The sequence below is a fragment of the Gymnoscopelus microlampas genome (assembly GCF_963454915.1).
Source record: "Gymnoscopelus microlampas genome assembly, chromosome: 11".
NCBI classification, from domain to species: Eukaryota; Metazoa; Chordata; class Actinopteri; order Myctophiformes; family Myctophidae; genus Gymnoscopelus; species Gymnoscopelus microlampas.
Genome location: NC_139948.1, coordinates 4875825 through 4987506, shown reverse-complemented (window position 1 = coordinate 4987506; position 111682 = coordinate 4875825). Strand labels below are relative to the sequence as shown.

General features: G+C 41.7%; 3 protein-coding genes across 3 annotated transcripts; all 3 read left to right on the top strand.

Moving 5' to 3' along the window:
- Window positions 1–26648: 26648 nt before the first annotated feature.
- LOC311054514 (high-affinity choline transporter 1-like) lies at window positions 26649–101928 on the top strand (the record flags this gene model as incomplete). The annotated part of the gene is made up of 8 exons (XM_084070529.1): window positions 26649–26832; window positions 27750–27863; window positions 30684–30839; window positions 34444–34592; window positions 39340–39474; window positions 41005–41122; window positions 43884–44101; window positions 101368–101928. 8 exons carry the CDS (start codon window positions 26649–26651, stop codon window positions 101926–101928), a joined length of 1635 nt encoding a protein of 544 aa, XP_083926655.1.
- On the top strand, window positions 49515–73269 carry LOC311055702 (sodium- and chloride-dependent GABA transporter 2-like; the record flags this gene model as incomplete). The annotated part of the gene is made up of 14 exons (XM_084071974.1): window positions 49515–49674; window positions 49768–49902; window positions 50478–50618; window positions 51142–51229; window positions 53639–53771; window positions 53870–54004; window positions 54115–54218; window positions 54446–54570; window positions 55467–55579; window positions 57386–57523; window positions 58132–58234; window positions 58333–58433; window positions 68109–68285; window positions 73156–73269. The coding sequence occupies 14 exons, from the start codon at window positions 49515–49517 to the stop codon at window positions 73267–73269; spliced, it is 1767 nt and encodes a 588-aa protein (XP_083928100.1).
- Window positions 75689–96179, top strand: LOC311055700 (high-affinity choline transporter 1-like; the record flags this gene model as incomplete). The annotated part of the gene is made up of 9 exons (XM_084071972.1): window positions 75689–75786; window positions 79845–80035; window positions 82093–82206; window positions 84402–84557; window positions 85383–85531; window positions 87752–87886; window positions 92358–92511; window positions 93900–94117; window positions 96135–96179. Exons 2-9 carry the CDS (start codon window positions 79852–79854, stop codon window positions 96177–96179), a joined length of 1155 nt encoding a protein of 384 aa, XP_083928098.1. The 5' UTR covers window positions 75689–75786; window positions 79845–79851.
- Window positions 101929–111682: the final 9754 nt, after the last annotated feature.

Below are 111682 nucleotides of genomic sequence, written 5' to 3'. Positions count from 1 at the left end.
GGATACCAGAGCAGAACCTCTGCCCCAAATTTTTCACAGGGGCCTGTTATAGCGCCACCAGGAGGCCAATGTGTGCAAAACACATTTCTTGACAATTCTCCTACAGATTTTGTCCAAACAGCACGCAAATCGGTACACAGTATCTCTATAGTCATTAAACGAAACGGGTGTTTCAGATTTTTCATATTCCATCCTGATTGGCTAAAAATGGCTTCCAAAGTTCCGAATTCCGAACATTGCTGCCCCACAATAACCTACCTGACCTGGGGGAGACCTGTGCTCCGAGGAGCACTTTTTCTAGTTGTGACTTGTTTGATGTGTGGAAGCCACTGGATTCCATTGATTTCAGTATTAAAGCCTGCAGTATGAAAATACAGTATACTTGCAGACTTAAAACTGAAGCACAGATTGAGTTGAAAAGTCAACCTTAAGTCCCTTGAAGAAGAATTGATATTATACGAACAAAGGTCATAAGTCCATGCCTTATTAGCCACATAATGTTTCGCCAACTCTGGCTCAATCTTCCAGGTAAGTTTGTTCATGTTTTAATGACTTAGGAATGAATGTAAATTCCCCAATGTGAAATGTCATGGAATAATGGGTAATATAATTATTTCTCTCTACTCAATAGCGCCTACATTTGTTAATTGAGCCAGCCGACCTGCTGACCCAGAAGACACATGCTCTGCTGCACCACATGACCTCAAAAGCAGAGATGGAAGCGAGAGATGGAAAGGGAGAAGCTGATGAAAGTCTTGTGATTCCTGTTAACAAAATAAGAATGGTTCATCCCCCAGGTGTCACAGTTACAGACTTTGCCTCTCTTATCTAGGTCTTGTATTTCTGTTCATGTTCTAGTTTTCATGGTTCTATGTTCATGTCTTCCCCAGCTGTATCTCATGTGTAATCATCTGTATATATAGTAATCAGTAATCCTGGATTAATCGTTTAATGATTGTTGCTGTGACATGTGCCAAAGCAATTTCCATGTATAACTGCATAATGTCAGTAAGGTGATTCTGATGAAAAGGTTAACTTGAACTAGAAGCCATATTACTTCTTTTGGGTGTAAAAATTGTTTTATATGAGGTTATATGTTATTTTCCACAGATTAAAGCAACCTATTTTTGAGCTGAGATTGTAATGTTATTTGACTATCAGCAACTGATTGTCATCTGTTAGGCCTATTGCTAACAATCAAGTAATTCAACTTTATTTAGAGAGTGTTCCTTCAAATCCATACTTATCAGGCCTTATTATGAGACTATTGTATCATATTTAAAGGGAGCATACATTCAGTACAGAAAAACACCAGTGTTGGAAAGTCCCTAAAGTAACTTGACGGAAAAAGTAATATTACAGTACCTTTTTCCAGTATCTAGTAATTTAACTAATTACTTTGAGTAATAAATATTACAGTTACTGTAGGAGCCAAATGAGGTTTTTCTATTTGTATTTGAGCACTGAATTGGGTGATGGGCTATTTGATAGGTTTGATAGATGAAGGCACCGCATCGGCACCTTGATGGTGGGAGTGTGTCTGTGGGTGGCCTCCAGCGGCTAGAAGTAATGGTCCTCACCCGCTCACCTTAAGACTGGTTTGACCGTGGGGTGAGCTGGAAGAGGTATATTTTGTTGACCGCATTTACTATTTTGCTGTTTAAATTATTTCTTTGCATGTATTGCATATTATTTATTAGAAACTTGTATTGTAATATTTGGTGACACTGAAGTAAAATATTTTAAACTTGAGCTTTTGTTTGGACGTGAGTCCTTTTAATGTACAGTTTCTATCTCCCAGGCTTAGCCTGCTGGCTGATTGATTTATTTGGGGTTGCTATCAGCCACCACATAGTCAACAAAGTTGTATCTGAAGCGCCGATCCACGGAAAGTTGACGTTGTATTCCGGGCTTCTCGGAGCGCTTCAAACGAGGAAACTGGAACGCGAGTGGACGCCCACCGTCAAGTTAAGGTTGCTTTCATTCATTAGTTTGACTGATCATACCCAGTCTACGTTACACGCACATGCAGCCAAACACAGCTGCTGTCACACACACACACGCACGCACGCACACACGCGCACACGCTTACAACCACACACACGTAGCCTATATTGTTTCCCGTATAGGCAAAACTGCTTTAGGCTTTAACTCCAGCTGTAGGCTATTGGTTTGTTATTTTCCTGTGCATGAACCGGTTTGGCCCGTATTCTAAGGCCCACGGACTGGGTTGGCCCAGGTTTGCCCTCTCAGAATTGAGATATCTATAGGCATGTAAATACCTATCGTTGCATGCTGAAGACATAGGGTTGAATTGGATAGCTTGATTTCATTAGGCAGTTTAGTGGGGAACAATAGGAGGGCTATTTACATAAGTGTTCTGTCAGTTGATTAACACTGTGAATTTCATTATTGTCTCCGCCAGGCCGAAAGGCATGGCGAGAGTATGTTTTACCCCCTGTCCGTGTGTCCGTGTGTCCCTGTGTCCGTGTGTCCATCTGTCTGTGAGCAGCTAATCTCCGGCACTGTTGGCCCGATCGCTGCAAAACTATGCACACACACTCTCTGGATGCCAATTCAGAACCTCTGCCCCAATTATTTTACATGGGCCTGTTATAGCGCCACCAGGAGGCCGATTTGTGCAAAACCCATGCTTTGATATTACTCCTAGATTGTATCCAAACAGGATTTTTATACATTTTTATACAGGATTTGTATACATTTTGTACATTTGAAAATGTGTAGGAAATCCTGCGTAATGAGTACTTTCTACTTTTGGTACTTTAAGTATATTTTGATACCAATACTTTTGTACTTTTACTTAAGTAAATCTTGAATTCCGGACTTTTACTGTACTTGTAACAGGGTACAGTATGTCTACATTGCGGTAGTGATACTTTTACTTAAGTAATATATCTGAGTATTTTCTCCACCACTGAGTCTTACACACTAGAATCAGGGCATCCACTTCAACAAGGTTAATTGACCCAAATGGTGATGTGCCGTGTAAATGATCGTGAAAATGTCACCATTTAGAATTTCCGGAAGCAAGAAGACAACAGAACACAAACATAGACATATGGACCTCTGAGTAAAATGTATAGTATACTGTATATGCTGTTATGTCTTATGCTTGCATGGCAGGAAGCTCATAAAATGTCATTAACAGATTATATATGAGAAAAATTCCTTGCATGCTACCGTGTGCACAAGAAATGTGAGTTTGATGGGTGTAGTAGTTTGTGAGACATTGGGTGCGTTTACATGCACAATATTTATTCATTCAGAATGAACTCATTCCGAATAGAAATGTATACCCAACTGTTTACATGGCACCTGAATAAAAGTATTCCTGTTCCTCAATCGTTTACATGAGCAAAGCATTCATTCGGAATAGAACTCTGGTCATGCGCAGAGTGCTTCGGGCCAGGTTGGGGACGGGGGGAGGGGGCGGGGGTGTTTGACAGGTAAACATTATGTATTATTTACCTCTGGCAGCCTTGGTAATGAATAATAACAATTTTGGCTACACGTACATGGATCTTTTTCTAAACGCACATTTTTGTGTGCGTTTGGGCCTTTCAGCCACACGCAAACAGTGTTTTTGGCCGCTAAAACGGATATTTTTGTAAACGGATAAATAAGTGAAGGTTTTCCAAAACATGCGTTTCAGTGGATCTGTGTGGACATGTAATCCGGAGATTTTGAGAAACGATGACGTCATCGCGCATTCGCACATGGTCATTATAATAATAAATAATACAATAATACATAAACACCGGACCGCTCATGGTCATAATAATAACAAATGTAGAGAGAGAGAGCAACACTTACAGTCTATGAAACAGGGCACGCTCATTTATGGCTAAATAATGTCATACTTAACTAGAAAGTACTGTTCCTGAAGAAACAGTGTGGGATCGCTAAGAATGTTGCAGGTATTGAGTATTGATAGTGTTAGTAGTGTTATAGGTTTGAAAGGTTTGAAAGGTTTGAAAGGTTTGAAGGGTTTGAAAGGTTTGAAAGGTTTGAAAAGTTTGAAATGTTCTAAAGGTTCTAAAGGTTTGAAAGGTTCTAAAGGTTTGAATGGTTTGAAAGGTTCTAAAGGTTCGAAAGGTTTGAAAGGTTTGAAAGGTTTGAAAAATTTGAAATGTTCTAAAGGTTCTAAAGGTTTGAAAGGTTCTAAAGGTTTGAAAGGTTCCAAAGGTTTGAATGGTTCTAAAGGTTCTAAAGGTTTGAAAGGTTTGAAAGGTTCTAAAGGTTTGAAAGGTTTGAAAGGTTCTAAAGGTTCTAAAGGTTCTAAAAGTTCTAAAAGTTCTAAAGGTTCTAAAGGTTTGAAAGGTTTGAAAGTTGTGAAAGGTTTGAAAGGTGTTAAAGTATTAGTGTTAAAAGTTTTTATAGTGTTGGCAGTGTTGAATAGTGTAAAATGTATTTTTTTAGGGTAAAACAGTGATAGCTAGGTTCTAATAGGCGGTTGCTAGGGTCTAATAGGTGGTTGCTAGGGTAAAACAGGTGGTTGCTAGGGTAAAACAGGTGGTTGCTAGGGCCTAATAAGCGGTTGCTAGGGTCTAATAGGTGGTTGCTAGGGTCTAATTGGTGGTTGCTAGGGTAAAACAGGTGGTTGCTGGGGTAAAACGGGTGGTTGCTAGGGTAAACAGGTGGTTGCTAGGGTGTAATACGTGGTTGCTAGGGTCTAATAGGGGGTCGCTAAGGTTTAATATGCAGTTTATATGGTCTAATATGCGGTTGCTAGGGTACAAAAGGTGGTTGCTAGGGTAAAACAGTGGTTGCTAGGGTGTAATAGGTGGTTGCTAGGGTATAATAGGTGGTTGCTAGGCTCTAATATGGTGTTGTTAGGGTATAATAAGCAGTTGCTAGGCTCCACTGTGGCTAAATAGCATTTCTCCATTGAAATGAATGGGATTGTTTTAGCAGTAAAAAGTGAAATATCTCTAAAAGTACAAATTATTTCAAACATTCAAATGGTAGCCAATATGTCCTAAGTAGGCTGAACGTTACAGAGTTGGAACGGAGTTTCTAGCTAAAAGTATGAATTTCCCCATTGAAATGAATGGGCTTTTTTTAGAAGTAAAAAGTGCAATATCTCTAAAAGTACAAATTATTTCAAAAATTTGAATGTAAGCCGACATGTCCTGAGTAGGCCGAACGTTGAAGAGTTGGAACGGAGTTTGTAGCTAAAAGTATGAAGGACTAGTTAGGTGCCAAAAAACAGGGGTGACATAAATAAATATTGACAATAACAGTAGTGTGATCGCTTTAGCGATCCCACAATAATAAGACAGTGATGGGAAAAGTAGCTCATTCACTGTGTGACGAAAACCCTCTTTCTCTGCGCCAAGTAGGCTAGAACACATGGCGCGCACACAGATTGAATGTGGGGTCTGTCGTCCTAAAACACAATCGCCCCGGTGCCGAGAGTCCCTGCTTTATAGTGGTGTTCGATGTTTTTACATTGCCAACTCTCACATGTACATAAACGTTCAGATTTCAAATATAAAGTGCTTACCCCTGAGCCACGGACGTTACAAGGCGATCCGGACCGCGATAAGTACCCGTATCTCCCGTATTGTTCAATAAAAAGCATTTTAATCCGATCGTCGGCCATTTTCTCCAAATTTTCTCCGATGCTTTCAACCTTGCGACACCAATGGTTGGAAGGTGTATTGCACTCTGATACATTACCAAAATAAAAGAACAGAAAAAGAAAATGGCCGGCGATGGGATTAAAATGCTTTTTATTGAACAATACGGGAGATACGGGTACTTATCACGGTCCGGATTGCCTTGTAACATCCATGGCTCAGGGGTAAGCACTTTATATTTGAAATCTGAACGTTTATGTACATGTGAGAGTTGGCAATGTAAAAAAAAAACGAACACCACTATAAACCAGAGACTCGACAGCGTCATGTGAACCATGGCTACTGTTTGCGCTGCAGCTGAGCCCTAATAATGTTGTTTTCGTTTATGTTCACGTATGCTGTTCACGTATGCTATTAAAATAATGCCACTATTGCAGTATTGGGCCTTAACATGTGATTACAAATGTATTTGTATTTGGCCCCTCATATATATAATTATAAAATAAATGTAAATATAAAATCTGATATAAAATTGAAACATGCAGCTGATCGATGCGTTTCTGCGTCTACGTGTGGACAGGGATTTTTGTTTATCTTTGTCATGTGGCCAGGGATTCTTTTTAAAAACGGAGGACTAAAATATCCGTTTAGTAAAAGATCCATGTACGTACCAAGGCCTAAGTCACGGCTGCCAGAGAGAAATAATAACAAGCCACAGCTCACAATCAATCAAAGCTGCCAGCTATATAGGTAAATGAGGAAGAAGAGAAGAGAGACAATAAAACAAGTTAAGAGAGAGAAGGTAGAGAGAAGGTTTGATAATGGAAGCACACCGCATCCTGGCTACGGCCATTGGTCTGCTATTGATGAGTTTAATGCAGCAAAATTCAGCTCCTGTTATATTTGCTGCTGACCCGGAGGAGGAGCCGGTTGGCGGAGAACTACGCGCGTCTGCGACTTGGGCTTGGAGCACCAGACTCCACATGGCTTGCAAAACTTTAGATGTCAATCTTAGCCAATCAGGATGGAATATGAAAAATCAAACACATCCGTCTTGATCACTTGCCTATATAGATCATGTGTACCGATTTGCGTGAAATTTGGATAAAATTGGAAGGAGTAGTATAAAATACTGTGTTTTACATAAGTCGCCCTCCTGGTGGCGCTATAAAAGGCAGATGTGAAAAATGCAGGGCAAAGGTTTTTCCTTGACCTCTAGGGAGTGTGCATACAAAGTTTTACACAGATCGGTGCAGTTATAAGTAAAAACATGAATCGGCCTGTTATAGCGCCACCATGAGGCTGATTTGAAAAATGTCAAATGGTATTTCTTCCTCTGACTAATGGGAACGTGCGTTCATGATTTGAGGTATTTTGTTCAAAACGGAGCAATCCTGCAAACTTTGGAAGACATTTTTAGCCAATCAGGATGGAATATGAAAAATCTGAAAAACCTGTTTTGTTTAATGACTATAGAGATACTGTGTACCAATTTGCGTGATTTGTGGACAAAATCTGTAGGAGTACTGTCAAAAAATATGTTTTGCACACATTTGCCTCCTGGTGGCGCTATAAAAGGCCCATGAGAACAATTGGGGGCAGAGGTTCTGAATTGGCATCCAGGGAGTGTGTGTGCACAGTTTCACTGCGATCAAGCCAACGGTGCCAGAGATTAGCTGGTCACAGACGGACGGACGGACGGACGGACAGGGGGAAAAACATACTCTCTCGCCATGCCTTTAGGCCTGGCGGAGACAATAATACATAATACGGACGGACAGACAGACAGGGTGCAAATAATGTTCTGAGACAATGATAGAGGGGGGGAGAGAGAGAGAGAGAAAGAGAGAGAGAGAGAGAGAGAGAGAGAGAGAGAGAGAGAGAGAGGACTAAATGACTTGTACTCTAGCCTCGGTCCCAGCCTCACTCATCTGCGAAGAGAAGAGCCTGGTCACGACCTAAAGCAGCGAGTGTCTAGGAAGTCCTGAGTGGACAGGATTTCCGCCGTGCGTGTTTCCCCCGGAAATGATATTTTTTTACCAATCACATCACATCACTTGTTTCATTCACGGAGAATGTTAACAGATTTGTAAAGCATCAACGTAATTTCCTTGGGCGGTACTTCCGCCAAATTCAACCATTTTCGGTTGTCACTTCCTAGACAACCAACAGCCCAGGTCCTGCCCAGGGTGCTTGTACTCTGATTGACTTCTGAGATTTGTTGTAGAAGGGGGAAAAAAGCAGGGGGCCAAGGATAGAGCCCTGGGGGTCAACAAAGTATCCAGGGTTTAAATGGTTAAAACAAGTATAAAGGTTGGTCAAAACATTCCCAGTCCTCAGCCTCACCCACTGCATGTGCTGTTGGCTCCCTCTAGTGTCAGTGAAGGTGCATTTATTTTGTTGACCAAAGAGCTGGAGAGACAGGGAGAAGACCCCTGTTACTGAACAAACACTCTATAGCAATGATTTATACAAGAATATAGAGCTATTTAACACTTATTTGAACAAAACATCTCTTACTGGACTTTGACCAACACATTGTACATGTAAAATATACACTTTGTAATGTAAGTGCTGTTTTACCAGTTTTAACCTCGTAACCCATCGGATAATCATGTATTATTTCTTGTGGACAATTAGCCTCTGAAGCATTGGGTGATTTAAGGTGCTTTAGTGCAGGTGTAAGTCCCTTCACCTGAACCCTACTGTCCCTATTCTGGGAACAGAAAAAAACAAACAGAAATAGCAGATCTACAGGTCCATTTCCTCTGGAAAACAGAAAATAAACATGTGTTTCGATAATGGACCGTACCAACTGTTAGGAACAGAGTTTCATGGATAGACACACACGGGCTGACACGGGCGCCTACAAATTCACACCCACTTTTGACACAGCGCCGCTACTCGAGGTCCTTTAGAACGATGAACTGCAGCTCTCAATGCAATCTCTATGAGAGGCATTGTAAAATACCATAATTTCACTGGTTAACTACTGAGGCTGTAGCGATTTTTTTTGTGTTCTAATTCCAGAAGGTCAGTTAAATTCAAAAGATTGCATGGCCTTCGCCTTCAGGGCCCTACTCTTTGGAATGCCCTACCCCTGGAGATCAGGCTCACTGAGTCTGTCCCTCGGTTTAAATCCCTCCTTAAAACCCATTTTTATAGATTTGTTTTTAATCCCCACTCCTAGTCAATTATACTAGTCTATCTCCGCTGTTTTTTTGAATCAAAATATAGAAATATGAACAAAGTCAGTCGGGATTGGGATGAGAATTCCTCACTTCAGAGTGGACGCTCGGCACTCGTAAAGACAGTGATGTCACTGAAATGCGACTACTGTGTCTGTCTGCCGTCTACCCTCTGCTGTGTTAACATTATGGGTAACCCATGGCAAATTAAATGTGAAACACATCAACTATTAAGAAAACAGGAAGATATGTTGACAAAGACACTCCATACATTTGGAAACATATTTTTATTTAAATCAATATCGTCTCCAGTTAATGTAGGATAATTTTAAAAGTAGGTTAACTCTCATATCCTCTCATAGGGAATGCATTGGCAGCTGCAGTACATCGTTCTAACGGACCTCGACTGGGGGCGCTGTCTCAAAAGTGGGCGGGACATTTGTAGTTCCCGTGTTGGTCTATGCTAGTCTCATCCATAATGGACCATACCAACTGTTACCAAGCCCCAATATGCTTCTGTTGGCAACCAAGCTCAGGATTGATAAAAAAGGGAGACCATACATGATTTTAAAGTACAAACAAAACAAATGTTTTTAAGCTCAAACGACTTCAATATAAAAATCAGTGAGGTGTGGACATTCAAACATTTAATTTGTTCTTTTCATAATTTGGTTGCAAGAAAACTCCACATTTCAAATAATCAGTGATGTTGGTGGGAGTGTAAGTGCTTACTATAAAAATGCTAAAATGGCTAAATAAATAATCGGTTTCATGTAAGGTTAACCCTTCCATTGTGTTAGGTTCATTTTTGAGAAGTTGCAAGGGTTAAAAAAAAATACATTGTATTGTACTAGAGGTCTGGGCGCCCTGCCCTCTAGCCGCGCACGGGGCTCTAGTGAGGGCTGGCTTATTTTGGGGTTACATACAGATGATATCGTGGGTTAAAAATAAAAACATTTTAAAAAATTAAAAAACATTGGGAAAAAAAATACATGGGGACCCCCTGGGGGTCCGCGGACCCCCTGGGAGTCTTGGGACCCCCGCGAAACATTGCGTACCCTTTCGGACTGCTACGAAACATCGCGTACCCCTTCGGACCGCCACGAAACATCGCGGACCCCTTCGGCTGGCCTTCGTTTTTTCATGAACCTGGTTGCTTGTTTCTGGCGCAAAATCTGACAACACTGACCTGGTTGCTTGTCTGCCTCCCAAGCTGGCAAATCCTGATTGAAGCTCATCAAACTGTTTGTCATGTCATCTGTCTGTGAAACATTAAGCAGACTGGAACTGTGCGAGGCAGTAGGCATACTGGCCCAGGTCTATGTTTACACGTTACCTTACCATAACTAAACCATGCAACCCTTTGTCATCAGCGTAATTGGCATAAATGATGTAATACATAAACCGAAACCAGGAAATAGCTACAGTATAGACATAAAGTCTGTTTATTATTTCCATATCCAGAAATGTGTTATCTTGCCATAACTAAATCATGCATCCATTTGTAATTAGTATAATTGTAATAATGTGGCTGAAACCAGGACATACAGTAGATATATTTTTGCTAATAATTAAGATAGGTGATCTGAGAGTCTAAGTCTATTTGGATGTTCATAAATTAATCTCTTCCAAATAACTAAATCATGCAACCTTACCTTGTTAGTATTATTTGTATACATTAGGTAAAACAAATAATTATCATGTAAAATAAAGAATATACAAAATTGTCACAGTCTACCAAGATTATGTTTATTTTAATAGCAATAAACTGCATAGTGCACATAAAATGTATGAAAACAAGAAATGATGACCAAGTATAAATATACAAACAAAATAAACACTAATTAAACTTGATGGCATCTTCCATTACACAGTTTTGTAACCATGTTAATTGAAAGATCTCCATCTCAATCAGTGACACTACACTGATATTAAGGCACACCACACACAAGGCCAACTAAGCTCACGTAATAAGAAAGTCACACTCAAACATTCAATTTGTTCTCTTCATAATTTGTTTGCAAGGAAACCCCAATTTCAAATCATGAGTGATTTTGGTGGGAGTGTAAGTGCTAACCATAAAAATACAAAAATTGCTAGTTTATAATTTCATAATATAAATAAATAATTGATTTAACTCTCTCACTGCCAGGCTTATTTCTGGCTGTGTGCATCCACTGCCAGCGATTTTTCAATTTTCTTACCTTTTTCAAGTAGTCACAGAATATTTATCTCCAGTATGATCAATCCCCGATGGTTGCTAATCACTGAGGGTTTCACAAATGTCAACAAGGTCATCGCGACCTCGTTGACATTAATTGTCTGCCTTGGAAAATAACATGTCTTGGGACCCCCGCGAAACATTGCGTACCCTTTCGGACTGCTACGAAACATCGCGTACCCCTTCGGACCGCCACGAAACATCGCGGACCCCTTCGGCTGGCCTTCGTTTTTTCATGAACCTGGTTGCTTGTTTCTGGCGCAAAATCTGACAACACTGACCTGGTTGCTTGTCTGCCTCCCAAGCTGGCAAATCCTGATTGAAGCTCATCAAACTGTTTGTCATGTCATCTGTCTGTGAAACATTAAGCAGACTGGAACTGTGCGAGGCAGTAGGCATACTGGCCCAGGTCTATGTTTACACGTTACCTTACCATAACTAAACCATGCAACCCTTTGTCATCAGCGTAATTGGCATAAATGATGTAATACATAAACCGAAACCAGGAAATAGCTACAGTATAGACATAAAGTCTGTTTATTATTTCCATATCCAGAAATGTGTTATCTTGCCATAACTAAATCATGCATCCATTTGTAATTAGTATAATTGTAATAATGTGGCTGAAACCAGGACATACAGTAGATATATTTTTGCTAATAATTAAGATAGGTGATCTGAGAGTCTAAGTCTATTTGGATGTTCATAAATTAATCTCTTCCAAATAACTAAATCATGCAACCTTACCTTGTTAGTATTATTTGTATACATTAGGTAAAACAAATAATTATCATGTAAAATAAAGAATATACAAAATTGTCACAGTCTACCAAGATTATGTTTATTTTAATAGCAATAAACTGCATAGTGCACATAAAATGTATGAAAACAAGAAATGATGACCAAGTATAAATATACAAACAAAATAAACACTAATTAAACTTGATGGCATCTTCCATTACACAGTTTTGTAACCATGTTAATTGAAAGATCTCCATCTCAATCAGTGACACTACACTGATATTAAGGCACACCACACACAAGGCCAACTAAGCTCACGTAATAAGAAAGTCACACTCAAACATTCAATTTGTTCTCTTCATAATTTGTTTGCAAGGAAACCCCAATTTCAAATCATGAGTGATTTTGGTGGGAGTGTAAGTGCTAACCATAAAAATACAAAAATTGCTAGTTTATAATTTCATAATATAAATAAATAATTGATTTAACTCTCTCACTGCCAGGCTTATTTCTGGCTGTGTGCATCCACTGCCAGCGATTTTTCAATTTTCTTACCTTTTTCAAGTAGTCACAGAATATTTATCTCCAGTATGATCAATCCCCGATGGTTGCTAATCACTGAGGGTTTCACAAATGTCAACAAGGTCATCGCGACCTCGTTGACATTAATTGTCTGCCTTGGAAAATAACATGTCTGGGCCCAAAATACATAGTAAAAGAAAAAGTACACAGGAGCCGAGATACAGCATTTTTAAGTATAAGTTATAGTAGAGGCCCTAGGAGGGGTCCACGCGCACCCTCTTATTTTTTTTCTAGTTTGGATTTTTGGCATCCATAGGACCTCTAATATAGGGATTTTGATGATCCCAAGAAAAAAAGTGGTCCAAAGTGTGTTTTTTTCAATGTTTTATTACCCCTATGAGACCTGCAGGATTGCTGGCTGGAACGCTGGTGAGACTGTCTTTCAGAGACTGTGGCACGCTCAAATTTAGACGTAGTCCAAAGACAGGGGCGGCCATAGCTGAGTGGTTAGTGAGCCCGCCTAGGGAGCCAGAGGCCCTGGTTGCCCCAGGTTCGATTCCATGCCATCCCAGCATACAGTATGTGTCGATGAAATGACATTTTTCCCTGAGCAAGACTCTTAACCCCTAATTGCTCACAGGTTCTCATTGGAAACAAGACCGCAAGGACTTTCATGAACGACCTGTTAAAAGGAATTATAGAGATACCATTTGATTCTAGACAACCTCAGGTTTCCAATGGGACCAACCTTGTCATGCTACCTTGTCCGGAAGGGGGCTAAATACCTAATGATTCAAAGTTAGACAACATTTTGGCAAGGGAAAAACGGCCATCACCATTTTCCAAATGGTCCCTTGAGCTGTCACCTCGATATAAGTGAATTGAAATGGGTTACATGGATACCTACAAGCCTCCCCTGTACAGAAATGCCACATTTATGGCAATCTCATACAGTTTTGGGCAAGAACCATGCAGTTTATTGCATGCAGTACAAATGAGTCATTCCACGAATTCGGTACGATTTGCACTTTTTTTTTTGAAAAATCGATGGAAACAAATTACTTTTTTGAATAGCCCACACCATTAAGGACATATTTAACATGCAGAAAAACATATTTTCCCATCTCAGGCATTAAATTAATATTTTTATATGGAATAATATATGTAACAGGGTTGAAATTCATAACGGGGTTGAGATTTTTTACTGAAGATGGCCATAACTCTACCTGTGATGATTAAAAGGAGACCACATGGCATGCATGACATTAGTCAATCACATATATTGCTGAAATGACAAAGACAATTTAAAATAATAATAGTTTTCTATCTTTATTTCATGTAACAGGGTTGAGTTTTTATGCTTTACGACCACGCTTTGAAAGTATAAATGACCCTAAATAGCTGTATAAGAAGTTCGAAATGTTCCTCTTTCTGCAGCATCTTGCTCAGAAGACTTGTAGAATGCCATCACATGTTGTTGATGCCACTAAAGGGTCAGTTTATACTTTTTACAGAGAGGAGAATGACTTGTGTAACGGGGTTGAGTGTGACTGTGGGACAGAGCTATATAACGTGATTTTAATGATAAATCAACTATTTATTAAAAAACGAAACATGACTGGCAATAGAGTACATTGCTGGTTTTATGTGAATAATATAAGTTATGGATTATTCTACACTTTTAGTAGTCATATCTGAAGGCCAATCTCTCTATCGGCCATTGGGGACATGAAAAATGGGCAAATTTAGGCGGTGTCTACTGTAGAAAAGGCAGATAATTTCAGATATAAAGACAAAATATATAATATTTTTACACAATAGTAAAGGGAACATGTCAATTGATTCTAAAAAGCTTTTAAAATTTGATTTTGGTGACCTGAAATGGATGGAAATGGATGATGGATACAATACACTTAAAAAGGTCAGAGGGGACTGCAAAGTGTACCGAATTCGTGGAATGACTCAAATATGTAATTTCCGCCTATTGTAAAAAGGAGACCACTTTACTGTATCTATAGCTGCATGAGACCACTGTACTGTATCTATAGCTGTATGAGACCACTGTAGTGTATCTATAGCTGCATGAGACCACTGTACAGTATCTATAGCTGTATGAGACCACTGTACTGAATCTATAGCTGTATGAGACCACTGTATTGCATCTATACCACTGTCTGCATCTATATCCCACTATACTGAATCTATAAACCACTGTACTGCTAATAGACTACTGTACTCCATCTATAGACCACATACATTGACCACTGTACTGTATCTATAGACCACTATACTACATCTAAACTCAACACAACTCAATGTATAAAGCCCATTTAACATGACCAGGTCACCCAGGTCACAGGACATAAAACCAGTGGGGGGTGGTCGCCGCAAAGGCTCGGTAGATGCAGCACAGTGGTCTACAGACTCACTACAGTGGTTTACAGATTCACTACAGTGGTTTACAGATTCACTACAGTGGTTTACAGATGCTCTACAGCGGGCTATGGATGCTCTTAAGTGGTTTACAGATGCTCTAAAGTGGTCTACAGATGCTCTAAAGTGGTCTACAGATGCTCTAAAGTGGTCTACAGATGCTCTTAAGTGGGCTACAGATGCTCTAAAGTGGTCTACAGATGCACTAGAGTGGTCTACAGATGCACTACAATGGTCTACATATCATGACAGTGGTCTACTAGATGCCCTAGAGTGGACTATAGATACAGTGCAGCATTCTATAGACACAGTAGGTAGTCTATAGATGTAGTACAGTGGTCTCATACAGCTATAGATACAGTACAGTGGTCTCATACAGCTATAGATACAGTACAGTGGTCTCATACAGCTATATATACACAGTACAGTGATCTCATGCAGCTATAGATACAGTACAGTGGTCTCATACAGCTATATATACACAGTACAGTGGTCTCATACAGCTATAGATACAGTACAGTGATCTCATGCAGCTATAGATACAGTAAAGTGGTCTCCTTTTTACAATAGGCGGAAATTACATATTTGTACTGCATGCAATAAACTGCATGGTTCTTGCCCAAAACTGCATGAGATTGCCATAAATGTGTTATTTCTGTACAGGGGAGGCTTGTAGGTATCCATGTAACCCATTTCAATTCACTGAGGTGACAGCTCAAGGGACCATTTGGAAAATGGTGATGGCCGTTTTTCCCTCGCCAAAATGTTGTCTAACTTTGAATCATTAGGTATTTAGCCCCCTTCTCGACAAGGTAGCATGACAAGGTTCGTCCCATTGGAAACCTGAGGTTGTCTAGAATCAAATGGTATCTCTATCTTTGGGCTACGTCTAAATTTGAGCGTGCCACAGTCTCCGAAAGACAGTCTCACCCAGGGCCGTGGGAACACCTTTTCAGTCAGGGGCACGTCCGCGCAATTTTTTTCGGGTCTTACCGGGTCTGGGTTTTTTTTTTTTCTAACTTTATTTCGGTTAATTCGGTTAATTTCGGTGGCAATAAAAATCACCAAAAAAGCATGAAAACATCTGTAATCTAGGATAAAACAATAGGATAAAACCGGGTCTGGGGGGGGGGTTTCTAACTTTATTTCGGTTAATTCGGTTAATTTCGGTGGCAATAAAAATCACCAAAAAAGCATGAAAACATCTGTACTCTAGGATAAAACAATAGGATAAAACCACAACAAAGCAACTTCTCTCTTTGGGCACGCAGAGACGTGTCCCATTTATTGCGCACACACTGCACTCTCACTGACAACTCAGTCAACACACACACAATGCCAATGGGGAATCAATCTGCTCGGCGGCAGTTTATAATAAATGTATTACTGTACAGTACCGTGCGTGCTGCGCCTGCGGGGCGGGCCGAGTTCAATAATCCAAACGTCACAATAATCCAAATCAAATGTCACAGTAATCGAAAAGTCACAATAATCCAAATATGTCACAGTGATCCAAACGTGGATTTGCGCTCTGGAGTAATAGAAATAAATGTCCTCATGAGGCCGTGTGTGTCCAATGAGTTGAGAATGTCAGGGTGGACATGCATCAGGGACAGATGAGTGAGTCTTTTCTGTGTCATGGTGCTGCGTAGCCAGGTTTTCAGGCGGCGCAAGGCAGAAAAGGTACGCTCTGATGAGGCCACAGAGATGGGTAGACACAGACATAACTCTATAAGTTTTTCAGCTTCTACAAGGAGCTTTCTCGTTTGTGGAAGGAGCTTGATTATGCATGATGCCACATCTTGAACTGTTTTACAGCGATGAGGCTCTGACTCTCTGATTAAATCACCCAGCATTTTAAGCTGGAGATCAAGGCGGCCTTTATCTATCTCCTTGGGTAGGTGGAGGCTCCCAAAATCAACCGCTTTCCCCTCTGCTGCCTGTATTACTGCTCTCTCTCTATTTGCAGCTATGTTCATAGCGTCTTGATCAAATCTTCTGTTTAGCTCCGCTAACACCAAATCAACAGCCTCGTAAAAGCCATGTCGCCAAATCACTGTTGGTTCGCTGTGCGCCACAGCCTCACGTACCATAGTTTGGCGATAACGAGATGGGGTTCTGCTCACCCTAACGGCGTCTGGCACTGGCATTTTCAGGCCTGTTAGCGAGGCACATTTGCGGACCATCTCCTCCACAATTGCATCATCTCTCAGAGTTTTCACGCGCGCTTGGAGCATATTTGCACACTGGAGCGCACCCAGCGCACTAGCTTTGGGACTCTGCAGGCTCCTGGCCACTGCCTCGCACGGCTCAAACAGTGCTTCACAGCAGAGAAGACCAAAAAAGGTTTTCCCTTTCAGAGCTTGTTTGTATAGTCCCCCCGATCTTTGACCTGACTCTGACAGTCCTGTCGTCTTTCAGTGAATCCAAGGTGGCCAAGAGAGTGCTGTAAGATGAGATAATGCGTTTGATGGCTATCGTGCGGACGCACCACCTTGTTGGACATAGGCCTAGGATATTGACAGTTACCTCGTCGCAGCCAAAAAGTGATTCGTAAAGTTGTTTTCGCTTTGAGGATTCCCTAATTACAACAGCAACACCCCGCACAAAGTTCATAGTGTCAGCCACAATACTCACTTCGCGTGCGACTTCTTGTAGAACCAAGTCCAGCGAGTGGTTACTACAATGCACATACAATGACAAGGGGTTTAATTCTTTCAGGCGAGCCTGAACTCCAGTAAAGCAACCAGACATGTTACTGGCTCCATCAAAGCAAAATCCAATAACCCGTTCAATAGGAATGTTCAGCCTTAAAAAAACATCCTTAATGCACATGAATAGAGTTTGTCCAGTGCTGTCATGGGCATTATAAAATCCCAAAAATAAGCAGTGAGACTCCAGGTCGCTGTCAACAAATTGTAGATTCATTGAGAACTGCTCTGTGGTACTTGTATCTGTTGTGCCATCAGCTGTGAGACCATAAAAGTTACTTTGTGATGGACGGGTGACAATATCTCTCTGGATGGCATGGGCAAACTGTTGGATTATCTCATTTTGAATGGTATTGGACATCCAATTATCTCGTCGCAAAATCCACTCACGTTCGTTTGGTTTATCATAGGTGCGCTCCACCATCATCTCGTACAATATTCCATCACGCATAGTGTCACCCCTGAAGGCGACTCCCTTGCTGCCCAGGAATCGGATTGATCTGAAAAGTAGTTCCAGGACGTTACGTGCGATTTGCTGTTGTTTAGCAGTGGCATCAGACAAGAGGGCACTGATGGGCACTTGCTTCAGTGCAACATGCTTCTCCACGGCGTGATTGTGCAACCATGATTTTTCGTGTTCTTTAAACTTTTCTTTAGCTTTACGCCAGTTTGCAAAACCCTCCTTAACAATTGTATTTGCTTCCCTCAAACTGTCTTCCCTTATCAGTTTTTTTCCCACTGCTTTCACGCAAGCAAAACATAGGACACGATCACTCTCCGCCACATAATGTAACCAGTTCCATGTTTTAAACCAAGCCGGTTTGAAAGAACGTTTGAAAGATTCTGTCCCAAAACATTGTCCTGGAAATGTGAAGTCGCGCGGCTGGAAAGGCTCCTCAAAGGCTGTTAAGCTGGAGGCCTTTTGCCCCACCACAGTGATGGTTGGTGCTGGAGCCACCACCATGTTGACGGCGGCCTCTTCATCGCTTGTCTCGGCGGAAGAAGGGCTGAGGTTGCGGGGGGCAGTGTCCCTTTACACCGGGCCCTGGGGGCACATCATTATCATCATCTTCCACGATGTTTACCACGACCTCTGGCGCGGTACTGCTGGTACTAGTTGAAGGCAACTGGCTGCTGTTTTCCAGAGCTTCTCTTATGTTTCTTTTAGGCTTTGGTTGGCCAAAAAAATCTGAAATGCTTTTTTGCGACATTTTGTGCGCGCACGTTAATGCGTTAAAAAAAAAAAAAAAAAAAAACGTAATACTTTTTTATTTTTCCGCCCAGACCACTGGGGGTGCTGCAGCACCCTCAGCACCCCTACTTCCCACGGCTATGGTCTCACCAGCGTTCCAGCCATTAATCATGCAGGTCTCATGGGGGTAATAAAACATTGAAAAAAATACACTTTGGACCACTTTTTTTCTTGGGATCATCAAAATCCCTATATTAGAGGTCCTATGGATGCCAAAAATCCAAACTAGAAAAAAAAAAGAGGGTGCGCGTGGACCCCTCCTAGGGCCTCTACTATTAACCCTTGCAAAAATATATTTTCATTCATTTGTCTCTTCCACCTCATAGCTAACTTGTCATACATTCATAATAACACTTTTGTAAACACTTTTAAAAATATTATGTTGGGTTAGGGCTAGGGTTTCATCTTTCAATATATATATATATATATATATATATATATATATATATATATATATATATATATATATATATATATATATATATATATATATATATATATATATATTAGAGGTGGGCATAGATTATTTTTTTTAATCTAGATTAATCTATCTGCAATCCTGGAGTTAATCTAGATTAAAATGGCTCATTTGAAGTCTGCCGAAGGCATTCAAAATATGCTGATCCAAGCTCGCACTTGGCTCTACCTTGTACCTCTCCACAGCATTTTGTACTGGTATGTCGTCATCCGACTCCGACTCTGATCCCATCAGTAGAAGGGCTGTTTTCTTTTTAGGTGGCTCAGGGTTCTCCTCCCTCGGCGGCTGCAGAGCAGGTTCTTCTCCCTTCACCAACTCACTCAGTTTTACCCACACTGGCTCCCTCTCTGCTTTGGGCAGGCATTTGGATCGACAGCAGTAGCCACCTTTGATGAACAAAAAAATAATAATAATTGATTGATGAAAAAAAAAAGTAACTTTGCAAATCCAACCACCATATTTCTTCATGACTCATTCATCTATCCATTGATCAATCTACTGGCTTAACAGTCTATAATGGTCAGACAATGGTCAGTCTCACATACCTTCAGCCATTCCAGGTTTGTTTTCTCCCTCCGCTGGTTGAGGTCCTTGGTGAAGGCATTCTTGAATCGCACGATGTAAGCAGGATCATCATCTGAGATCTTCATTGCGTGCTGGAGGTGGCGCAGGGCAGGTAGAACCACAGAGCAGGATACATACTTTTCCCCACCAAGGAGTTCAGTGATGTACCTACACACACACACACACACACACACACACACACACACACACACACACACACACACACACACACACACACACACACACACACACACACACACACACACACACAAAATATGGCTAATTCATTTAACTCAGATTACACTTTTTTAAAGTTCTGAATCTCACACATACTCTCACACACAGGCCCCTTTTCCACCGGGGTTGAACCGGTTCAGGTCTTTAAAAAATAGCAGATATACAAGCTCATAGCATGGCACTCGGTGCTGCGCTATGAGTTCTTTTTTAAAGAACTGAACAGGTTCAACCCCGGTGGAAACACAGCCCCACACACACACAGCCCCCCCCCCCACACACACACACACACACACACACACACACACACACACAGCCCCACACACACAGCCCCCCACACACACACACACACACCTTTTAACTACGATTACACTTTTTTACGTTCTGACTTCTGAATCATTTACACATTTAAGGGCATGCATTTCTTAATTAAATACAAAGTGACTTTTCAAAGAAGTTGTATACCAATTTAAGAACACACTATCTTTGTAGACCATACCTGCATGGCTCCAGCAGTATCTCCAGCTTTGCCAACTTCTCATATTCAGCATCTGTTGGGAGGACCAGCTTGTGTTTCTGCTGGGCCAGCGTTGCGTGCACTGGGACTCTGTTGCGCCTCAAACGCTTGATCATCTCGAGGGTGGAATTCCAACGTGTTGGAACATCTTGCACGAGTGACTCTGCCTCTTGTTCATTGGATGCTTGCTGGACATTCAGCTCATCTGAGTTGGCCGGACTGTGTTTGAAATGTCCGACCACTTTTCGACACTTGGCCAGGACACCATCAAAACCACTATCCCGAAGTGACATTACAATGGCCCTCTGTATCAGGCCAAGGACCCCCTAGCTGAGGGAGAGATAAAGCAGGGACCCCCACTATATCGTATACAATTGTTTCAGATTCAACATTTTTTGTTTACGTGGTCTGCTCTTTTATCCCTCTACTACACCTATGCCTCTTTGCCAAAAATAGCAGATCTACAAGCGAGGCGTTGTGAGCTTGTAGATCTGCTATATTTGGCTAAAGTTCTCCTCAGAAAAGTGATGCTAGGGTTCAAGTGGTTAAGGTAAAATAAAAAATCCTATCACAAAGATTTGGCGGACCCCCTGTAGTAACTCTGAGGACCCCCTAGGGGTCCCGGACCCCCTGTTGAAGACCCCTTGTCTACAGCAAACGTAGCTAATGTTGTTGGCCAGTGGTAAAATTAATCAATCGATCCCTGATAACGTTAGCTAAAGCTGTGTAAATGTTAACCAACTTCACCGTGGTAAATTAAATAAATTAAATTACATAAACGTACCCAAAGGCGAACGAGTGAAGTTCCCAGCTGACATCGATGAAGTGTACAGTAACACCTAGGTAGTTATCGTTGCTGACAGATGTCCAATGGTCCCCAGTCAGTGCTACACACGCCGCCCCGGCCAACTTCTCCTCTTTCACAGCTTTCTCTGTGGCGTGTTGGTCATGGATTCTCCTCATGATAGTTCGCCTCGCAGGTAGTTTGTAACACGGGTCGCCTGTTGCCGCCCGGAGAAGAAGCTCGAGTCCATCATCTTCCACCACGCTTATAGGCCGGCAATTGATTGCAATCCACTGGGCTAGGAGGTTAGTTAGCTTGGCTGATAAAGCTGTGCTGATGGGCTTGCCTCGGTTGCACTCAAACATTGTAGTTTGACTAGCACTTTTCCCCGGAGCAGCAGTGCTTGGCCCGGCGGCGGCAGCACCTTCCTTGTTAAGAACAATTTGATGCTTTTTGCTTAGGTGATATTTCAGACTCGAGGAACTCCTACAGTAAGCCATTTCAGCTTTTTACAAAGTGCAAATCACCTTGGTCTTGTCGAGGTTTCCATTGGGAAGCTTTTTGTAAATAAAATTGCCCTGAAGCAAACCCGGCTTCACACTGCTCACAGCGTCCTCCATTGTCACGCAGCTGATGTTTGTTATGGTAATTTTTCACCCATGACCCGCACCGCTCGGACTTGTTAACGCCCCCCCTCCCCCCACACACACACACACACACACACACACAGACACAGAGTAATTCGACCAGCTAATGTATTTGGCTCCCAGACCCAACTTTGAGAATAGATTAACGGCGGTATTTTTTTTATCGCGCGATAAGAGTCTGGCGTTAACTTAGCCCGGTAACGGCGTTAACGGCCCAGCCTTATTTTTTAAATTTTAAAAATGTTAAAATTCACTCATTAAATTTCCTATAATGAAGGCAATGGATAATGATGTTAGTTAGAACACACTTCCACATTTTTTGGGAAAATCGCACCCTGTCTGCAAAGGCCTTTAACACTTCCGTGACTAAGCAATCAATGGGACCGATTTTGAGAATTGAAAGTGGCTTAACTTCTCTCAGGAAGCTCTGAGAAAGTTCCCCTTTCATGACTTTTCCTAAATATATGTTTCAAACCATCTCCGTTTTTTTGTTTTTTTTTAAACTCATTATAAATATGAAATACATAGCATGTATCCCATCCCAGCCGTTTTATTTCGGCTAAATTGATCGCTCTCCCCCTCTCTCCCCCTCCCTAGAGCACTTTACACCTCGAGACCCCCCACAGAGCGGCCCGTAGACAGCAGACTTGCTGCTGCGCAACTATTCTATGTTGCCATGTCTGCTTATTATAAGCGACTTTGGGCGTCTTTCTATTATTATTATTATTATAATGATATATATAATTACATTATAATGGTAATACTTTTCTACTCCACTACAACTCAGAGGCAAATCTTGCACTTTTACTCCACTACAATTATTTGAAAACTTTAGTTAGGCTACTAGTTACTTTGCAGATATAAATATATTTTCATACTTGTTTAGATTAGAGCTTCATGCATGTCCTTTTGTAGATAATTTTTATTAGGTAAATATTTATATAGAAAGGTCTAACCAGGGACTGGGGTTGCAAATTTGCCTCGGATATAAACCCCATTTACAATGCAATGGTTTCATGCCTCACTGTTTTCTTAGGGCACAATGCATGCAGTAACATTTTCATAGACCTGACTGCTTATTTTTCTCGCAAAATTTGGCAACCCTTTCACTGCAGTGTACAGAGTGTTTGCTACTGGATCGCGCTGTTTTAAAATGCTGTGCCAACAGATGTGATCTACAAGCATATGGCTCGGCAGGCAGCGATTGTTTTATGTTTGTAGATCAGATATTTAGCGCAGGAATGAGCACATTTGTGGAACATATAGCGATGTGTTCACTTGTTACGCTGACAAGGAGATGAGAGGGACAGGAGAGGAGACGCTTTCTCATCAGCGTGAACAGCTGATAGAATGAGAGCTTTACGCTCAGACAATAATGTGAATATTATATAATATAATATTGGTTTGTCAAGAGATATCCATGTGTTTTGCACAATGGAGATCACGTAATCTAACCCTAACCCTAACCCTGGAGTCACGTAATTAGACAGTGGCTTCAGTGGTTCATATAGGCTCCATGTTTCACTGAAGAGTTTAATGTGTGACGCTACAGATCGCGCTGTTTTATACGCTTTTTTTAAAATAAATATTTTACATACAGAATCTGCAGTTACCATTACAAGTTAGCCTAATTTTATAATGTTTGTGTCTGCCTACAACAACAACATTATGTGGGCTCACTGACTGCGCAGAGTGCAATTGAGATGTTAATGGCTATTTAGAAGACAATGGAACCCCCCACTGTGTGGGTGAGAAGGTGTCAGCTAGTCTGGAGCACAGAGGTGAGACAGTAACGAATAGGAGAGCTTGATTTCTTGTTCAAAATGACCGTTTTGCAGGCTGTGTGTTGGATAATGTAACCTCAGTCATGCCAGTGTTAAAACCCTGCAAGGCCCAGTGTGATCGCACGATCACATGTATGTTTTATAAAGAAATGAGTTTAAATCATTTTTCTTTTCTGTTATTTTTTATTTTTTTCACCTCTAAATCCTCATTGGGTCCTATTGTTTAGTCTTACAATACCTTTGGCCAGGATATTTGCATATAAATACCCCCCACAGAGCCAGGAATCATCACAACTTGAAAAGAATCTGGGCCTTGCAGGGTTAAACAAGAAGTGAATGGAGCAGCAAATCTTCAGATTTTTATTTTATTTTAAGTGGTTATAAGTCCTTCTTTGCAGCCAGGGCGTTAGGACAATGACTCGTTATACAGTAAGTCTTTCTTGGCAGTAAGAGAGATTGTAAGGTTAATAAATGCAAATACATGATGTGATTAAAACTTTCTGGGGCGGAACATTCCCTGTCGGTCAGTAGCACACACTGGACCATTATTGAATGATGCATGATTGCATGTCATTGGACACGGGTGGTGCAAACAAACCTGTTTGATGTTCATCAAACAGTTTGTCATGTCATCTGTCTGTGAGACATTAAGTAGACTGTGACTGTAACTACAGAGGCAAGTGTGTCCTTGATCACACCTGGACTTTTTGACAACGAGGCTCCATCTCCCAGCTTGATCTACAAATCTTCTGGATTTCAGACCAAATAAGGTTATCTGATCTATTTTTATGATACTGATATTATACATCACTTGCTTGTTTATAGACTAGAGTATATGTATTATATGTTTGTACATAAGGACAGGAAGCTAAAGAGAAAGAAAACTAGAAAAAGTGCACAGGTCTCCGCCAGGTTAGGTAGGTTATTGTGGGCCAGCAATGTTCGGAATTTGGATCAGGATGAAATGTGAAAAATCGGACCGAACTGTCTTGATCACTTGACTATAGAGATAATGTGTACCAATTTGCATGATGTTTGGACAACATTTGTAGGAGTAACTAGATAAAGTGCTCCTCGGAGCACAGGTCTCCGCCAGGTCAGATACGTTATTGTGGCCTCCTGGTGGCGCTATAATAGGCCAATGTGAAAAGGGTGCCATTTATTCTTAGGTCGTTCACGGCAATCGGACACTGCATTCATGATTTGAGGCATTTTGTTCCAAAAATGTGTTTTGCTAAATTAGACCTGCTGGTGGCGCTATAACAGGCCAATGTGAAAAGGGTGGCATTTCTTCCTCGGCCTAGTGGGAATGTGCGTGTGAAATTTCACGGAATTCGCAAGCTGCGTTCATGGTTTGAGGCAGTTTGTTCAAAACGGACCAATCCTGCAAACTTTGGATGGCAACCTTAACCAATAAGGATGGAATATGGGAAATCGGACAGATCAGGGTTGATCACATGACTATAGAGATACTGTGTACCGATTTGCATGACGTTTGGTTAAAAACTGTAGGAATAATGTGAAAAAATGGGTTTTGCACAAATCGGCCTCCTGGTGGCGCTATAACAGGCCCATGTGAAAAATTTGAGGCAGAGGTTCTGAATTGGCATCCAGGGAGTGTGTGTGCACAGTTTCGCAGCGACCGGGCCAACGGTGCCGGAGATTTGGTGGTAACACACGGACACACGGACACACGGACGGACACACGGACGGACACACGGACGGACACACGGACGGAGGGTAAAACATACTCTCTCGCCATGCCTTACGGCCTGGCGGAGACAAAAATGTTTTGCAGAAATCGGCCTCCTGGTGGCACTATAATAGGGCAATGTTAAAAGGGTGGCATTTGTTCCTCAACGTAGTGCAAATGTGCCTGCAAAGTCTCACTGCAATCTGATATTGCTGATGTTGTTCATGATTTGCGGCTTTTTGTTCAAAATGGGCCACTCCTGCAAACTTTAGATGTCAATCTTAGCCAATCAAGATCCGTCTTGATCACATGACTATATAGAGATCATGTGTACCGATTTGCGTGACATTTGGATAAAATGTGAAGGCTAAATATAAAAAAATGTGTTTTACATAAGTTGGCCTCCTGGTGGCGCTATAAAAGGCAAATGTGAAAAATGCACGCCAAAGGTTTTGCCGTGCAAGTTTTACACAGATTGGTGCAGTTATAGGTAAAAAACACAAATTGGCCTGTTATAGCGCCACCATGAGGCTGATTTGAAAAATGCCAAGTGGCATTTCTTCTTCAGCCTAATGGGAACGTGCGTGCAAAATTTCACCGAAATTGCATGCCTTTTGTAGTGACTTCTGAACCAAGGTGAGGAGCTACCAATGATTGATTTATAGATGAAGGTGTCAGGGATTGGGGATTGACTTTAGGACACCGAGTGCAATGATGGGTGAGTGATCTATAGCCAGTAATACTACTTAACCTGTGATGGAAGAAGTACTCAAATCTTTTTCACTTAGGTAAAAGTATCAATACCCTATTGCAGAAATAGTCTGTTAAAAGTACAAGTTCGGTATTCAACATCTACTTGAAGTATTGGCATCATTAAAGTACCAAAAGTAGAAAGTACTCATTGTGCAGATTGTCCCATTAAAGTTTTCAAATGCATAAAATGTATAACTATTTTGAAAATAGCAGATCTACAGGCTCCCAATGCGTCGCATCAAGATACATTGTGAGCATTGTGGGCTATTTTCAAATGGCCCATTAGTTTAGTCCGATGCATTCTCCAGATACAGTAGGGTCCTTTTGCCCCTGAGGGGAAAAGAAACAGTGAATAGGCCTGGAATTAACTGCATTTTTCAGCATTAGACTCACCCGATGGCAGCGACAGCCATGCAAGGCAGCAACAGGAGCAGTTAGGGATTCAATATATTGCTCAAGGACATTTCAATATGTTAACTATTACACTTCATGTCTGCTTGCATTTGTGTGTTACAGTTTCATGATGGCTCTAAACATAGCTGCGTTGGTAGCACTGTTGGTCTTCTATGCCTTGATCCTGGTGATGGGGGTCTGGGCTTCTAGGAAATCCATGAGGGAGGAGAAGAAATGTGTGGGATCCAGAAGTGAAGTCACCATGATAGGAGGACGCAACATCAACATTTATATTGGCATCTTCACAATGACAGGTGATACGTCGATGCATATGTGGGGATGTGTCTAGTGGGAATGTGCGTGTGTAATTTTATGGAAATGGCAAGCTGGGTTCATGATTTGAGGCAGTTTGTTCAAAATGGACCAATCCTGCAAACTTTGGAAGCCAACCTTAGCCAATGAGGATGGAATATGAAAAATGGGACAAATCCAGGTTGATCGCATGACTATAGAGATACTGTGTACCGATTTGCATGACGTTTGGATAAAAGCTGTAGGATTAATGGAAAAAAATGGGTTTTGCACAAATCAGCCTCCTGATGGCGCTATGACAAGCCCATGTGAAAAACGTGGGGCAGAGGTTCTGAATTGGCCAGGGAGTGGGTGTGCACAGTTTCGCAGCGACCGGGCCAACGGTGCCGGAGATTAGCTGCTAACGGACAGACAGGACACACACACACACACACACACACGGACGGACGGACGGACGGACGGCAAAACATACTCTCTCGCCATGCCTTTCGGCCTGGCGGAGACAATAATCCCTGTGAAAATATAACATGTTATAAAGGCATACATGGAAATGCGTGCCTATTTTATTTCCAAGTGACAATGACAACCAATTAAATTCAAGCGATATGGAAACAATCAAACATAGCCTATTTGCAATGGTATAAGTTAGGTGCTTAATCATTGACCCATTTAGACTGCTTTAACATTCAGATAAGATTGCGGATCTGGCTCAGACCTAGGCTATACGAGCGCTTATGCGAGAGCATTTTCGGGAGTCGGGACAGGCGCCAATCTAAGTGTGTGTGTGTGTGTGTGTGTGTGTGTGTGTGTGTGTGTGTGTGTGTGTGTGTGTGTGTGTGTGTGTGTGTGTGTGTGTGTGTGTTTTCATGTGTTTGTGTGACTATGTTAACTGTGTTAACTGCTTTATCTTCATCATCAGCCACCTGGGTTGGAGGAGGCTACATCATGGGTACAGCTGAGGCTGTCTACACTCCCTCTCGTGGCGTTATCTGGGCCCTAGGGCCCCCTTCATATGTGCTGTTATTCCTCGTTGGTAAGAAGCAGCATACATATTCGATCCATTTTCAACTGTAGTCCATTGTAGTCCGGGAAGAGCTGAGATATGTTTATTATGCCCTCAACTTAACTGAAATTGGATTTGGGAACAAAATTGGTGGGAAGATTTATGAACATTTTGGACCCCCAAAATAATCATACTGGAACTGGGGACCCCCACCCTGACAAGCACTTGGAATTGTAGGAGTTGAGGCATTTCATTTTGTTTCCTCGATATATCCTATAATACATTGCAAAACCCAAACCCCCCCCCAAAAAAACGCCACTGTGTGGGACTAAACACAAAAACAACATATCAATGTCACTAACAACACAAGCCACAACGCGCACAATCACTTCGCGCAGTCTGTAGGCCACTTCACACTGCTCAGCACACATCTGCCCCCTCGAAGCATAATTAATTGCGGCCAACACAAACTCACAACATTACGGTCGGCCATGTTGTTCCTTAGCGTCATCGCTGACCACCGCCCAACGACACCCAAACACCGCGAGGCGGACCAAATTTCCTCTACACCATTGTGTTACCTTTCATTTCCTCCGAGGTGGAAACTGGAAAGACTGCTGACGCGAGGTTAGTTCCCTTTAGCTGTCAGCACAGTTGCCAGGTTGCGTGCACAAAATAAGCAATAGGGTCTGTGAATTTTCCTCCATTTGCCTCCATGGAAGTCGATTACAAGTCGCTTACAATCACAGTACATGGCAACACTGCCCTCTAACAGACAGTGAGCCCCGCCCAACTCTGTCTCTGATTGGCTTAACCTGAAAATGTACCCCGCCTTAACCAATCATCGTCCTCTCTACCACTTTCACTTATTCATCATGTTAGACTGAGAGGAACCACTCTATTCAGCCTGCTGGCTGCTGCACGCTGTCTGCCTGTTGAATGACAGGCAGAGAGAGGACGGCTGCTTCGCAGAAAACACTTCATTTGGATCACATAACGTAACACAAGTAACGTACCAATATCAATCACAGTAACTCTAACTGAATGGGAAAAGGTCACGCGTTACGTTATTAGTTAACGCAAATAGTAGTTGCGTTATGTAGTCCCAACCAGGGTTGAGCTGTTGGGGGTGCTAAGGCGGGCGCCGCACCCTTACTTCTGACACTGTGGGGGCTGGGGGGCTCGCGCGTGCTCCACATGCACTCACCGTCAGCGGTGGTCGTTAACACCTTAAAGTTTAAACAACAGCCTGTCAAGGCTCGCGCCGTCAGTGGCGAGCCATTCTCAATAGCCTCTACAAGGCTGCTTCGCATAACATTAGGCTATACTGGAGAAAAGCCACGGACTTGAATTGAATGCGTACATTCCTCTCACAATGAGAGACAACAGTCTCTGCACTGCAGAGTGTGAAGGGGATCGCTTAGCAGAGGACCCAGTTGTCTGAGACAAGACAAAGACAAGTTGTCTGATTATTTTAACTACTTATGTGTGGGTGAGTCTATGTAAAGGGCTTTTACATAAAACTAAAAGGAAAATAAAATAATTGATTAATTGAAACAAAAACAAAAACAACAAATTAACAATGCAACAAAATACTAAGAAACATAAATACATTAATAATCACATGTTGAATACCTACAGTATTACAACTAGCACTGAGCTGAGTGGATATGTGCACATGCCTGCGCGCGCACGTGACATCATAAAATAGAGAACCCTTAGTTCAAAAATCCACAGCTCACCACTGGTCCCAACACTGGTGGGGGGGATTGAAAGACAGAACAGTACACTACAGATGCGCTCCAAAGATGTCACAATATTACACATTACAATACTATGTATTATTATGTATATTATATCTTATGCTATAATACATATTGTATTAATGATGTTATATATATATATATTATTATATGTTATTAAATATAACATGTTAAAAAGCTGTTCGACGGATTGACAGACAGAGCCAGACACACGGAGCGGACTCCCCACTACCAGGGGTGCTGCAGCAATACCTTATGCCATGATAAATATTGTATTAATGATGTTATATATTATATAACATCAAACATAATAATACATTATTATATCATAATGTATGCTGTATTACAGTACATAACACATATTTAACACATACATTATATCTACAATATACATATACATAGTATTATGACATATGAATACATACATATTTAAATATATTTTTAAAATAAATATAATATACACATCAGCCATAAATGACACAGTCTTTACAACGGCTCTTTCAAAGGGGTTCGTGATGTTTTCTTTTGTATCCAACGATTTTGTTGGCTAGGGAGCTAGCGGGAAGGGCGCGACCTATAGTTATAGTACATAATAACACATACTTACAGTCACATATAAATTATATCTACAATACAAACACACATACTATTATGACATATCAATACATACATATTTATATCTATTTCTACGTATCTATAATATACACCTGAGCCATAAATGAGCCAGTATTCACAACGCCTCTTTGAAAGGAACAGAACCCCACGATCCGCCTTCCTTCAAAGACACATAAATCCCATCTCTACTGCCCACTCTGTGCTGCAGCGACACGGACACAGAGAGAGGGACACGGAGGGACGAACAAACACAAAGCCCCGCGCAGCGGATGGGTTCGAGGGGCGCAAAGCGCCCCGAGAATCTAGTATAATACGTTTATTTAACCAATGTTTGACCAGTTTTTATAGCATAGATTGTTGGTTACTTTTGATGCAGTAATTTTCTTTTAAATTAAATTGTCACTTCACTGTCTTCTGTGGACCCCCCCCACCCCCCATCACCCCCCATAACCTTCATGTTGTGTCCCAACAGGAGGCTTGTTCTTTGCTAAACAAATGAGGTCTCAGCGCTACGTGACGATGATGGATCCATTTCAGCATTGCTATGGCGACGCAATCACCACAGCCCTTCTGCTTCCTAGTCTCCTCAGTGACATTCTGTGGGTGGCCGGCACCCTGTCTGCCTTGGGTCAGTCTCATTTCCGAGGAAAAAAACCTGGTCACAACTTAATGCAGAGTAGAGCTGGGATCGGGCTGATTTTTTCAGCCCGAACACGTCCCGTTACCGACGGATTTTTGTCTGACCCGAATCGAGCCCGACCATTAATTATTAATACTAGACCATACCCGGTGAAGTGCGCAGGCGAAAGTAGTTGCAAACTTGGGGTTATTGCAGGTCCTGTCGCACGTCCCCCCCAGCGCGTTCCATGGGCAACTCCCGCCGCGGAACCCGCGGGTCCCGTCGCAAACACAGACACACACACACACACACACACACAGAGAGAACGGAGCGGAAAGTAGTGAATGGAATGGGGCTTGGTGTTGCCATGTTCGCCTATTATAAGCGGTTTAGGGGCAATTGTTGCTTGTCGGGCTCGCGTCGTTTGCCGTTGTTTTCATAGACCTTGCTGCTTGTTTCTCGCGCTAAACCTGGCAATGTTATCTCCCATTGTTTGACACATAAACGCTAATGATACGCTGAGATTTGATGAAATTGAGAAACGGGCTTCGCAGTTAAGTTCAGATGATAATGGGCATTGGCTGTGTGAAAATTCAGAGCAATTGCTCCAGTCACTGAGGAGAACCGGGCAGCTTTCCATGCACCACCATGCACCACGCACTACAGAGGACAGAGGTTTGTAAAATTATAGGAGGATGCGTCTGACCCAGGGTCCGGCACCAATGCTTTTTTTTCCTCACTTTTTTTTTCTTTCTTTTTCTTTGAGAAAGGCACTTTATTAGTCAGGCAAGGTGCACACATTATAACACGTTTGCGTGTCAGTGTAATAAAGTGCCTTCCTCAAAGAAAAAGAAAGGAGAAAAAAAAGAAAGAAAAAGCGACTGACTGATTATACTAGTAGGGGCCTGTAAATTACCATGAAAGGGGATCATCTATACAGTACGTTGATTATTAAATAGTATAAGACATGCACAGCACTGCACATACACACCTTTTCCACAGTTACCATCAATAGCCTTTATTAATATTCAGTCTTACCATCATTGACGATTGACATCAGTTTTTAAAGTCCACGTAGGGGGCAGCGGCAGGCTATTAATATGATCATCATGGATCGAGTTATTTACTCAACTGTTGACTGTTTAACAGCTTATAAATCAAACTATTAACATTTACCAATCCAACCATCGTGGTTTACATGTTGTCATGGAGGAAGAGGATAGCATCCACAGTGGACGGGTTCAACGTTGTCCTCCTCTGCTCAATGGTTCTTCCAGCTGCGCTAAAGTTATGTTCGCTGCCGCTGCTCGCTGGAATCGCCAGAATGCTCCTGGCAAGTATGCCTAGCTTCGGGTAGGTGGGTTGGTGTTCTCGCCACCAGCCCAAAACATCCCTCTTGTTGTCCATGAGGTGATTCTGTGTGGAATACAGTTCGACTTCATCAATGTCATTATCCACAGGTAGATTGTCCCAGTCCTCAAAGTCCAGTGCAGCTCTCTTGGGTGCAGGAGGGCCCTCACCTGAGCTACAAGCTCACAACACGTCGCAACGCGCCGTGTAGTGAGCTTGTATGTCTGCTATTTTCGATACGCAACAACACCGGCATACGGCGAAGCACAAATTTAAAAAAGTGTATTTTAGACGTGAGGTGGGGGGCTCAGAGTGTACCCACTAAGTAGAGTAGGCTTTCAACTCCATAAAACAGTCTTGTTGTTTTGATGAGTAGCAAAAGCCTATTCATGTTTTACTAAAGACTGCTGTGCAGCCTGTGGTGCGTGTGCAAAGGCTCAAAAGTCCCTTAGCGTTAAGGAGAACTCCTCAGTATTGGCCAAGAGCTACATGAGATGTAAAGCTCAAAACATATATTAATTTGTTTATATTTGTTTATTTGTGGTAGTCCTCTGTCCACATGTCAGTGGTCATTCCAGCTGCTTTCACTTCACTAAGAACGTCATTTAGCTTTTCAATCAACTGCTTGCGTTTCTCTGCAGCCATTTCCTTGCAACGCTTAGACATGGTTGTGCGGTTGGGAAGTATGTCCTTTGCAGAGACATGTCCATTATGTAACACCGATTACAGAATTAGCTCTGAATGACTGAATGAAACGGTCGTATGTCTTTGCTTTGATTTTGACTGCTGTGTAATCTTCTTTGAGGAAGTAGTAGCAAAGCCAGTAATAGTAGTCTGCAAACTGCCTGCTGTAGCCGGTATCCTGCCTTTGCACACTTCCAGGTGTCGATTCATGGCTGTATAACCAGTCCACTTGCTGTCATAAGGTTACATGGCGGCTTTCCGACATGTCGCCTTTCCGACGTTAACGAACCCTATACCTAACCCTCACCCTAACCCTAACCGCACGCGGAAGCCACTAGTCGGAGTGGCGAGATGTCGGCATGGAAGACGGTTACCCTGTCATAATACATCAGGCCCCCGCAACCTTTGCACTTCACAAAACCAACGGCATTGTTCGTGTCTGCATTGACAACTAAGCTGAAATGCTTCCACACCGGCGATTGCCTGTTTAAGTTTTCAGTAATAAACTTGCCAGAATACAAGTACACTTTTACCTCCCCTGGCCCCAACATCGCTAGTCTCTCACTTTCTCTGTTTGTTTGTTGTGACACATATGACATTCCCTCCAAAAAACTCCCATGAACAAGTGTGCGTTGTTGTCAGGACAACGCGTCGTGCGTTGTCCTGACACGTAAACCAGGAAGTAGCACACAGAGACAGGTGAGCCTCTTTATTTGGTGTTTCGCCCAGGCGGACAGTAAGATATATATCTTTCTCTAAGAAAACACAGCAGCATAATGATATAGTTATCATTATGCTGCTTATGCTGCTGTGTTTTCTTAGAGAAAGACACATCCATCTGGCTGTATAAAAAAAAAATAGCCACACAGGGCAATCCACTGCACAGCTGTGGCCGTTTCAATCGAGCTAGTTTTTGCCGTAAAGCAAGAGGAACAGAGATTGGCATTTTGCCACAGCAAATAAACAGGAAGTACAAAATCAAAATCTCGTCTTTCTCGCCAACGTCAGCCTGAGCCATAGCAGAATCCGACAAGAAGTCTTGTCGGTGGAAGGCAAAGAGTTAATTGATCCGTATGAACTTCAAAGGGGTTGTGCACTGAGTTGATTGATTGGGCCATAAAAGTGTAAAACTTTTAGTGCTCTCTCTAAGCAATGAATGCATCAAAGACAGCAAACACTTTGATACCTGTCAGAGAGGGGAGGGGGGAGGTGTGTACTCACACAGATCTCTGATCCTGCCTAGTGTCCCTTTAACATTTCCTTGGGTGGTACTTCCGCCAAATTCCGGTACTTCCGTTTAGACACTCGCTAGGTCTTGTCCACCGTGGGTCAGTCATACTTTATATCACTGTTTATCAATGTCGTGTCCAGTACGTTATGTTTTCTTTCCTACAATATTTAACAACTACTGAAGTGCACTCCGTGGAAGGCATGTGAGGTTGTAAACTTGCTATCTTCGCTGAAAGTTTGCCTATGTTCGTGGTTGGTTCACCTGTCCTACAGTATTATGACATGTGCAGAGTTGGGACACTAGGGTTCAATTGGCTTATAGACACGTGTGTATTGTGTGTTTTTACAGGTGGGACAGTCAGTGTGATTCTTGATCTTCATTCGTCCTACGCCATCATCATGTCTGCAGGTGTTGCTATCACCTACACAATGCTGGGAGGCCTTTACTCAGTGGCCTACACCGATGTCATCCAGCTGTTGATCATCTTCATCAGTCTGGTGAGAGCAAACACAATAATAATAATAATAATAATAATAAGGGTAATAATGGTAATAATAATAATAAGGATAATAATAATAATAATAATAATAATAATAATAAGGGTAATAATAATAATAATAATAATGCATGTAATAATAAGAATAATATCTCAAATGTATATTTGAGATATTATTATTATTATATAAATATATATTTTTAAGTACCCAAAGACACTTTACATGGGGTCATGAGGAAAAAAAACGAAAAAAAAACAACTAAAGGCTAAAACTAAGGCATAAAGTCAATAAAAACACTGGAATGAAGAGAAGGGAGTGGGGGTTAGCTGGGGAAAGCCATATTGAAGAGGTGGCTTTTTAGTTGGGTCATTTATGGCACTTCCGTGACCGTGGAGAGCGAAGGTCCGTTTCTCAATGGATTTGTCATCTAGGAGGGTTATTAAGCCAGGGATAATGCATGGGGAGGTAGTCATTATTGAAATTTAAAGCCCGACAGGGCGATTAACCACCGAGGCGAAGCCGAGGTGGTAAATCGCCCTGAAGGGCTTTAAATTTCAATAATGACTACCTCCCCATGCATTATCCCGCTTATTACACGGCTACTTAATAAATACATAAATACATTTACCCAAAAGTAACAACAAAACGAAGTATTTCCTTGCTTACGGCAATGAAAGTATTCCATAAGTATTGGGCTGGGCGGACAAGTTCGCCTCGCAAAAACAAATGATGAAATGGAAAAAAACTCGCCCCAAAACACACTCGCCCCCCATTCTATTTACTGCCGATCTGCCTGTAAAACCGCCGGATTTGCCCCGGGGCGACTGTGTTTTGGGGCGAGCGTTTTGGTATTCCCCCGTTGTTGTGCCACGATAAACAAGGAAGCGCAGTGGATCAAATAGAATCACTTTTCGGTCATTGCATCGTCTATTTCTCACTTCAAATGTTTTCAGAAACATTCTTGAGAGCAACGTTTAGTTGTAAATGACATGGTGTGTTTGTTTGCATGGCTGTCATGTTGGATAAAGCATAAAACCAAGCAGCGCAGGTTGGCACAAGCAGGTGCTCTAAGTCTCTGATTACACAGTTTCCTCGTCGGTCTCACCGGTCATTATCATCGGTCATTATCCAGAAATAATGACCGATGACTGACCAATCAGAATCGAGCATTCAACCAAGCCGTGGAATAAACATATTTAGCCGGGGTGTCTTTTTTAAAACGGCGGGGAAAATTTGTGAGAGACCAAAATCCAAAATGGCTGCCGTGAAAATGAACCTTTTAATGGTTTGACCTACAATGATGCACAATACATGGTTTCAGAGCTTATTTTGGTCAAGGAATACATATATGGTGTTTATATAATGATTTGACCTATTGTCGACCTTCAAATGCAAGATGGCTGCCAATTATGAGCTCCAAAAGGGAGTTTTTTTCAAAATCGTCACAGGGCCTTCATATTATAGGCTCAAATGAAAGCTCTGCTCATGATGAGTTGAATAATATACAGTATAAGTACACAGAAGTAATCTCTGAGGTCAATAAAGGCAATGTTTGTGTGTAAACAGCAGTTGCTGATTTGCGGTTTCCCATTAAATAGGGTAGGCTACTGAGAATATGGTGTCCAGTTCATCCCATCACATTTTCATAATGAACCAAAAAGTAATTGTGCAGTATAGCCTAACATAAAATAGTATTCTGTATGCAAAGCTAGAAAGGTTAGTTGCTTGAGGTGAATTTAAAGGTCAACTCATTTGTCACCCTTATTTTGTATTATTGATCCCAGTGTTTCCTGTCTAGTTACTTTTACCTGCCTTAACCAGCCTTGTAATTTTGTCAGTGTTTCCACCTGTGTCCTCCTAGTTCCCCAGCTTATCCCAGTGTTGATTGTCTGTTGAGTTTGCCTGTGTCCTGTTAATCCCTGTCTATTTAAGCCCTGTGTTTGCATTTTGTTCTTGTTGGTCTGTAGACCTTTGTCATGTGAGGTTTTTAGTCGTTGTTCTTTGTACTCAAGAATCTTGGACAAGTGATTTTGGATAAGAACCTCTCTCCAGAGCAGTATGCACCGCACGCCCCGTCTGTAGTTCTTTCCTCGTAGTGCTTGGTCTACCAACCCCTCCACTACTACCCCTGCTGTAACCAGAGTGTCTGCAATTCCAGAGCCCTTGAATCGCTTGTAGATGGCATAGATGTAGGACATCAGCTGGTGGAAAGGTACGAGGATTGGGAGGATGTCCTTCATTCCAACATTTCTGGATTCTCCGCCTTGAGCTCAGTGAGCGTCTTGTAGGTGGGAAGGTCACCAACAAGAAAGGAGAATGGAATATTCTTCTGCCGCATGGCCTCCACATGTTTCACCATTACGTCATTCACCGCTGACTTGCTTGAAGGTTAATTGTATGTTGTGTGGTAATAAGACTTGCTCTTGTTGGGTGGTGGATGACAGCAGGACTGGGCACCACTGTATCCTGGAACTCGCTGCTCTTCGGGTGGTGGTCTTGTACCATGATTGTCTACACGAGACAGTGCATCACAGAGCGAGCACGCTGCGGAGCTCTGCTATCAACCTGGGAGTAAATGTCCATGGCATGACAAGGAGTAAAGATCTGGTAGACACTCTGCACAAGAGCGGTGTCTGCATCAGCTATGGAGATACACTGCTCCTCTATGACCATTGGGCTCTGATGGATGTGGAGGCATCAGCAACCTGCCCACATGAGATCGCAGACAGCAAGCCAGCTATCGTGATCATCGACAATGACGACTTCAAGATTGACACTATGACAGGTGACTCTACAGGAGTCCATCGAACAAATGTCATGTACATGCAGCCAGAGAGCAATGAAAAGAAACCAGGCGAAGAGACTGCTGAAACGCTCACCAAGAAGAATGAAATCTCTGCACAGCTAAAGCAGAAGTGTGCAGAACTGACAAAGGTTTGCCAGTACAGATGCCCCCCTGGTAGCAAGAGAGATTCACCTGCTTGTCCCAGGGTAGATCCACCAGTGGATAGGTCAGCTCCGCAGCGTGCTCGCTCTGTAATACATGCACTGTCTCGTGTAGGCAATCATGGCACAAGACCACCACCTGAAGAGCAGCGAGTTCCAGGATACAGTGGTGCCCAGTCCTGCTGTCATCCACCACCCAACAAGAGCTAGCCTAATTACCACACAACCTACAATGAACCTCCAAGCAAGTCAGTGGTGAATGACATAATGGTGAAACATGTGGAGGCCATGCAGCAGAAGAATATTCCATTCTCCTTTCTTGTTGGTGACCTTCCCACCTACAGTATAAGACGCTCAACTCAGCTCAAGGCGGAGAATCCAGAAATGTTCAAGGACATCCTCCCAATCCTCGTAACTTTACACCAGCTGATGTCCTACATCTATGCCATCTACAAGCGATTCAAGGGATCTGGAATGGCAGACGCTCTAATGTCCAAGATGCTTGAGCACAAAGAACAACAACTAAAAACCTCACCTCACAGGACTATAGACCAACAAGACCACAGTGCAAACACAGGGGTTAAATAGACAGGGATTAACAGGACACAGGTGAACTCAACAGACAATCAACACAGGGATAGGCTGGGGGAGTAAGAGAACACAGGTGGAAACACTGACAAAATCACAAGACTGGTTAGACAAGGCAGGTAACAGTAACTAGGCAGACAGGAAACAGGGAGCAATACCACAAAATAAGGGTGACAAATGAGTTGACCTTTAAATCAACTCAAGCAACTAACCTTTCTAGCTTTGCATACAGAATACTATTTTATGTTAGGCTATACTGCACAATTACTTTTTGGTTCATTATGAAAATGTGATGGGATGAACTGGACACCATATTCTCAGTAGCCTACCCTATTTAATGGGAAACCGCAAATCAGCAACTGCTGTTTACACACAAACATTGACTTTATTGACCTCAGAGATTACTTCTGTGTACTTATACTGTATATTATCCAACTCATCATGAGCAGAGCTTATATTTGAGCCTAATATGAAGGCTCTGTGACGATTTTGAAAAAAACTCCCTTTTGGAGCTCATAATTGGCAGCCATCTTGCATTTGAAGGTCGACAATAGGTCAAATCATTATATGAACACCATATATGTATTCCTTGACCAAAATAAGCTCTGAAACCATGTATTGTGCATCATTGTAGGTCAAACCATAAAAAAGTTCATTTTCACGGCAGCCATTTTGGATTTTGGTCTCCCACAAATTTTCCCCGCCGTTTTAAAAAAGACACCCCGGCTAAATTTGTTTAATAACCGTCCTAGATGACAAATCCATTGAGAAACGGACCTTCGCTCTCCACGGTCACGGAAGTGCCATAAATGACCCAACTATTTGATGGCGGTTTTTAAGGTTAGGAGGGTGGGGGCTTCTCTGAGAGTATTGGGAAGTGTATTTCATAGAGTTGGGTCAGCAAAAGCTCTATCGGCCAAGGTACGGTACATGAATGGCAGGGGCGGCATAGCTGAATGGGTAAAGAGCCTGACTGGGAAGCAAAAGGTCTTGGGTTCAATTTCCGGCCCTGGCAATTATGTCGAGGTGGCAATGCATGAGCAAGTTTACTCGTAACTGCACTCGGATGTTTTGGTACATTTTGAAAAGTGGACAAGGCAACCCCCATCGCCCAACCCCGATAGCATTGGAGGTGCAACTCCTCACTGGCGGTGAACATAATTATGTTTTTTGTTGAACTATGTTTTGTTCTGTTTTATCTTGCCTTTCCCAGTGCCTGTGTGTTCCCTTTGTAATTCTCCACCCATCATCATCTAATGTGACACTCACACCTTTACACTCATCGTCCTGGATGGGGGAGCTCAAGACGGAGGACGTTGGAAAATGGATCGATGAATTCCTCTTATTGGTTAGTTGTTGTTTCCCCCAAATCCTATTCATGTACAGTGTGCATCTTTGTTTACATAATCCGCACTGTCAGGCCGAGACCTTCAATGTCCATATTTTGTATTTTTTTCTCATACATTAACGCCATATTTTATACTTATGGTATGACAGTGTTGCACAAAAGTAGGGGCCTACAAGCTGGAAGATCTAGAATTTTCACAGAATGTTTGCCTCACAATAGCTATAGGGTTCATGTGGTGACTAAATAATAACTGCATTGGATCCATTGGAACCCAGGTTCTTTTTTCCATTGTCTTGAAAGTAATAGTTACAAGCTACAGCTACAAACTTTCCCCCTGACAGCGGTGCTGTCCATGTGAGCACTTGTTCAGTTCCTTTGCTTTGCGTCTGATGGTACAGTATTACTACTATATTTCATTCATTTTATTTGGCTTGACCCCAGTCTCTGGTAGCCTGGTAAACCATCCCCCTTCCGGAAATCTCACTTGCATTTGATTTCAGGAATGAGTCTGGCATGAACTCCTATTTGGCTATTTGGCTGTGGGCGGGAGCTAGACTGACAACCCCTTCAGCCAATCAGCAGTTTGTTCCACCACCACCACCACCACCACCACCACCACAGAGCAACGTGATGCAGGGGGACATTTGAAAGGGCCAATGCCGAAAATAGGTTGTTTATTTGGATACATGAGTGTCATGAGTGTCACTACCCACCTCTGCCGGTTCTCTGAATTTGTATTTTTAAATAGGCTCTGTCATGATTAATTGACCACATATATGAAGTTAAACAACTAAATGCTATCTAAAAAATATCTTAAAAGTAATTTCCGTGCAAAAAGTTTGAGAGCATTTTGAAGTTTTACTTTACGGCGGAGAAAGTTTTAATGGCGGCCGTTCGTTGCCGTTCCTTTTCGCTTGGCTGCACTCGGCTCCATTCGGCTTCCACCTAATTGGCTGTCGTGGGCTGTCAATCAGGTAACAATGAGCGAGGACGCTGATAGGAGAGTTCATGTTGTGAATGTTGTGAGATTTCCGGAGGGGTGGGGGGTTTACCAGGCTAAGTATCTGGTGTATTAACTCAGCTGTGTGGAACCTCATGCACACACCCTGGCACATTCCTGGTTAGTGGTAGAAGAGATCACACTCAGTGTGAGTAAGTGGTGCCTGCTCTGTTTGATAAGTTTATGCTGGTATTCAGGCGGTACTACTCTATTTGATGGGTGGGTGTTGGTATTCAGACGGTGCTTCTCTATTTGATGTGTGGATGCTGGTATTCAGGTGGTACAACTCTATTTGATGCGTGGGCGGTGGTATTCATGTTGTACTACTCTATTTGATGTGTGGGTGCTGGTATTCATGCATGCAGTAGTAATACAAGTGTGTGTGTGTGTGTGTGCGTGTGTGTGTGTGTGTGTGTGTGTGTGTGTGTGTGTGTGTGTGTGTGTGTGTGTGTGTGTGTGTGTGTGTGTGTGTGTGTGTGTGTGTGTGTGCGCAGTCCCTGGGAGGACTGTGCTTCCAGTGCTTCTATCAGAGGGTCCTTTCTGCTGCATCACCTGCTCAGGCCAGAATCATGTGTTTTGCATCAATGATCATCTGCTTCATCATGGGGATTCCCTCATTCATCATAGGAGCAGTGGCTGTTTCTGCAGGTACTTTACAAACACACAACTTGCACACACTGTTAAAGCTGCAATCCGTAACTTTTGTCCTATCCAGTATTCGAACCCTGACCTCCTGTTGTCCCTGACACCAACCTCTGCACCATGGGCGACCATGCGGCCTTCTGTTACACAGCCCCATGTCTGTGGAATGCCCTCCCTTTTTAACAAAGCATTGTATTTTATTTTTCATGGACATCCGTTAATTTCTAATTTTGGCCCTTTAGTTTAGCCTAGTTGAGTCTCTTGAAATTGTTTTGTTGCCTATGCTGTTTTATGCCATGCTGTTAATGTGTAGCACTGTAGATTTATGAGAATGTAAAGTGCGTTATAAATAAAATGTATCATTATTATTATTATTATTATTATTATGAAACCGAATTTCTACCGCTGAGATAAGACCTGCTTTGCCAGGGGAGAATATTGCCCTTTTGAGTTTCAGGCAATACCACTTGTCAACCTAGCATGGAATGCAGACTGATTCGCTCTGTTTGGCGGATTTGTTTTTTCTCACTTCACTTCCCAGTCTGGCCATGGTCCTATTTGACTCGTATTTCCAAACGTCACCAATTACATAGGCAAGTCAGGAAGTGATCAGAATTTTACATTGGAACCCGCTGGTCCCCCTACAGACCAATAAGAAGCCGCTGCGCCTGGGTGCCCGCGTACCAGACTCAGAAGCAAAGTGAGAAGAAAGAACCTGCCGAACAGAGTGAATCAGTCTGGATCCCAGGCTATTGTCAACCAGTAGGGGTCCAACCTGACACCTGGGTCTAAATGTGTCAATGGAGGAGTATAGGCAGACCTCCTCCAACCACTGTAGTATTAACATCTACAACACAGATTGGTTCAAATAATGTTTACAAGTTCGAGATTGCAGCTTTAAACAGGAGCTTGTCTATGTTCCCCGGGTTCTATGTTCCCCGCTTACCTTACCCTAAACCTAAACCTAACCCTAACCCTAACCCTAACCATAACCCTAACCTTAGTGGGGGAACATAGAGCCCGGGGAACATAGGGATGACCCCCTTTAAACTCACACTCTGTAGGATTTTGGATATCATTATTCAATGGCATATTTTCACAATAACTATTCCACATAAATGTGTTATGTCCACCAATAATCTAAATACTGTTTTTATTTGCGAGTGTCCGGCCCTATATTCCCACTACACTGAGCTTTTGTCCTTGTGAGATGAGTAAAGTCTGGGCATGATGTTACATTCCCAACAAATAGCCAAAACAAAAAAAAATAGCATCCACGTGCAGGAAGGCACAACAAATGCAGCAACACGCCTAAACAAACCCATATGCTTTGAATGTTATCTTTAGGAGCTATCTATCTATAAATCAAACTAAAATTACATTTTTATCCCACAATTTTGTAACCCATGTTTCACCCAGTGCGAATGCCTAAGCTTGTAATCTTGGGCGCTACTCTCCCTCTGCCAGACTGGGGAGAGCCCCGAACTGAGCCTCCTTCAATGCATGAGGAGTGAGCAGGCCGCTTCTTAACACCTGACAGGGGGGAGTTTCCCCGATAGGACGTAGTGTGTGGAAGGACCAAGTTATTCCAAACAGTTCCTATCCCCTCTATCAGGCGCCCCGGCTGACCATGGGGGGAGGCAGTATGGAGACCAGATTACACAGAAAGGCCCTTTCACCAATCCCACCTAGGGTATGGGCACTGATAACGCGGAGGAGAGAACCCCAGAACCCACAGCGTCCCCGGCGGGGATTATATAAATCAAACTGAGAATTTAATTCCAAACATAATCCCGTATTAGCGAGAAAGAAGATGAGATCAAAAGTATTCGGTTCTTAAGTCTGACGTAATTTTGTAGTCCGATGTCACGTCCGGGTCCAAAAGGCACCAGCGCCGTCCACTCTTCATTGTAAACAACATGTTGGAACCCGTAAATCTTTTTACAATAACCTCCTTTTTCAGAAATGAACCATTGAGGGTTAATAAGGGTCTTAATGCTAATATCATAGAAGTACAAAGTATTTATTTATTATTATGATTTAACATTATTATTATTAACATTAAAACACTTGGACCCGGAAGTTATTCTAGCGGGGCGCAACGTCACGTCTTAACAATCGAATACTGCTACTACAAGCATGCTAGCTGTGGCTAACTGGAATGCAACACTGGGATTTGTATTACATTAAATCACATTTGATGTGGCCACAGTCACCATAAGGTGTCGCCAAAATACCAAAGAGAAAATCCAAAACAAAGACTTAAAAGGTTTCATGACATTTATTTATATGTGTCTGTTTTTTTGTTTTATTTTATGACCTCAACATTCAGTGGATTTTCTGTGGTCTGGTGTTTTCTGAATAATTAGGCAAAAAAAAAAAATGGACTTTGACGTCATAGTCCATTAATCCCGCCCCTCTCCTCCCCGCCCCTCCCCTTCCCTATCCTTTCCTTTGGGGGGGGGGAGCAGAGGCGATGATTGACAGGCAAAATGAAAATCAGAGAGAAAAAAAAAATGCCATAGATCACTGGAGTGGGTTTTTCAGTTAAAACATTTTAATACACGTTTGAAGGACCATAATTAAGACTTTTAATGTATTGTAAAAGTGAATGTCATGAAACCTTCGAAGATGATTAAATGGCAACCTAAATTGTTGCCATCTTGCTGATCAACGATGACATATTTGTCATTGGGCTGCCCTCTGCTGGTCAACTGACTATAAGACAATCTTCTCATCACTTTGGATGTCCGGTTCCCCCTTTCAGACTGGAACCAGACAGAGTATGGTCTTCCAACTCCGTTTGAGCGAGGGGAGGCAGGGAATGTGCTTCCACTGGTCCTGCACAACCTCGCCCCGTCATGGGTGTCTGTGTTGGGCATTGGGGCATTGGCTGCAGCCGTCATGTCCTCCGTAGACTCTGCCATGCTTTCTTTTGCATCCATGTTCACTCAGAATATCTACAAAGGCTACCTCAGGAAACAGGTTGGAAACTTTGCTTTGTATTTACTATAATTATGTAACTATGTGTCTGCATGTGTGTGCCTGCTTGTGTTTATCATGTCTGTCTTCATATAGCAGTGACTATATCACTTTGCAGCCTGCTAAGAAATGCTAAACCGTTGTTGTGATAAGCACAGAGGACCTGTAGGGCTTTCAGCTACGCAAAAGAGGTTCTGGTTTGATAGCAGATGGGTGCTCTATTAAAGCTGCAATCCATAACTTTTTTTGTGATTAAACCGTATTTTGACAATTACGTATGTTAATACAATATAACCAACACAATTGCAGTGGTTGGATCTGCTCTTCTATTGAGACATTGGCCCCGATTCACTAAGCAATTTACGACCATATTTTGATCTTACCGGCATTTAAGACAATTCCTACTCTAGCAGTCAGATTCATTCATGTTTTTTGTCTGTGTTTTGAGCGTGAGGTGCGCACGTTCTCAAGTCAGCTCCGAGGCTGTCTTACCAGGGATGTCATTAGAATGCTTTATTCTTCATGCAAAATCAATTACAAACCTCAAATAAAATAGTATACGCCCAACATTTGTCAACACATATATGTAAAAAAATATATATTTTTTTCTTCCCTAGGCTATCAGTTGCATTTAGAGCAGAATTATTAGGTCCCACAGAGTACAGTATTTGCCAGGTCGGCCAAGCGGGCCGTCTCAGCCAAAGTGACACGTATAGCCTAATAATGAAGATAGGCTATGATGCCTTATGTCACTGCAGAGGCTCTGACGCTCCTCCAGAATCCGCGCGGTATAATCAATACAAACCTCAAATAAAATACAAAGGTAGCAAAAGTGTGTGACTTCTTTTGATCTTGTTTGAATCCCGGGTAGGATATGAAAGTTATGGATTGCAGCTTTATTGAATTAAAGAAATACATGTGGGACCTTATCAGTGAACGAGTACACACAATTGTACTTAGATTTAATATTGCATCTATGTCGTCATTTTGTAATAACAAGTCTTTTCCACTCTCTCTCAAGGCATCAGAGAGGGAGTATGCATGGGTGATCCGCCTAAGTGTGCTGCTGGTGGGCTTGGCTGGCGCCGGTGTGGCCTTAACTGGGAAAGGAGTCATGGCTTTCTGGCTGATGAGTTCAGACCTGATGTACTGCACTATCTTCCCGCAGATCATCTGCGTCATACATTGTCCCTTCGCTAACGGATACGGTGCGGCCACCGGCTACTTCCTGGGGACTTTTCTGAGACTTCTGAGCGGGGAACCTCTACTCCACATCCCCCCTGTCCTGACGTTTCCCGGTTGGAGGGAGGATGAGTTAACAGGGGACATACACCAGTATTTTCCCTTCAGGTCTTTGATAACGTTGCTAACCTTGCTGATCATTCCCTCAGCCTCCTTGCTGGCACGTCTGGTGTTCACCCGCCACATGCTGCCTCCTTCCTGGGACGTCCTTGATGTCTTGAGGGAGGCTGGGAAGGCTGTAAAGGGTGTAAATGGAGCGGGGAGAGCAGAAGTAATCTTACCTGCTGCTACTGAGACTACTGAGAATTTGCTGGCTACCTCCTCCACCTCCAGCTGCAGCCCAACCGGTGATACATAGGTTTTATGCCAATTATCCCGATTTTGGAGAAAACTAGACCACCGATTACCATTGTTTTGTAAGACAGAAAGAAAAAGGGCAAAATCTTGAAATGTTGGATTTAATTAGTTCTACTAATTATACAATGAATAAGCAATAATATATATATATATATATATATATATATATATATATATATATATATATATATATATATATATATATATATATATATATATATATATATATATATACATACATACATACATACATACATACATACATACATACATACATACATACATACATACATACATACATACATATATATATATATATATATATATATATATATATATATATATATATATATATATATATATATAAAACTGTCATACACATAAACTGGACTGCATTTTATTTAACCGCTTAAGCCGGTTAAATAAAATGCCATAATTTTCAATGAATGAGCAACTGAACACTTGCAAATTGGCCTATTATAAATAAATACTGGAGTTATTCCTTTCTTGTACCCATATAAAGTAATCCATCCTTTGGAGGCAGGACATTGACACTACATGCTACAATGTAATCATTGCTATAGCTTGATTTTCAAACTGTGAACTTTATCCTCCAAGACAACAGTTTATGCAGGAATGTAGGTACTCCAGTGTAATTGCGATGGAGATAAAATAATTAATCTGCACCTGAGCACCTGCAAATTGGCCTATTTTAAATCAATACTGGAGTTCTATTATCTCCATCCCAATTAAACTGGAGTACTATTGCATTCCTGCGTAACCAGTAGTCAAGAATACACATTTTAGAAAGTGTTTATACAAGTGAATCTATACAAGCTAGTATATAAATATTATTAGAAAGTTGACACTAAAGTTATTTTTCATATTAAAAAAGGAAATGATAAAAATGCTGCTATTAATTCACATTTAGCCTCTATAAAAGTGAAGCTCATAACTTGTCTTCTATTTTGACTATTTGAAATAGGGCTTAAGTTGTTAATTCATGAATGCACGTTTTCCCTTTTCACTACTGGCTTACACTGTACCGAACATGAAAACATTACCGAAATGGGTCCATTTGGTTCCATTAATGTTGCTACATTAACCTTTTTAAACAGGACAGTAATGTTACACTGTGCAGAAATCCAAAATAGCCGATCTACAAGCTCACAATGCGTCACAGTGCGACGCGTTGTGAGCTTGTAGATTTGCTATTTCCCTGAAACATGTTTTTGTGTATGTCAGACTTTGGCGTTGATTGTAGCGTCAGTTTTGATGCCCGTACCTTTAAAATGGTATATAGCTTGACACACACACTTGTGTACACATGTTTGTTTGTCTGGAAAAAATGCAAAAGCCACTGGTGTGTCGCCGCTGGTGTGTTACCATGTCTGCTTATTAAGCAACCTTGTTTTCTGTAAAGTTGCTTGTAAATATTAGTTGCAGGCAGGGCCGGAGTGGGACTCCAAATCTGGCCCGGGAGATACACGCCCACCCAGGCCACCCTGCGCGCGCCCTTTTTTTGGGGGGCCGTATTTTTGGGGGGCCTTACAAAAGGGGGGCCTTTTTGGGGGTTAAAGGTAGGGGGGAGGCCCGCAGCTGCACTGAGCTGCAAGCAACACTGACTGCATTGAATTGAAATTGACTGTGGTTGGCCTGGCCTGAGCTTAGGAGAGATTTTTTTTTGCTGCATCACTTAAGCGCCGCGCTGGCTGTGGAAGGCTGGCCTGACCTGATATTTTTTTTTGATGCAAAAAAAAAAAAAAAAAAAAAAAAAATTCAGGCAGGCCACTAGAGGGCAGGCCACCGGGAATAGTCCCGGTCCTCCCGACGGCCAATCCGGGCCTGGTTGCAGGTTGCTTTTTATTTGTTGTGAGCTTGTAGACCGGCTATTTTTAAATCGGCTATTTTCAAATAGCTGTTGTGTGGAAATAAGAAAAAAGCCCCCCCTTCTATGTTGCCTAGAACTGGATAATTGATGTGATCAGTGACATACGTAGGGGTGTAATTTTGGCTCCGCCCCCTCAGCCAAAAGTACACCCTGCGTATGTCACTGATCACGTGACCTCAATCAATTATCCAGTTCTATGCAACATATAAGGGGGGTTGTTTTCATAGACCTGGTTGCTTATTTATCTCTCTCTCTCGCAAAATCTGGCAACACGCTCATTTTTCACATCAACAAAGAAGAACTTTGCGGAAACGATTCTCCTTTTCCAAAACCAGCGAAGAAGACTCCATATTATGTTGTTATAAAGTTAAGTCATTACAACACCATAACATGGTTAATCATTGTTTCTTTGGGATGTACAATAAACGAAAATGAAGGGAATAATAACAAGACTCGCATCGATAACTAATGGAGCACGGACATTTTCGCGTTTGGCTTCACACAGTGTAAGTATAGTCTAGGACCTGGCTAAGATATGTATGCACTTAATTTAGGAGAGAATATCTCAACTGTTCTTGCCTAATATGACCCCAGGGAACAACTTAGGAACTTTGACTAATTCTCTATCTGGGACGAAATACCCCAAAATGACCACGCCCTTTTTTAAATGACCATAACCGGTACACTACTTCCAACATGGCTCTATGTGCTAAACAGATTTACTGAGGTGGTAAATTTTACCATTTACCATTTTACTGAGGTGCTCAAAATGTTCAGAATACTTATGTTTAGGGCAACATAGTAAAGTGTAACATTTCCAATTTGATATTTTATGACAGAACAGCTACAATAAACTGCTAAAAACGTATCCAGGGCCATAGGGATATTTTTGCACGAATCAATCTAAAAGCACCACATTTGTCCCAGATGTAACCCAGGGCATGCTCTAATGATTTAGCAAGGGTGCCCGAGCCAGTGACCCTTGAACCACATGAGCAAGATTGCAAACATGGTGTCTAAATCATGTTTTTTTCACAATTAGAAACATGTTTGAATCTTATCTTTATGATTTAATCTATCTAGAGGACACTAATTTGATTATCACAAATATGGCCAGTATGTTATGAAACAACCAATGTATCTTACAATGTAATTGTATTGAAACAATAATGATTTAACAGTATAACTCATTGCTAATGATACAGCTAGCAGTATGTTCAACAATGCTCAGCATAAAATGTAATATTACATAGTATTACTATTCTATACACCATTGACTAGCATGATACCATACTAGTCAAAGGTGTATATAATTGTTTACAATATGTTTATATCACATTATGGTCTTGGTGTTACAACAGCAACAGCTGGCTCAGGTACCCTTGCTAAATCATTAGAGCATGCCCTGGGTTACATCAATGTAGGTGCTTTTAGACTGATTAGCCCTGGAATGTAATATGTTGGCAGTTTTCTTTTGAGTGTTTTAGCTGTTCTGTCATAAAATATCAAATTAGCACATTGGCACATCACAGTGGCACAAAATGACCCTAAGCAGAGTAGCCTACCAGCAATAATAACGGTGAAACCTATAGCAAACATAAAACACAACTTACAGTTGTTCAATGACGCACACAGGTAAAATAATGGATGGTAGAAAAGAGTATAAGTAAGAACAGAAAGAGTCCGTCTCAGTCAGCTCGTCTCCGGAGCGCAGAGTCACTAATGATTGATGAGTGTGCCCGCGCCTGCGGGGTGCGCTCATGCACGCGCTTTGGGAGCGTGCCTGACGGTGTCTCTTGGACTTTGTAACGGGCACACTACAAAAACCCAACATCTGATAGACACCAACAATCAGAGAGAAAAACCTGGACAAAGAGAAGGAATATAGGAAAGATATAAACCAAGACCTAGACAAAGCTTCTGGAAATGTTGAAAAGATGCACAGCTGAACGGGCAGAAGAGGTAATGATTGAAGAAAGAGGACATTGGGGAAGCAAAGTGGAATTTTGCCTGGCCGTAGCGGGGTATATTGTCGGCCTAGGTAATGTTTGGCGATTCCCATACCTCTGCTACAAAAATGGAGGAGGTAAGTCTGTTGAGAACAACTCATTTGCCAACAGTTTTTAAATGTTTAACCCTTCATTATTTATTCAAGGTAGTGATGCTTTGTGTAATTCAGGTGCATTTCTGTTGCCATACCTGATATTTGTGGCAACATGTGGTGTACCCCTGTTCCTTCTGGAGACCTCCATGGGCCAATTCACCCAGGAGGGGAGTGTCACTTGCTGGAGGAAGTTGTGTCCACTGGCAGAAGGTAATTCATAACAATAGCACCAATGTGGGACATCTACTGTGGTTTTCCACAGTCAAGATGAAAAGGGATTTGATGGTGCATTGGTGGTCAAGGCATAAAGGTGATGTTTTTGTCTTTAAGTCACACTGGCTATAGTAAATCCCAAAAATCACAACCCACTTCACGCCAATTGAATTCGCAAATGGAATAGGACATGAGCAATTATGCGTGGTCTCATGCCAGAGAGGCTGGTCAATTACAAAGTCGAAACAGCAAAAGCAAACATTTTAACAGCCTCTGTGGTTGTTATTGTTACAACTTGAGATATTCATGTGTGAAAATCAAGATATGTAATTCATTAGTATTTGGAACTAATAGTTAAACTAAACTAAATGGAATTGTGAATGTAAATTGAATTCTAAATACAATATAAATACTAGTAAAACCAATACATTAACATTCCTCCAAAACTGAGCTAACGCCTGGTTTTGAGTATAAGGTAAACATTGACAACACAGTAGTGGCCTAACTGAACCCAAGATGACATTCTTTGGTACATGCTGACCAGTCAAAATGATTTACAATTTGACCAACAGGTATAGGGTATGCAGGGCAGCTGATTATTTTCTACACCGCTATGTATTATAATATTATTTTGGCCTGGGGGTTGTTCTACCTCATCTCATCCTTCAACTCCCAGCTCCCTTGGGCTAGTTGTAACAACCTATGGAACACAGGTAAGACATCGAACAATATATTTGACCTAACATAGTCTCGTTTTGTACACAAACTGAGGCTATGCATAGCCCCATATAACATTTGACATACATATTACTTGAAAGCCCTATCTGATCAGATCTACATCCCTTTCCATTCTATGCCTAGCTGTTAATGTAACTATTCAATAATCACATGCTTTATAAACAGAAAAGGAAAATTCAGGATCCGTAATTGTCTTGTGTTTTGTGAGAGCATGTCATAATTGGTAGACAGGTGGTTACACACTAATTAAATGAAAAAGGTAATTACTGACGTAAAATAACACTGAATTCATTTAACACACATTCAACCATACTGTTCAAATTGTGTAGTGTCTGTGATAAACACATTAATCAAATCTCTTCAAATCCTCTTGGAAACATGATTGAATTTCACATTCATTAAAAGTGCATTATGAATAAAATATTTGAAATGATTATTAATACTATCATCATCATTGTTATGATAACCAAGTTAAATATGTTCTCTCTACTCCATCAGATAATTGTGTAAACTTCACATCACAAAATGCTTTCAACACATGGGCTAACCAGACCAACACCACCTCTGCTGCCACAGAATTCTGGGAGTATGTTTATAAGGGATGATTGTAGATACTTTGCATTTTGTTCCTGCTCCCTACATCCTTTTTCCTTTGCACTACAGGCCAGGGTTGCACACTGTGATAAAGAGCTCAAATGTCTATATTGCAACATTACTAAATAAGAAAGGTAACTTTTACTTACCGTATGCTTCTATAGAGTACAGAAGTCCTGACGTCACTCGTTCATCCCCTGATTCGTAAAGTAATTTCATGCCCTGGTTCGTAAAGTAATTTCTCTATGGAGAATGACATTGGGTCATCTTAGTCCTCATCTCTCATATAAGAATTGTACTCCAAAAATAAACAAACTGTCTCGGCGATATTGTCAGGGAGGAGGTTCTATATCGTATATGATAGTCAGTCACTTGTAATTGATACAGTCTGTTTCTGGCGAAAATGTAACTAATTCGGCGGAAATAACATTATCGTTTTCTCACCGTCAGTTGATGCTTCATATTAGAGGTCTTCGGGTTAGGCATGTAACCCGAAATACCCGCGTTCCGACCCGTACCCGGCTCGGTCACGGGTCCATTCACAAGAAGTGACTCCGGGTCCGGGTCGGAGCCGGTACAGCCCGTCTCGGGTCCATTCACAAGATGTGACTCCGGGTCCGGGTCGGAGCCGGTACAGTCCGTCTCGGGTCTCGGTTCACCGACTGTGAAATGGACGGTTCCACTAATACCCGAGTGGACCCGGCGAGCGGGTTTGTCGGGGCTCAGACTGTGAAATGCACGGTTCCATTAATACCCGAGTGGAGGGAGGGAGGTCGGTCGCTCAGAAGACAGACTGGCAGTGACGCAGTCAATGACTGGCTGCTATTTATATTATCATATCACTACATAATGTTATATCATTGACCTAAATGGCGATATATTAACAAGGATAGGATGATTAAAACATATTTATGTCTGTATTAGCCTTGATGATCGTCTTTCTTGACCGAAGGCTCTGTCTGTATTAGGAACAATTTGGACAGGGGTGGAAAACTTTATAACTTTAGTGGCGCATTACTTTACCTGAGTTACATCTTCTGATAGTTGTACTTGAATGTTGACATGAGATAATAATCCTGTTTAGTGTTTCACTACCACAAGCAAAGACTACAGCGCATATTAACGGCGCTGATCAACACACACGTTGAAAAGCTAGGACAAAGATACCAAGGATTCGACAGTGATGTCACTATGCAACAAGGAAGTAGCGACGGACGCTACGCCATGTTCGAAGTTGTTTTAAAAATAGCAACTTTAGCAAGGATTCGTCGGCGATGACGTCACCGACGAATCCTTGGACATATTTTACCCACTCATTTATATACACCAGTTATATCAAATATTGTCGATTAACATAACGCTTTGGTTAATGGTTAAAAATGGTAAAATAATCAAGTTAATATCACCATGTATTTACCGGTATAGCCTACTCAAAGCACGATGGAAACTCCAAAGCCAATTATAATGTTAAACAACATTAAATGTGGTTTAACATTAGAAATTAACGTGGATTATAGTTGGCAATGAAGAAGGATTACAAACATCTAGAACGTGGATTTATTTTTGTATAGCTGTCCAATGAGCATTGACTGGGATTATACATCATAATCATGGAGGCTATACATTTATAGGTAAGAAAGTATGAAACAAGTCTTATTTAACGCTGGACAACTTGTACTAATGACGTTGGCAAACAATTTTGCGTTCGGGTTTTTCGGAGGCTCGGGTTATGTACGGGTTCGGTTCTTTTATGTCACAATTCTATACGGGTCGGTTCCCGACAGCTCTCGGTGCTGTTCGGGTCCGGATCTCAATTTCTAACAATGACCCGGGTCCATTCGGTTACGGGTATTTTTTTCGCGGGTCCACTCGGGTATCGGTCCTTCATATTGGACCATAGGCCGGGTCCATTCGGTTCCGGGTAAAAAAATCACGGGTCCATTTGGGTTCGGGTATTTATATTTGACCCGTGAAGACCTCTACTTCATATCCATAAGAGTCAAACCGCCGAGGTCATTTGTTTATTTTTTGAACAAAGTTCTTATTTGACACGATATTAAAGACGTCTATGGGAATTCAGAACGGGGGTGGAAATTACGTCAGACTTCGGTGCTCTATTAGAAATTAAACACTGTAGGCCTATGCTAATACATCCAAAATGCACTTCCATGTGGAGGATTGTTAAAGAGTATACATTTAATTGTGACTGTGACAAATTACATTAAAGTGGTGAAATTGCCTTGCTTTGAATATTCAGTTATCACACATGTAAAACTGACATTGATGGAAGTATATAATAGGAAACTATTGGTATAAGTCGAGGCTTTCATATATCATCCATTTCAGCCAGACAATAAAAATAAATGCATCCCTTCTTTGTACAATCTGTCTTTCTGTCCAGGCGACGAGTGCTGGCTATCTCAGGCGGTATTGAAGAGGTGGGCAGCATCAGATGGGAGATTGTGTTATGCCTCATTGCTATGTGGATAATCTGCTACTTTTGTATTTGGAAAGGAGTCAGGTCAACTGGAAAGGTATTTGTGCACAAATACAATACTGATGAAGTCATTCTACCACTGTAGTATTCACTATTAAAAATGTTGTAGCTGCAATAACAACCCATCATTTCCAGGTGGTATATTTCACCGCTACCTTCCCCTATGCAATGTTATTGATTCTTCTGATCCGTGGACTCACTCTACCAGGGGCTTTACAAGGCATTGTGTACTACCTCCTTCCTGATCCCTCACATCTCACCAACCCACAGGTAGCAGATTATGATCTGCAATTAAAACATTATAGGCTGATTTCAGTCCATGAGAGGTTAACTGAATGGCTTTATGCATGCATCACTCGTTGCTACTTTTGTCAGAACAGGTGTGGATGGAAGCAGTTGGCCAGGTATTCTTCTCTTACGCCATAGGGTTGGGTTCCTTAACTGTTCTAGGGAGCTACAACACATACAACAACAACTGCTACAGGCAAGTCTGTTCAAAATGCATTGTGTGAAGTTGCGTTGGTTACTTGGTATCCATAGCATTAATAAAAATGGGTGGCTGTGAACACATAACCTGATATCTGTATCTATACTGGTCCAACTAGGCCTACTGTGCTAATGAACACATGTAAGATATTCAGAATACAGCTGTTTTGAGTTATTGTGAGATCAAATCTGAAGCTAAAGACTGATTTTTATCATGTTTTGCAGAGACTGCCTATATCTGTGTTTGCTGAACAGTGCCACTAGCACAGTGGCTGGATTTGCCGTCTTCTCAGTGCTGGGATTCATGGCTCACGAGCAGGGTGTTCCCATTGATGAAGTGGCAGAGTCAGGTAGCCTACTGCAAGTCACAATGTCTACGTAAATGATATAATTATTATGTAATTATATATATAATCCATTCTGAAGTCATACAGAGTTCGAGACACAAGAATAATCCCACACACATTGGCCCTCATGTATCCATGGAGTGTAAAAAAACGGCTTATTTTTTGCTTTATATTTTCCCTTACGCCAATCCTAGCGTACATTTGGTCGGAGCTAAATAGCCAATGCAGCCAGATCTGCAATCTTATCTGAATGAGTGTTAAAGTAGTGTGTTTAAATGATTTTATAAAATGTTATATTTTCAGAGGGATTATTTATTAGTGTGTTACAGTACATATACATTTTGGAGTGGATACATGTGTCCAGATGCCTGTCAGATGGTCAGACAATGCTGCTCCGCATGTCCAAAATGGAACAAACGGGTGTAGCCAAAGTTTACACTGCCTCTGACCTGACGAGAGATCTGAGCGGGCCGTACGCTGACGTCAAAGTCACGATAGATTGATAAATGCCGAAAACTGCTGTGATCTCGCCATACGGCCATTATTTGGTGTACACCACGTTGATAAATGAGGGCTATTGTGTGTGGGATCATTCAAGCAACGACTCAGCAACCAACATGTAAACTAGCAGAAGAAGGTCATGAAAGAGTATATTCTCAGTGAGTTGGTTAGATTGTTAGGGGTTATATCATATGCCAGTTGACCACTCAGTACAAGTGCCACTGTGCACTAAATTGTTACTGCCAGCGATGATTTGGTAGATTTCACATCTTAGGAGAGACTGGCAGCCCTGTTGCATCAGGCTTTGGCTGTGGCTCAGACTCATACACCCGCTCATGGTTGGATAACAATGACAAATGGTAATGATCTACAGTGTTACAGTATGTTTCTGTTTTCAGGTCCAGGGCTGGCCTTCATTGCATACCCTCAGGCAATAGCCATGATGCCCCTACCTCAGCTATGGGCTGTCTGTTTCTTTTTCATGATCATGCTCTTGGGTCTGGATTCACAGGTGATATACAAATGCAAATACATTTCATATTGAAATATACTAGGTTTCAAAGTTTTCAAAGTTTCAGACTTTGGTCATAGTGGTTGTTATGAAATCACTTTTACTATATCAAATCAGAACTGCTCAATGTTGTGCAGTGACTTTTGTTGTTGTTGTTGTTGTTGTTGTTGTTGTTGTTGTTGTTGTTGTTGTTGTTGTTGTTGTTGTTGTTGTTGTTGTTGTTGTGAAATACCCCTTCATGTTGCATGTCAGTAATCAGAAGAAGATGCACCATAAGCCCATGTACATTGAGCCACTACTGCTACATTGAGCTATTAACCCCAATGATTTTGTTGACCCCATACTCAAATACTGGAGTGTTGAGAAGCCAAAAGCAGGACAGCCAGGCAGGTGTTCAAAACCCATGACTGGGTGAATACAGATGAACAGAGCAAACAACACAAACAAACTGACATCATGCAACACCAAACAATAACCCCCTAAGGACTGACTGGGGAACAAGACTATAATCATTGCTGTCCGGCAGAAACCAGCTAACTCCATTTTGACAATTTTTGCATTTTTTTTCCACAAATCAGGGCCATTGAACACCCTTTACATCTGTGTGTTGATTAAAAAGCACTTCTGACAAAACCAGCTAACTCCATTGGATCCTCAAATGTTCTGCTAAACCAGCGAAGTCCACCGGAGTTAGCTGGTTTTGCTGACTCCAGGCTCCACCCCCTTTTGACCTCCAACCTCATTGTGAGCTTGGAGGTCCATTCAGCTGTTCTTATCAATGATGAACAAAACCTCCTAACTCCACTTTTTTTCATTTCCTGAAAAATTAACATTTTGGAGTTAGCTGGTTCCTGCCGGACAGCATAGACATGCATTATGACATACACATGAGATACAGCTGGGGAAGTCATGAACATAGAACCATGACAACTTGAATATAACATAGACATACGACTTAGACAAGAGAAGAAAAGTCTGTAACTGTGACACCTGGAGGATTAACCATTCTTATTGTGTTGACCCCATAGCCTTTCCTCCAGTGCTACCCTCAGGTCAACCATTACATTTTTAGTTGCAAGGCTCTAGGAATAGAAACATTGATTGTTTACTTTGTTGGTCATTTGGTCAGTTGTGGGCTCCCAGGGGTGATGTTGGGCTCACATTGTTGTCACTAAGCCCTGCTATGTGTGGATTCTACTAGTGTGGCTTTGGCACTTGTTCTACCCCTCTACCTTATTGGCCAATTTCATAACTTTTAAACTGCTTTTAAAAACAATCAAATAGCCATATAGCGCCTTTAGCCTTTTTGAGTCTTGTTTTTATTAATCTTAATGAAATATTACCCAAAATAAAAACATACTGTAGGCCTACAAGTCCCACTAGACCTGTGAAGTAATTGCTCCCCTTGTCTGAATTGTCAGATAAATGTATGATATGATTAGCAATTGGACCAAACAGGAGCTTCTTGCAATTCTTTGCCTAATGCAAAACATGACAAACTGACCACAATGTTTTGGCTATTAATGTCTATAAATCATGGCATAGAAGGACCATGTCAACCCAGCACCCTTTGAACCTTCATAACTTTCACCTCTATTTGGTGTCTGTGTGACAAACCTAATATCAAATATGTGGGTGTTTGGGTTAGTCCATCTAAAGCCTGATGATGCAATGTGTTGCGAGTTTGTATCTGCTATCTGCTATTTCTGGTGTGCAAACGAGTATAAATCAGGCATTGAAGTATACAATATACCCATATAAGTCATAAAAGTTATTCACTCTCATTTTCATTGTGTTTTTTTCTAGTTTGTTGCAATGGAGGCGGTGATGACATCCATTGCAGATATGTTTCCCATAGTGCTGCGTAGGACAGGGCGACGGGAGATATTCCTTCTCATATTCTGCATGATCTGCTTCTTCTCCCAGCTTCTCATGGTCACTGAGGTCAGTATTTATTTTATTTTTAGCGGTGCCAACCGCTCTATATCTGACTTTGTCCGTGTGTCTGTCCGGGTGTGTGTATGTCCGGGTGTGTGTCTGTCCCATAAACAAATATTGATGACAACATCAATACGGGGCTCATCAAAGGCACCGCTTCCTTCACACAGGGTGTGATTTTTTCTTCTTCTTATGCATAAAGGCTAATCCGCATCTAATACTACACAACAGCATAGCTTGGCAGGTAACAAGCTAACAATGCCTGCCTGTTGCCAAATCATAGTAGCAAAGTGACCACCACAAAAAAAATCTAAAATACATTTTAAAATGACGTTGGGAATAGTGAGACATGAAATGTGCTCAAAGGTGGGAAGGAGAGGTTCATAATAGTAGCAACATTAAAAGCTTGCACCGTGGGTAGTTTTCCAAAAGGTCAGAAATGCTGACACCAAAAGAAAGAAAACTTAAGGTCAGATTCTCAATTGCACCCTGGGAAAATATCTAGGTTAGGTTCAGGTGTGACCCCATGGGTGTGACCAATTGTTTGAAAACCAAACAACAGAACATAAACTTTGTTGCAAATTGCAATCACACCTCATGTCTCTTGCCACCAGGGGGGGATGTATGTGTTCCAGCTATTTGACTACTATGCCTGCAATGGAGCCTGCCTTCTCTTTCTTGCTGTGTTTGAGTCCCTGGCTTTGGGCTGGGTATTTGGTGGGTATTTTCAGAAATAATAAAAAGTCATTCACAAGCAATCGCAGTGTCCAAACATGCCAACAGCTAACCTCTGTCTGTACCAAATTCTGAATCAGGAGCAGATCGTATGTGTGGCATCATACATGACATGACAGGCGTGCGCCCCAATCCCATGTTCAAACTCTGCTGGCTCTATCTCACCCCCTTGGTCTCACTGGTGAGTTGAAGCAACATTATCTGTTGCAGTGGTTCACAACTGTGGTCCTGGTGACAAAGACTTTATCCACATTCAGATAATTGTATTCACCTCATGTCTCAGAAACAGAAATAGTCCCTGAGTAGATGGCTTGAATGAAAACCAATAGCATGCTCTTTTTTGAATAATGTCAATGTTGGAAATGCCCCATATCCATAGTTTAGGCCACCAAATGGAGCAATCTAAAACAATTCACAGCATTGGAATTTAAATTCCAAGTGAAGTCAGACAACAAAATAAGCAAGGGATAATGCATGGGGAGGTGTTCATTATTGAAATTTAAAGCCTGACAGGGTGATTATGCACCGAGGCGCTTATTGCACAGCTACTTAATAAATAAATAAATTGACCCAAAAGTAACAACAAAACAAAGTATTTCCTTGCTTACAGCAATTAAAGTATTCCATAAGGGACCCCCCCCCCCCCCCCAATAAACCATCTTTTTTATATTCGCACTTTTTATATTCGTGCGCGGGACCCTTGCGCGCGCAAAGTGTGCGCGCGAAATTTTGCGCGGTTCTGGGAGGATTATGATACTTTTTTTTGTGTCTTTGGTTACTTTATTTCAGTTTTAGGGTTAGGGTTAGGTTAGGGTTGTGTTATTTAATTCAGATTTTACCGATTTATTATCATTATTATTATTTTTTCCCGTCTTTTTTTGCCGCCTCTCCAAACTGCCGCTCTAGGTGGCCGCCTAGGTCGCCTGTATGGGTGCGCCGGCCCTGATTTGGTTCCATATGTGTCTTCTTGGGGTTACAAAAACACCCTAAACGAAAGAAAGATTGAGCAACTATGTTCTATTTTTCATATTAACTACTAGTACTCGTTTACAATCAAGCTGTCAAAAACACAGGGTCGGGCGTGAGTTGTTTTCTCTCTCTCTCTCTCTCTCTCTCTCTCTCTCTCTCTCTCTCTCTCTCTCTCTCTGCTTCCTCCGATCATAAAGTCAGTTTCCATATGCGACAGAAAACAGTGCATCCAAAGCTTCATATCATAGCATGAAAGCATTAAATAACCAAAGTAGACAAAATAGAGACTAATAACCACAGAGTGCAAAGAAAGAGTAACGTGTCAGACAAACCAAAATGCAACACATCCACCGGCTTCGAATGCTATCAATGCATTGAATGGGAGATTATCACGTTTTATCAGTGATAGAAATATTTTGATTAATCATAATTTGTCTAATGTCTTAAACCTGCTTTAAATGTCAAATTAATATAATGCTGTCATTTTGGCCTAAATTCTGTCATGTACTCTATTCTCCCTATTTCTCCTGTCTCTGTCTATGCAAGGTCAAATTAGTTACAGGCCTTTCTGTGGTTATCTATTGTTTTAAGAACACCATATCTCGGGTGTTCTCCTCCAAATGCATAACCCTTCTCGCAGTGTCACGAAGTTACCTCTGACCAGACAGGTCAGAGCCGAGGCTAACGTGTTGTTCGAGACATGTCGACGCTGTTTGTTCAAAGATAAACTGTCACATCATCATCATCATCATCATCTACCATCATCATCCTCATCTGACGATGACGTACTCATCCTATCCACCAATGGCAGGACAACACCTCCGAGGGCTGGACGCTTGATGTATCTTCAATGATGTCATATGTTTATGTTACTGGACGCTGTTAAAGACCAGTGCTTTCTCTGTTTAATGGCACAGAGAGACGACGACCGATGATGCCTACCATTTCTGTGATACTGTAACCTTCCACTCTCTCTGTCTGAATACAAGATATTTCATTACATCCATGGCTGCCTGTGTCCTGAGTCTGGTTTTTCTTTATCGCCTTTTATGAAAATGTTCTAATACTTATATGAATATCGATGTGATGTTTCGCCCTGCATCGATATTTATACATGGTTGATAGGGAAAAAACCTACTTTAACAATTGGTCCGATCGAAGCCGGATATGTTTAAAACAGGGTGGACGGGGGGAACTGAGCTATTGACCGGAACTGTACGGTCAGACTCTCTTCCCCTGGCAGACCATGTTTTAATACGTATCAAACGAACCAGCCCTGGGTGTAACGATTTATCACTTCTATTCAGATGAAGGTTGTCTTTGAACAGTATCACATTTTTATTTTATTTTATTTTGTTTTGGACCTGGACGCGATCGCTGGACCTTTGGACTTGCCCCTTGACTCTCGACATGTCTCAAATTCCAGATGGTCCAGCCATCGGGGTCAGGATCCCTGAACCATCGATTTGATGAGTATATCTTTTTATTTTATTTTTACCATGGTCCAGTGATTGGGATCTCCACGTAACTTCTCCATGTAAACCTTGATCTGATGAGTATACCTTTTTATTTTATTTTATTGTCTTTACCGAACGATTTGTCTCATAAATTATAAGCCTGTTTTTAAATTACTGTTTAACACAGCTCCGCCAGGGAGTCAGTCAAGTAAAAATGTTTTATCACCTATATTCCTGGGAAGACATTCCTAATGTCTCATAAATTCTCTTATCTAGTGGTCATTTATTAAGGTCCTTTCAGCGATTTCTTACCTACATGTATAATTCACAAGTCAGTCCTTTTGTTATATACTGGTTACTGCTTGTTGTTACTACGTTCTGTTTCGGTGGATTTCGTATTGATTAACTATATCTTATCTGTCTCTTTCTGAGCGTATATAGATTTTTTACCTTTGACCGGTTTTATTTTGACCACTGTAGATTAAATCCATTTAATATTGTGCCTTAATAATACATTTTATATTCCTTTCTTTGAACCTTCTGTTCTAATTAATTGAACCAGTAAAAATATTTGGCCTTAATAATACGTTTTAAATAATAAGTTTCCTCCTTGTCAACTATTCAACTTCAGAATAATTGTCGCTGACTTCTCTATGTGGCTTTTAGATGACTTCATTTCCCATAAATCATTGCGGGCTTATACTTCCGGGGCGATTTATGGGAAACCCCGGTAGCTTATACTTCCGGGGTCATCTAGCATCTAGCATACAGTAGCTTGTAGAACTCGCTCCCTCGAAACTAATTCATGCTAAAAATACAACGCTAACCTTTATATCAGATTAATGCTTACAAGGAATCTTTTGGTGAACCTTTTTCTAAATACAGATAATTTTTTTTAGATCGTTGATCTGTATTTTTTGTATGGATATACATACGTACAGTATACATGGGTCTACCTTGATGCCTGCAGGATGCGTACGTATGGATATAAATACCAGTAGTTCTTTGTATCTGTGGGTATATGTATATCGACAGGCATATGTATGTATGTGTGTATATATAGGTATAACTGCAAGATACCATTTATGGTCAAATCGCTCATTTTCCTGACTTTTATGTCGGGTCAAAGGAGGGATTGTGATAATCATTAGACATTACGTTTCAAGAGTTAAATCTTTTTCTTTTAATTGTAATATTGTTTCATTTATGTTACACAAACAAGACTTTATGAACAGACTACTCCTTAATTTTGATTTAATTTTATTTTGTTAATTTTGATTTAAACTAAAATGTTTTATAACCCCCTTAAATTCATGAAAAACATTCTTGAATATATATATTTTGTATAATATGGTCTAGACGGTCACTTATATAACTCATCATTTATTTTCGTTCTTCAAAACTTTTTGAACGGGGAATCTTTTCAGGGCTTTGAGCGTGTCAAACTTTAACTATAGTCTGTTAGAGCGCCCGTATCCACTGCCATAAAGGGATTCTAGACTAAACGTTCTTAAAAATACAATATTTCACTATATATCTATCTCTCTCTCTCTCCATCTCTCCATCTCTCTCTCTCTCTCTTTTTCTCTTCCTTCCTCTCCGCGGTAAACATTTAGGCTGCTCGTAGTTGCTTTTGTGCTGTTAATGTGTTGACAAGTTGTTGACTGACATGCTCAGGGTAATTTTTTTTGTGAGGGCAGCCCTCTTGTGCTATGAAAAAGTGTAGGATAATGACGTAAGAAGGTTATATTAACATTAACCGCACGCGATCTGTACTGGACATCCTCCATATTTTTTACACTGGTGTTTGACTAAGCAGCTGGATATTCTCATTTCTGAATATTTCCAGTTCTTTATTTATATATAGATACTTGTGCTAGGTTCCGCCCTGTATGAGTATGTATATATGTATATGGATTTATGGTGTACCTCTGATCATATCATCTAGAATAACCCACGATCCAAACTTTGGGTGTTCGACGAGAACGTTTTAGGTACATGTATAAATCATTATGCTGGTCTCACGCCAGGGGAGGGTGGATCAAGTGTAGATAAGTGTGCGACCCCTCGTCATTCGCGTAAATTAATTTTGGTTAATGTTTGTCACGAGAACTAATATATCTATTTTACTCTGTAGATTATGAATATTGGTCGACTTGCATTCACAAATTATTGATTTTCGGGGATATGTTTTTCATAAATTATTGTACGTGTGGTAGACCATTAATCGATAAAAATGGTTGATTTAAGCAATCACAAGAGCTCATTCGTCTGCTAGACAGACTAAGTCGACTAATAAACTCAACCCAGGAATGCTGATTATTTTCTGTGGTTTCATTGTACTTATATCTTAAACTCAGACCTCTGTAACCATATTTTGACCATTCTAGTTCCATCCCTCGCCACATGTATGGATATGTCTATATAGACATATTCCTTAAATAATAAGTTCTAATTTTTTGGATTTTCTTTAATGGTCTCTCTTACACTCCATTTGACTCAATTACCCATTCAACAGGAAGTATCAGCTTCCCTGTCACGTCACTTTATCAGGGTCACTTCTACAGATTCCATTACATTCAATACTTATCAGGGTCACTCCTACACATTCCATTGATTAAATACATTACAATATTATAATATTCTTTATACTATTCTTTGGAAACATTTTAATGATGAATAAGAAGAATTATTTTAAAGTTTTAAAGATATTTGATCATTTTTAACTAAACTTGTAGATCTGCTATTTTATTTAAAGATCATTTTTGACTAAACTTGTAGATCTGCTATTTAATTTTTTTCCAAAGTCTGTGTTTTCTTTTCAATTTATTTTGATGTACTTTATCTAACTCTAACTCTTCGCAACAAATATGTTTATTTTAATTTTGTCATTGTTATATTTTAATTTTAAACATTTTAATCATAATTCTTTCATATATTCTGTATCCATACGATGTAACGCCATGTATGGTTATAGGTATCTGAGGGTATTGGAAGGTTTAAAATTATTATATATATGTATATAGATATATGAATATATGTATTTCTTTATTTGTTTTCCTTTTGTACTGTCATTTTTTTGTTTGTCTATTTTCAGAACAAAACACAGTATGCCTCACGTTCCAGGCCAATTCGTATTGTGCTGTAAATAGACCTAGGAGGTAAGTGGGGTACAACCCCACAACTGATTTACATATTAATACGAATCCTGGAATGCATTTGTTTGTTTTTAGTTTAGATGAAGGATAAAAGAATAAATCAGTGAAGAGTCATTCATTTTCACAGTTGTCCTAAGCTCGGTGGAAATGAATGTACCCTTCAGAATAGAACCTCAAATAAGTATTTCCATATTTTCTTTTACATTTTCATGTTCCCATTGTGTTTAAATCTGATTTGTTTCTTTTACATGTCACCTCCATTGCCCATTTTGTTTCTTTTCCATGTCACATCCATTCCCCATTGAATGTGACAAGGGGAGAGATTTGTAGATGAATAATTGATTTGATTTGCTGAATATACTTAGATTGAAAACATTTGAAAATTACACAAACAGTTTGTATTTACTCAGGTTGTACTTACTTAATCCATTAACATGATTCCTCCTACCAAAATAAACCCCATATACATGCAATCAGGAGGTATTACATTCGGGAGGTATTTCCTGGGTTTTTGGGGCCATTCCACTGAGTTTTTCCATAAATAAAGTAAAGTTATTTGTTAGTGGGGATGTGAATGGTTAATCAACTGTTGCTAAAGGCCGCAGGTGGAAGGCTAGACACAGCCCTACTACCAAAAAGTAAAAATACAGGTCAGAAGTGTACCGTTTCATTTTAAATACTTAAAAACTTGTTAAAGTATCTGGACCAGCTCAACACGAGGAGGGGTAATTCTCTTATCTGAATTGTCCAGAATCGTCTTTGATCAGTTACGTAGGTGTCTTGTCAAAGTCCAATTTCAAAAACTTGTCAGCCTGGTCAATTTCCCCTCACTCTATCAACCAAAACGGGCTATGGGTCAATAACAGGTGCTAAAAAATTGATCAAATCTAAACATATTTTGAAAAGGTTTGTTTGGAACGGTACATTAGCTGAGATTTTTGAATTATAATAAAATTATTTGTTAGTGGAGATGTGAATTGTTAATCAGCTGTTGCTGAACGCTACAGGTGGAGAACTAGACGCGACTCCACTAAACAAAAGGTAATACCCGGGAAAAACTTTGTCGTATGTGTCTCGAAATCTCATGAAATATAACCCTGTTTTACTTCCTGATTGAATGAATAACCATTATACAGTCCTTTTGAAGAAAAACAAATGTGTATGTTATCCGAATAACTAACCATTTATTTTTTAAGTCATTGAAATCTCTGTCACAATGTAAGGTTTATTAATCTACAATTCGATTTAAATTATACAGTCCTTAAAATATATTTGTACTTCCAATCCATTTGCCCTTTAAGTCATTTGAAATCTCTGTGTCCTTACTTAGTCACTGTAAGCCTGTCTGTGTCTGGTTTGGTTTGAATAATGTCACAAGGTACAATCAGCTTGCCCTTTGACCCTATCCAAATCATGATGAAAAGGTAGGCTTGATAGAAATATTTTGATTAATCATAATTTGTCTAATGTCTTAAACCTGCTTTAAATGTCAAATTAATATAATGCTGTCATTTTGGCCTAAATTCTGTCATGTACTCTATTCTCCCTATTTCTCCTGTCTCTGTCTATGCAAGGTCAAATTAGTTACAGGCCTTTCTGTGGTTATCTATTGTTTTAAGAACACCATATCTCGGGTGTTCTCCTCCAAATGCATAACCCTTCTCGCAGTGTCACGAAGTTACCTCTGACCAGACAGGTCAGAGCCGAGGCTAACGTGTTGTTCGAGACATGTCGACGCTGTTTGTTCAAAGATAAACTGTCACATCATCATCATCATCATCATCTACCATCATCATCCTCATCTGACGATGACGTACTCATCCTATCCACCAATGGCAGGACAACACCTCCGAGGGCTGGACGCTTGATGTATCTTCAATGATGTCATATGTTTATGTTACTGGACGCTGTTAAAGACCAGTGCTTTCTCTGTTTAATGGCACAGAGAGACGACGACCGATGATGCCTACCCTGTGATACTGTAACCTTCCATTCTCTCTCTGTCTGAATACAAGATATTTTATTGCACCCAATGGCTGCCTGTGTCCTGAGTCTGGTTTTTTCTTGTCGCCTTTGTTGAAAGTTACTGGTACTTTGTATACATACTGATGTGATGTTTCGCCCTGCATTGGTATCTATACATATGGGTGATAAGGAGAAAACCTACTTTAACAATCAGACCATTGAATGGGCGAAGTAGGCGAGCTACCGTCTACCCCGCGATTTGTCAGACCATTCATTGGGCGTAATCAGGAGCTACTGACCTACCGACGGAGGCGGAGCAGTCCCCACAACAATATTTACGATTCTGTCCATATCGGTACATAACTCGAACGGCGCTGAGTAGGCACAGGCGAGGGTCGCACCGCTCCGGACAGCAACTCAGTCGCCTTAGCTCCTTCGGTGGCCCGTCGCGGGGCTCCACCTCGCCTGAGACTGCGCGCCTCCGTCATGGTCCGAAACCGAAACAACCAAAACCAAAACCGAAACTAAAGTATTTAAGTCATCTCCGTCGGTAGGTCAGTAGCTCCTGATTACGCCCACTGAATGGTCTGATAAATCGCGGGGTAGACGGTAGGTCGCCTACTTCGCCCATTCAATGGTCTGATAGAACGTGATAATCTCCCATTCTATGCATTGATAGCATCCGAATCAGGTGACACATCTGGCAAACACAATAACGCACGCACACGCGCGCGCACACACCGAGCCACCCCGCAAACTTTACTCCACTTGCCTAGGAAAGTTAGTGTGCGTGCGACGTGCGTCTCTCATACACCAGCAGTCAGCAGACGCATGCGTTATGTGCGTAATGAAGCGCATGCATTGATAGACAACATTGTTTATTAGACATTATCAAAATTAATATAATAGTGCTTTGCAATCAAGTGCTATCATCATTATAAGCCCTCTGCACCCCAAACACACACACACACACACACACACACACACACACACACACACACACACACACACACACACACACACACACACACAAAATCAGCTGTCACATTCTCTCAGAAAGCACTGACTGCAGTCGGCGCTGCCTTATGTCCAACCATACTGTACATAAATAAATATAAATTAACACTATTAAAGCGCTGCACGTTTGACTTACCAATATGATATAATAGTGCTTTATTTTAAGGCGAAGTCCTTTTAAGGTCGGAAACATCCAATTCATGCAACGTGTGATTCAATGGATAAGTTAAATGGTTCAGTCTGTTGTCATGAATCGATGCAGTCCCCAGTCTATTTATGATAATTTCCAGTTTGCAAAATGATCTTTCCCCACTGATACAGGGAAGAGATACATTCTGAGAGCATCTCAGACAACTCATCCGTTTTCCAATGTCAACATTAAACGGATGCCAGATATGTTAAAAAGAAAGCGAATGTGCCCGCCCAATAGCATGGGGCCCCAATGCTATTTTTTCCAGCCCAATTACTTAAAATTGGCCAGTCTGGCAACATTGTTCACTGCGCAACTAAACAGAAGTGAGACTCCCACTGTGGGAGATGCCATGTCAATTCACCATACAGGATTATTAAACGCAATATAAATAGCGGTATAATACGTATGAAAAACTAAACATTTTTAGCATACATAATTCAATAAATTAAAGTTGTATGACCCCCCCTAAAGCCAAAATAAAAAAACATGCCCCCCCCCCCCCCCCCCCCCCATGGCTCAAAAAAACAGTTTGATGACCCCCCCTCTTCTGGGCCATACCAAGCTCCTGTAAATAACGACCAGTCCCTAAGTACTGGGCTGGGCGGACAAGTTCGCCTCGGAAAATAAATGACAGCATTCCATAAGGTAACGGGAAGACTCGCCCCAAAACACACTCGCCCCCATTCTATATAGCCTACCGCCGATTTGCCTGTAATACCGCCAGATTTACCCCGGGGCGAGCGTTTTGGTACTCCCCCGTGGATCAAATAGAATCACTTTTCGGTTATTTCTCACTTCAAATTTTTTCAAAAACATTCTTGAGAGCAAAGTTTAGTTGTAAATTACATTGTTTGTTTGTTTGTTTGTTTGATTACATGGCTGTCATGTTGGATAAAGCATAAAACAGCGCAGGTTGACATGAGCAGGTTTTCTGAGTCTCTGATTAGACAGCGGTCCGTTATAGAGCTCATCGGTCATTATCCAGAAATATTGACCGATGACAGACCAATCAGAATCAAGCATTCAACCAAGCCGTGTAATAAATATCCATAACATTTATTGGCACAAAAGCTTTTTTGTTTCCTTTCTCCCCTCAGCTCTGTTTCATAGGTTCCTTAGTGGAGTACCAGCCCCTAACTTACAACCGTTGGTATATCTATCCAGAATGGGCCAACGTTATGGGCTGGCTGTTGGCTCTCTCCTCCATTGTACTTGTACCAGGGTGGGCACTGATGAAACTGACCACTGGGCCAGGAACCCTCCACCAGGTGAGAGTACGTAGTAACATTTTGGAATAATTCATTTGAGAGATATACTGTGACAGGGGATTATGTTCTGTACAGTAGGTGTAAATTTGGTGTTTGGGATATATTGAATGATTAACATTGTACCCATGCAGTCCCCACACTGATTCAACTCAGCAACATTACCATTTTATCTTATTTGTGCCCACACTGCTAACTAAAGTCTTCAGAATGAATGTGATATGGTGATGAGGGCCTAAAGTATTGTTGCTAAAATGGTGCCTCATCTTAAGTCCATAATTGTATGCCAAACTACCAACATCTCTCATCTCATCTCAACAGCAATTTCCTTGTAAACGCTATCACTACTACTAATAGAAAACAAACTGTTCACAAACATCAGCAACTCTCAGTTTTGATACTCTTTAAAGGGACATTCTGCATTCTGCTATTCTAATGATATTGGCCAGCTAAGTTAATATTTACAAACAGACAACATGTCTCCCTATAAGACAGAAATCAAAGCATGATTTGAATGTTGTATTATTTTAGCTACAGTGATGTCATGCCCTAGGCTATGTTTGAATATAGGGGAAATTAATCTATGACGTGTGTTGGAGGTGCAAACGAATAAAACAAAGGTGCTTCCTCATTTTTCAGAAGATAGTGGATGTCGCAGGTCCCTGCACTATACAATACATAGTTTTGCACTAGAACAGAAAAAGATATCACTGTATACGGTCCGTCTGCAATGCTGAAACCTGTGTTGTTTGCATCTCAAAGACGATGGCAGATATGGCCACATCACTTTTGTGGGAGGACAATGCTACCTGACAAGCATAAATACCCTCAATGCTACCTAGTTAATAGATGAAGGACATGTGAAACTATTGTTTCATGAGGCTATAGATTGTGATTTGATCGATTCAAGATGGGGACTTAACCAACGTAGTAGCCTACACACCACTAACCAAACAGCTCCTTGCCTTCGGCATATGCAGACAGTATCAAAAGAATCTTCCCAGACTTTGGATGCAGTCCAGAATTGCATTAGCCAGACTGATTTGCAGTCTGTTTGTAGATATCATAGAGTGGATTTTCCCTTTAGTTTACACTGGAAATTTAAAGGACCATACTTATAATCTGGCATGTTTAATCCAATGACTATATCTCACAGTATAATTGACCAGTGACCAAAGCCTATTGTGACTTGGTTGATTTGTGTGGAAGCCACTGGATTGGATTGGTTTCAGTAAGCCTGCAGTATGAAAATATACTTGCAGACTTAGAACTGAAGCACAGAAAAGTCGAAAATGATTGGAAAGTGGGAAAGTCCATGCCTTGTTGGCCACATAATGTTTCGCCATTATTAATCATTCAGGTATGTTTGTTCATGTTTTAATGACTTCTGAATTAATGTAAATTCCCCAAATGTGAAATTCCATGGAATAATGGGTAATGCAATTATTTTTCTCTACTCATTAGCGCCTCCATTTGTTATGTGAGCCAGCCGACCTGCCAGCCGACCTGCTGACCCAGAACACAAATGCTCCGCTGCAACACATGACCTCAGAAGCAGAGATGGATGCGAGAGATGGAAAGGGAGAAGCTAAATAAAGTCTTGTGATTCCTGTAAACAAAATAAGAATGGTTCATCCTCCAGGTGTCACAGTTACAGACTTTGTCCCTCTTGTGTAGGTCTTGTATTTCTGTTATAATCATGTTCTAGTTTTCATGGTTCTATGTTCATGTCTTCACCAGCTGTATCTCATGTGTAATCAGCCTGAGTCATGTGTATATATAAAATCAACAATCCTGGATTAATCGTTTAATGATTGTCGCTGTGCCATGTGCCATGTGCCAAACAAAAAAGGTGATTCTGATGAAAAGGTTAACTTGACCTAGAATTATCTTTTGGGTGTAAAATCATTACACAGTTTTATCATATAAAGGGAGCATACATTCAGTACAGAAAAAATAACAGTGTTGGAAAGTAACTAAAGTAACTTATTGAAAAAAAATACCTTTTTCCAGTAACTAGTAATATAACTAATTACGTTCACGTTTTAGTAATACATAGTTACTCAAGGAGCCAAATGGGCTATTTGTATTTGCGCACTGCATTGGGTGATGGGCGTATTGATAGGTCTGATAGATGTTGGCACCGCATTGGCACCTTGATGGTGGGAGTGTCTCTGTGGGTGGCCTCCAGCGGCTACAAGTAATTGTCCTCACCTGCTCACCTTAAGGCTGGTTTGACCGTGGGGGTACGGTGAGCTGGGAGAGGTATATTTTGTTGACCTCATTTCGAATTTTGCTCACTGTTTAAATTATTTCTTTGCACATATTTATTGCATATATTTATTGGAAACTTGTATTGTATTTGTTTGGTGACACTGAAATAAAACATTTTAAACTTGAGCTTTTGTTTGGACGTGAGTCCTTTTAATGGGCCGTCATACACACACAGGCAGTTTGGGGAACAATATAGGGTTAGGCTATTTACATAAGTGTCCTGTCAATTGATTGACACTGTGAATTTCATTATTCTTCACATCTTACATTTACATTTTACACACATAGGCTGCTACTACTAGGGCTATGATGATTTATGATTTAGATGTGAATGGGTTTGGTATTGTTTTTTGATCATTCATTTAATGCTAAATGGATTCAAATTCATCAAGGCCCCATTCTAAGGTCAGTATAAATGATCAGAAAAGACAATCAAAGTTCACTGCTAAAGCATTAGTAAATAAAATGGAACATCTTCAAAAGGAACGAAAAGCTTAGGTTAACACAATTTAAGAAGTTGTAAAAGTAACATTAACAAGCTTATGCAAAGTTCTGACAATTCTCGAACCGTTCAATCTCATCTTCACAATGCATCTGCACTGTACGATGAAGCAAATAAGTTTCATGGCTCAGTCATTCCATTGCTTCCTCCAGACGAACAAGAAAGGCAAAATATTTGGTTTTCAAACATACACAAACGTAAAGTTGAATTAATTGAAAATACAAATAAATGGCTTTCAGACATAAATGGCCAAATTCAAAGTACAGTTCAGTTACATGAAGATGTTACTTCTGCTTCACCTCAGCCACAACCACCTCATGTTGAAACACCTAATGCAGTTGTGTTTCAGAACATCCTGAGGATGAGGTGGGAACATCTGTTGCAGATGGTAACCCAGACGACAGTATTTCTAATGTTGCAGTTGAAGCATCAAAGAAAATGAGCTCTGCAGGGAGCAAGTGTAGCTCCACTGCCTCCAGTGTAGCTCCACTGCCAGAAGCACTCCTTGCTCGTCGGAAGCTGCTCAAGGAGATACATGCTTTGGAAGAGCAAGAGGCGTAGGTCAAAAAGAAGAGAGAGCAGTTGGATTTGGAGATGGAGATAGTGGCATCAGCAGCTAAAATAAATGTCTTGAAGGTTTCTAGCACGTACCTCTCCAGTGTCTGGTGCTGCAGCCAGTGGTACATAATTCCTACTTTGAGAAAAATAAACTATTCATATGTTGGATGCTGATACTGAGACATGTGTGCCTTTGTCAGTGAGGCAGCCAGTAGGTCAGCCATCTCAATATGCTTCTAGTGAACAGCAGTCACGTTCACATTTGCTGGATGCTCGGCCTAAGAAGCCACGTCCTCACTTATTGGATGCTCGGCCTAAGGTGAATTATGTGGGGCTGCAGTCACAAGTTGGATTAGACCAGCCGCAGCCAAGGGCTGAGACAGTTAGGGTGTGACAAAGTGGAACACATAACCCTCAAGCACGTCCTCAGTCGCAGTTGCATTCATACCAACCTACACCTTTAGATATATACTAAAGGGCAGCCCAGAGATATGGTTCGAAGCTGTCAGCATATTCCTGCTGCAAGTGGCTATGCCAAGGCCAAATCCTTACTGCAAGATCACTTTGGCAAGCAAAAAGAAAATTGCAAGCAACCCACTGTTTGGAGATTCTCCCCCTGAAGTATCGAGGCAGGAAGTGAGGCTTGCTAAACCTCAGTCTTTTTCTAAACCCATGGGAAGTAGCTTTGTGACCACTGTCGCTACCATAGATAGGAACAATAACACTGGATGGAAGAGGGAAAAGAGCTCACCTATTGGAGTTTGCTTGCTTTGTGGAGCTGGGCATACCTTGGACATGCACTTCATATTGGAAAGGAAGACACACAGTGATAAGATGTCCTTCTTGAAAGAGAAAGGGGTGTGTTTTGGCTGCATGTGCATTGGCACAAAAGCAAAGACTGCCGCAAACGCCTTGTGTGCAGTATGAAACATCCCACCAGCCAATGGACAAACGGGTACAAGAGATAAAAGTGCTTTGATCTCGGCGCAGTCCAGTGGTCTTACTGGGGCTGGTGAAAGTCCAAGTCCAAGAAAGGTCATACAACAGTGGTCACCTATGCTTTTCTTGATCCTGGGAGCTCGGCTTCATTCTGCACAGAAGGGCTCATGAACCGGCTGAACCTCTCAAGAAGACGGTCTGACATTCTCCTAAGAACAATGGGTCAGGAGAAGGTGGTGGGCAGTCACATTGTGATATATTTGGAGGTAGCTGGGCTGGACACAGATTGTTTCTGCGAGCTGCCTGCAATGTTCACTCATAAATGTATGCCTGTCCACCAAGACAACATCCCTAGGCAGGAAGATCTGCGGAATTGGTCGCACCTTGAACACCTTGAATAACGGCGATCGACTCAGGGGTGGATCTTCTTATTGGAACCAATGTTCCCAAGGCTTTAGAGCCTAGGGAAGTGGTCAGAAGTGTGGAAGGGCGGTCCTTATGCGATTAGAACCATGTTGGGTTGGACCGTGAATGGTTCTCTCAGAGGTGACTGCATTACCGACACCGCTTGCATGAGTCATGATGTCACCGTCAATCAGATTTCAGCTGTGGGAGCAGCAGACAAAGGCAGACTTCCCTGAATGTGTTCAGGATGAACAGCTTGGATTGTGTAGGGAAGACCTCAACTTCATGGAGTCTGTCAACAGTACAGTTGGTTGATGGTCATTGCAACATTGGCCTGCCTTTGAGACAAGGTGATTTTAGAATACCGAACAACAGGAAGGTTGCTGAACAGCGTGCCCTGGCTCTAAAAAGGAGATTCAACAAGTGTTTTTTTCATGCAGACTACACCAACTTTATGAGTGAGTGGTTATGCTGAGTAGGTGCCAACTGAGGGTCTGGGTCGTTCTGATGGGAGGGTGTGGTACACACCGCATCATGGTGTGTACCACCCACAGAAGAAAAAGTTGAGTGTTGTGTTTGATTGCGCGTCTACTTTCCAAGGAACATCTTTGAATGCCGAACTTAGTGTGCTTAACTCTGTCACTAGACTGTGTGTGTGTGTGTGTGTGTGTGTGTGTGTGTGTGTGTGTGTGTGTGTGTGTGTGCCTGCCTGCCTGCCTGCCTGCCTGCCTGCCTGCCTGCGTGCGTGCGTGCGTGCGTGCGTGTGTGTGTGTGTTTGATTTTACATGGTGCCCCAGAAAGGTGTTATTTTATCTACTGGCATGGAGAGATAAAAGACCTCTGAAAGTCTTAATAAAGAAATGTAACTTAACGTGCTGTACTGCACGTCGTTGCCATTCACATGGCACGTGGCTGTTGCATGTGCATTGTGTACGCATGTTTGCGTCATGTTCTACTTTGCTGTACCGTAAAACTAATAAACCGGTTTCTGCACATACTGTACCTAGGGATGAATGCAGCACTTAAATTATCTGGAATGCATCCTTCTAAGAATACAGGTTGAGTTATTTGCAGCGCACAACGAGGCCCAACATGGACTGCAGCACTCAGCTGGGTGAGGCTGAAAACTGATGTTCCCCTGCGGCATGAAAAAAGGTAAAAAAAACTAAAAGGTATGGAATGCGCTTCTATAGGTCTTGAGAGCTGCAGCCTCTATGGACATTTCTAAGAACCACTTGTGGAATGTCTTAGATTTGTTGTCTCCGCCAGGCCGAAGGCATGGCGAGAGAGTATGTTTTACCCCCTGTCCGTCCGTCCGTCCGTCCGTCCCTCCATTTTTCACATGGGCCTGTTATAGCGCCACCAGGAGGCCGATTTGTGCAAAACCCATTTTTTATATTACTCCTACACGTTGTATCCAAACGTCATACAAATCGGTATACAGTTTCTCTATAGTCATGTGATCAACCCGGATCTGTCCGGTTTTGAACAAAATGCCTCAAATCATGAACGCAACTTTCAATTTCCGTGAAATTTCACACGCACATTCCCATTAGGCCGAGGTAGAAATGCCACTTAAAACGTTTCAAATCTGCCTCATGGTGGCGCTATAACAGGTCGATTCGTGTTTTTACCAATAACTGCACCGATTTGTGTAAAACTTTGTTTGCACACTCTCTAGAGTGAAAAACCTTTGCCCTGCATTTTTCACATTTGCCTTTTAAAGTGCCACCAGGAGGCCTAAAGTAAAATACATTTGTTTATATTAAGCCTTCAGATTTTATCCAAATTTCACGCAAATCGGTACACATGATCTCTATAGTCATGTGATCAAGACGGATCTCTTTGATTTCTCATATTCCATCCTGATTGGCTAAGATTGACATCTAAACTTTGCAGGAGTGGCCCGTTTTGAACAAATTGCCGCAAATCATGAACCCAGCGTCCGATTGCGGTGAAACTTTGCACACACATTAGCACTTCGTTGAGGAACAAATGCCACCCTTTTAACATTGCCCTATTATAGCGCCACCAGGAGGCAGATTTTTGCAACACTTTTCTTTTTTATATTACTCCAACACATTTTGTCCAAACATCATGCAAATCGGTACATATTATCTCTGTAGTCAAGTGATCAAGATGGTTCCGTCCGATGTTTCCTATTCCATCCTGATAGGCGAATTCCGAACATTGCTGGCCCACAACAACCTACCTGACCTGTCGGAGACCTGTGCACCGAGGAGCACTTTTTCTAGTTTGTGTGTGTTTCTGTTGTTTTTAATCATTCAAATGTTTCATGCAGTGGTGGAATGTCCCATTTCTCAAGTTTTCAAATGTATAATTTCTCAAGTTTTCAATCAGCTATTTTCAAATCGCCGAAATGTATAAGTGGGTAATGGATGTTTTGTAATCAAAATCAAAATCTACAATGTAAGTAGTAACTAAAGTTTACAAATAATTGTATAATATTTGCCTCTGAGATGTAGTGGAGTAGAAGCAAAAGTACTGAAAACTGGAAATACTCCAGTAAAGTAAAAGCGCCTCACCGCCCCAGTTTTGACCTGTTAAACAGGTTATATCTGCATCAGTGATACCTGGCTCCTTTGTCCTTTTAAAAGCAATCACCACCTCAACTGAGGATATATTGTATTTACTACATGTGTCCAGCCCAGTGAGCTACAGTATAAAGACAGTAGCTTCCACTTGTAACTACTGGAGCATTGTGGAGCATACTGGAGCATCCTAGACCATCCTGGAACATCCTGCAGCATACTGGACCATAGCTTGAGCTTACAACCCTCTTCAGACTGACTGCAGCCACAAACCCAACAGGTAACTAGACGCGTCGCAATTCCGGGGAAATTGCAGAGTGTGGTTGCGCCGACGCCGGTCGCGGGTCGCGGCCGCCGGGACTCGAGGAATACGGCGGGAGGAATAACGTCGGAGGCTGCGCCAATTACATCACCACGTCACTCCTGAGATCGCCTGCGTTTCATTTTGAGAGGATCGATCCCCCCAAAATAAGGTTTTTGCATCAAACGGTTACGTTTTGAGCATTCGTGGCGCCCCCTATGGATCAAAGTGGAAATGCTTTTGGGGATTGGTTTAGTATACCACCCTCGACATGTGATTCAAATTTGGGATTGACCGGACGTTTCGTTCGTGATTTATGCCATTTTTGGTCAAACGGGCCCCTCCCGCTAACTTTGGAAGCCATTTACGGACGGACGGTACGGACTATCAAAATTCCGCTTGGATAGGTTTATCGCATGGGTCCATAGATCACGTGTACCGATTTGTGTGAGATTTGGAAAAAAATTGAAGGAAAAGGAGCAAAAAGTGTGTTTTGAAGAAAATTCAAAATGGCGGAAAATGTATCCTGACGCAAATGGGCGTGGCCTATATGGGAAGATGCGTCGTGACCCAAGGAATCCAGGGAAAAAGAAATTTTGATTTTACGACCTACGGTTCAAGAGTTATAGGCCAAAAGGTAAAGGGGGCTGTTATAGCGCCACCATGTGGCCGACTGGTGTGATTATTTTCTTAATAATTTTGCAAAAAACTATTAACCTCCCCTCCAAGTTTTGTAACTGTAGCCCTTACGGTTTCCGAGAAAAAAATACTTGAATGGGAGTTTTTGCAATTCCCATTAAAGTGGATGGGGAAATTTAATGCAGAAATAAATCAATATCAAAAAATCTATCCTGACGCAAATGGGCGTGGCCTATATGGGGAGATGCGTAGTGACCCAAGGAATCCAGGTGAAAAGAAATTTTGATTTTAGGACCTACGGTTCAAGAGTTACAGGCCAAAACGTAAAGGGGGCTGTTATAGCGCCACCATGAGGCCGAATGGTGTGATATTTTTTCAATAATTTCGGACAATATTATGAATTATCCCTCCAAATCTGATAACTCTAGCTCTTACGGTTTCTGAGAAAAAAATACTTGAATTTGAGTTTTTTCACTTTTCCATTAAAGTGGATGGGGAAATTTAATGCACTAATAAATTAATATCAATTAAACTATTCAACCAATCTCTTAGCCCTATACACGCGCACGATTCCCGATTTAGACGGTCATTTTGACATATGGCACAACATTGGGGGATAAAAACTGTGGGAGAAATAGCGGTTTGAAAAAAAGTTTATCTATAAATAAAGATGGAAAGCTAACTATAGTCTGGTTGCCCTGTTGGGCAACCACACTAATTAACCCTTGGTATACTATATGGAGACAATGGAGGTTGTTGAGTTACTTAGTGGGAAATATGTTCTGGACAGCAGTGGTGGAAAACGTCCTCAAATGTTTTACATAAGTAAAAGTATCAATACTGAAATACTCTGTTAGGGCGCAATCTCACCAAAAGTTGGCTGGCCGCTGTTAAACGCAGGTTGTGCGCGGCCACAGTTTTTTGCTTGTAACCAGGCCAGTTCTTTAATGTCAGTCATATGGAACTCTTTCATGGTCAAATCATAAAGTACTGGGTGAGATGCAACAGCTACAACCAGTTGGTCCACTGAGAGCACCATGTTGCTTCCTGAGTCTTGGGACGGTCCGCCTTGGACTCACCTGATTGGACAGAGGGGGAAAATCAGCTCCTGCCTCCAGCAGTTTTATGCTTCTTCGTGTAGAGCGGATATACGCAAGGTCTGTGCGACAAGCGGAAAAACCTGCTCTTGCGTGAATCCACGCATTTGCATTGACAAAGCATTGGCAGATTCCGCCCCAGAGGTAAAATAAAAGTGCGGTGTGAGCGCACCCTTAGGGCGTGCTCCCAGCCTTTGAAGCTCAGCTTCAAAGGCTTTCTCTGTGGACACACACAGAAGGAGGGGGTAGAGTACAGCAGTGGTTCTCAACCTGTGGGTCGGGACAGATGACAGTAAAGTGACAATTTAAAAACCATTAAGACCTTTTTAATACCTTTTTTTAATATAATTTATCAAATGAAAAAAGACCATTACTGCATCAAAAGTAATCAACAAACTATACTTTAAAAAGTGCTCAAACATTGGCCAAATTGTCAAATAACATAAGAGGCAAAAATTGTGAAAATAGCCGATCTACAAGCTCACAACGACTTGTGTTGCGAGGCGTTGTGACCTTGTACAGTAGATCTGATATTTTCACAATATGTATCTGTGGGAACGGAATCAAACTAAATGCAATGCCTCAACTCCTACAATTCCAATGCTTGTCAGGGTGGGGGGTCCCCAGTTCATATATGATTATTTTGGGGGGTTGTGTCCCGATAAGGTTGAGAACCACTGGATTAGAGGGTAGCTGGGCTGCTGAGGGGAGAAGCTCCCGTTAAATTAAATAAATATAACAGACTAATATACAGTAAAACTTTGAAAACACTTTGGCCCTGGCTTTGACCCAGTGGCAGTGCTGAGAGTTCTTAAAACAATTCCTTCTAACTAACAATATTATTGCATACTCCGTGCCGACTGGTATCAACACAGCAGGCAGAATGAGACATTACATTTCTCCTGTAGGGAGAGTCAGACAGGATAGAGCAGCCAGTGACCTCGCATAGAGAGAAGTAATCTGAGAATGCCTGACATTTTATATGAACTTCACATGAGTCTGGCCAGACATGACACTAGACAAATGATTATTAAAAACACATATATCAGCCCTTTTCTCAAATCCACTGCGGGTTCTCGGTTTCTCGGCAAGTAAGTAGTGTCCCATAGGCTGTAACATGACTTAATAGTGATGTGTGAACCAAGGTGGGGAGCTACGAATGATTGATTTAGAGATGAAGGTGTCGGGGATTGTAGGTTGACTTTAGGACACAACGATGGGTGAGTGATCTATAGCCAGTAATGCAAATGTATTTAAAAAAAAATAGCAGATCTACAAGCTCACAATGCGTCGCATCAAGAGCATTGACGGGTAATTTCAAATGGCCGAAATGTATACACTATACAGTAGGGTTGAAGTGGTTAATGTGGGCACATCTAAAAAAATAATTTAAAAAAATGTTGTTTTTTCTTTCTATTGCAATTATGTCATATATCTCCTATCCAAAAACTAGCCTTATTATTTTAATATTCAATAAAACAAAGTTACCTCATGACATAATTATTTTATAATGGAGGTGTTTGCGGGGGCCACGAAAAAACATCTTGCTTAGGGCCACCAGAATCCTTGGGCCGGCCTGGGGAGAGCCCCAAACTGAGCTCATGCTTCCTTCAATGCATGAGGAGTGCCTGGTTCCAGACGAATCTGCCATTGCAAAAAAAAAAAGGTTAGGTCCGGCCCCTCTCAATAGAAATTGTATTTCTCTCCCTCCGAAGTTGTGAGGGACCAATCAGGGGCCAGTATGCACATAATGCCTCTGGTTTATCACCAGTCAAACTAAATAAGTCAAACTAAATGCAATGCCTCAACTCCTACAATTCCAAGTGCTTGTCAGGGTGGGGGGTCCCCAGTTCATATATAATGTATGTGTGCATATAGAGGCAAGACAATGCACTTTTGTTCTGCACTCATTCTAACCACAATAATAGCAAAACAACAGCTACTGTAGGCTATGACTCAGATTATGATACTGTACTGGAACTTACAGTATGTAAGGAATTTAAAAAAAAAGTTGTACCCATGCTGAGCACAAAAAGGGGGTGTAACTGATATGAGAATGTATATCAAAATAACGGTTATTTACTTTTGATTCAGTGCAGTTGAAACAGTGAATAGGCATGGAATTGAATGCATTTGTCAGCATTAATTATGAAATTTCCGTGATAAATAATACATTTTATCATTAGACTCACCCGATGGCAGGGGCAGCCCAAGAGCAGTTAGGTATTCAATATATTGCTCAAGAACATTTCAATATGTTAACTGTTACACATCCTGTCTGCTTGCATTTGTTTGTTACAGTTTCACAATGGCTCTAAACATAGCTGGGTTGGTAGCAGTGTTGGTCTTCTATGCCTTGATCCTGGCGATGGGGATCTGGGCTTCTAGGAAATCCGTGAGGGAGGAGAAGAAATGTGTGGGATCTAAAAGTGAAGTCACCCTGATAGGAGGACGCAACATCAACATTTATATTGGCATCTTCACAATGACAGGTGAGAAAATACAATTTGTGCACAATAATTTTTCACAATTGTTCAAGATTTCCTAATGTTTCAAAAACAGCAGATCTATAAGCCCCAAAACATCTGAAGAAAAGTAATTATCTGAAAAACATGCATTGATAAAGCCTTCCAAGAAAATGGTTTCACGAAGACTGGTGGCGTCATCTTTACATCAGTACAGCTGGGTCTATGTATTCAGTAAGTCATTGCTCGCCACCAGACTTTGTCAGTTTGTGAAACAATTTTCTGGATTCCCATTGTCAGCTTTAGGTAGAGCAATAATACGAGAGCAGAAACCTTGGCCCCATTTATCAAATTGGTGTAGACCAAAAAACGGGTGTTAAAATCAAGCGATATGGAAACAATCTAACATAGTCTATTTGCAATGTTATAAGTTAGTTGTTTAATCATTCACCCATTTAAACATGTGCTTTAACAGTCATTCAGATAAGATTGGCTCAGTCCTAGGCTATACGAGCCTGAGATTGGCTCAGTCCTAGGCTATACGTGCGCTTATGCGAGAGCATTTTCGGGAGTCGGGAAAGGCGCAGCTGTAAATATTTTAAAACGTATAAGCAAAGTCCTCTGGAGTTGTGTGTAACTTGGGTTAAGGATTAAAACCTGAAGCTCCAAACCTGTGCCCAGCGCAGGTGATCTTCAGGCTGTGGATTTATTTGGGCCACGGGAGATCGGAGATATTACCATCCCAGCACCAATCTGGGAACCCATGGTAAAAAAAAGTAAAAACAGCGCCACCTGCTGTTTTTTTTACCTTTGATTTGACTCTGGGAGGAGTGATTAAGTAGAACTATGCCCACTGGAAACCGGGGTTTTGGTCTGCCCTCAACCCTCCACTTCCGGTGGTGCGCCTATGTTTTATTCCCACTAACAATATTTCTCCACGGAACACTAACACCATTTCTCCCACAGAACATGGATCATTTTGGTTATAAGCACACTTGTTTCTATGACGAAAGAGCAAGTTAAAATGTTACTAACTTTCTGTGGTTTTGTCGGCTTCGAGGACGCTACTGTTAAATGAGTTTCGGTTTGTTTCCAGTGGGAAGTGAGCGCACAGATGTAAATCCCACCCACTACATTTGATTGGTTAAAGTGCGGCCTGGTTCCTGATCTGAAGGCCCGCCACTTGTAGCCAATGTGAGCTCCCGACAGATTCAAGCGCAGCCCTACACACCAGCCTTCATCCATTAATGTTTATGCATTCACACATTAATCACTCCACAAACGTTCAGATTATGACTGCCTTGCCGGTCTATCTCTCATTAATGTGGTTTAACGGCAGCCTGTGACTCACAAGGAATACATGATTGCTTTATTTTAGTGTAATTGAAACGCGCACGTCGGTAATGGGTTAAATTAATATACAAACGTATTGCATTCATGACGATGGGATTGGTGTCATTCATGTAGGCAGCTAGCCTACTTGACAAAGATTGTACCGTTTTCAGATTTATCAGAGCTCAGACCAAATGTACGGTAGGATTGCTTGATAAATCCCACATGGATTTGAGCGTAAACTCATTCCTGGGCTCGAATTTAAGCTGGTTTCTACGTTCCATTGATAAATGAGGGCTCTTGTATATCCATTTCATTTTTTTATTAAAATAAAATGTATTCCCTGTTGCACATTGTCTTACGACAGCGTTGTACAAAAGTACTGAAAAGATGCAATGCGTTGTGAGCTTGTAGATTTGCTACTTTGAAAATGCATGAAACATTTTGCCTAGTGACATGCCCAAAATAGGGACTCCAGGTTGAAAGTGGTTAAGTCTTCCATGTGGGCTTTCTGCAGTAAATATTTAACCAATGAAAAGTATTAAGAGCTTGTGGCTCTTAATACTACAATACTACATTGGAGACACAAGTTAGTTTTTTTTTTCCATTTATTGAAAAGTAACGGTTTTGGACATAGAGTACAAGGTTTGTTCCTGACAGCAAACATTTTTGTTGTGTGCAAGTGTCAATCTAAGTGTGTGTGTGTTCATGTGTATGTGTAACTGTGTTAAATGCCTTGTCTTCATCATCAGCCACCTGGGTTGGAGGAGCCTCCATCATGGGTACTGCTGAGGCTGTCTACACTCCCTCTCGTGGCATCATCTGGGCCCTAGGGCCCCCTTCATGTGTGATGACCTTCCTCATCGGTAAAAAGCAGCATGTATATTCTCTCAATTTTCAACAGTAATCCATTGTTGTCCGGGAAGAGCTGAGATTCAAGCCTGTGATGTAACAGACTTGGAAATCACGTTCAAAATATATGTGTTCATTTTTTCGCCAACACAGTAGCCACGGCGGACGCGGAGAATTTACGGGTGGCGTAGGGCACCTCTCATTGCTCACAACACAGTTTCCACGTCGCAACATAATTAATTCTACTCACCACATTTCGGACAAAACGGAAGGGGAAACAGCTTCGTACCGTTTACCGTGCGCACCACCGAGGCAAAACAACACGCCGCCGCCATTTAGATGCCAGGTTGGCATGCCAGGTTTTCTAAAAACAAGCGCCAGAAACAAGCAACCACCTTCATGAAAAAAAAAAAAACACCGAAGGGGTCCGTCATCTTCCACGGGGGTCCCCGCGCCTCCCAACACTCCACAGGGGGTCCGTGGACCAGCAGGGGGTCCACGGACCCCCAGCAACATAAGAAATAGAATTTCTTCAATTTTTTTTTAATTTTTCTTTTACTTTTGCACATTTTAATCCCACGATTTGGGTACCCCAATATACACGCGCCCACGCTGGGCCCCGTGCGCGGCTGGGGTCGGGGGGGCGTAGCCCCCCGAGACTCTAGTTTTAGAAAAAACTCAAATCACACTCCACCATCATGTTTATCACGCCCTCAACTTCACTCTTTGACTGCCAAGGATGAGTAAACTCGTCACTTAGTCAACAATGCCAAACACGAGTTTGACAAGTTTGGGGTTTTCAGTGGTTTTCCACCAGATGGCGCTGTTCGCTACACCATAAATGATGCTTTCACTGATGACGACAGACCCGGAATTGACGTAATTAAAAAAAAAAAAAACGTTCTGTTTATTTCCTGTTGGAAAATGGCTATATCTCCGTTCCTCTTGCTTTACGGCAAAAACAAGGCACATTCAACTGGCCACAGCTAAGCAACAGATTACCGTGAGCGGATAACTTTTTTTTTTCGAGACACCCGCGACCCCCGTGCGTATAACGAGGTGATCGCCGTGAGGACAGCGATCATGGTTAATATTCCATGATTGTTTAAAGCTGGCACTGGGGTGACACTGGGGATCACACTATTACTCTGGCAGTAGAGAATTTAATTGATTGATTGAATATGTTATTGGGCAAACAGCACAATTACATTTATAATACTTTGTCTAAAAGGTCCATCCAAAAAAGTCCTTGCGGACTTGTTTCCATTGGGTATTCAATTCATAGACATATCTAGTAGCAACCAAACAGTTCAAATATCACAAAAATACTGAAAAAAATATGTGTACAAACAAAACAAAAATGCAAAAAAATAAAATAACATATGTACAAAAAAAGGAGGGGGTGTCGTCTGTCGAGCGGCAAAATGGCATCACGTCCTCTTTTGGCCTCCAGAAAGGTGAGTCTTTAAGGTTGTTTTAAATGAGCCAGCGAACTGCATTTTTTGAGGGATGGGCTTAGACTATTCCATATACTAGTTAAAATGGGAATTGGGTACAAAGTAGTTTTTTTTTGTTTTTAGGGTATACAATTTGCTGTATTTGGATATGAGTGTGTACAATGTACTGATATAGTACATTAATAATCCATAATGACGTGATGGTTGTCACAAAATCACAAGAAACATGTGGACATGTCTCGTGGGCCCACTGTTTGAGAAGTGTCTGCCCAACCCCCATGGACCATCTTGTATGAGGTTGCTGTCCTAGAAACTTTCATTACCTTCAAAGCCACTTTGTCCTGTGTGAGAGTTTGAACCCCCAAAATAATCATATTGGAACTGGGGGACCCCCCATCCTGACAAGCACTTGAAATTGTAGGAGTTGAGTCATTCAATTTAGTTTGACTCGGTTCCACAGATAAATATTGTGAAAATAGCAGCTCTACAAGCTCACAGCTTGTAAATCTGCTATTTTCAAAATCGGCTATTTTCAAACTTATATTATTTGACCATTTGGCCAATGTTTGACCAGTTCATATAGTATAGTTTGTTGGTTACTTTTGATGCTTTTTATTTTCTTTTCAATTAAATTGTCACTTCACTGTCTTCTGTGGACCCCCCCCCCCCTCCCCCACAAAAAAAAATCAGGTGGGGCCCACAGGTTGAGAACCACTGGTCTAATCCATCACCTTCATGTTGTGTCCCAACAGGAGGCTTGTTCTTTGCTGAACAAATGAGGTCTAAGTGCTTCGTGACGATGATGGATCCATTTCAGCATCGCTATGGCAACGCAATCACCACAGCCCTTCTGCTTCCCAGTCTGCTCGGTGACATTCTGTGGGTGGCCGCCACCCTGGGTGCCTTGGGTCAGTCATAGCCTCGTTCCCAGTCTTTTATCATCTCTGAGGAGAAAAGCCTGGTCAGGACCTAATGCAGAGAGTGTCTAGAGAGCGGGACCATCGTATGTACTTCCCCCGGAAACAATCTTTTTCGACCAATCACAACACTCGTTTCCTTCACGGAAAATGTAAACAAGCCTTGGCATAATTTCCTTGGGTTCTACTTCCACCAAATTCCGGTACTTCTGTAGACACTCAACCGACTAGGTCTTGCCCATCATGGGTCAGTCATACTTTATATCACTGTTATTCAATGTCGGGTCCATGGACCACCTGCGCCAAATGGACCCTTACAGGTATGTAACTCTGAGAGTGTACAAATGGTACATGGGATGCAGGCCTTACTTTGTAAGTTCATTGCAACATCAATGCTATTTAACTCTTTTTAGCTGTTGGCTCTGTTCACTATTACTTATCAGTCAGTACATACATACTACCTAGGGCTACCTAGGGCTACCTACCTAGGTTTCAGGAGCAGAAACAAAAAAGACACAGAAACAAAAGGATATTTTATAGGAGCAGAAACCAAAATGGAAACGTCATCATCTTTAATTGTTAGAAATTAGACATCTCCATTACTGGTTAAATAACATGATGTTTTCTTTCCTACAATATTTAACCACTACAAAAGTGCACTCCGTGGAAGGCATGTGAGTGTTGTAAATCTGCTATCTTCGCTGAAAGTTTGCCTATTGTCATGGTTCGTTCACCTACACTATTATGACATGTGCAGAGTTGGGACACTAGAGTTCAATTTTCTTATAGACACGTGTGTATTGTATGTTTTTACAGGTGGGACAGTCAGTGTGATTCTTGATCTTCATTCGTCCTACGCCATCCTCCTGTCTGCAGGTGTTGCTATCACCTACACAATGCTGGGAGGCCTTTACTCAGTGGCCTACACCGATGTCATCCAGCTGTTGATCATCTTCATCAGTCTGGTGAGAGCAGACAAAATAATAATAATATATATAGCTGTAAGCAGTGATAAACGGGGCCAAGGAATGCAGAGAGAAAAAAATTAACAACTATATAAGTAATATGCACAATAAGACATAGAAACATAGAAGACTGAACTTGAGAGAAAGAAGGCCATGCAATTAACAAATTAGCATTTTAAATAGCTGACCCTAACCTACAGGCATGCAAATATAACCTGACTGCCAGATGGAAGAAGCTTGCATCACATTAAGTTTCACAGGCTACTTCCATCTCGGACCTCGGTAGCACAATCGATGAAGGAGCGGTCCCTTTTTTTTTCAAGCTACTTGGCAGGTGATTGGATGATCCCGCCCCTAGCAGCTGCTGATTGGTTCGAACATGCAGCAGTGCGGGCAGCTCTACTGTCTGAGCGAGTCCAGATGGAGGCTGTATTGTGAAGTCAATACAGCCAGAGTCAGGTTAATGCAAACAGCCCCGGGGTGAAAAAGGTGACATTGTGCTTCACCCACCTCCACCCATCTCCACCCATCCCGACCATGGACCATCTTGTATGAGGCTGCTGTCCTAGAAACTTTCATTACCTTCAAAGCCGCTTTGTCCTGTGTGAGAGATTGAAAAACTGCTCAAAAATCCTGGGTTAAAGTGTTTTTCAAACCTGCTCAAAATGGCAAAATGTGAGCTTACTGGTCAAAGTGATAGATATTGTGTTTCCTCATGAGTCAAGGCAAATGTGTAAGCAAGTTTCATGGGTGTCGGCCAAACGAGGCATGACTTCTGCCAGTTTAAAGTTTGCATTTTCAAAAAATTGCTATAGCGCCCCCCTTTGGCCAATTGGAGTAAGATTGGTTTCAGTGATATTTGGAATGACCCTCTACATTACTGCAATGTTTTTAAAAAAAAGTCTCCATGTGCGTGTTAGGGGCATATGGATAATCTTCATAAAACTGCAATATTCATTGGCTCATAAAAGCTTAATCTTTTCACTTAAAAATCCACTCCCGATTTTTTTGTCGGCATAAGTTCAAAGTGCATGTGTAGAACTTTTTGTTTACTTTGCTCAAAAATCCCGGGAGGAGATAGATTTTAGCTGTTCATATAATTTCATATGTCATATAATTCAAAATGGTGGGAGATATAAAGGTCAGAGGTCAAAAGTTAGGCCGCGAAAGTTGTTCGGCAAAAGGAGACGCATGTGTGTATCAACGTTTCATGACTGTAGATCAAACAGGGCATGAGTTATACCTGTTCAAAGTTGATTGATTGCTATAGCGCCACCCCATTTCTTGACCGTTTTACATGACCCTCTACCATTACACAGACTTTCATAAAAAGCGACTGCACGGTTAAGCCAGAACTGCGAAAAATGGCAGAAGAAAAAGAAGAAGACAAAAGTGTAGAGATGCAATAAGGGTCTAAAGCCTTACGGTCTTGGCCCCTTAAAAAGGTTAAATTGCTATTTTCTGATGCGTTTGTTCGGTCACAGGGGTCTCTCCAGCTCTTTAGTAAGCAGAATATAGTACATTTTCAGGTAGGTGACAACATTTAAGCCAATCAGGAGAGAGCACTGAACATGCATTTTCTGTTTAATAAAGAGCTGGATCGACATGGGAGACTCCTTTTACTGAACAAACACTCTATAGCAATGAGTACTATCACAATATAGAGCTATTTAACACTTATTTTAACCAAAGTAAATCACTTTTACTTTAAAGATAACATGAAATGCCTTCTTGAGAGTAGTTATTTTCAATGTATAGGCCTACCCTATTTCCTTGTGAAAATAGCTGATCTACAAGCTCACAACTTTTTGGATAGCAACGCTTTGTGAGCTTGTAGATCGGCTACTTTCACTAGTTTCGGTTCCGAGGAGACATACAATTTATGTATTGGTAAATGGTTTGTGAACCCGATCTTAGTGTTAGTGAAACAGGGGTTTGGTTCATGACAGAAGGCAAGAGTTTATGATCTTCAAGAGACAGGCTGGACAAAGCTATAGCTCAATTGGCAGTGTGGCAGCCTGTGAGTCCTGAGGTCAAGGGTTCAATTCCTATCTTTGAACATGGGTTGAGGTGTCCATGACTGAGGTTCTTAACCCTGGATTGCTCCCCTGCGTGCTAGCCACAATCCCTCCATCCCCGATAGCATAGTTCACTAGTGGTGAACATAATTATGTTTTTGTTTAACTATTTCCTTGTTCTGTTTTATCTTGCCTTTCCCAGTGGCTGTGTGTTCCCTTTGTAATTCTCCACCCAACATCATCTAATGTGACACTCACACCTTTACCCTCACCGCCCTGGATGGGGGAGCTCAAGACGGAGGATGTTGGAAAATGGATCGATGAATTCCTCTTATTGGTTAGTTGTTGTTTTCCCCCAAATCCTATTCATGTACAGTGTGCATCTGTGTTTACATATCCGCAGTGTCAGGCAGAGACCCTCAATGTCCATATTTCAGCTTTTTATGTTTTTCTCATAAACTAACACCATATAGTGTCGGCCCTATGGGGGGGCATTGGGGGGCAATGTCCACCCAGATTAAACTTTGTGCCCCCCCAGTTCACATTGGCCAGAATATATATATATATATATATATATATATATATATATATATATATATATATATATATATTAATATTTTACAGACATATATTTTTTCGGGTGTTAAATGTTATTTGTAGGTTCTTTGTGATTATTATAAATATTTAAAATTAATAGTTTAATGAAAATGCAATAATAAAAGACACTGGCACCGCCACTCCACTGCACCGAGTCGGATTTGTTTTGAGTTGACCACCTTCTTGATCACACCTCCGTGCGAGCGGTGCCATTGCAACGTCACGCCATTACCTCTGTGTGTGTGTGTTGTTGTTGTGCTTCTCATGCACGTGAATTCAAATCCGAGACTGAGAGAGAAGAAAAAAGACCAAGGTGAAGTTGACTTTTTTTTTTCTCCTCCCGCCGTGGAGATTGCGACATAAGACTCTTATGTTATGAGTGATAAGACCCTAGGCCTATAAATTAATGCTCAACGTATTTGTGTTGTTGGTGCATAGCCTCCCCCCCCCCCTTTTCCTCCCGCCGTGGAAATGGTGTCATTATAGCTGTAGAATACTCTCGTAGACGTATTTATGATTCTGACGTTTTCAATCTACGAGAGTTGTAGGGTTCACCCCCCATGGACACAGGGACTTTCAGCACTATACCCCGTAGACACTCAAAACATGTACAAATTGACGAAAACGGTGCTTACCCCCACGCTCCAAATGTTAACTCTTGCTACGGGGTAGTAGTTTAATGTAATAATCCATATCTTTCAATAAAGAAGTGTTTTAATGCCGTCTGTGGCCGATTCTGTCAGAAGATCCCAATGGGCGGTAGTGACGCGCCCATCTGGTGAAACCCGGAATTACACTCAATGTAAACAGAAACTAAACAAGGGCGAAGAATGGTGTTCGGCCACAGACGGCATTAAAACACTTCTTTATTGAAAGATATGGATTATTACATTAAACTACTACCCCGTAGCGAGAGTTAACGTTAGGCGCGTGGGGGTAAGCACCTTTATTTTAACACATTAGAGTGTTATGTGAATACAGTATGTGTATTATGTGATGTCATAAGTGAAAGCCCGCCTGTTATGTGAGCAGCAGCGCAGTAAAGCTGCCTTTTTTTTCCTCCCGCCGTGGAGTCTGTGGAGATGCGATGCCGACATTACATTAAAGACATTATAGTGCTAATCGCGCACGAGTCATTCACGCACGCGTCACTCACGCACGCGCGCTGCGCGTGACAGGTGGCCCCCCTTAGAATAATGAATGCCCCCCTGCTGTTTACTGTCTGCAGCCGGCACTTTATACTTTGTGGTATGACAGTGTTGCACAAAAGTTGCGGAAACAGCCTACAGCTGGAAGATCTACAACGTTCACAGAATGTTTGCCTCAGAATAGCTTTAGGGTTCGTTTGGTAACAAGAGTTTGTGACTAACTTCATTGGATCCATTGGAACACAGGTTATTTTTTCCATTGTCTTAAAAGTAATAGATAAGCTACAGCTAAAAGCTTTCAGCCCGACAGCGGTGATGTCCATGTGTGCACTGGTTCAGTTCCTTTGTTTTACGTCTGATGGTATTACTACTATATTTCATTGTCTCCGCAGGCCGAAAGGCATGGCAAGAGAGTATGTTTTGCACCCTGTCCGTCCGTCCGTCCGTCCATCCGTCTGTGGACAGCTAATAACTAGTTTGCAGGATTGGTCCGTTTTGAACAAAATGCCTCAAATCGTGAACGCAGCATGAAATTTCTGTGAAGTTTTGCACGCACATTCTCACTGGGCAGAGGAAGAAATGCCACTTGAAAATGTTCAAATCAGCCTCATGGTGGCGCTATAACAGGCTGATTCATGGTTTTACCTAAAACTGCACCGATCTGTGTAAAATTGTGTATGTGCACTCCCAAGGAAAAGCCTTTGCCCTGCATTTTTCACATCTGCCTTTTATAGCGCCACCAGGAGGCCGACTTATATAAAAAAAATTTTTTGCTATTACTCCTTCAGATTTTATCCAAGTTTCACACAAATCCGTAGACATGATCTCTATAGTCATGTGATCATGACGGATCTGTTATATTTCTCATATTCCATCCTGATTGGCTACGATTGACATCTAAAGTTTGCAGGAGTGGCCCGTTTTGAACAAAATGTTTCAAATCATGAACGGAGCGTCCGATTGCGGTGAAACTTTGCATGCACATTTGCACTACGTTGAGGCCACATATGCCACCCTTTGAACACATCGGGTGCCAGCGTTTTTTTCATAACAACTTACGTTGGGTGCCAGGATTCTCCCCATTGACTGCGCTTTACTGTTTAAATCTGTAGGCTCCGCGACGAGCAAATCCACACGAAAAAAAGCATCGATTCATGTTGTGTCATGAGCCTGGCTACACCCTGCAACCATAACATTTCGCTAGCTGGTTACAACGGGGGGGGATCGCGCATCGCGCATGACCGGTTTTCCCCACAAGAAACAGATTCGGAGATATGGGCGTTTCAAAGTAGGAAATAGACAGGAAGCGGATGGGATTTTTTTTGTTTCCGGTGAGTGATCTGGCACTTCCTTCGCAGGATTACAATGGGTGCTCCCAGAGCTGCTCTAGCCCCGCCCGCGTGGAGAAAAACGAAAAAAACAAAAAGACCAAACTTACGGTTCAGACCGTGTTCGGCACCGAACCGGAACCGCCACTATGTAAACACACGGTTCAGACCGTGTTTGGCACCCGATGTGTTAACATTGCCCTATTATAGCGCCACCAGGAGGTTACTCCTACAAATCTTGTCCAAACATCACACATATCAGTACAAATGATCTCTTTAGTTAAGTGATCAAGACGGTTCCATCCCATCCGCCTGATTATTCACATTCCAGCCTGACTGGTGAATTCCGTACATTGCTGGCCCACACTAACCTACCTACCCGAGACCTGTGCACCGAGGAGCACTTTTTCTAGTTTTATTTTATTTGGCTTGACCCCAGTCTCTGGTGTATTAACTCAGCTGTGTGGAACCTCATGCACACACGCTGGCACATTGCTCGTTAGAGGCAGAAAAGATCAACCTAGTGAGTAAGCGGTGCCTACTCAGTTTGATGTGTGGGCACTGGTATTCAGGCGGTAGTACTCTATTTGATGGGTAGGCGCTGGTATTCAGGCGGTAGTACTCTATTTGATGTGTGGGCGCTGGTATTCAAGTGGCATTACTCTATTTGATGTATTCTGACTGTACTACTTTATTTGATGTGTATGTGCTACTACTCTTATTGACTAATATTTTGATCTCCTCACAAATAGTAATACGTGTGTGTGTGTGTGTGTGTGTGTGTGTGTGTGTGTGTGTGTGTGTGTGTGTGTGTGTGTGTGTGTGTGTGTGTGTGTGTGTGTGTGTATTCAAGAACCATGCAGTTAATGAGGATATTCTTACATTTGCAGTTAAAGCTAGATTACAGGTCCTCCCAACCAGACTCAATCTCTCTCTGTGGTACCCCAATACATTTTCTCCTCATTGCCTGCACCATCACAACACCCCAACCATAGAGTCACTGTCACATATTCTGAATGGCTGCCATGTATACAAAGGAATGTATATTTCCAGACATGACAGGATTGTTGACTTACTGGTTAAGGACATGCTTCTATACATCCCACCTTCTTCTGTTGAAGTTTATACTCACACAAGGGTTTCATCTGACATGTTCATACTATGCAATAACGAAACTGAGATCTTTTCAAATGTGACAGACAATACACCAGATGTTGTTGTAGTTGACGAAGAAAGCAGAGAAGTCACCATCTTAGAAGTAGGCTGTACGTTTGACTATAGTCTGGAGGAGACATTCCTTGCCAAGGTTTTAAAATACCAACCTCTCAGAAATTAGATTGAACAACTTGGGTACAGGTGCATACTACTTGTGTTTATATTTGGAAGCCTTGGCAACGTCCACAGACAAGTTGTAAGGGGTTTGCAGATGGCAGGAATTCCAAAGCCAAAAGCTAAAGCATTAGCAAAATTCTGCTCAATATCTGTGATAATAGGCAGCCGCCACATATGGAGGAGACGCTGCTTCCTATATCCATAGACAAATCAGACATGTCAATGAGATTCTGAGCTTGTATGTGCATCTACCACTATTTGTGTTCAAGAATTTCTCTTGTAAAATGTGAACATAAATAAATATATTAAATGTGTGTGTGTGTGTGTGTGTGTGTGTGTGTGTGTGTGTGTGTGTGTGTGTGTGTGTGTGTGTGTGTGTGTGTGTGTGTGTGTGTGTGTGCAGTCCCTGGGAGGACTGGGCACCCAGGCATTCTATCAGAGGGTCCTTTCTGCTGCATCACCTGCTCAGGCCCGAATCACGTGTTTTGCCTCAATGATCATCTACTTCATCACGTTGATTCCCTCATTCATCATAGGAGCAGTGGCTGTTTCTGCAGGTACTTTACAAACACACAACTTGCACACACCGTTAAAGCTGCAATCCGTAACTTTTGATTCGACTGCATGAGACTGAATTTCTACCGCTGAGCTAAGACAGATTCACTAAGCTGGTCGTAAATAAGGTGTAAATAAAGTTACTAAAGGAGGGTGTATTTTCTGTAAGCTAAAACTGACATGCAATTCCCAAAGGGGTGTGTATATCCCTCAAATTTGCGGATCACAGGTGTATATCATGATGAATCTGGACAGCTGCCAGCTCGTCGTAAAATCTCAAGCGTGTTCCTGAGAAGGTCATTTGCATTGCAATGAAATATCCAACTTCAACTTCACCGTACTGAACAGTGTTGCCATGTCCGCTTGTTATAAACGCCTTTGGGCTTGTTTTTCTGTAAAGTTGCTTGTAAATATTGGTAGTTGCGGGTTGCAGGTTTTTGAAAATCTTCAAATAAAATGTGGAATATTGCAAATCGGCTATTTTCAATATGTACAGTTCTCATATGGCCTAGTGCCCTATTGGTGCTTCTTTTGGGCTTATTTTCATAGACCTGGTTGTTTATTTCTCTCAAACTCTGGCAACACTGGTGCTGGAGAAGAGCAACGTTTCCGTCTCTGTATCTAAAAATACAGATGTCGCATCGCCTTTACAGACAACTAGTACATCTGTTCTGTCTGGAAGCTAGTCCATCTACTGCATGATGGATCAGCTGAACGTAATGATCTCATGTGTAATGAGACTAAAGAAGTTTACAACGTTTAACCCCACCAATAAATAATAGACTAATAAAGCCTTTTCTACTGAACATTGCTCACCTTTACAGAGGTTTCCTCATCAGATGGTAAGAAGATTTATTAGGCTATTGTGTGTGGCGTTCATGTGATTAATATACAGTAGCCTACAGTATTATAAATTAATAGCACGGACACTGGAGGCTTGTCTGTGCCTCCAGTGACATTAAGGCAGGATAGTCTATTTTCATCATTAAGTGAAACTTTATCTGAGTTGGCCGACACTGGCAAACACACTGAGGGACCTAATAGGTCCCTCAGTTGTTGTCAGGGTCCCCCAGTTGCTAGAAAATAGGAATCTGCATCATGTCAAGAATAAATCATTCTAATGACATACGCAAGCCTTGATCCCTGGTAAGTCAGCCAAAGAGCGGAGCCTCCTCTAAAATCACAGACAATAAAACATGGACGTAAATTGCTTTGTGAATCCGGCCCAATGACTTTAAAGATTGATTCTGTTCCTAATTGTTGCCATCTTGCTGATCAATGATGACATATTTGTCATTGGGCTGCCCTCTGCTGGTCAACAGACTATAAGACAAAAAACATGCTCAAGTTCATCTTCTCATCACTTTGGATGTCCGGTTCCCCCTTTCAGACTGGAACCAGACAGAGTATGGTCTTCCAACTCCGTTTGAGCAAGGGGAGGCAGGGAATGTGCTTCCACTGGTCCTGCTCAACCTCGCCCCGTCCTGGGTGTCTGCGTTGGGCATTGGAGCATTGACTGCAGCCGTCATGTCCTCCGTAGACTCTGCCATGCTTTCTTCTGCATCCATGTTCACTCAGAATATCTACAAAGGCTACCTCAGGAAACAGGTTGGAAACTTTGCTTTGTACTATAATTATGTAACTATGTGTCTCTGCATGTGTGTGTCTGCTTGTGTTCATGGGTCTTCATGTATATAGCAGTGGCTATACTGTATCACCAGTGATGCTATGCTCATTTGAGAAGTGGTTGCTCTCTATTTTAATGACGTGACGCGCACGTCGCTTAACACCTACAGTACAGGTCACACAATGGACAATTGATATGCATATAGGCTAATTCCTATGTTAATGTACCTGGCGTGAGTCGGGAGCCTTTGTAAACTTTGATGAAGTGTGAATTTAAAGTAGTTTTAAATCTATGCGTGTGCCTGCGCGTCCCCCTGGCCAAATAAGTGGTTGCTCGGCGTGCAACCCCGTCCACTGAGCATTGCACCCCTGTGTATCACTTTGCATCCTGCCAAGTAATGCTAAACCGTTGTTGTGATAAGCACAGAGGACCTGTAGGGCTTTCAGCTACGCAAAAGAGGTTTTGGTGTGATAGCAGCTCTATTAAAGCTGCAATCCAAACTTTTTTGTGAATAAAACGTTATTTTGGCAATGTTTTATGATAGAGTATGTTAATACAATATAACTAACACAATTGCAGTGGTTGGATTAGCTCTTCTATTGAGACATTGTGGTTGGGTAGGACCACTACTGTTTGACAAGATGAAATTCTGAGGGAAATGTCTCGCCCTCCCAAATTAGCTGTCCGTTATTATCTCAACAGTAGACATTTCAGCACTCACAGGGGGAACAAACCAAATCCCGGGTACTACATGGTACAACTTACCATCCTAAATTATGTTCCTGTATCAAATTTAACCATGTTAGACGGATATATATATGGCGTATATATACATCCTTTCAAATCCAACACTTGCCTGCCAAAGGCGTATAGTATGTATACGTCCTTTCAAAAATAAATATATATTTTTTAATTATGAAAAATAATAATGATAGAAGCAGAAATTATGAGGTCACAAAAAAAGTCAGCCCATCAACTCCCATGTCATGAGATGTAGAAAAACACATTTCTTCTCCCAGACTGCGTTTTTTGGAGAAAATAAGCCATATTCAACTGCCGATTACACAGAATGGACTATTTCGGTATATATATATATATATATATATATATATATATATATATATATATATATATATATATATATATATATATATATATATATATATATATATATATATATATATTCTGGTGGATAGACGAGAATTATAATGTTATTATGTTAATAAAATTATAATTTAGGACTCTTATAAATGCTGAACCAACAGTGAGTGAGGCACTTGAGTATAACAACTACAGTCCAAACAATAAACTAAATGGAGGAAAAGAACAGTGGATGCCCTGGCTGCCGACCACGGTCCCGTGTGTCACCAGTTCAGCCTAAAATGTACAGAAACACCAATTAATCACTGAGCACCCACCATCATTACACAATAAATATAATATACTGGCAAGCCCAGTATATCATCCCCCAGTGGTTGAGCGCCGCCACAAATTCTGTTGTGACTAGCACCTTGTGGTATTGACGGCGGTTGGGAATGTCCCAGGACGTTACCACCTCTGAAACGGTCTCATGTGCAGCCTCCCAATTCGTAATAACGAAATGGCCGAGGCCATGAGACCTGCCATCCTCATGCAGGTTTTGAGTGTGACCGTGTGGCCCACGGTAGTCAACATATTGAAAACCTTTAGATTCTGACTGAGGGCTCTTAGGTCTAGTATCGGACACAGCGTCAGAGCCCTAGCTTCTGACGTGAGGAGGCTTCAAGACGGCATAATATAAGACTCCGTATGGAGGAGGAGGCCTCGCCCATGGTTTATACTAACCAGAGAAAAACAACACAAGGGCGGTGTTAGCGTATAGCTAATGGTAGCCTGCTAAACCGGTTGCTAACAGCAACTTGTGAAGCATGTCAGTAGTCGCGTAGGAAGGCGAATCAAAGTCCAGCCAATGGAAATTGTCTGGAAGTGTATCAAGAAATGCTTCTGTGTTCACTCCAGGGGCCCTCTCCCATAGCGAGACCCAAAGCGAAGTACTGGATATAGAACCCGAAATGTGTAAGTATCGAGACGCATTCAGCCTTCTTGATGGGGAGTTGGACATTCTTCTGCATTTCTGGGTTGTTGCGGGACTGGATCTTATATACTGTACCCACCTTGTGAAGGCATTCCACCTCTTGGTAGACTGTTGATTCCCACACGTCTTGATTTTTTCTTCGTCCTGGTCCATGGTTCTTCTGATAGACTAGGGTGCTGACTGGGAGAATGGATGTGGCTGTTGGGGGTTTGAGCCGCTCCCTGGCTGTGCATCCAGATTTGTTTGGGCAGCAACATACACAGTGGCCAGATGATCTTGGTGTTCCTTCAACCAATCATCTGGTGTAGTAGAAGATGGCTCTTCATCGGCTCATCCCAGCAAGTCAAGTCAACAAGCAGCTGGGGCTTCTGGCAAACATCAATTCGTATGGTGAATGACCAGGTTGTGCTGCTGGAGTCGACTCAGGACCATCTCCAACCGCTGCAGGTGCTGGTACCGCTGGCGTACTGGGGCCTCGTCCATCACTGGAATGTCCTGGTGGATCAAGTTGGTACAGTCCAACTCCCCATCACGAAGGCTGAATGCGTCTCGATACTTAGTTATCAATGTCTTGGCCGCCTGTACATCTTCAGGGGGCAGGTCAGGCCACTTCAGTTCGTTCAGACCAGGGAGAGAGAGGGAGACGGGGGACGGGGCTATGCTGACATGGACTGAATGAATACGACCTGCCTGTCAGGGTCCTCAAACTGCTCCTCCACGTGTACTGACCGGGAGGGGGAATGTAGATCGGCCAGATGTAGAGACCCCAGCACTGTTTTTGGTTTCAGCCACTGGTCTTCCTCGCCAACATTTACAATGGGGATATTGACAGTCCCCCTAGAAATAACAGTTTTTCGACGCTTGGAAACTGGGTTAGGAGGGTCTTTTACCACCAGAATACCCATCTGTGGGAGGACTCTGCCCAGGACTTCAACACCCAACTCTACATATCCCAAATATGGGATGTCCAATCCATTGGCTGCTGTTAAGTGAAGCCAGTTATAAGATTTCAGCTGTTTGTTAGTTTGGGTCTTAAGATGTTGTTCAAAGAAGGCCTGTGTTACGCTAGTTACCATTGACCCGGTATCAAGCAAGGACGGCACCACCACACCCCTATGATGACCTCAACCACTGGGCAACGTCCAATTAGCCTGGATGCTAAACTTGCCTGTTTTGAACCCCCCAAAAAAACTCCTGATTCCGGGTTCCCAACAATACAGTGCGCTAGTTTTCCTGCTGCTCAACGGCATTCACCCTTACCCCACTCTTTGGCCCTGTCCCCTTGACCTCATCCCATCTGTGAGCCCCACTAGTGTCAACCAGCCAAAATCTTGTAATATGACCTGCTCTGTTGCACCGCATGCATATTGGTTTACCATCTGCTGAAACGTGTATGGCTTCGGCCTATTGCCATTGGGGAAGTCCTGGGGATTTACATAGTTAGGGACAAAGGAAGAGCTCGGGCCTAGGTGTTTAAGAATGGCGTCAAGTTGTTCCTGCTGTTTACGTAAACACTCCTTCAATTACCCCAACTCATCACTGGGCCTAACATAAAAAGCATTAGTATCAACCTCACCTTGACCAACTCCTGAGGCATGAGAGTCACAAGAATAGGCTCGTGCTCTGTGTGTACTAGTAGGGGGCCCTCGCTTTTCCCATTTGATGGCTGCATTACGTACCTCGGTAAATGACTGGTTCGGGTGTTGCCGAACCAGGTGAGCGAATTCACGCTGTAATTTAGCATCACATACATTTTCAATGCAAGTGTCATGAATTACCAATTCTGCATGTAAAACACCATGTGGATCCTTGCACTCCATCAAATGTAACAACGCATGAGAACATTCACGTATGGACTCATTGTCCTGTTGTCGGCGTTAAAAGAACTGTCTCTTTAGTGCCACATAATTGATCACAACCAAAATTGTCAAGCAATATGAAAATCGAGTCGGGTTGGCTCTATCTGTTGAAGAGCCAAATTTGACTTCCCTTTTAGCTTCCCCCGTCTAAAAGATGTTTGCTGTACAGACACTGGCCCTTATTTATCAACGTGGTGTAGACCAAATAATTGGTGTACGGCGAGATCACCGCAACTTTCGGCATTTATCAATATATCCTGACTTTGAGTTTAGGGTACCGTACGCTCAGATCTCAGGTCAGGTCGAAGGCAGTTGTTGACTTTAGTAGGGCGGGAAATTGCCGTTTTCACGCCACGATAGTGCACTTGGTGATCAAAAGTGAGACATTTGGCACAAATGACCTTCATATGACCCTAATTGATAATCAACCTCTGGCCACGCAGAATTCCTAAGATTTCAAGATGGCCACCACCAGTTTTCAAAATGGCTGCAACTGGGCCAACATTTTGGACTATATCACTTTGCTGGGGCTGTAAATCTTTGATTTCCCTCTTATTTTAATATAAGAGAATATTTTATGGAGCTATTTCTACCAAGTAAGATAAAAAAAATAATATTAAGTTCCAATATGGCGGCATATTTTCCAATATGGCTGCCGATAAATTGCAGAAATGTGCTTATGGTTAATCTTGTAGCACATGTATTTGTATTAATTATCATACACAGAATCCATTTATAGCACATTTTAAAGTCATTTGATAGCTTTTTAATGACCTAGGGCAACATACTTTTCAATATGTTCACCAATAAATACAAAAATTTAGATTTATATAGGGATATTTTCTCAAACAGGTGCTGACCTTTTTCTCTTTCTGTTGAAGGACAAAACTGTATGGCATCTGCTAAATGCATGAAAGCAAAGACCTGATGACTTTGATCCAATAGCAATTTCATGAACGGGGATCCATCTGAGGTCCTTCGGCAGCTTTTTCAAGCCAGGTCTTTGTGTCTGGGTAGCTCAGTCGATAGAGCTTTCACCTTCGGATCACATGGTCATGGGTTCGATCCTGGGCATCGCCAACTCAGTGTATGAATAGGTACGGTGAGTGTGGTGCTCCACCTTAGCAATACCAGGGGTCTTTAAGACTCGTGCGTTCTCAGCGGATACTGACAATAAGTCTCTCAGATGTAGTTAATACGAACAAGTGCAACTGCTACGACAACAGTATCTGAGCTGCGAATCATGGTGTGTCAGATGCTATCCTCTGCAGCTCTGCCTCAGATACTGACATTGTTGACATAACAGTTTCACTTGTTCATTAGCTGTAAATTGCCTTTGGAAGGAGGGAAGGACCTCAGATGGAACCCTGTTCATGAAATTGCATCAGCTATTGAATCAAAGTCATCAGGTCAGGCACGACTTGATTTGTTTGCAAGAAAGCAGCGATCATATGACTGCCTTCCACCAACAAGTGCTGCTCTGAAGGAACACTGCAGGAGAGCTGCATTCCAAGCAGGACATACATGGGGCCAGTCACTCTTGTGCAGTCCTGTTTTGCCAAGTCCAATCCACTGGGGATGGCACCACTCATAATACAAACAAAGCATGTTTTGTAACATACCTCCGTAGTAAGTTAGCATGCACGGCGCCGGCTACCGGCGAGCAACGCTAAACCAAGACGACAATACGACGAACAAACGTGACTCTCTGTGGTCTCACAAGATCTACTCTTACCATATAGGCTGTATATTTTATGATTAGGTTTGTATATTGTATGATTGTGCTAAGGTCTGGACATGGTCTGGACATGCCGGTTTCATCAGGTGATGATCACATGACCTGCACCTGTCATTCATATTGATGTGTGTGACTTATTTTGATCTTGTTCGAATCCCTGGTAGGATATGAAAGTTATGGATTGCAGCTTTATTGAATTGAAGAAATACATGTGGGACCTTATCGGTGAACGAGTATAAAGACTTCTGAGACCACAGTTTTAAGCCCTGAGAATTTTGATGAACTTGAAGCCCGACTTTGGCGTATTACGATAATACTTTATTGTCAGTTTGCACTGAAATTTGTCTTGCGACCCAGAAACAGCCATGTATGCAACATATAACAGTACACACATTTGACATGACACAAGAAAACAACAAAATACAAATACATACATAAAGACATGCAAAGACAAGAGCAATGTCCACCACTCAGCCTACCCCTGGCTTATAACTCCTGATTAAGCCTCAATGTCGTCTGATGGACAAAGGACCTCTTCAGTTTGACCTTATTGTATGTAGGAACACTGTATCTCCTTCCTGAAGGCAGCAACCTATATTCTCAAATTATTATGGTGTCACACGCTGAAAATAGCAGATCTACAAGCTCATCCACAACACATAGCTATTTTCTGCATGCCACACCGCATATATACCATATGACGGGGCATACATTCGGTATTAGGCACAAGAAGGAGATCAGATGGCCAACACTGATTTGCATCGTCATTAAGAAACGGTCATGAAGCAAATACTTAGATCTAATTAAGCAATATTACACAAGAGGGTGTGCTTTACCGTCATTATTGGCGAAGCCGAGTTCCGCCAGCATAACTGAAGTGCCAATAATGTAGGTAAAGCACACCCTTGAGTGTAATATTGCGATTATACAACAGTTACCAACAAAACACATCCAAATGTATTCATATTGTGGGGCAATTCATAATAAAAATGTTTCGCTATTATCCGTTTCCCTGTAAAGAGAAGAGTTTTTGACTGAGACATTAAATAGTCCCTGTAGCAGCGCTTTGAGGCACCGTCTCATCAAAACAGCTGAGCTATCAATGCTTGCGCAGTGGAATGAATTCCAGTAGGCTATATGCTCCGTCGTACGACCGTGTCACGTGGCCAAAATAACTGATCTACAAGCTGACAACGTGTCGCGATGGCGACGCGTTGTGAACTTGTAGATCGGCTATTTTCACCGTGCGATACCTGGCTACACGTTGTGAACTTGTAGATCGGCTATTTTTGCCGTGCTGTTTCTTTTCGTCTGTTTGTTTTCCTACCGCGGGACAGCGTGACGTCACAGCACAGCTGTGCCATATATGGTCTAATCAGGTGCGGACTGCAGTGCGGAGTGATTTATTAATGTGATTAGGCCCGTGCTATCATGCTGGTTTGAAGCACGGCTAGATAGCTATTTCAACCAATCAGATTGCTTGGTCGGAACTACCTGTTGTATAATATTGCATCAATGTCGTCATTTTGTAATAACAAGTCTTTTCCACTCTCTCTCAAGGCAACAGAGAGGGAGTATGCATGGGTGATCCGCCTAAGTGTGCTGCTAGTGGGCTTGGCTAGCACCGGTCTGGCATTCACTGGGAAAGGAGTCATGGCTTTCTGGCTGATGAGTGCAGACCTGCTGTACTGTGTGATCTTCCCGCAGATCATCTGTGTCGTACATTGTCCCTTCGCTAACGGATACGGTGCGGCCACCGGCTATTTCCTGGGGGCTTTTCTGAGATTTCTGAGCGGGGAGCCTCTACTCCACATCCCCCCTGTCCTGATGTTTCCCAGTTGGAGGGAGGATGAGTTAACAGGGGACATACACCAGTATTTTCCCTTCAGGTCTTTGATAACGTTGCTAACCTTGCTCATCATTCCCTCAGCCTCCTTACTGGCACGTCTGGTGTTCACCCGCCACATGCTGCCTCCTTCCTGGGACGTCCTTGGTGTCTTGAGGGAGGCTGGGAAGGCTGTAAAGGGTGTAAATGGAGCGGGGAGAGCAGAAGTAATCTTACCTGCTGTTACTGAGACTACTGAGAATTTGCTGGCTACCTCCTCCACCTCCAGCTGCTAGGAGGATGGTAGAGCCCAACCGATGTATAGAGACACACGGGCGGAAACGGAAGGCCTACAAATTCACGCCCACTTTTGAGACAGCGCTGCTACTCGGGGTCCGTTAGAAAGATGAACTGCAGCTCTCAATGCAATCTTTATGAGAGGCATTGTAAAATACCGTCATTTCATTGGTTAACTACTGAGGCTGTAGCGACTTTTTTGGTGTTCTAATAAAGTGTCCCATTTGTTTGATTTGTCCTTTTTAATGTCCCATATCTGTCATCTCGATATACTACCCACAATATACTATAATATACTCCATCAGTATGTCAAAACCGCTAGCATCGGAGATCTAGACTTTAAGTGGTCGCATGGTATATACGTTACGGACGCATCCCTTGAGGTTTTCAATACCCAGAAAACTGGCGAAAGTGGACGTTTTCAATATGTTTTGGTCATTATCTCTGGAACAGAAGGTCCAATCTGCTCAGTTCAAAGCTTGTTGGGTGCGTGACTTTGAGGAGATTAAGCACGCAATGACACATTTTCGGGTTATTTGTTTTTTTTTAGGGGAGGCAAGATCTTAGTTGGGCAGGCGACCGCCTGTCCTGCCTCTACACAGTGTGGGTACACCACTGGTCCGCTGCGAACGGTCTTCTTACCCCCTGTTTTTCAGTAGCGGGGGTCGGGGGGCGGGGGGCGCTAAATAAAGGTTAAATAAAAAATAAAATTTGCGTTTGAAACTTAGAATGTCTCTAAATATTACACTTTCACGACAGCCTAAGTATAAACTGTTATATTAGATGAGTGAAACAGCTGTCTATACAGTCAATATAAGTAATCATTATATATGATGATAGCCTTAGGACTAACTTTTTTATATTTTTGGGACATTTTGTTATTTTGCACAACACCTTTGTTTGCACAACACCTTTGTACAACGAAGTATAAACATTTTTTTTTAAAGAATGCGGTTCTATGAATTGGTCCATCATCATCAAGATGATCAAAAAGCCACGCAAAGAATGTGGTTCTATGAATTGGGCCATATCATCAAGATGATCAAAAAGCCTAGTCCAAGGCTATCATCATATATAATGATTTACTTATATTCAGTGGTGAGCTGTGGATTTTTGAACTAAGGGTACTGTATTTTATGACGTCACGCGCTCGCACGCGCGCGCACATAGCCACTCAGCTCAGTGCTGGTTGAAATACTGTATTCAACATGTGATGTAATCATATGTATTATTATGTTGTTGTATTGTTGCATTGTTAATTTGTTGTTTTTATTTTTGTTTCAAATTAATTATTTTATTTTCCTTTTAATTTTATATAAAAGCCCTTTACATAGACTCACCCACACATAAGTAGGCCTACTTAAAATAATCAGACAACTTGTCTTTGTCTTGTCTCAGAGAACTGGGTCCTCTGCTAAGCGATCCCCTTCACACCTGCAGTGCAGAGATGTTGTCTGTCATTGTGAGAGGAATGTAACACATTCAATTCAAGTCCGTGTCTTTTCTCGAGTAGCCTAATGTTATGCAAAGCAGCCAGGTAGACGCTATTGAGAACGGCTCGCCACTGACGGCGCGAACCTTGAGAGGCTATTGTTTTTAAACTTTAAGGCGTTAAAGACCGCCGCTGACGGTGCGTGCACGCGCGCCCCCAGCTCCCACAGTGTCAGAACCAGTGCCATCTAGGCTCTGGTCAGAACTAAGGGTACGCCGTACCCCCCCGTACCCCCTCCAGCTCAACCCTGCTTATATTGACTGTATAGACAGCTGTTTCACTCATCTAATATAACAGTTTATACTTAGGCTGTCGTGAAAGTGTAATATTTAGAGAAATTCTAAGTTTCAAACGCAAATTATATTTTTAATTTAACCTTAGCCCCGCTCCCCGCCGCCCCGCTACTGAAAAACAGGGGGTAAGAAGACCGTTCGCGTCGGCGCTCGGAGCTCGTAAAGACAGTGATGTCACTGAAATGCGACAACTTGTCTGTCTGCCGTCTACCCTGCTGTGTTAACATTATGGGTAACTCGTTAAAGTGGCAAATTAAATGTGAAACACATCAACTATTAAGAAAACAAGAAGATATGTTGACAAGGACACTCCATACATTTGGAAAAATATTTTTATTTAAATCAATATCGTCTCCAGTTAATGCAGGATAATTTTAAAAGTAGGCTAATTCTCATATCCTCTCATAGGAAATGCACTAGCTGCAGTTCGTCGTTCTAACGGACCTCGAGTAGCGGCGCTATCTCAAAAGTGGGCGTGAATTTGTAGGCCTTCCGTTTCCGCCCGTGTGTCTCTATAGGTTATGCCAATTATCCTGATTTTGGAGAATATACTGTAGACCCCCGATTACTGATGTGACCAATGTTTTGTAAGAAAAAAGGCAAAATCTGTAAATATTATTTAATTAAAGTTCTACTAATTATACAATGAACAAGCAATAATAAATATAAAATACTGTATACACATAAACTGAATTTTATTTAACCACTTAAGCCCTATTCATGAATTTAGAAAAAAAACCTGCTATTTAAAAAAATGTTTGAAAATTTGAAAGTGTTTAAAAATCTGTGTCTACAAAAACGTCTAATAATGGCCGCTACCACCCACATAGATATATATCGGTCAGGCTCTAGAGGAGCTCAAGACCCTGCTAGATAGGAGAGTGTGTAGGGCAGAGATTCAGGAGTCCTGAGCTGGTGTTGGCCACACTCTCTCATCACATCGCATCTAGAGGTTGATTGTAGAGCTGTTTTTGCTTCATATGGTGATGCTGGTCATTCTAGTTCAATCGAGTTATTTGTGTGTACCTAGAACCTAATATGGCTATAAATGGCAATTAAATGCAGTTGCAGTGATTAAAATCAACAAATGTAAAAAATAACTGATCTACAAGCTGACAACGCGTCGCGATGGCGACGCGTTGTGAACTTGTAGATCGGCTATTTTCGCCGTGCTGTTTGTTTTCGTCTGTTTGTTTTCCTACCGTGGGACAGCGTGGCGTCACAGCACAGCTGTGCTATATTTGGTCTAATCAGGTGCGGACTGCGTGCGGACTGCAGTGCGGAGTGATTTATTAATGTGTTTAGGCCCGTGCTATCATGCTGGTTTGAAGCACGGCTAGATAGCTATTTCAACCAATTATTAGAAAGTTGACACTAAAGTTATTTTTCATATTAAAAAAGGAAATTATAAAAAAGCTGCTATTAATTCACATTTAGCCTTTATAAAAGTTAAGCTCATAACTTGTCTTCTATTTTGACTATTTGAAACAGGGCTTAAGTTGTTAATTCATAAATGCACGTTTTCCCTTTTCACTACTGGATTACACTGTACCGAACATGAAAACATTACCGAAATGGGTCCATTTGGTTCCATTAATGTTGCTACATTAACATTGGTTATTTTAGAGTTCATTCATTGTCTCCGCCAGGCCGTAAGGCATGGCGAGAGAGTATGTTTTGCACCCTGTCCGTCCGTCCGTCCGTCCGTCCGTCCGTCCGTCCGTCTGTCTGTCCGTCCGTCCGTCCGTCAGTGACAAGCTAATCTCTGGCTCCGTTGGCTTGATCGCAGTGCTGTGCTGTGCACACACACTCCCTGGATGCCAATTCAAAACCTCTGCCCCAAATGTTTTACATGGGCCTGTTATAGCGCCACCAGGTGGTCGGTTTTTGCAAAACATTTTTTAACAGTACTCCTATAGATTTTGTATAGGAGCATACAGAGGCTTATAGCATAATAGTGGTATAAAATTAGCACATTTGTTTTATGGACATTCAGTGACAGTTTATTTTCTCAATCTGTAAGTAAAGACGCAATGGACGTATTGACCATATAATTGATGCTTTCATTTAGTAAAAGTATTTACTGAAGTCAATGCTTGGTCTCTGCTCCTTCTTTTCTTGTAAAAACCTGCTTGCAACATGGTTGGTTGTGAGGCATGGGGATGCAGGCAGCCGGTCAGAGAAAGGGGTGAAAATGTATGGTTTCTCAAGACAGTGAGAGGAGAAAGAAATGGCTGGCAAAAGTGAGCAGGATGCATCCGACCATCACAAAATATTCTAACAACAAAAAATGATGCGAGGTAATGTGAGGATACTGTAATAATATTGATGTGTAGTGTTTGTGTAAAATAATCTCAAAATAAACAAAGGCTACTCTACAGGCACACTTTGAGGATGATCAGTTCACAATAAATAAGAAAGGCAAGAAAAGGCTAAGGGAGGATGCAACCCTTACTCTTCATAAACATTGTGCCATGGTGAAAAGGAGCCACCTGCCATCAGAACCACCTGCCATAGCCACCTGCCATAAGAACCACTGGACCTGTGGATGTAGACTTGATTCTTAGAGAGCACAGTTACACTGCTAAAGCTGGCACAGGTATATGGGAACTTCTATTTGCATATTTCATACATCTTGTGTGTGCTCTAACCATAAACGTGGCATGTATTCTTTACATCAATTTCAGAGATTTACTATGAAAGGGCTGAGAGTCTAAGGGAAAGTCAGAACAGACAAGAAAGAGAAAGAGGTGAAAGAGAAAAAATGGCATGTGAGCACAGAGTGGAGAGAGCAGAAACGAGTATTTCAAGCCAGGACAGAGCAGACACAGGTACTCCAAGAGAGGACAGAGAGGCAGCGGAGAGAGAAGACTGTGAGCAAGGGCCTGCAACCAGATGAAATCAGCAAGATAGAGGAATTGAGGAAGGAGATACAAAAGCAACATAGGGCTACTCAGAGTGCACAGAGGGCTGCTCAGAGAGCAAAGACCCTAACCCTCTAAAACGAACAAGAAAAGAAAAGGCCGCTTTGCAAAAGAAAAAGAAAAACATGGAAAGCAAATTATCAAAAGTATTTACTGAAGACCAGATTAAGGCATTAGGCCAAGGGAATACAAGGGGAATGAGGTGGAGGAATAACACCATAGAAAAAGCCTTGCAAATCAGTTTTTTTTTTAACTTTTTTTATCCCACTATTTTGCAACCCATGTTTTCACCCAGTGCCAATTGCCTATGTAATCCTGGGCGCTACTCTCCCTCTGCCAGCCTAAACATGGACTTCACAGTCGTGGTAACGAGTCAACGTTGGGTCGTAAATGCGGGTTGTCACACACAGCTGGGAGGAGCAAAATGTGACATTGATGGGCAGCAACGCTCCTCTCCCAAAAGTTGGTGAAAAGTGTTTTCAGCTTGAAGCACCCAGGGCACTCCGCCAAAAAAACACTGGACGCCGCGAGCACTGAAATGTAATGACTAAAGGGGCCTGCATTTCTATTTTCCTAGCGCCCCAGCCACGGTGGGCTTTTGCGGAGAGACATTGTTGTATTACACCAGTGGTTCCCAAAATGTTTTGCTCGAGACCCAAAACAGAAACTAGAAAAAATGCTCCTCGGAGCACAGGTCTCCGCCAGGTCAGGTACGTTATTGTGGCCTCCTGGTGGCGCAATAATAGGCCAATGTGAAAAGGGTGCCATTTGTTCAAGGGCTTTTCACTGCAATCGGACACTGCATTCATTATTTGAGGCATTTTGTTCCAAAAATGTGTTTTGCAAAATTAGACCTGCTGGTGGTGCTATAACAGGCCAATGTGAAAAGGGTGGCAATTCTTCGTCGGCCAATCTTACCGAGAGCAAAACTATATTTAAAACATAGGATAATCAGTAGGCTCATCAGGGATTAACACTGTGAGAGTTCTTTTGAATTGCATTGGTCTCCTGCAGCGGACACCGCAAATATTGAATTACTGGCTCAGGAATAAGACACAAATTTAAAATAAAAAACTCCATGAATTCAAGGCTTCATGGGGTGAGTAATTGATATTTTTTTGGGTGAAGTATTCCTTTAATTCACAATGTCATGGAGAAATACTTCACTACACAATCCTAGATTCCTTCATTCTTAAAATACTTGTCTTGCTCTTAACCTTTGACTTTTTTTGCATTTTCCAATCATTTTTTTATGAACAGAATCAAATGGTTTATGGTTATGATTCATCGGGGGCCTGGTTGGCTTGATAAAACTCTTTTATAAAGGATTATATGAAATGTCTATGGAATAAATGAATACATGAATACATGAATACATGGTAAAGTCTCTGCTGATCTAATCCAGGTCTACAGTATGCCTCTACAAATGAGCCTAAAATGATAATGAAATCATGAATGGTTTCAAGGGGAAATAATGTTTACATTAGCTGGAGCAGGGGTTCTCAACTTGTGGTCCAGGGACCCCTCAGGACTCTTTCAGAGGGTTAGTCTGAAGGAATTGAATGATTGATGGTTAGGAACTAAATGGATCCGTACGGGTCTGTACACAATGAGCCGACTATTATTTTTCCGCAAGGTCAAAGGCATGGAGGCCAGGGCAGAACCTCTGCCTCAAAATGTTCACATCGGCCTGCTATTAGTGTCACCAGGAGGCCGATTTTACCACAGATTCTTTCAAAAAAAATCAGACAAATTGTTACACATTATCTCTATAGTCATGTGATCAAGAGATGGATCTGTCAGATTTTTCATATACCATCTTGATTAGCTAAGATTGGCTTCCAAAGTTTGCAGGAGTGGCCCGTTTTGAACAAAATGCCTCAAGTCATGAACGCAGCGTCCGATTGCCGTGAAACTGTGCACGCACATGTGACAGGGTAGAAAACGGGACATTATTATTATTTTTTGTTATTTATATTGATGCACTGTTTCATCTCTTAACACCCTTTTTTCTTCACTGCAAAAAAACAAGGTTTCCGGCTATGAAAACAGATGAAAATGAGATGTAAATTCAGTGAAAATTCGTGTATTTACAAGAATTTTCCACTCGGAAAACTCAAAGTTTTCTGAGTCGGTAAACTCCTGTATGGTACCAAATTAAGTATGCGTGACCCCCTGCTGGGGTTGCTGCCAGAAAATCACACCTTCAGCCCTAACCTGGATTTCCACAATTTGGGAGGGGGGAGATCCCCCCTCCCTCCTCCCTATCTCGAGTAATGCTACTGAGCATGTGCAATAAGCCACCTATGATTGGCTGTGACGTAGGTGGGCATCCCTCCCTTATTTTGGGGGTCACATTGTGTGTGTGTGGGGGGGGGGGGGGCTCACAAGGTGACCCCCCTCCTAGGGATCTGGGGGGTGGTGCCCCCCAATACAGAATAAGGTCCCCATCACACAGTTACCCTGTATCTCTAAGTATCTGTCTAAGAACATGACATAATGCAGAAAATACATGGCCTACATGAAATAATGCAGCACAGACATTAACTCCATTGTTATGGTATTTATTAGAAAAGGAAGGCACAGAAATAATAATCCTAAAATACAAATGTATCACTTTAAAATGGCAGACAGTGAGAAAAGTATTCCACATAAAAGTATCAATGCTGTAATAATATGTGTGAAGTCAGACTGGTAATCAATAGCCTACTTAAAGTAACAAAACAAGTAAACATACCCATTGAGCAGAATGTCAAGTAAAAAATGCATAAGAATATTAAAAAATAGGAGATCTATGGTCCATTTGTACACTCAGAGTTGCAGACCTGTAAGGGTCCATTTGGTTCCGTGTGTTACCGCTGTAGTTTGTCCTGGTGTATGTGTTTCTAGTTAACATGCCACACACTCAGAGCCATATCAAAGCTACTGGAATGAATACACAATGGGCCACTGTCAATTTTGGGTTCCGTGTGCTGGTGTCTGTCGCCCGCCTCTTCTAGTCCTCTTCTTCCAAAGCCAATGGAGTTTCTTCATGTGGAACGCGTCACGTGAGCCACCCAACAAACGCCAACTGAGAGGGAGAGAAAGGAAATAAATTAGACAACGGTGGAGTTGGTACTTTAATAAGGACCCCCAATTTAACATGCATTAGGTCTACAGACCCTGTTAATGGCATGTCTATCTCTGAGACCCCAATTTATATAGTGAAATGTATGTTGATTTAACTCAGTGTGTAGAAACCCTTGATACATTGATCAGTTCCCCTCTTCTAATGCCTCACTAAATTTCCACACCAACACCAGGCCTACAATGTAACTTGTAATTTTCACATAATGTTCAACTATCATGACATAGAGATTACAAGAGGGTTCAGGGATTTGTGGTAAATTAAATGTGACGTGCTGTGAGCTTGTAGATTGGCTATTTTTGGATAACTGTGTAGTCACACCCTTACCTTGCAAAACGTGAGGTCCAAGAGGTTCTTGAATGTGGTCACTGCCCTCACCAGGTCAAACAGCGCTGCGTCTGGAACATACAGACACAGGGAGAGTGTGTAAGTAATCGAACCGTTTTTTTTTAAGTCAGGCTCTACTTTATACTGTACATTACTTCTAGACTCATGTTAAACCTACCATGGTTTTATAAGCTTGGTCATCACAGACGCTCCTCGATCTCTTCATCCCCACTGCTGTGACGCAGGAAATGACAAGCAGAAACATCTGAGAAAGAAAGAAAATTAAAAAGAAAAGGAGAAGGGTTAGACACAATCAAAGCCGTATCATGCTCCATCGCACAACTGCTTGTAGATTGGTACAAAACAGATGGATTAGACTAGTTAATACCTGGTAGAGAGAATTCTCATACTCCACTGCACAGGGAGGGTTGGACAGTTACAATTATAAGCACAGCAGCAACCCAGAACGCCACCTGAGAGAGAGAGAAGGGAGATAAATTAGACAGTCAATAAAAGTAATATTCTAAGCATGACTGTGATGTTGTCATTTTAATGTCAGACACCCAGTTATGCTTTTAGGCCCTCATTTAGTGGCAATTCTATCTGAGATGTTTTGCATCGAGTTGCATCGAGTCTGTGTGTCATGCAGATAAGGCGAGAACGGCCCAGTTTTACCATTACTGTAGCTATAGAAATGTGTTGACGATCCAAGCGCCATTGTCCCATGGTGAATTTATTTTCTTTGTTAGGGGGAAAACTAGTCAGGAAAAAACTACAAACAGTAACATATTAATATCAATGCAGGGTCTTAAAATGTTCTGGGGCCTGCATTTAGCTGCTAACCACTGTTTAATTAAGTCATGTTTGTTGTTTTATTTTATGTAAAGGCTCAGCAACATCAGAACTCCACGATGAAAATATATAAACGTTGCCTTCATACCTGAGGAGAACTCCTGTTGTCAAAAATGGTACAGCTGGGTTCCATGATGCTAACCTGGAGGTTATGCTGTATAGAGAGAAAGAAAAGAGAGGGAAAAAATACATTTAAGATTTCGGCTGTGGCATAAGATTGTAGATTGGCTATTTCCAGCCTTATTCTAGCCTTCAGCTAACATGAGCTCGGCGATCTATATAAATAAAATAAGTACAAGTATCCATAACACAGATTTGCCTACCAATCCATCGATCAACAGTTAGTATCATAACTCTGTGACGTGATTAAAAGTAATGTGGGTAGCAACCAAGAAAAGTCTAGTCAGTTAGCTACAGTAGGCTAGCCAGCTAGCACGCTAACATGTAAACAATGAAACAGTCAAACATTTCTAAAACGAGATATTTAGACTACACACAGCAGGCATACATCCACGCAGATACAAAAAAAATTAGTAGGCGAATACACTAACCTTTAAATTACATTTCCCCGGAGGAAAATTATCGATATATCAGCTGTGATTTTTCCCTCCGTCGAGAGAAGGGTCAGGGTGCTGCTTGGTAGCAAGCGGATGTCCTATCGTTGCTCACGGAACGGACAGTGTTGCCATGTCTGCTTATTATAAGCGACTTTGGGTTTGTTTGAAGACGCTTTGTGAA